Here is a 122,231-nt window from a genome sequence, read left to right as displayed (position 1 = left end):
AAATATTGAATTTCAATCAGATCGCCACCTTAGCTTGTTCGAGGGTCACGCCGCCTGAGATGACGCGCCGATACAAGCTCGTTATATCGCTTTATGTCACGTGCCTCGTTCATCCAGGCATTAGGGGAGAACCATTTGATTTCGGGGGTGGGGGTGGAGGATTTTTTGGGAAAAATTGTCGGTAGGCGAAGGAGAAAAAAAAATTAACCACTTAATGGCTTGAGAGGAAAAATTGTTCCAACAGACAGAAGTAAAAAAATTGTTGCGATGTTCTACAAAATAGGTAACCGAGAATAAAATTGCATTGCTTCTGGATATGGAAAAAATAATTTGATGCAGGACTGACAGTAGAAAGAATTGCTGTCACAATGATGGGGGAAAAAATTGCTGCCATACCCACATCCACCCCCCCCCCCCCCCCGAAATCAAATGGTTCTCCCCTTACGTTATTACATGTAACAAAGCATGAACATGAACTGTACGTTTCATCGCAAATGAGTAGTGAAGAGATAGTGTGCTGTACTGGCATATCATTATCAACCTAAATATATATATACATATGTATCACTAGTACTGTACAGAGGAATCATGGTTGTTGTGTTTTCCGATTTCGCAGCTGGACTTGTAGGAGGTAGGTGCAAAGTGTTCGCCGGCTCGATACGATGGCGTATAATGGGCGTGAAGGCACAGGGGCACATGTTATTGCTTAGATTGTTGTTTTACTTACAACTGAAAATATCACACGAATCCTGCTACTACAAATGTATCAATATATGCGGCCATGATAGAGGTTGGGGAAATATACTCGAGTCAAAACGCACTAGTATATTTAGCCTGTAGCCGAGGATAACAACCAATCTAAGATGTGAAGAAATACTACTCGTCCCTATGCGTGCGTGAAGGTGGCGTTGTTGAAGAGCACTGGTGTTTTCATTTTGTGTCACTTAATAGTTTATAGTCATTAAACTCCCCGTCCGCAAATTCCTCAAGTTATGTGCCTCATGAAGAACGTTGCGGAGTTTAATACTAATGAAGTATACTCTAGTCTCTATCTTAGCTGGAATGCATGTTCACAGCATGGTATGACCTGGTGGTTCAGGTTGACACCATTGCGGCACAGTATGCATTTGGGTCACTGGCATTGTATTATTGATTAGCAGATTGATTATACATTTGTTTATAACGTATGATGCGAAGACTTTGTGAGATGACGTAATCTAACTTTGCATATATTATGACATCAGAGTTAGGCACTATAGAGTACAAAATAATGTTTTGACATGCATACACTTTCACTTTTACTGAATCGTCATTATTTTAATATTTGGAGGAGTTAATATAGTTATGAATTCAGGAAATGTAAGAATCTACCTTTATTATGTACCATAGACTGTCGACAGTCACTCGCGCCTTTTTTCCTACGTTTTATCTAAACTTAAGTCGTTGCGGCGCTCCGATCCGGCGCAATACTACTGTAATCGCATACTGATATCGAGGGCCGAAGGCACTGCCCTTTGATATCGACGTTGTCCTTCAGGGTAAATCATCAAAATCCAACCACTTTCTGCCTACCACTATTACTTTTTTTAAATGATGCCACGAATTTAAATCATGACACAATTCAGCTGTGTCTTCTACGAAGACTTGTTCTATTAAAAAATAATGAAATCTACTTCACTCATATTTTTCTCTTTCTTCTATGATGACAGGAAGTGGAGGCGTCATAGTTGGCTACCCACTGGATATTATCAAGGTATACGCCGTATATGTACATCAATTTTTTTTAATTTTTTTTTTTTTTTTTTTTGGGGGGGGGGGAGTAAAACAGAAAAGCGGCAGTCCACATGATTTTGTTAAAGATATAAGCTTCGCAAAGTGGAATGCTGAGATAATTTATCTAATAATTCGGAGTGGGGATGTTCCAACGGATGAATGTTTTCATGACACAAGACACCGATATGGAAACAAGGTCTCTCAGTATTTCTAATCTAAATATCGTACATATTGGTCTAATTTGCGAGGATGATCAGTGTTATACAATATAGAAGTGAAAACGTGATTGATTTTTATTTAAAACTTGCATAATTATTGAGATAACAGTGAAGAATTTCAGTTTAACCAGTGGTGATAACATGACAGTGTCACCATATATTTTATCTTTTTTTATAGACAAGACTACAAACACAAAGTGTTGGTGCTGTAAAATATAATGGTATTCTGGACTGTGCAATGAAGATAACCAGACAAGAAAGTGTAGGTATACATGGTGTAGATGTAGGTATTACATTTTACCTAAAATTAGGTGAAAAGGTGATAGAGAACACTTTGTCGTGTAGTCGTCACATTCTTGCACACCAAAGCTGATAATTATTCCGCTACACTGCGAAATACCACTCTTGGACGGTGCCGTAAAAGAGGCTGTGTGGTTTACGACGATGAGTCGTCATTGCGTTGCAAAACTAGCCTTGCATTATCATTAGCCACTGACATGTTTTTGCATGGATATGATTTACATTACAGTGTCTGTGTTTTTGGTTAACGATTATTTGACTTTTTGCCGTTGCTATTGGTTAATTTTTATCCATTTTTTCAAATCATGCAACTTTTGGATTCCCAACACTTTTCTTTAGGTTTTTGGATTTTACAAAGGGATGGGATTTCCGCTTGCATCAGTTTCTCTCCAAAGTGCTGTTCTCTTTGGTGCCTATGGCAACGTGCTTCGCCAGTTGTCAGCATGGAGAGGTGAAGGGTCCGAGCAACCACCACGAAAGACAGATATATTCGTCGCCGGTTGGATAGCTGGTATAGTCCAGCTTACCATTGCTTGTCCAATAGAACTTGTGAAAATCAGATTACAGATGCAGACACATCGAAGAGGTAATGTCAACAATGGACGGGTCAACAAAATATATTATTACAGAATAATGATACAAAGTTTTAGCACCACAACCTGGCAATTGTACTTTGCAGAGAGCCAGAGATAGACGACGTGCAGGTATACTACGACCTGGCGTCTATTGTATACCTGCACGTCGTCTTTCTCTCTGTAAAGCACAATTGTACACAAATTAATAATAACACAATTTTCCTTTTTTGCTACTATATGAAGCTATAAAACTGACGAAATTCCCTCCACCTTGTCATTAAGACCGAGTTTGTTATACGAGATCAAATAATTTCTTTCATGTCATGTCATGTCACAAATATAATGTATCGTCTACGTACCTGATTCATTCAGATGTCATTTGAAAAAGACTGATGATGGGTTACTATACTGTATAATATATATTGTAGCTTCATTTTATGCTCACATCTAAATGGAAGAATGACAGTGTCTATTACGTTAACAGGACAACATGTCAGCATTTATGCATAGTGTGTGATATCAGACTATGAAAGAAAATACTCCTTTCAAATGATCCCAATATTGATACACTTTTCTTTATGATCCAGGTGACAGTATGGTTGGTCAAGGCTCCCCAACATACAAAGGCCCTATTCACTGCATTTCAAATATCTTCAAAACCGAAGGAATCCGAGGTTGTTACAGGGGTTTAACACCACACATGATGCGTGATGCGCCATCTTTTGCTATATATTTCCTTGGTTACGATATATTATGCAAACAATTGACATTTGAAGGCCAACAACGCCCAAGTACATGGGCACTACTTTTAGCTGGAGGCACTGCTGGTTGTATATCATGGATTCTCGTTAACCCACTGGATGTAATGAAAAATAGATACCAAGCCGACGGAGTGAAACATAAAAAATACCACAATATATGGCATTGTTTTGCAGACAGTTATAGGACTGGTGGAATCCGAGTTTTTTTCACAGGTGTCGCAATCAACTGTTTGCGAGGATTTCCAGTTAATGCAGTTGTTTTGGGTGGATATACGCTCACCCTTAGAGTGCTTGGTGCTGAAAGACAGTAGGGAAGATCTAAGTAGAAAGTATGTTCAGACGCTATTACTATCATGGTTTATTTTGGGAGAGCAGATATATACAATTAATTCACACTAAGTAACTTTATTTGACTTCGCTCAATATTAGTTGTCCATCGGTAATGCAAACAAATCGTTTGTACGTTCTCTTCACATTCTCAGCTGTAAACCAGATCGTGTGTTTTCAGTTTGCCCGAATAATTATTTTTTTCTGAAAACAAGGTTAGAAATAGTATCTATGGGTTACGTAAACACCCAATTACAAGTATTACAATTCTCAGAGAAGATAGAAAAGCAAAGAACAAGGAACAAGATGATTGCAGCTGTAACCACAATGTCATTTGTATTAAAGTATTACTTTTATAGACAGTCACACTGTCACTTTATACACAAAGTGCTTTTTAAAAAATCAAACACTTTCAACATAGTCTACACTTAATCCAAGGTATAAGGATGTTTTAAGTCGTTACTCAGTGTTTCTCGCTTTCTCTGTGATCAGCAGACGACTTAAATTGTAGGACTACTGGTATACGTAAGTGTAAAATTTATGTTTATAATGTATATACATTTTACTTGTACTGAGTTTATATATATATATTTATATATATATATATATATATATATATATATATATATATATATATATATATATATATATATATATATATATAAACACACACACACAAACACACACACACACACACACACACTTACTTTGGTATATTTTGTAAGCATTATATTTTCATCACAGTCTTATTTGGATAATAATGTACTCGTCAAGTTGGAACATAAACTAGAGACACGATCAACATCCACAGTCTATAGATATAGTTTTTGTCATTACAAGACCAGAGCGTGAGCTTAGTCTGACACCTCTCTCTACAGTTATGAAAAACCTTCAAAAAACGTTAAACATTACCAGAGTTAGTAAGTTATTATTTTCTTTAGATTGTAACCTTTTTGTAGTCCTTGAAGTTTAGTATTATCAAGTTAGAACCTTTTCACATGTTTTGTTAAGTTTCATTATTATGTAATTATCTATATATCAGATTGATAGGCTGAGTCCTAGTATTGAAATAAAATGGGGTGTATTTTAACATAAATATGTTCATAATTTTACGATACATACAACTTAATCTTACTACCCTCTCGTCTGCTGATATGTGCACCAGTCTATCATTCTCTATTAGTTCGCTGTTTAGTAACCACATTTCAGGTCGATAATATCTGAGCGTTGGTGACTGATATCAGTGCCTTTGGAGGCTACTAGTAACTGTGGAAAATGGAAAACAGTTGACCATATTTACCTTCCCGAAATTTTAAATGTAAAATGAATAACAAATTCAAAATGTTTGAAGATTATGAGACAAAAGAATCACCAAAGGACTGGTCCCAGTCAAGATCTAGAAGAGCTTCAATTCAGACGTGTCTCGCCTTATAACTTCTAATTAGAATATTAAGCGTCCTAAGGTGCTGATTCATTTGCCGAAAAAACAGATGACAATCACGGGAGAGAAATCAAAGCTCACAAATACAAAAATGTAACTATGTAATCCAACGGACTTGCCAATAGAGATCACCTGCATCGTACAATCAGTTACACTGAACATTGTACAAATTTTTAAACAATGAAGAAAACAAATAATCTCAATAATAACCATAGCAACTGCAGAACGAATGTGTTTTGGGGAGTAACAGCAATAACTCACTGTTCAAATACATACTTTTCAATTGTACAGTTTGCATTACGAATTAAAAAGTGCATCAAAAAGAAGTGCATGTTTAAGGTTTTCTAGTAATGAACGTTCATTGTTGTTGAATTGTCCGAGTCCTATAAGTTGTGTGATGGCTTCATTCTGGTGGTAATGGAAATGATAGAAATGTGACACAATCTTGCTATCCTAAAGTATAACATATACTGCTGGTTTCTGTGCGAGTGTATCATATAATAGAGGCGGTGAACGGTAACATGAATTGGGCTGTAAACCCTTCCTAAGGCATATACTTCGTACAGAGTGTGTGTACTACTATAGGGATATCAAAACCATTTTTATTTTTTAAATAGGGGTGTCTTTAATACATGGTTTTATATTCTTTACCATCTTTGAGATAAGATAAACATTAACTTTAGGTAGGTCGTCTCTTGATGTATATAGTTTTATGTCAACCAATCTGAAGGGACGATACCAGCAATGTACACATTATCAAATAATCAATGGTCGACGCATTGCATCAGACTAGTTGTCATCTTATGTGAAATCAAGTTCACAAATTGGATGTTCCAAAAATGAAAACGATTTTCTGCAACGGATTAAGGACATGCTATGTATTTGGTCAATGTGTTGTAGATTGGAATTTGTGAAATAAAGTACCATTTAATTTGTAAGGTGACCAGAATAGTTGTATGCTCATACAGAAAGAAAGAAGGGGCGAATACATTATAAGGCCATGGACAAAAAATGTTTGTTTATAGACAATAAACTTTGATCAAATAGGCCTAATGGTAGGCATTCTCACAGTCCTCGGAGCTTCGCATATGGCTAAAACTTTGGTTGTTTTGTATGTACACGTGTACTGGTACTGCATAATTGTACTCGAATATCCCCGACTGTCTCATGTGTCTGTGGTGAAACAATGTATTAATTTGGGGAAAATTTGGCGCCCTCTACGTCTGGGTTGGATTTCATCCATTCATTTTCTATGCCCTGCCCTGCTGCCTGATTTGTGCAAATTTACATTTGTCAAGGTACCTGATTCGTGATGATGGTGTGAATAGACTATTTACCACCAGACCCTTACTTTGGTACCACGACCGAGTGCAGAGTACGCTAGAATACAGTACATACAAGATCGTGATAAAGTAGAACATGTGCATTGCGATCGTGATAAGTCATGTCAATACGACATTTGCTGATAACAACATTCTACTGGTGTAGTACTAGTGTATAGACAGCATGTGCGTTTAAAGCAGTGAAAAGTGAACCGAAGAATAGAGAATACATGCAGCATGGTGTGGGCTGATTTCGTCGCAGGATTTCTGGGAGGTAACGAATAATAGTATTTACTTAGTGCTTCGTGGTGGTCAATCACATGTCATTGTATTTTATCGTATTTGTCACCCCCTAGCTGTCTACACTACTTAGTTCCAATACGTAAGCGTTAGATTACTACGATCACTTCCACGGACATGATAATTGTAGTAATCGTACACGGTAAGACGAGAGCCAAAAAATTCAACACGACCTCAGACCACTAACGCGACGCCACTCTAGATTATGCAATTGTTGACTTATCATCCAAACTAAGTAGGAGATACAACAATGAATGACATCGAGTGACCTCGACGGAACTCATGCAGCATGTACCTTATAGAGAATCAGGAATTCATGAAAATTATTTTTTTTTCATAATATTTTTAGATATTTAATAATTACAAAGACTCGAAAATATAAGAATGAATATTTTGTACTCATCACTTTGATCATTATTGATATTTTGTGGAAGCAAAAATAATATTTTAAGTGTTCCAATTTGTATTTCCCCGTGATTTTTACTCTTTTTTTTGCATGTGTGATCCATATGGTTGAAATTTTTGAAATAAATTAGATTATTTCCCAGAGGTCTTCAATTCCCAATATTAGTGAAAGTATGATAAGGGAAATGATCAAAATAGTTTCACTTAATATCTTTGATTTTTTCTGAAATGTTTTCAGAAGATTGATCAAAAACTGTCTCTCTGTGTTTTTAGGTGGTGCAGGATTATTTGTTGGACATCCCTTTGATACAATAAAGGTGAGAAATCATATTTTCACTTCAGAGGTAATAATTGACATGTACATTATTATTACATATGTACCAGAGATTACTTGCACATGCACATACAAGTGGTATTTGCACTTTGGAATAATACTGAAAACATTATTGTATACGTTATGCAAATGATATGCAAATTAGGCGCTATTGTTTGTAGAACATGCGCGAAAGCATGTGATCGCAGAGAGTCATTTTTACAGAAAATTGCCGTTGCTTTTTAATAATAACAGAACCCCATCATTCGTGCCAAGTGAGTTCCAGTGTGGGTTACTCAGGGGTATTTGTACTTGTCCTGAAAATATTATTGATGTAGCTTTTAGTTTTAATAAGTTATTAGCATACTTTGGCAGGCCACTAAAAAGGAAAAAATATTTTCTCATCAGGAAATGTTGTCTAAAGTGGTGCGACGATGCAATTATTTTTTTTACATTCTCAACAAATGTTAATCAATCTACTTATCATTGCTGTTACTGTTCTTTTTATTTAGTACTTTACAGCAAGTGTGTATGTGGGGCATATGTCATAGGCTAGTTCATGATTAGTTTTGCAGTTGTCTTCACTGGTGGCAATTAATGTAGGGAGAGTTACTTTTGTGTTTTCGATTTCATCTGCAGACTGAATTGGCTGGACAAACATGAAAAAAAATTAACGTGGGAAGGGGGTTACTTTAAGTGATGGGCACTGACCAGAAACAATTTTCTTTTCTTTTTTTTTTTTTGGGGGGGGGGCCTTTAAAACTCTTTCTACGGTGAGTGCTATGCTACAACGTTCTATAAAGCTTCACATTACATGTTGTGGTTGGCAAGGAGATCACTAACAGCAATGGGCAAATAACAATCAATGAGAAAAAATAACTTATTGCATATGTTCTGTTGTATTCCAACAATTGTCTGTAGGAACGACAATCTCAAAACTTTGCCCTTACGGAAGGCATTCATTTTAAATTTTTTTAGTTTTTAGTTATTGTTTTTAGGCCCTGAGGAAGACCTCCTGTGTGAGGTCGAAACATTGGTAATAAAGTTTAACGTAGACAACTGGACGTGTCATTTCTTTTACAAAACCCAATTTTACATTTTCTCAAGTCCATGTCTCTGAGGTGGATCACCATTGTAGTTGGACTGAGTGTAGCTTCTGCAACAAACTCAACTTGATCATCAGCTTTTATACACAGGTTAATTGTCAAATCATTATGTGTAACATTGTAGGTTAGACTCCAAGCGCAGAGTATTTCTGGAACAAATTATGGAGGCATCATAGATTGTACCAGGAAGCTTATAGGACATGAATCAGTGAGTATATAGAACCATGAGGTTTTCATCTTTAATGATTGTTTGTGAGTTCTCTACTCTAGAATGATTTATTGATGTGTAGACAGCGTGGTCAGTGATGTGTACAAAATATCTAGAAACTTTTTGGAGTGACCTATGTATGTATTGTTTTGGGTTTTTTTTGTTTATTTGTTTCCTTTTAGTTTTCGTGTGCTGGGAATTGCGCCCAGCAATTTTTTTCATGCAGACAAATACACACATTATAATAGATCCAAACAATTCTACAGAAATTCATTTGGGTTTGGGACTAGCGCTATGTTATACACTCCATATTACGTGGCATGGATCTGTCAAGACTTTCCCAGTCAGTCCCAGACCCTGCAACCTAGCACCTGTGGGCTCTTTGTGAATAATCATCCTCAACACCGTTCAAGTCATTACTCCAGGAGTCCCTCAAAATTTGCACTCGCCTTGTGCATGTTAGGCACAGCTTAGTAATACACACTCACCTTGTGCATTTTAGGCACAGCTTAGTAATACAGCCTACCCATCAAGTCTATAGAACACTCTCCCTGTATTTGGGTTCGTCACACAAAAATCGCATTGCCAGTGGTATCAGAACCCATTGTGACTGATAATCCTGAGCTCTAACCACTAAAGCACATTGAGTTGGTTATATATATGCATTTCTATGGGCTTCACATACCAGGCTTAAGACTTGAGAAATGTATGTAACAGTCAACTTTTTTTGAACAGTAAATATTTGTGGCTTGTATGTTCATACATGTATAGTACACAAAAACTATTTCATTTTCAATAGTTTACAATGTAGTAAGATGGATTACAATGAGATATACCAGTACATATAAAATTTGAAGTTTTTTTCCTCAAATATTTTCTCTCTGAAAAAATATGAATATATCCCTTTTTTGGTTTACATTTATAGATACTTGGTTTCTATAAGGGTATGGGGTTTCCATTGGCAACTATTCCTCTTCAAAATGCTATTACTTTTGGTGCTTATGGGTATGCTTTGAAGCATCTGTCGCTATGGAAATATGGCACCACTGACTGTGTGCCAGGAAACATGGATATAGTAATTGCTGGTTGTGTCGGTGGTTTTGCACAACTTAGTGTCGCCTGTCCAGTTGAATTGGTGAAAATTCGTCTACAGATGCAAACACATGGCAAGGGTAAGAAATAAAGTAATGCCAGATAATGTATTTTCAAAACAGCTGTTTCCTTTAACATCAATTTCTTTCTTTGAACTCGTTCTTTTAAAACTGTAGATTTTAAATTTAAGTATCAAAAAAGACTTTTTACTTCATCAAAAATAATACAAATTAAGATGTCAACGTAGATATTTAAACTTTTGAAACACTACACACAGTTGAATAATGACAGCTCATCTGTGCACAAACATTCAGTCTGTGTTTATAAATTTATCTTCATTTTGCACCAAGAAATACTTGTACCTCACCAAAGCTTTTGCTAGGCCAAACTGTACATATTCGGAGGTCTTTTTTATATTAGTTTTGTAAAAATTGAATGCATTTTAGTCTTTTCCAATTTCTGAGTGTCTGTGTAAATGGAGTAATCCTGTAGACATATCAAATAAATTAAAAAAAAAATCAAGACACCATATTAAGGACCGTCTAGGACATTAATTTGATCCGGACAATCCTGGATCATGCACATGACTGGTTAAGGAGAGGGTTAAGGAAGCAATTCATACACAAACTTACAACCCTCAATGAACCGTATGGGGATGTTACCAACTTCTGAGATTGTGGGATAATTGTCTGAAGTCACACATGTGTCATAACTTTAGAAAACACTGACAAGCCATGGTTGATACCGGGTGAAAGCTTTGGTGATCGAGCTGTATAAGTATTTCTTGGAATGGTTGAACACTGCATATTCATGAGTATGGAACACCTCATGTTGAATATTCATGAGTTGTCATGTGTTGTTTTGCCAAGTGCATTTACATAATTATCACACATGACTTGATTCGGCGTTTGTTCCGTTCTCATGAATATGAAGTGTCCAACCATTCCAAATTATGATGCTGGCCCCATGACACAATGCACAACCGCTAATAAGGGCTGCCACTAAACAATGAAAAGCCAGTAATTTTTATTTCGTACTTAGGCAGTCCCACATAATGTAAGTGATGTAAACTCATAAAATGTCTCTCTACAACCCAAAGTTTACAAAAATGCGTTTATTTCCTGTAGTGGTGTTCCCCTTTAACTAATCTTACTACTGTCTTTGTCACCCTCAATGAGGCATACACTCCTTTCAAAAAGTTAAATGATTGAGACCATAGCAAGTAGACTGTGAGAGTGGCATGAGATTTGATAATAGCTATTCATATCAATCTTATAAAATCTAATTACAGGAAATCCTAGTTCTAGTAAAGTCTTACCCCACTACAGAGGACCAGTTCATTGTATATCGTCAATCTGGAAAACAGAGGGCCTGCCAGGATGCTATCGTGGTCTCAATATAATGATATTTAGAGACATCCCAGCCTCTGCTGTGTATTTTCTGACTTATGAGGTACTTTGCAAAAAGTTAACTTCTGAAGGCAAACAAGGTCCAAGCACTTTAGCCATGCTTCTAGCTGGAGGATTAGCAGGCTGTGCTTCATGGATTATTATCAACCCAATGGATGTCATCAAAAGTAGATATCAAGCCGATGGGGTGAAGACAAAAATGTATCGCAATATCTGGCATTGCTGTGTGGACAGTTACAGAACAGGTGGTTTCAGGGTCTTTTTAACTGGCCTCTCCATCAACTGCATACGAGGGTTTCCTGTGAATGCTGTCACATTTACTGTCTATTCCTTATCACTACAGGCTTTTACTGGTCAGAAGAAAAGAACTGAGACTACATAGCTATGTAGCATATAAACACAACAAGAACCACTCAAATAACAGCTACTGTATCTTGCCAAACATTGTGGTTATCCGTAATAAGAAAGTACTTATTTTGTTAGTTGTAGAAATGTGTGAGATGCATTTAAACTTGCAATGTATCATAATGACAGACTGTATTTTTGGTACATGGCTCTACTGGCACACAAGGTTTTTGAGAACAGAAATCTGATTATATAATATCAAGAGTTTTTTGTTTTTTAATATAGTTCAGGTGTAATATTTTTCCCTATTGCTGCATCTTTTTAAATTGTTTTTGGAAAGTGTAGTATGTACGACAACGGCAAGTCACTTGATTGTTAGCTAACACAGACACAAACTAAAGTTACTGTTGCAACATATTGCTATCACGCTATGAATGGATGTTGATGTCATTACACTCACAGTAGGGTGGTGTCTCTAATAGCAAGTGTTTCTCAAATGGCTGACCATTCAACCCCATTCAGTGTTTACACCAGCTTGATTACAGGGAGATTACTAGTATATCCACTTAACCAAGACACAGCTATCATCCACTTGTGTAATCTGCCACATGCAGTAATTATAATAGTTTCAGTTTATGTCTACCTCAGTTTTTCCGATAGTTTACTTTCACGGTAGTACTTAAATGTTTGCTATCAACAGTATATGAACTATCGGGTAGTATACCTTCTATTGATAATGTATCAACTTTATTAACTGTTAGTATATTGTTGGTTGTTCATCAACAGTTAAAGTTGACACCTGGTATCAGTTTGTCATGATCTGGAGTATCTATTACATCTCTGATATATTACATCTTTGAATTCTTAATGTCCCTTAAATGAGAACACAACTCCTGGAAATAAAGGTATTTTCATAAACTTTGAGTCCAGAATCATTTCATTATTTCATATCACATAAATTTTGCCCCCCCCCCCCCCCCGAGGCTATGTTGCTTAGTGCATGCTTTCAGCCCCCCCCCCCCCCCCATAGAGGCTATGGTTCCTAGTGCCTTCAGTCCCCCCCCCCCCATACAGGCTATGGTTCCTAGTGCTTTCAGCCCCCCCCCCCCCCCCATACAGGCTATGGTTCCTAGTGCCTTCAGTCCCCTCCCTACAGGCTATGGTTCCTAGTACTTTCAGCCCCCCCCCCCCCCCCCCCCATACAGGCTATGGTTCCTCATGCTTTCAGCCCTCCCCCCATACAGGCTATGGTTCCTAGTGTTTTCAGCTCCCCCCCCCCCCCCCCCCCCCCATACAGGCTGTGGTTCCTAGTATTTTCAGCCCCCATGCAGGCTATGGTTCCTAGTGCTTTCAGTCCCCCCCATACAGGCTATGGTTCCTAGTACTTTCAGCCCCCCCCCCCCCCCCCCCCATACAGACTATGGTTCCCAGTGCTTTCAGCCCCCCATATACAGGCTATGGTTCCTAGTGCTTTGTACATGTATTGTTATTGATTGATTTAATGATCAAACTTTGGAATCTATCATTTTGAAGCAGCTACACCAAGTCCAAAAAATAACTTGTTGATATTATAACCTTGATACACTGGCAGCAAGTATCAGTTTCTATTCTATAATTATGCTTAGCGAATGATAACAACAAATTCCTTGAGTATCATGATTGTATTTCATCATGAATCTCGGTCCTCTGGAGTGAGCCCTCTAGTATGAGACAAACATTTTCAAGGAACGTGATTCAGAATGTTTTTTTTTTTCGAGAGCCATCACAGTATGAGTAACAGATAAATGTTCATCAAAATTCAGTTTGTCACAAGAAATTGCTGTGTGTCAAATTAGTGTAGAGGGTGTATTGGTCAAATGATTGCATATATTGCAAAGATAACAGGGTTGGATAGGCAACTGGATAATCATTCAGCAAATGAACACCTATACCTAGCACAGATCAGCATGTGGATAAATGTTTAAAAACTGTACAGTTGTGCTACAGTGCCATTGGTTCTATTTTTATGAACTGTTTTTGTAGATATCCAATCTCCAGAGAGTCAACTACATGACACTCTATATAACTTGACGTTAGTTTTTATTTCAATAACTCAACATATTACTTCAAATGCCCCTTGGCAAGTCACGAATCTTGATAAATCATCTCTTTTCATGGACCTCATCACCTGGCCATGTTATAGTGAAATATATCATATCTGACAAGTGTATTTAAATTGATGTTTGTGTTTGATATTATATTTTCGCATTTTTCTTGACAAATAATTTATAAAACATATTCTGTTCTATAGTATAAAATAAAAGGCATCATATAGACAATACAAATAAAACGACTCTGTTCATCATGATATGATTGATTGCTTTATTTAGAACCACATTAAAAACAAAGTTGAAGAGAGTTGCTTTAGGCAAGAATAGGCTCTTTAAGTATGCTGACCATGTACAGCTCTGAATAGTAATCTCCTGAAATATGTGCAAACAAGGTGAAGAGAAATTCCAATCATCGCGGAATGGCAAAATATATGATATATTGAAATTCCAGTTACATTTATATATATGTACATAATAGTCACTTAGAGTCAATTGAACCCTAAAAATAATTTTAAAATAATAAAAAGTCGATAAAAGAACACGAAAAGTGAAAATGAAATGTAAATTTGTCCAGTGTAAATGAAATTTATAGCAACATTAAAATTCCTCATTTGCTTCAAAAGTGTAAAACCACAGACCTGATATATTACATATTATACAAACTGTTATAGCCTTTATATAGTTATTCACTATTATACACTTTTTGTAAAGGGCTCAACACTTCTATGTAAGTTGACAGAAGAAAGTTCTGTGCTGTGCTGTTCTGTTCTGTCAGCCAAGTCAGTTTGATTCATAAATAATTTGCTTAGTGTAACATGTATGACTTAGATGCCTTTATTTATAACAAATTAAGCTAAGGCCTGAAGAAAACAATTGCTTGGTTCCGATTACCCAACCCCATCTAATTTTTCACTGCCAACCCTACACTTTTTTTTTACATATTCAAGAAAAAAAAATAAAATCGCGAAAATTGTGAAGTCTCGCCAGAAATAGTGGATGTGGAAACTGACAATATAAAACTGTTCTTCCAATCTCTAATGACTGTACATCTCATAGGAAGAAATAATAATACAGAGACCATTTTGAAAACAATAGCGAACATAAGTACCTGAACTAGACACTCACACATGAAAAAAAAAATCATAAAAAAAAAAATCTACCTACCCCACCTATTCTAACATTGAGTGTAATTGGAACTAAACAATTTTTTATTGGGCCTATATATAAACTATTATTGTGGTGTACAGTAGCTAAGGGGTAGATCCATCTCAGTGAAAAAAGAATAGAATGTGGTAATATTGCACATAACCAGAGCCCTGGTAATTTTAGGAAATGTATTCACACAGCCTGGAGTATTGTAGACATCGTCAAGACTTGGTGTTTGTATGGACACTGCAAGACAATTTTTTTTATATGATCATTTTAAATTGACCCTATTGTTGTAATTGTGTATGCTTACATGTACTAGTAATACAATACTTTATTATTACTACTTTAAAAGTATATTATGTTTCAGAGTAGTAAGATAGACCAAAATATTTGCTGTTAGCCATGCTCCTGACCTGTTACGCAGCACTAGCTGCAACTTGAATGTTTTCTGAAACTGATAGTTAGATGTACTGCCTTACTCATAATATCATACATCCTGAATAGTTTTGAATCACTTGTGAGTATAGTAAATGTATTTGTGCAGCTGCACATATAATATGATACTAACAATAAATCTAATCAAATTGATTTTGGGGTTCCTACCCCAAAATCAGCACCCCAATGTGATCATAATTTCAACCTGTTGCTGTAATATTCATGGATACAATCGACCCCTAATTTACATGTTAAATGTCTAATTATTGGTATTATAACAGCTTACAGTGAATATATTGTTTTTTGTCTGATTGAAAAATCATTACTCCATTTACAGCTAGTGCAGCTTGTCATCACTCACTATAACACAAGCATAGATGTGTCGGAGGCTCAAGGGATATTGAGGTGATTATGCCCACAGCGACAAATATCTCATTCTCAGTCCTCTTGTTAGGTATGATTTAGTAAAGTATCTTACTATCATCTACTCATGATCAGTGTTGTCAATGTTTGACAACAGAATGATGAAATCAAACAAGTTTACTGTACATCAGTTTAAAATGTTGTACAGAGAGTTTCTTTGATGTAACTTTAGGTATTATGTTACACAGCCAGTCTCTATTCAATAAACATCAGCTAACATCTTTAGTAGACGGCCAGCCTGTTGCCATGCCGGTAATGGAAAGTAATTTCCGGTCTTTGATAATCAGTGACGTCGTTTCTGTGATGTAATAGTTGGGGCAGTGGCAATGGTATCTGTGATTCCAATCATACAGTAGAATCTGACGGTAGAATGTTAGAAAAGCATTTTGCCCTTGAGTTGTCTAAATGTATGTAACATACTTCGTTTACTGTCTGTGCTGAGAGACAAATTCCATACTAGTTGGTAAAGAAGTCAGCTGAAGCATTGTATTTTCATCGTCAGATTCCTCCTGTGAATCATGACCAACTGGAGCACTTTTGAATCTTGTTCTTAAAAATTTAGCAATACTACCAGTTTTGCTTCTTTTTATTGGTTTTAACCCATCATCAGGATTAATAAACACATCAATATGGTCATCATTTCCTCCTAATGCTTCAACATTGTCACAGTGTCCATTTTCACCACTATTTCCCGCTCCTTTATATAGTGCTTGGAGATCAGGCAAACCAGGGGTATTTAAAACATGGATTTTGACCAATGGACTTCCAGTTGGAGTAATTTCCAGACTATTTGGTTGGTGGATTTTGGAATACTGAACTCCCATTTGTGGTGTTGTTACATTACCTAGCTTTCTTGGGGTAGCAGGAGATCCATATATTGGGGTGCTATCTGCAAGATCAAAATGAAAAAGGCATTAATTCAACGACACATACATACATACATACATACATACATACATACATACATACATACATACATACATACATAGACAGACAGAGTGATATGCTATATTTTACTAACTAAAAAGAGACAAAAAAATACTTAATTAGGTGTAAATGAATTGAACACATTCTGTAAGGACTATCTCCAAGCTCTAGTTTACCTATTCTAATTTATGGAGATGTTAAGTTCAATGATACCACAGAAGTACCTCTCAGTTGAGTTTGATTTATCAACACCGTAGCAAGGACTTTTCCTGTCATTTTTTTTTAATTATTCAATAAGATACAGAAAGACCCTGCTTTTAACAAAGCTTGCCATCTTTTTCACCAAACTGGTTTGGAATGTGATATGTATAATGAGTGGGCACATTTGCATAATAATTAAATTCCATATATTCCTACTTTCACTCTGTGATAGGCAAGTAAAATATCCCACTGCAACCAGAGAAATCAATTACTTTGAATCATTTTATACAATGTACTTACATGACAGATAAAGTGGAGCCCTTTGACAGTGGCACAGTCTCTTGAAGGCTTCTCTGTATGTGACATATCTCCACGCATATATAATTGGACTCATTGCAGAATTAGCATACCCAAACCAGTATGCAAATGAGTTATACCACAGTGGGATACTGCGTGACTTTTTCATAATTGCCCAGACAGCATACACAAAATATGGAGTCCAACATAACATAAATACTGACATAACAATGAACATTGTCATTGTAGCTTTTTGTTGAGTTTTGGAGATAGCTGCTGGAAGATGAATGGTATTCTTTTGCAGCCTCTTAGAGTGTTCATGGATTGCCCAGAACATTCTACCATAACAGAATACCATTGTACACAACGGTATGACGTATCCAGTGGTAGCTACAAATGCAGCATGCAGTCTCTGTTTGATAGTTTCTGGATAAGCAGGACCACACTGAGTGGCTGCTGGCTTGTACTCATTTCTTGTCCAACCAATGATAGGCCCAATAGCGCATGCTAAGGCTGCGATCCATATTGCAATAATCATGAAGATGGCTCGTCTTTTTGTGATGATACGTTTCAATGGATACAGAATACTGAAGTATTTGAACACGCTGATATACATGAGGCTGTGTAGAGTTGCTATGAAAAACAGAGCACTTGAAAATGCATTGAAGTAGCAAAGTTCTGTACTGAAGATCCATTTGCCTTTTATGACTGTGATCAAGGAAAACGGCATGCATATTCCTGCTAGACCTACATCAGCGATCGCAAGATTTAAGAGGAACAGATTCGTCCGAGTTCGCATTTGCTTGTTCACCGTTAGAACAAGAATAACCATTCCATTTCCGATGAGACTCGCAATGATTATGATGAGGATTATCACAGACAGTACTACCATCGACAATTGGTTCCAATACGGGGGTTTGTTGTTTGTGAAATGTAGCGGGTCAACTCCCATTGTCGTGTTTGGTACATGGTCCTCCATATTCCAAGATGGAGACTAGGTAATCATTAAATACAGTTAGTTGGTCATTATCTCTATACTTGCAGATAAATCCCATCCATTATGCTCAGAATCCCTACTTATCACGGCGGCATGTCTTCTGACAGCTAGATATAGCCTGCTGTGACAATTGGAGAAAGAGATGGTTAAGGTTTGTCATGTGACTACGAAATGAAAACAAGTATTATCTGCAATAGTGCAATAGGTCATATCCTGTTTGAAATTAAAAAAAAACAACACATCTAAAATATTATAATTATATTTCTTAATGTATGAAATTATAAACCATTGGCAATTCAGAAAATTGGACAAAAAATGCTGATTGGAGAGAAACATGTCATAATGAATGAAATAATGGTGAAAAAAATATGATAGTGAAATAATGGTGAAATAAATAGGATAATGAAATAATTTGGCAACAATACAAGCACCTTTTTTAAAAAAATAAAAATTTACAACATTTTATCAGAGAATTAATCTAGCAATAAATGAGGACCTTAAAAAAAAATTGATAAAATTTTTCAATTAATTAATTTCGTAGAAAAATACAAACCTTGGTTATAAAGAGGATGAAATCTGATAAGACTAACTTACTAAACATATAGATTCTCTTATATCGCACCGTAATTTAGGTGGAGAAGTAGACCGACAGTAGAATTCAAGTCGATTTTAGCCACTTACTGCTCTTATGAAAGTACTGTAATCAGCACAGCTAGATGTATATGGTTCTAATGAAGAGATATGAAAGACGGTTGCTGGGAGACACTAAAAAAGATGATGTGTCACCACTAGACTATATCATCCTCGTGTGTGCTGTTTTCTTCCTACATATATGTATTACAGACAGTGTCATGACTTCCATGACTTGAATAGTGAAATAATTATCATTTTAATCGGGGATCAAAAATAGTTGGAATATCTGACGAGGTTTGAGCTTTGTCCCCCAAAAAATGGGATTTGCAATTCAAATTGAACAAAACAAAAAATTCAAAAGATATGAACACAAAAGAAATGCATATTAATAGATTTGAAAACAAGTCAATCACAATGGGAACAGCAAATCTGAACAGATCAAACATTCCTAAAATAATTAAGAAAACGTGGGCATACAATGTAGATTACGTGAGATGTACCGAGCATGTAAGTAGATAGCCGCTGACGGTAAGATACATTTGTGTTGATCCGCCTTCAATGGCTTGACAAAGGAGTGAGAATATGTTATAAATTAAAATGTGTTTGACTTGACTGATAAATGAGGATGAAGATTACAGTTACATTTTACCAACGGTTACCCTGTTTTGAAACACAGTTAAAAATTTCATCAGTTGTCATGGAAATTCTTTCAAGTTTGACACATACTTAATGAATAAGCATATTAAGAACAAAGCTAGTTTAATGGCCAGCCTCTCCCTGTATCCATGGACACACGTGTTTTGAAACAAGGGTGTTTCCTGACTAGAACAGGGGTCTCATGACAATAAATATCAGAATAAGCAAATTTCAAGATATCTCATATTACTAGTTCAATACTTCAGTTAATATAGATACTTCACAGATAAATCATTCTGACATATAACTTTCATTAGACAAAGGTAAACATTTTAATTGTTGGGTTCTCACGGGAAAAAATGTCACCCATTACTAACAGTAGATATGCTGGGTTCTTTAAAACACTGCAATTTTGGAGAAAGCTAAATAATTTGCAAACTGAAATATAACTTTTCACTTAAAATCAATTGACTGTAAAAATGAAAAGCATGAATTAGCAATAAATTAATTGTGTAACGTGCACAGTGAAATAAAAGTTGCATTGTAATTCAAAAGTGCATGGAATGCCATTGGACAAGAGTATCTCAATTCCCTATGGTTTTAAACTTACAAGATTGTTCTTCATTCTGCTTCAGTTAGTGATCAACTCTAGGGATTTTACGCATGGATATTATCAGATATGCTTAAAGGCTATTAGCATTCAAATTAGTTGATGGATCACTGATGACAGTGTAATGCCCTTATATGGGGTTACAAAATAACTTCAAAGATGATTATGCAAAAATAGAAATTATGTGGTTCTGATAAGTCAATTTCAAAATTGGGTGGTAGGTAGGATTTTTTTTTTTTTTTTTTTTTTTTTTAATCTTTGAGGATCTGTTCAAATGTTTTATTTACCGAGGTCAACATAGATTCTCATCGATGTAATTGCACTTTCTGTACGATATGCAGAATACATCATGTGGTACACTGTATTCCACCATGTTTTTTATTATCACACAAAGCAATGACGTCTTTAAGTCTCACTACTTCTATTACGTTGCAAATTTTTTCGATATTTTTATTTTTAATTACCTAAAAAGAATTTTAAAGTGGCAGAAAAAAAATTAAGTTGGGCCGGGTTACTGAAACCAAACAATTTTTTTGTGAGGTATGTAAGGTTGATTTCACATCGTATGTTATAGGTATGTGCCCGATATGTGTTCACCTTTGTATCAAGTTAACACTTTTTAAGTATTTCTATTTTCCAAGACTCGAGATTGAGGTAAAGTGATGTCATTGCCCTCACTAAATGTTTTTTGTTTCAGGTTGGCAACATTGTGGTACTTGAGTTTAATCTTTTCCTATCACTGTGTATTGGAAACTCTATGATTACTACCAGAGTACCCCCTCACTTGATCTGTTGCCAGGGTTTTGAAACTAATGAAATTAAATAAAAACTAAATAAAAGCAACCCTGCTGTTGCACAGTTTGAAATAGATATGGTATATTGAGATCACACAGACACACCCACATTATTTGACCTTTGACATAGGAATGTCATAAGATCATTTTGTACGTTAAATCACATTCACTTCCAATTCTTGATTTATTCTCTTCTTCTATGAAAATGGGAAATGACTTTCTTTTTTAAAAAAACAAACAAAACCACAGTAATATATGTACTGTTGATTCTCAAAAAGAACACACCCATCCACGTTAAAATTTGATTTTTAGAATGTTCTAAAAACATGTACTGGTAGTTCTAGTATTTTTAAATCAGATGACATCACATACCAGTGTGTAAGGTTGCCGTGGGTAACATTAATATGTGTAGTTGACTCAACAGGTGTGATATTGTGAGTGATAAGTTTGTCTGTAATGAAATACAATCACAATAATTTAAAGTGGCCATATGGATGAGGATTGGGTATTTATTTTGGATTTTGGATTTACAAAAACAATTTTATCATGGCCTTCTACTTGAAAAATCAATGTGAAACAACATAGACTAAGTCTGTGTTTGTAACTCAATACACTGCAAAAAGCTAAGAAAAAATGTGTGAAAAGTTTGTTATTATACATACAGTAACAAACATTTACAGTTATTAATCTTTTGCGATTGATTAAATTACAAAGACTTGGCATATGCTGTTTCACATTTATTTTTCTGGGTTTTTTTCTCCTTTTTTAAAAAAAAATTCTTACTGTATCAAACTTCAAAGAAGTATATATGCATATCTGAATTCTGAAACATGTCAGTGAATGTAAAGAAATAGAATTGAAATTAGTAGAAATTTACAATGTTAAGTAATGATAAATATCTTTACAAGGGTTTATTATGAAACTTGATATAGTGTTCCCCTGCTATTTTTTGGAAATTAGTTTACAGGAACTGTGACTTAATTCCTGTGGTGAAGGATCAGTAGCTCAAGGCTGGGAAGGGCAAATTTCCTTCCGTTCCCTGAAGATGGAAATTTGAAAGTTGAAAGTACTGCAGTGAATTTTTAGATACGATTGTGATATCAATTGTGTCAAAAGGTGGGAAGCGTACTGATTTGTACTTTTATCTAGGGAACACCTAGAAATTAAGAGAACTCTGCTTTATTTTCTCTGGTACAGTGCTTGGGGAGAACATCTGCATCACAAGGGGACTTTACAAAACCCAACAACATGTGACAAAGTCATTTAACTTTATAACACTGAGGGTCTTAAATTTGAAAACAAGCACACCAAGTCAGCCCCCTGGGAACAATTTAACATGTGAATGAATTGAACTTTCTGACCATAATGTCGAGTAAAAGTAGATTACAATATGAGTCACTGCACATATCTTAGGATATGGAACATGACGAGATTGTCGTCACATATCAGAAATACAACTGGGAAATGGTAGCATAGGCGTGGACGCCTATCTTGGGAAGTACTCAGTGTAGCGGTTGAAAAAGTAAATGGAGTAAGGGGAAAATACATGAATAAAACATCTACAGTAATTATAGAAGGGTATTAGTGGTCTGAGGTAAAACAGTGAAACAACAACTTAACGATGAATTATGGTTTACTATTAAAGATGAAATAACTTAAACGAGTAATTATGTTCTGCTAGAGATATACGATGTATCAATATACACATTGTCGTATTAAAAGTCCAAACACGTCCTCGTTAATCTCATTCTACAGCATCTATTTTAAATCTATTGTTTGTCGACGTAAACAAGACGACGTAATGATTTACATTTTCCCTTGGTCAGTGCTACTAGAATTTTCCTAGCTGGTGTGTATATAGACTTTTCTGAAAACTGTCTACTTGTTGTGTTCTATTTAAATGGCCAAAAATAGGTAAATATTTCCAGTAGTACGACAAGGTGTCAAGATTTCAAACTCACTAAAATTTTATTTTTACTTTTAACAATGTGCCAGTATTTCACGTTTAGGTAGCTGAGAAAGCCATGATAACATATTGCATAATTTATGTTCAGATTTCCAATATATGTTGTGCTCACAGAAAGATGTATAGATCAATGATCAAACCTGACAATTTATTGATAACCTACCCAGTTCAGGACTAATATCTTATGGACGTCAGAAAAGACTGCAATAGAAATCATTCAACTCATCTGAAAGATTTCTCGGTTTTCAGTACAGTATCGGTATATTTTTTCAATGAATTATTTCAAACAAATGTCACAGCTAGCAACTAGATTTTCAAAAATAAGACCCAGAAAAAGCTATCATGAAATCTAAAACAGCCAGCAATAGCTTTATAATGGTTCACAGTTTTCACTACCCCTTTAGAAATTTAATTCAAAGACGTATCTGTTTTCAGTAATGGGCATGCAGGCAAGAATTTCATACAAAAGTCACAGCCTCTTGGGTTTCAAAATAAGACCCTGAAAAAGCTATCATGAAATACAAGACAGCCTTTCATAGATTTTAGCAGTTTACAATTTTCAGTTCCCTTAAGAAACAAGGAAGTCATGTAATAAGCAGGAGAGTAATTGTCCAGCATTGATTATTATTGTATTATATCTCTTCCACTATTACTTCAGATAAGAAAAACAATTTGACTTATTGTTTCATTAACAAACAATTATCATGTAATTGAGATAACAAACACACATTGTAACAAATTAAACCTTTTGTGATAACACTCTCACCTAGAAGTAGTTGAAATTTAATCTTGATAATGACGATTTTCTTGAAGAAACTATTTCTAATCTGCTATACCCATTATCCCTGCATGTGAAGGTCAGCTAGCTGATGAAAAATCGAAGGTTAAAAAAAACATCAAACTGCGACTCAGGGACAGAAATGTCAAAAGTATAAAAGAGTACATGGGCCGTTTCATACTCACGTTATTGTGCTCCAGATTTTGTTCTCCCTCTCTCATTTCTCACAGCTCTGTCAAGTTTCACCGACAATAAAACATTGAAGACTGAATCAGGATAGATAGTCTGTCGATGATTAATCCATTGATGTACTGACGTACATGTACACGTTACCAATATCCCTAGCCAAGTAAATCACTTTACTGACTATAAGACTGTCTAACTCTATCATGTCAAATGAATTGGACCTTGTGTATGTAGGTACTGTGAGTTCTCCTCCAGTCACAGCCAAGAACCTTAGACATTTGCATATCAATTGAATTATTTAAATTAACCGATGACTCATACATATTTACATTACATAGTAACATTTACATATCAATAATGGAACGCTGAAGCACCTCAGTGAATAAAGACACTGTGCAGTTACCTGGTCTGTCTATTTGGTATACACACCAACTACTATTCATGGTTCAGGGCTTCCCTTCTAGGAAAGGCGGAAGCCATGATTATTAGAAAACACTCAAGTGTTCACAATATAACAAAAGCATACTTTTTTTCATTTCCTCATTAAGTGTAAAAAAATAATTGTGTGTTTCTGATTACATTCAATTTTAAATTAAGTGGGGTAGGTAGAGTTTTTATTTTTATTTTATTATATTTTTTTTTTCATGTGTGAGTGTCTAGTTCAGGTTTTCCATTGTTTTCTAAATGGTATCTGTGTTGTTTAGTTCTTCCTATCAGATGTACAGCCATTACAGATTGGAAGAATAGTTTTATATTGTATTTCTTAAGTTGGTCAGTTTCTGCACTACTCACTATTTCTTGCGAGACTTCATGATTTTATTATTATCTTTTTCGAATACGTAAACAATTTTCTAGGGTTGGCATGGAAAATTAGGTGGGGGTGGGTAACCGGAACCAAACAACTTTTTTTATTTGGCCTTACCATAATGACACAATTACATGTTCTAATACCTCTGAGCTATGTATTATGTACAAGAATACCTCTGAGCTTTTATAGTTCTTAGTAAATTAATGAAAGTAGTAGTTAACAGGAATTCAACAATAAAGAAACATGACATTTTAGTATTTCAGTGTGAACCCACACACCTACACTTACAAAAAGCAAACAAGTGGAAAACAAGAACTCGTAAATTAACTTAAATTAAATTAAATTAAATTGAAAGGAAATAAAGGTGGGCCGATTTATCATGGCTTTATTTATAATGCTTAGACGGAAAAGAAGTCTGTGTTTCCAACAACGTGGCTTCAGAAAATACGGTAGGTAGGTCGGGATTTTATTTTATTTTATCTTTTTAATTGTGCTTTTATTTTTGAAAAATATTGCTTCGACCCAAAAACAAACAAAATGTTGCTCAGAATACCACTTTTGTGATAGTTTGATGAAATATGTACAGACATCGCTGGGGAAAGAAAACAGACATGCATGAAGGCCAAGAAGACCCCCAAATAATTTCTTATCTTTTGGTTTTAAATTTTTAAAAAAATGTTTAGGGTCAGAGGCTTGAACTAGGGTCAGTTGGGTTATTGGAAACACATGATTTTTTATTTGGCCTTATCAGACCCAATTGGAAAATCTGCCTTAGAAGATCAGATGCCTGCAGCACTACACCAGGAAAGACATTTTGAGATACAAACAAAGTTGTGGAAACACCTCCTAAGACAATATACAGATTGGAGAAGCATTAAAGAGGTTGAGTAGCTCCTAATTTTCTTTGTTTCCCAGAATGCCTCACCCCAGGTCACAACAAGCATCTTTTCCAATTGAAAAGACTGATTAGACAGTTTTTATAACTATTTTAGGGACATTGCTATGCAGTATTTGTGAAAATGAGCTTTCTATATATGAAATACATCTAAGATAAAGTCATCCTCACCTTAAGGGTGACGCTATTTATTTTTATGTTTCACATTACCCTTTTCATAGCAATTGTTTTTGTTTTCTTTTAAAAGTTAAAAAAAAATCATCTTCATGTTTCTCTGCCTCTCCTTTTCTTCCTCTCTATCTTCTTTTTTATTGGATTCCTGGTAACAAGCCCTTTCTCAGTCCCTCTACTTGAATGCCCTGCTTGTGAACAAGTGTCATCGTCACCACCATGACTGTAGATAACGTCAACAGTTCAGACACTTGCTTATTCTTACCAGACAGGAAGTGGTTTCAAGAAATATTAACGAGTGGGCGAACATAATTTGTAATGTTGGATCTGAAAATCCGGGTCAGGCGGGTATTAAAGTGAGTAACAGTGTCACCCTAATATAAGAGTCATCAGACATCAATATTTTCTGAAAAGCTACATGCATACCTACTCAGTAAAATAAAAGAAAAAAGACTAAATGAATTGGAGAAAATGGATTCAATAACGATCAATAAAAGATACATCGAACATCAATATTCAATTTGAAAACTACATGCATATATCTACTTTGAAGAGAACACAAAGAGCTGAAAAATGAGACCACTTTCTTGATTTTTATTCTTGTACATGTACTAGTTTTTCAACTAGAAAAGCATTAATTTTAATGTCATTATCTGCTTCAAATCCTTCTATTAGTGTGAGCTCTTTGTGTGGAATTACTAAGGAGAACAGACTCGGTGTATACTAATAGTAGTCTAATATTAGTCTGTTTATATCGCAATGTGTTTTTGCTTCACTTTCTCACTAACCAATTGTATCGCTAGCAATAGCACACAAATGTTTGAAAAACAAATCAAACTGATTGGTCGCAATGTGGAGTGATAACGTACATCAGCCTAACAAGGCAATATGCAAATATGCCCTCATTGAGCTGCGCGCGCAAAACAGCGACATAGTTTACATATAACGAATATTATGTAAATATCTACAGGCATGCTAATAAGGCATAAATGAAAAAAATTGTGTGGTTCCAATTACATTCAATTTTAAAATAGGTGGGGGTAGATAGATTTTTTATTTTATTTTATTTTATTATATTTTTTTTTTATATGTGGGTGTCTAGTTCAGGTTTTCCATTGTTTTCCAAATGGTCTCTGTGTTGTTTATTTCTTCCTATCAGATGTACAGCCATTACAGATTGGAAGAATAATTTCATATTGTCTTTTTAAGTTGATGTTGGTTTCTGCACCTACTATTTCTTGCTTGAGTTCAAGATTTTCGCAATTTTATTATTATTTTTCTCAAATATGTAAAAAAAAAAAAAGTTTAGAGTGGGCGTGAAAAACTAGGTGGGGTCAGGTAACCAGAACAAAACAACTTTTTTTCATTTGGCCTAACTGCCATCAGGGACATAGCTAAATTAATTGTTTGTCGTTCCTAGAATTACAAGCGATTAGTGCGACAATGAAACAAAATAACAGGTCATGATGTAAACAGGCTAGTCTATGTTTGTTGGTGTACATGATACGGATGATTAATTTTGTATGTCATAACTGTAATAATTATCCATATTACCAGTAGACTCAATCTAATCATTTCTAATCTCATTTCTTTTTGTAATGAAAATGAATATTGACCCATTTAGGCAGCATCAATTAAATTCATTGTTTACCTTCATGCGTGAGTAGGTTTGTCAGTAGAGTTAGAAAAAAGCAAACACATTTTGTTTTGCTCAAAATTTCCATGCAATGCCATATTTCATGATAGTGTAAATAGAAAGACTGTTCAAATATTTTCAGAATAACTACATTTAAGACAATCAAATTTTGGACTTTGATATTTAATTTCCCCCGTGTAGTAGATTTAGGTGCAAACAGAAGATAAACCAATAGAAGGATGAATTTTACATGAGATGCTAAGCATTATGGGGTTTTTTTCTGGGTTTGTTTTTTTGCCTGTCTACCTGGTAGGTTTTGGGGGAAATTCAAGGACGGTAAACAAAATATTTAGTTGATGGCACCTTATCTAGATTAATTAGTAAATAATAAATAATAATAATTTATTTATAAAGCATCAGTATCCACAAAAAATGTAATCAAAGACGCTGAAAGCAAATCATACAATACAAATATCAGTTAAAAAGCTGTTTTGAAAAGTAAAGTTTTAACATTGGATTTAAAAGCAGATAAGTTAGGTGACTGACGGATGTTGGAGTGGGAGATTATTCCAGAGAGTGTGGGAGCAGCAACACTAAAAGCACGATCACCATATGTCTTAGTACATGATCGAATGGGGCAGAGTTTGAACTGATCAGCTGACCTTAAATAACGACGTGGAACATATAGTTTGATCATGTCAGAAAGATAAATTGGTCCAAGCCTATGAATGGATTTAAAAATAAGAAGTAAAATCTTAAAAACAATACTTTCTGAAACAGGTAACCAATGCAACTGATATAAAATTGGAGTGATGTGAAAGGTGATTTTGGAACGAGTTCCAATTCTAGCAGCAATATTTTGAATACGTTGAATACGGTTGATTAGGTACTTTGGGTACTTCGGGAGCCCAAACTATTGAATTGATAGATTGACAGGTCAAAATAATTTGTTGTTATTACCTACATTGTCTCTATAATGAACCATAACATTAATCGTCACCCTCATAAAAACTCCTCCAGTTCACATGATATGTATACAACTATCATCATTTACGTGACCTGCTACAAATTGAAAGTCAAGGCCTGTCATGCATGACAGGTAATGGTACTAATCCACTGCCATCCAAACAAAAATTGTTGTTACATGTACCTTCTTGTAATTTTATGATTTAAGATTCCAATTGCAATGCCAAATAAAGGCTTAGTCAACTGCCATCCAAAAGAAAATTGTTGTTACATGTATACCTTCTAGTAAATTATGATTTAAAGTTCAAACTGCCATGCCATGAAACAAAGGTTTTGTTCAATGCCATCCAAAAGGAAATTGTTGTTACATGTACTTTTTGTTAACATAATGATTTAAGGTTCAAGTGTTAAACTGTCGTCCCAAATAAAGGCTTCGGCCACTCAGCCATCCAAGAGAAAATTGTTGTTACATGTACCTTTTGTTAACATAATGACCTAAGGTTCAAACGTTAAACTGTCGTCCCAAATAAAGACTTACGCCACTGCCATCAAAAGGAAATTTGTTGTAGCCTGTACCTTCTGGTAACAAACTGCTATGTCAACTGGGGTTAGTCCACTCAGCCATCCAAAGAAAAATTGTTGTTACATGTACCTTCTGTTAACATTATAATTTAAGGTTCAAACTGCAATGCCTAATAACAGTTAATGAATTGATAAAAACATCTTGTAACATTTCTACTCAGAGTCAAAAATGTTTTGGAAGTGAATCCTAAATTTTGGCTGACGTACGTCTTCATCAGTGAACACCATCAGGGGTGTACTACAAAGGACTGTTATCAAGTATCTTTTGTAAAAAAGGATTTCAAAGCCGATGTTGTTAGTTACATATGGGTAAAAGGACCTAAAACCTCACACAAACACACAATCTGATTCAAATCTGATGTGGTGAAAGCGGCTAGATGTCTTTATTTGCCTCTATTTCCATCGTGTTGTGTCGTTTGTTTGTTATGGGTGATGTCGTTTCATATTGATGTTTCAAGTAGGAGTTAGAAATCCAAACTAAATAACAAATTCTCATCCATATGGCCACTTTAAATTCAAGTCAGTAAAATAAACAAAAGACACTCTTATGGAATAGTATTATACCATTTGAACGAGATATCCACTGTCAACAAATTCAAAGAGGAAATCAGGACACATCTATTTGCTTTCTAACTATTACATCAATCTACTATTGTGCCTGTCGTGCACCATAGAATATCCATACATCGTTTTGGATTTTGGTGCTACACAAATTCTTTGATTGATTGATTAACTGATTGATTGATTGATTGATTGATTGACTGACTGATTGATTGATGAGTTAGTATAACTTCTAATGTGTAACCAGCAACACTCTGAACCAACAATACACTCTGGTTATTTCAGCCCACATTTACCCAAGAACATTATCTACGTAATGAATATTAATGTTCACAAATATCAATGACCGAGCAGTACTTTTTTGGATTAGGGAGAACCTTGATGTACAAGCTCGACACATTGGACTGTAGCTGATAATACATGAACCCTGTATTCTACAACAGTTACAAGCATTTCACAAAGAATGTACTTAAATGTTAACATTGTAAACACATAACGTAAATATCCTCATTTTTAACAAATTTAAATTACGTTATGGCGAGTTTCTTTCATTTATAGCAAATCCAAAAACATATTGTACATGAATGCTTGATAAAATTAATGTAAACATTATCATGTGGGTGTGAGCAATGATATGTAAATAATTGTTTTATTCTGTATGTTTTTTTTTGTATTAGCTGTTGTTTTTCAAATATCTAAAATTTAACAGATTGCAAATATAAAATCAGCAGAAATAGGCCTTGAGGCTTGAAACATGCTGATTACCTGTAAAATGTGACGCCATAGCAGTATTGGATGTCAGATAATGGTTTCCTGGAAGAAAAGCAAGGATCCCATGATACAGTACTGCTTGTAGTATAGTTAATAGTATGACTCTAAATTGATGATCATACATCATCACTTTGCTATACTTAGAGAGTGCAAGATTGTATTACAATTTATCTACTTTGTGAAAGGAACTAATAGGTTTCCAAGGACATCGTTTGGGATTACTACAGAAGAACATGGATTAACAGCAATAAATCATGCATGGCATGCATCATACATGTTGATGGCATGTTGATAGGGCAGAGTGGTCTTGTATGGAGTGATGTATAGTGTATATGCTGATAGAATGTTGATAGGCCAATGGTCTTGTATGTGGTTTACAGTGTACATGTTGATGGCATGTTGATAGGGCAGAGTGGTCTTGTATGGAGTGGTGTATAGTGTACATGCTGATGGCATGTTGACAGGGTAGAGTGGACTTGTATGGAGTGGTGTACAGAGTACATGCTGATGGCATGTTGATAGGGTAGAGTGGTCTAGCTTGTATGGAGTGGTGTGCAGTGAACATGCTGATGGCATGTTGCAGAGACTAACAGTGTACATGCTGATGGTATGTTGACAGGGTAGAGTGGTCTTGTATAGAGTGGTGTGCAGTGAACATGCTGATGGCATGTTGCAGAGACTAACAGTGTACATGCGTACATGCTGATGGTATGTTGACAGGGTAGAGTGGTCTTGTATGGAGTGGTGTACAGAGTACCTGCTGATGGTATGTTGATAGGTGAGTGTGGTTTTGTGTGAAGTGATGTAGTGTACATGCTGATCCAATGGTCTTGTATGGTGTGGTGTGCAGTGTACTTGTTCTGGCATGTTGCAGAGACTAGAGAGGTTTTGTATGGAGTGGTGTATAGTGTACATGCTGATGGCACGTTGATAGGCGAGTGTGGTTTTGTATGGAGTGGTGTACTGTGTGTACATGCTGAATTGGCATGTTGTAGAGTGGCCTTGCATAGAGTGGTGTTTTACATGCTGATGGCATTGTTGATAGGCGAGTATGGTTTTGTATGGAGTGGTGTTTTACATGCTGATGGCATTGTTGACAGGTGAGTGTGGTTTTGTATGGAGTGGTATTTTACATGCTGATGACATTGTTGATAGGTGAGTGTGGTTTTGTATAGAGTGGTGTTTTACATGCTGATGGCATAATTTGTTGATAGGCGAGTGTGGTTTTGTATAGAGTGGTGTTTTACATGCTGATGGCATTGTTGATAGGCGAGTGTGGTTTTGTATAATTCATGTAGGACTATAAAGAGAGAAATCCATCAATCATACTGTGTCAATGATTTAAATTGTCCTGTTCTACAGAGAACTTGACATAATGATGTGACAGTAAATTTAACTAGTGGCATATTTGAATCTACATAACACGAATAATGAGAACAATTATCTCAATTCTAGTCTAGTTCCTATACAGTATCACTACAACCATGGACGTATACTTCCATGCTATGACTCACAGTATAGTCAAGGCCCTGATGAAAGGTGTTAATAATAATGGTTCAACCTTATAGTGAGCAAAGCGCTAAAAAGCGCATGTCACTAGCAAACACGGGCCATCGTCACCACTCATTAAATATTCATTTGGTACAGCTGTTTTTGACGATGTTCAATATACCAGTACTCCACAGCCAGTCCTTTTAAACTAAATCACGTGGGGATGTAACAGCATGATCATGTTTATATGAATGTTGTACGAGGGAGCACAAGAATGTGTACTGATTGAGGGACTTTGACCAGACTGTTAGAAATCTCAATTCATCATAAATGATAAATTACCAGTCTAGAACTAATGTATTCTAGCTTTTTAAAAAAAAAACATTTGTCAAAGAAGAAAATTTGAACAAATGCTATTACAGTGAAAATGTACAAACAAAATGAGTGATTCTGAGCTTAAATGTAAGAAATCTTACAGCCACATTGGAAATTGCAATGTCTTCATACATTCTTCATTTGGTTAACAGTCTTTATAATGCCACCATTTACATTATACAAATTTTAATACATAATCATCAAAACCACAGGCCTAAGGCAGCTTTCACAAAAACTTATGGTTTTTTTTTTTGGTTTTTTTTTTTAATTCAGTAGGGTTGAGGGTTATCTGAACAAATATTGTGTTTCATAGGGTACCTGAAAAATACGACTCAGTGACTCATCATAAATGGAACTGAAGAAGAATCTTTTAATATTTGGTGTGGTTATTGAGGCAGACAACCACAAAAATTGTTCAAAATTAATGTGTTGAGCCTCTCATACTTATAATTAGCTGCAATAATTGTAGCGTTTGATGTGATTTTGAGGGCTTTTTCGTCTGCTTTTGGGCCTTTTTTCGTTCTGACATTTAACCCGACGTCGGAACAAAAAAGAGGCCCAAAAACAGACGAAAAAGCCCTCAAAATCACATCAAACGCTACAATTATTGCAGCTAACTTATAATTTACATACCTCCTGGTTTGCAGATATCATCTGTAAACTAGATGCAGTAACTTTAGTGGTTTCACTCCGCCGCTGTCGGTCCTCTATGAAAAAATATAAATAAAACGAAAAATGATGAGTCACACAAAACAGAGAATATAAAAATAAAGTATTGTTAAATAAAAACAAAACTACAATTATTGCATTGATTTTGTAGTTATCTGTAAACACACATGATTGTGTTTACTTCCCTTTTCATGGTTGATAATTTCAGTTCAGTGCTGTGTCAAAATCTGTCACTAAAATCATGTATCCCTTGACACTTCTTTTTTGTGCATCACATTTCGTACCTCGTACGTCTGTGGTGGACGAATGTGTGACCGAAACGAATTTCCCGGGCGGAAGTGACGAGTCTTGTATTTACATCCGGTGCTTTGTGGGATATTATGTAATTCAAGATGTCTGCGCCCGTAATGAACCGAGTGTGGCGATCGTGTCCGAATATTGCATCACTGCTAAGAAATCCAGCATCATCTCAAACACAAAAACAATTAACAGTAACCGGTAGAAACTACGCTTCGATATCCGTGCACTGCAGTCCGGTAAGGCAACCGAAGTCGTACATACGACGTGAAAACGTATTGCTTACGAAACAGACGACTTCGGTCATAACACATTCTCGTAACTATTGCTCTTTGACTAAAGTGTGCTGGAGTTGTCATGCTCCCGTAGCTGAACCAACAAAGAAGACGTCATACTTTTGTAACAGTTGTGATTCAATACTACCGCTGGGAGATGATCTTACACACTTTGAATTGATGGATTGGTAAGGAAGACACGTTTTTCGGGTTACACAATCTTGTCATGAGGTCGGGGGAGGGCGCTCTTTATGTAGGATAATCCCGGATCCCAAATGTTATATATTGATCGATGTATTGGAGAGATTAAGCAGAGCTATGAGAACGATACAACAGCGATGAACGGCTTCTCGTCTGTATCTTGTTCTCATTATGGCAAAACTTAATAAGCAACACTTCCAAAGCACTACATGAATTCGAACGTTTACAGTGGAGATGGAAACGATCGCAGCATGATGTTGTGTACATAGGTATTTAAATTAAAGTGTTGATTTTCAGCAGATCATGGTGTAATCGCACTTAGTTCTTTGCAAATTAGCTATAGTATATTTTGAATTAATTCTTGCTTAAATTTGATGGTTAACAGGGTAATTACGCCAAAACATACTCTCGTATTCATTATAGAGAAACTTGATGGTTTCTCGTCAAAATGTCTGCACATTTTGATGACGTGTGGCACAAAATGATGACGTCGTTTTTGTCCCATTCACGTATGCTTCGCTTAATATCTCTGTTACTAGAAGTGACTTAATACCATGTTGCCCTGAGCTACCGATCTATTTGACCTGGCTTGAGTGTGAACGTGGGTGTATATGTGATAGTAAGGGATGGGGATGCAGTGGTATATACAGTGAGACATTTTTTGATAATAGACATTGAGAGACTGACAAAGATATAGAGATTTCTCACTATTGATGATCAGTGTCATTATTTCTTACAGTGAGCCATCCTTTGATGTAGACATTGAGAGACTGACACAGAAATACAGAGATTTACAAAGACAGATACATCCAGACAGATTCAGTGTGAAGACAGAGGTAGGGTGATGATGGTATTGACTTCTAAACTATGTGATGTATCAAGAATGTTTAATCCTCTTTCTATAGGGTGGGGGGGGGTGATATATTTGTTTGTACACACAAAAATATATAAGTTGAGAAAAACAGAGTTAACTCGACCAAAAATGTTCTTCATCTTGGTAGCTGAAATGACTTACACAGGTTATAACACATAAGGGGTTCAAAGTTTTTAGCATTGAGCTTTTCGATCAGTCTTTGACAACAATCTTCATAAGAATGACAAATTCCATAGTTACAGCTGACCACTAGGTGGCGGTATATGATCAGCGCTGCCCATTGTAGATCTGATTTAGGTATTTCGATGCCCAATCCTTGTTGAGTTTATTGAGTATAAGGTACTCAAACACAATGCATAGAATTCGTCAGTTTAAGTTACAAGCAAGAGGAAGTAAATTGTTTCTAGGGTAATTGTTTCTACAGTAATTGTTTCTATGGTAACTGTTTCTATGGTAATTGTTTCTACAGTACTGCATCCGACTTGTTTCTTGAAAGATCTACAAGTGACCAAGTGTTGTCATACCTCTAAGGTCTAGTGTTGTCTCTGAATATTTACTAACAAGATTATAATACAAAGACCAAATTAAAAAAAAAAAATTTGTGTAATTTCTTGCTATTTATAGGAGGAGCAGGGCTATTCATTAATTGTATCTTCAGCAGTCAACAAAGCTTACAAAACCTTACTCAAACCGTTATCAAGGGGACTCTATATGGTAAGCAAAAGTACATTTATTGCTGACAAAATCTCTGAATATTGCTCTCAGACTGATGAGATTTTCATTTGATGAAAGATCAAAAGATAAAATCCAGTATTACAGTTATACAATTTGAGGTCAAACAAAAAAATTAAATCAGATGATATGAGAGTTGTAGCAGGACTCATTAGTTATGATGTTTGTTCCTTTTTGGAAATTTGCTACAACATGTACAGTAGTTTTAGTCAATTCAGGTAGAGAAGTAACTTGAAATGTACAGTCATTTGTCTGCTTATGTAACTACTTGCTACTCATATTCATTCAGCATATTACATGAGCAGAAACGATGACTAGATCTTGCAGACTATAGGGGACGTTGAGTAGTATATGAAAGAAGAGAACATATATTTAATAATATAAGGTATTGATACACAGTAAGAAGTGATAAAAATGAATGAACAGAGTCCAGTAAACATATAAATAATAACATTTCATTTACAGTTGGAATTGAAGGGAATGTCAATTGAAGAAGACGACAGTGTCGTAGACAAAGAATTCCTATTTGAAATCATGGAAATGAATGAACAGATAGCAGACACACAGAATACTAAAGACCTTTTACAGTTAGAGGAAGTAAACAGAGGTCAGTCAATAAACACAAATTGCTGCTGCAGAGTTTTTGTTAGATCTTATTTACATTTATAGATAGATGTGACATCATGACAAAGATACCCATAATAACAGGTGACAGTTTAACTATGAAAGCTGGCTACTCATCCATTAGCAAATAACTTCAGTAAAATATACATGAGAGCTGTATAGATTGGTAGATCACTTGTCATTATCGTGGAAAACTTAGCAGCAAACAATCTGTCTTGATGATGATAGGACTGTGCATATTAACTTACAGCACATGGTTGGTAGTGTTATCATATGTAAACTCTGTAAACTCATTCTGAGTTGGTTGAAGCTTTTTTACTGAAGTCCCCATTTTGTATTACATGTATTAGTATAGTAGTATGTGACAACCAGATATATTGTTTCCTCGCTCTGGATTAAACTTACCAGAGACAAGGGATGAAATTCAGAAATACTGGTAGTATACACTGCCCTCCTGCAGTCAAATGACAAGTCTATGTTGTTGAACATATGCAATAAGTACTGAAGCAGGCCGAGTGATTAAGGTGAAATATATTAGGTAAATTATTTACGATCTGAGTTCAGAACTAATACAAGATATTAATAGGGTGTATTGAAAATGATTTACCAATACTCCTCTTAGAGAATATAACTAAAGAACCAATGAAATGTGTCTAAAGTCTTTACGGTGGTATGAGTCATTAAAGAATTTACATATCGTATACATGTACATCCAGGCTTTCCTCAAGGCTTTTTTGTCATTCCTCTTACAGGGAGATTAGATCAACTTGTACAGTCGCTATCAAATGCTTTTCGAAATGGTGAGTTTTATAACTTGTTTGTAATCTTACATTGAATTCTACAACTACATTTTACACACTAACATTGCAAACTGGAATGATGACGAAGTGTAATAGCAATGTAGAATTTGTATTTGGAGATATGTATCACACCCTATCATGTCACAATAAAGTGTAGTCAAAGACTCATTTGGTGTCAATTTTACCTCTTCTGTGTTAGTTTGCTTCTGAAATCAAATCAAATTTATATTGATATTTCACCAGAGTAGTAGATTTAGGTACAAACAAAAAAATGAATCAACAGGAAAGTGAATTTTACGTGACATGCTAGTATTGTGGAGTTTTTTTGTGTTTGCTTTTTTCCCAGTATGCCCAGGTAGGTTTTGGGGAAATTCAAGGACAGCAAACAAAGTCTTTAATTGATGGAGACTATTCTGATACATAGACATTCCTTAGTAGCAGTGGATCATTTAGATCAATAATTTTACCAATCAATAAAAATGATAACTTGAATTTGAACAGATTTGATACAAGTTATGACAGATTTGATTGTCAAAGTTCTTGTCCTCACAAAATTCTAAATGAACACTGTCTTATCGTTTCCTTTCACAGATAACTATGTCAAAGCTAAGGAGATTCTTAGGAAGATGAAATATTTTGTGAACATTGAAGACAAGATTAAAGAAAAGCTTATGCCAACTGGTTTCTACAAACATTTGTAATGAGAATTGTGCTGAGTCATTGCAGTCGCAAGGTAGACTATTTGATTGCTAGGAAAGGAGAAGTCAGAAAGTTCAACTTCCATCAGTCGATGAGACACATCCAAATGATCAAGAAGGAATGCAACGTGAGAATGAATATTTATTAAAGTGGCCATATGGATGAGGATTAGGTATTTATTTTGGATTTTCAATTTATAAAACAATTTTATCATGGCTTCCAACTTGAAAAATTGATGTGAAACAAAGTACGCTAAGTCCTTGTTTGTAACTCAATACATTGCTAAAAGCTAAAAAATGCGTAAAAAGTTTGTTATTGTATGTACAATATCAAACGTTTTACACATTTAGTAATCTTCGTAATTTAGTGAGTTACAAACAAGGACTTAGCATACATTGTTTCACATTGATTTTTCAAGTAGGAAGCCATGATAAAATTGTTTTATAAATTAAAAATAAATACCCATTCCTCATCCATGTGGCCACTTTTAATACTGTGTTCAGTTACAAATGAAAATTTCTAGTCAGTCAAAAATTCAAATGCAAATTCCAAATTTTGTCAGCATCAGCTGGAGTCTACAACAAAGGAATGCACCATTTTGAGCTATCGGTCAGTTTTGAATAACGAAGTTTGTGGTTCTATGTATTGTGAGTCTCTCAGTTTTACATGGTCCTGTTATTAATATTCAATTTTTACAATGTAAATATGAAAATACATGTACATAGGATTTAAAATTGTAAGTTTAAAGAAAAAGTCATTTTAGTTAAGGATGATCAGATGACAGTTTTATCCCCACCTTCCCGATTTATCCCGATTATAAAGTACACTTAAAATCACAAGACACCACATAGAATTCTTTAGAAATGTAATTTTTCTGTCACTTGGAATTTTAAATGATGTAAAGTCCAACTTTGAACAAATTATTTCTTCAGTCATATGACAAGTTTACATCATTGCACTGTACACAATAACAGCTGGAGAAGGCAGAACGATTTAGTCATAATATACAAGGTTCGGAACTACTACAAACAAAAAAAGTTACTTCTTGCCTGAAACACTGTAAAGTGATTTCGTTTTTAAAAAGATTGTAACAAACAAAAAACTATGGATTCAACAGAAAGTACACATGAAGATAAATTACCCACAAGTTTCTTTTGCTTTTTATCCATGGTTATTCCATATTTTATGCCTTCGCTGGTCTTTGTTATCCACACTCTCAACACTAAGAGACATGAGACATGTACAGTGTATATGCATGTCATGAAGGAACCTGGATTGTTCAGCGTGACATATTGGACCCAAAGTAAGATTGTTTTGAATTAAAACAGAAGTATGCTGTTGAAAATTTCAGGTCACTATTTTCAAGATATTACTAGTTCTGTATTCTCATATACAAGGAAACAGGGTATTTCCTAGATCCCGTCTTTTTGGTCAGTCAAGGTTTTCATCGGATAGTTCTACATAAAAGAAACATTTAGCAAAACATACTCTTTCCTGATAACAAAATCTATATTATTTTTAACGGATTTTTAATGAACTTTTTATGGTCAACTTTGCTGTCAAACAAAGTACGAAATTTGTTTGAGTGAGATCACCATTTTCTATTATTTTTGTGTCAAAGGGCAAGAAACAATTATTTTCAAGTCTTGGAAACTAACACTCAAGTATTAAAAGCAATTCCACTGTGTGTTACATTCATTTATAGTGGTGAATATCAGGTGTAAAATAGCAATGTGTCAGTTGATTTATCAAGTATGTGACCCTCACAACATCAGATCGAGACAATATTGTATGACATCTTTATCATATTTAAATGACACCATGGAGACAGAAAGAAGATGATGCTATCTCCATGGTAGTAAATACTGCGTAAAGAGTGATTACATTTACAATATAAAGCGACCATATTCTGGGCTCATGATTATTAAAAGCAATTGAAACCATGTTATTTTACACTAGATATGTTTGCTATAAATGACAGTAACACAATTAAACTGTTGTACTTGGATGTTATGTATTTCACAGCTAACAGGCTTTTTACAAGAAACCATTTGATTTGTTTCACCACTTGCTCAGATGTACCAAGTCAACTTTGATATTAAATTTAAAGCAATACAATGCAAAATAGAAAATACAGGTATACATGATCTACAATGTCCCTTGCTTTACATGACATTACCAATGGGACCACATCAAAGTATACAAAATGATCACATCTTATAACAATTACATTTTTTAAATAATTTTGTATTTATTATTTTTGACATCTTCTCTTTGAAGTCTTGGCACTTTACAGTAATTAGTCAGCTTTATATCAGATGTGAAGTGTTGTTTATTTACTATGACTACCCTGCTTGATTCAGAAGAATATTTGTAAGTCATTCAGTCTACTTTCTTGATTTAAGTTGTGTTTAAATGTGTTTTAATAACTTAAAGAGAGAGTATTACACAGGTCTTAGTGGCACTGGTAAATTACTTGGTAAATCAAAGATGAGCTATGTGCTGCCAATGACTGTATGATACACTTTCTGACAGAAATTGAATAAAGATTATACAAACATGAAATCCTTGCATGTTAACTTTGTATAACCATAGACCCTCCACCAATGTGGTCTATGGTATAACTCAATTTGTTGTAAAGCTTGCTGTATAAGTAAGATTCACCTTTCTTAATAGACAGTAATGATGTCATCAGTCCAGTCTTATCAGCCTGCCCTAATCGGAGAAAGGGAGATTAGACCACGCCCTCAACGGCTGATCTGTCAATCTACTTTCTTGACCACACAAATGATACAGCTCATGATAGATATGGCAAAATTGGCTAATAAGAAATTTGAAATGAAATGGCTAAAACCAAGTTTATGAATGATTCTAAATAGTCTTTGCTTTTCAGAAAGGAGTACCAATAACCTGATTCTTCCTAATTTGAATACAACACACACAAATGTTTTGGGCATCTTGGAGATATCTGAAATTGTCAGTCATTTCAGGCCAAACACAATAATTTGAATTTTTCCGAAAAATATTTTGTTTATATCCTTCAGACACTTTTTACATGTAAAGTCATATTTACATATTGACCAGGTAATATTGTTGATATTGCTAGATTACTAGAATGACTGTGTATTGGTATTTCCTCACACCTTTCATCATAAATACTGTGTGTGTGTGTGTGTGTGTGTGTGTGTGTGTAAAGGTGTCTAGGCTGAAACTGAGTACAGTGATCTTCGTCCTCACCATCATCTAAATCCAAGGCCAAGATACATTAACATCTCGTAGCAGTGGCTTCTTCATAGTTTCTTTAGCGATTTCTGCGACATGATTTAGAGCATCTGGTGTGCTTGCCGAAAACACGTTGTTGGTTGGGTTTGCGGGATCCAGAAGAATAGGGCTGTCAGGAAAAAGAAAATTGATTTGTAATTAAGTGATTGTACCGGTGTGCAGCAATTTTACCAATAAACTCAATAAATTATCCTATCGAATTCATTCAGTCATTTATCATCGACTTATAGCGATCTTAGTGTTCACATTTTCAAGACTACGGGTTCTCTAAAAGTGAAGCGGTCCACTTTTTAGTGTAGTATAGGGGCCACCATACTAAATATATCCATTTCCACCAATATATAAAGTTCCATGTATATTTTGAAAATGAACAGTATTTGCCATGAAATACTTAGTAATAGTAAGTAATAGGGAAAATTAATATATCTTGTTAACTTTGTACATGAAGTTTTGGCCATATCCAAACTTGAGATCAAACAACTAAGACAATTTGAAGGTACAAAAAACTGAAATAGTGAGGAACCCACCTTCTCATCCCCATCATTCCTTTTGATGCCATTCCTGCATCATAATTATCATACCAAACAGCTCGGATAGTTTGATAGTTGGTAAGGCGATGTAACACAGCTTTGAAGGCCATGGCCATGTCGAAACTAGACGGTTTTCCAGCCTTCTCCCAAACATGGATTGTAATCAGCTCCATGGGATAGGAGGTTGGGTATCTCGACTTAGAACCTAAGGACACGGCCTTTTTAACGACCATCTTATTCCAGTACTTTATCAGTCGAACTAGATTTTTCACTCTCGCTGGCTGTTTTTTGATAAACTCAACTTGATATTCGCATAGTGCTGCTGAATGAAATTGCTTGTCCAACCCAGAAGAAGACATCAGATGACGGTAAACTTCTGTTTTGTTTAAAATAGAACGAATATAATTTCAGTTTATTGAGTGAATGTTCACTGCGACAACTACACATCGACCAGTAGTGATGAATTGATACTAGTATAGTCACAAGTAATCTTCGTAGGAAGAGGTGGTCAATCCCAGGATGACAAAATCGAAAATAAACAATCATAGTATAGGAAGGAAATAATGGTAAATAGACAAATCGGATTTTAATAATGATCGACTGATCGACTGACTGACTGACTGACTGACTGACTGACTGACTGACTGGTAGTTTCTGGCCATTTTTACTAATAATTGCAAGTTGCTGAGTTGATTGATTTGAAAACACAAACCTGCCAAAGTATTTTGTCTCAATACATCAAAGGTTGGTAAAAGGTCGACCTTCATCTTCTCCCTATGAACCAACATGTCGAACTGCGCAGAAAACCGGGTCAGCCTATCGATTTCGACTGTGGCCTGCCAGTTGACCTGTACCAATTCTTTCAACTTGTCAAGAATGTCTCTTCCGTCATGTTTTAATGTTCTCAAATCATTGATATCATTGAGTATTACCACGCAGTCAACATCTGCGAATCCTTTCACCTGTGTCCCCTTTCCAAAGGATCCACACTGGTATGTAAAAAAAGCAAATAATGTAAAACAATGCTGTGACAGTTTTAGATCGGGCGGGAGCTTTACAAGCAATATCATGAGATATCTGAATGGTTTGTTGGCAATGACAGAACATACACTCTCACAACACTCACTGGCTTTACTTAATTATAGAGCTCTGCTAAATTGTGACTGTTTTTACATATTTCTGGATCGAACAACTATAGTACAACCCCCTCGTGTAGTCGTCCCCCCTCTCATCTTTCACATAAAATACTCAAAACTAGACACTTTGCCATTTTATTGTAGTGGTTTGTCTTATTTGATTTATCGATGAAGGCGCACCATACTCAGTAGTGGATTGCATAAGATGTTGTGTCGAAGTAAGTGTAAAACAGACCATAAGCGAATTCAAGCCATTGGTAGTTGTGCGATAGTAAATGGAAAACATGACACCTAGTTGAACACATGCAACCTTCAAACTTCAAATCAATAGCAGTGACTTTGTTTGACCGTATGCAGTGATCAATTTACTTACATTTGTAAGACGGATGTGGAACCAGAAAGGTTATAAAGTACAATGGGATATGTAAACCCATAAAAATCATATGTAAAATCGGAACGTTTCTGTTGCAGTAAAAATTGTCCAAGGGTTTGTATTCATGGTACTAAATGTCACATGGTGTTATATGAGTGAAACGCCAAGCCTACATACATCATTCTAGATATTAAAAATCGGAACGTTCACCCAGGTCAAAGTGTCAAAATTTACCTTAACGACACGGTTTACACTATAACCAGTATTGTGTTGAAGAAGGGTCGCTAAACGTTGGACGTCGTACTGGGCTACTCTGTTGAATTCTTCAGTCGGTTGAAGTTCTCTAACTACAAAACTTTCCAGTAAACTAGGAAATCCTTGGAGAAAGTCTGTAGCTATAGTAGATATAGGTAAACATAATAAGTCCAAGAATTGCTTCCAACAAACTACTTGCAGAGATGCATCACATGAATGGTCGAACATAATTATCCAAAGTAACTTTCTGTTGAAAACCTGACATTTCACTTTGTACATGTTCTGATCATATCTACCGTATGTGTACAGACATAGGGGCGTGTAGTGTTTCTTAGACTGTTGTTTTCCTTGTCTACGGGCTAATATGTTTTGTTGAATTTCCTACCTGTACTGTGAGTAATCTACTAGTACAGAGATTGATACATTTGTAGCAGCAGGATTCGCATGATATTTTCCTTAAGAAAACGGCAATCTAAGCAATAATACACGCCCCTGTGTGTACAGGCTACTTCTCATCGTAAACATGGTTCGGTCGGTTGGTGATGGATACAACAAAATACCAATAAAAATAAGGCGTGTCTATAATTATGTTGGTGATTAAAAAATTAGCCTGCTTACGGCGCTTACGGTATATTCCGTTCAATCTCTCATATCATACTGTTTTTTGTTTCTGTCTGTCTGTCTGTCTGTCTGTCTGTCTGTCTGTCTGTCTGTCTGTCTGTCTGTCTGTCTGTCTGTCTGTCTGTCTGTCTGTCTGTCTGTCTGTCTGTCTGTTTGTCTGTCTGTTTGTTTGTTTGTTTGTTTGTTTGTTTTCGTAAACATAACTAACTAAGCCTGAGCGCCCTGTGGTCTGGGTGATATGGATACTGTAGGAAAATGAGAGATTGAGCGGAATATACCGTAACCAGGCTGACTACAGGACGTGTACTCAATATGAGTTGTGACATGTTTGATTTCTGACAATATTTGATTGCGGCGTCTCTCAGCTACAGGCCACTTCAGGACCAAGAAAGGCATTTTGTTGCTAATGCACATAGGTATCTTTAAAATTATATTTTTTTAAACTCGACTCGCCCGTTTATGTCGCTGACTGTGACTCCGCTAACTGTCGAGAAGACGGTACCCTATCGGATCGGAGTCACAGTCAGTGCCGTAGACAGACTATTAATAAAATTCGAAAAAAATTACATTGAGTTTACCCTTGGGTTTCTAGTAACTAAGTGTTACTTTCGTATGATTTATAAAGTGTTATACCATTTATGTTAGAAGCAATGCGAGCACCATAGTTTACTTCCACGCATCAGTTCAGATCATTATGTTATTACTACATTTGATCTAAGATACCAGTCATTTGGATTAGGGTATTATAAGGGATAATCTTTTCATGAGGATTACTTGCCAAAAACTAACACATGTAGACCAGGACGCAAATGGAAAACTATAATACAGTATACCGCACTTACCTGACACACCTGCCATAGTTATTAGGTCTAATAGTTTTTTTGATGATAGAAATACATCAGTACTAAAACAGCCAATTTACATATCTTGTTATGCAAACGGACTGATCAACGACATGTGTTGACAGGTCGTGTTTCTACGAAATCACCGCGTACACCTGCCAGCCAATATGTAGGGGGCGTGCATCACATCAACATTCAGTGGAAATAAAATTTATTACTCGGAACTGTACCATATTTAACTGACGACCTACAGACCCATGTGTTTTTTAACAACGTACAACAGAATGGAGGTGAACATTGAACACAACGATGCATGACCTGCTATACATAACACACAGTGTTCATTATTTTCAGGTTTTGACCAGTTTTCTTATAAAAACAAATACCTACAGATTATCCTAATGTGAAAATAGAAATAGTTCAACAGTTTCATACCGAAATGTCGCGTAAATTTCGAGCATTTCTTAATGTAGGAGTGAATTCTAAAAAAAAAACACCCTGTGATATACAACAATTAATACCAGGAAATAAAGACGATAACCTTTGATCTCAAACATATGTCACATCTCGTACATTGTCACGTGACCATGTATGTCTTATTTTTGTTATGACAGTGACAAATGGTGTGATTTTGAACAAATCTTTTATCTCGAAAGAGATTATTCATTAAATTAACTTCTCATTTCATGAGCAGAATGGTATCTCCTTACGTAGGCGTCTGTACTGTGTGATTTAGGAATTAAATCTCCCAAGGTAAACGTATACTGAACGTACGTTAATTAATTAATTAATTAATTAATTAATTAATTAATTACCTTAATGCTACACATTCATTATACTTGCATTGCCTGATGGCTTACAAAGTAGCTAAAAAAGACAATTGTACCCATAACGCACGCACTTACCTGTTGTAGCTGCCCAGGACGCCATGTTGGAAAGAGAATAGAACCTGCGATGTCTTTTATGGGGAAAACCCACATCAGCAAATCGGAAGAACGTTCTAGAGATTTTGGTAAAATTTGCATTTTATTGACACCGTCTTTCATTAATAATTATCGAACGTAATATCCGAATAACATTTATCATCAACGTAAACTAATTGTCTAATCCCATGAGTGGTGTTTTAGGGAGGCTTCAGTAATCACAAGGGAGTGGGCCGGAGAAATCAAGCCTGGTCTGAGAGTGTCATCGCCTTTTCACTTTGGTGGTGGTAGGGTTTTATATTTCGAAAATATTACAGGCAACTAATTCAATATGATCTAGCAAAGCATGCCGTTAAAATGACATCACATCACAACGCTGTACATTTTGATAGGTTATTGGCCTTGAAATGCCTATTGTGAAGGGTAAACGTATTGTGTATGCCTTCATGTCACAAAATCCATATGCTATCATAATGTTCAATGACATGTACTGTGTGCTCTATCAACATTTTCCAAGCAGTTTCTATGTATGTGTATGAGAGAGAGAGAGAGAGAGAGAGAGAGAGAGAGAGAGAGAGAGAGAGAGAGAGAGAGAGAGAGAGATTGTTTAAAATCTACCCTTCTGAATATTAATATGTACTCAATTTGCCAGTTAAAGAAAAGGCAACAGAGGACAGTGAATTGTATCATCACACAGCTGTTACTATATTTAGCTTGTCATGAGATTTAGACAGTGTTTTGTGGCTTTCCGATGATAACGTTATTTACATACTAGTATTGATTATATTGTCACAAATTGAACTTTTGTTCTCAATACCGAATATTTTTTCACCGATATTGATTATACTTTGAGCAATCATGTTCTTGGTTCATCATTTATACTTTATTCTATACATACGATTTTATACAATTCTATGCTGTAAACAATTGTGACACACAGTAAATTGCTTTGAATTCCTTAGATGCTCCATGTTGCACTGTGACAGCTAACATGCTTTTTACAAGAATGTACATGTATTTGTCCACCACTTAGTTGGATGTACCAAGCCAACTTTTGATATCAAATTTAAAGCAATACAATGCAAGATAACTAATACAGGTTTACATGTTCTACAATGTCCCTCACTTTACATGACAGAATGATCACATTTCATAAAAACCGAATACGTTTAATCATATATTTAATATTTTTGATATTTTTACTAGAATATTTGTAAGCCATTCAGTGATTTTAGTTGCGTTTAAAAGCGTTTCAATAACTTATAGAGAGAGTATTACACACTTCTTTAGTGGCACTGAAAAATTACTTTTTAAATCACATGGTAAAGTACAGATGAGCTATGTTCTGTCAATGACAGCATGATACACTGACAGAAATTGAATAAAAATTATACAAATATGAAATCCTTGAATGTTGACTTTGTATAACCATAGACCCTCCACCAATGTGGTCTATGGTATAACTCAATTTCTTGTAAAGCTTGCTGTATAAGTTAGATTCACCTTTCTTAATAGACCGTAATGACGTCATCAGTCAGGGCTTATCAGCCTGCCCTAATCTAGGAAAGGGAGATTACACCACGCCCTCAACGGCTGATCTGTCAATCTACTTTCTTGACCACACAAATAATACAGCTCATGATAGATACGGCAAAATTGGCTGATAAGAAATTTGAAATGAAATGGCTAAAACCAAGTTTATGAATAATTCTAAATAGTCTTTGCTTTTCAGAAAGGAGTACCAATAACACGATTCTTCCTAATTGTAAAACAACACACACAAATTTTGTTGGCATCTTGAAGATATCTGAAATTCTCAGTGATTTCAGGCCAAACACAATAATTTGAATTTTTCAGAAACGTATTTCATTTGCAAGGGCAAGTGCTTGGATTATAAATTTAAAGGAAATATTTTCATGTAAAAATCCTCCAGACACTTTAAAATCATGTTTACATATTGATTTGACTAGATTACTAGAATGACTGTGTACTGGTATTTTCTCACACACCTTTCTGCATAAATACCGTATGTGTATGTGTGTATGTATGTATGTATGTATGTATGTATGTATGTATGTATGTATGTATGTATGTATGTATGTGTGTGTGTGTGTGTGTGTGTGTGTGTGTGTGTGTGTGTGTGTGTGTGTGTGTGTGTATTTGTTCGGTTTTGTTTGTTTGTTCGGTCATTATAATGCATGGGTAGTTAGTCGACAGTCAGTCAACAATCATAGTTCCTTCATATCACTTTGTAAATGTGTCTGGGTCGTCCTCACCATCATCTAAATCCAAGGCCAAAAGACTTTAACATCTCGTAGCAGTGGCTTGTTCGTCGTTTCCCTAGCAATGTCTGCAACATGATCCAGAGCATCTGGTGTGCTTGCCGAAAACACATTGTTGGTTGGGTTTGCGGGATCCAGAAGAATAGGGCTGTCAGAAAAAGAAAATGGATTTGTAATTAAGTGATTGTACCGGTGTGCTAAGGCTATCAATTTTATCAATAAACTCCTATCGAATTCATTCACTCGTGTATCATCGATTAATGGTTTTATGACTACTGTTAAGCATTCCGCTTTCAAGTCTAGTATAGGGGCCACCATACTAAATATGTCCATATTTCCACATGTATATTTTGAAAATGAACAGTATTTGCCATGACATACTAGTAAGTAACAGTGAAAATTAGTATAACGTGCTGTTAATTTTGTGCATATTATTATTAAGTGTTTGCTATATACAGACTAAAGACCAAATATTACGAAAAATTAAAGGTACAAACAAACTTAAATAGTGACGAACCCACCTTCTCATCCCAATCATTCCTTTTGATGCCATTTCTGCATCATAATTATCATACCAAACAGCTCGGATAGTTTGATAGTTGGTAAGGCGATGTAACACAGCTTTGAAAGCCATGGCCATGTCGAAACTAGACGGCTCCCCAGCCTTCTCCCAAACATGAATTGTAATCAGCTCCATTGGGTAAGATGTCGGATATTTCTCACCATGACGTGCCAATTTCTTGACAACCTTTTTATTCCAGTATTTCACAAGTCGAATTAGATTCTTCACTCTTGTTAGCTGTTTTTGGATAAACTCAATTTGGTATTGGCAGAGTGCGGCAGAATAGAATTGTTGATTAGAACTAGTTGTCGACAGTATGTCTCTATACACTTCTGCATTGTTGTTGTTAGAAAGGAAAACAAGAGGGATTAGTGTTCAAGTTACGCAGACGACTGGTGGGGGAATCACGTGAACTTGGACTATTCCATTGAAATGCATATTACAAAATGTTTCTGGTCAAGTACAGTGGCCGACATGTCATGCCTCTATCTCAGAGTTTACTCAGGGTAGTATTGCATGGATTTACCAAATGTATGAAGTTTGCTAAAATTCCGAATTGGTGATACTGTTTTTGCGAATTTGTTTTTCTGACATGTTGTATAATAAATAACTAAATAACTAAATAATTTGATAAATGAATGTTAGATTCATTACCTTTCAATGTTTTTTTTTGTCTCAATACATCAAAAGTCGGCAAAAGGTCAACCTTCATTGTCTCCCCTCCAACCGTCATTCCGAACTGTACAGCAAATGTGGTCTCTTTCTCGATTTCGACTGTGGCCTGCCAGTTGGTTTCTATCTTTTTTCCTAAGTTGTCAAGTATGTCTTTTCGTTTATCTTTCAATTCTCTGAAATCCTTGATATTATTGAGGACGGCTACACAGTCCAAATCTGCGAATCCTTTCACCTGGGTGCCCTTTCCAAAGGATCCAGACTGTAAGAAAACAAAATATGCAAGGCGATGAACATGCACCTCCGACCACTTTTTACAAGACTTAGTGGTCTTGAGTTTGCACCAACACAGTGTCATCTTCCAGGAACTTTACACACAGCGATAAATCGCGTTTGTATAGACTTACAATATGTTTCCAAATTATATACATTGATATTATTATTAATATTACAGTGGCCAGGTTTATTCAACAAGCTAAGACAGACATGGCAAAGCCATTACTTTGACAAATTGACATTTATTTATCAATGGACACTTGGAATTCACAGTAGAGTGATGTCGTTAGCTCTCACATGTACACGTGTCTAGTCATGTAACAGTTCTGTTGTTCAACTTCGTGATTTACTTGAATAAAATATGTGACTAGGCTTTACAAAATTTACCTTAACGACACGTTTCACACTATAATCAACATTGTGTTGAAGGAGGGTTACTAAACGTTGAACACAGTCCTGGGCTTGACGGTTGGTTTCTTCCGTTGGTTGAAGTTCTTCGACAACAAAACTTTCCAATGAATTGGGATTTCCTTGAAGAAAGTCTGCAGTAAAACCTAGAACACAATTAGTCAAAGAATTAATTATCTAAATTACCATCAGACTTGATGTGATGTAGTGTTGTGGGTCGAGTATAATACAGAGTTGAATATCGATAAAGTTATGGAAAATTTGTGACGAGTTAATTTTGAATGTCCTGTAAAATAACGTTTGAACCGTCAAACTTGCGGACGTCATGCAAGCCAATTCATTTATAATCAACTCTTAAATGTACAACGTTTGAATTGTCCTAAAATTCTTTCGAAATTTAGCCCCAACCCACAAAAGACTCTCCATTCTGATTTACTGATGGTCAGCAAAATGTATCAACTACAAACTGTTAAAAAAATAAGTGATAGGTCTTTGTACCTGTTCCTTCCCATTGTTCTGCTGCTATACTGGTTTGTAATGCCGGTGGAAAATAAAATAGAGGACTCTGGCGTGCAGGAGGTGAACTCCCATTATGTTTATCTCGTGTATGGTCCAGCAACCCTTTAGCTCCTCTGCATACCTTACTACAATCCGTGATAGGACAAGGGTGGGTTCTTTGATTTTTACATGATAGAGCTATAGGTCTAATTATATTCTTCTTTGACTTTCTTCTTCTCCTGAGCCTGAGAATGACAACATGCTCTTGTCACTGAATATTTACAACCCATTGAATAGACTATTCATTCAGTGCAACCAGCAGAATAAACCAAGTTACTCAAAACACATCAACAATATTTTGGATACATAATTGCTTACAATTTAGTTGGATGATATTGGTAGACAGTCAAAATCATTAGATAACCGGTGTCATCTCTACAATTTCAAAAGATTATATACTCTACTAGAGACATTGTGGTATCATAGAACAACTCTTTGTAGAAGACACAGTCCCCTCAAATACTTTGCTTCTATATGTGACTGAATGGTGACATCACTTAAAAGAAATTAGTGGCAAAACAAATACTGCAAAGTGTCGGTGACATACAACAGCAAATGGCTGGATTTCGATAGTTTACCCCGAAGGTCAAAGTCAAGGTGAAAAGTCAATGTCTCAAAAGTAAGTATACATCAAATGATATGTGAGAGACACTTGATTGGGATCTCTTTTTACTGACGTTTTTGAGTAAGTGACATGCATATAACCCACATGACATGCCACATTTGTGCTAGGTTTGAAAGAAATCGGACATTACATATCTGAGAAATGACGTATTTATACGGCGAGTTACACATGCAAGGACGGACGGAGCCCATTGTAATAGTCTCCCTTCAGAGGACCTAAAATGTATCTGTTATGTAGGTTAACTTCAAAAATGTCATTTGTCAATGAATAGTGTCATTTCAAGGCATTGAGCAAGAGGGCAAAATATAGCATTGTCGGTGTCATATAATGTTACTAGTAAATGGTGCGGTCAAATGGAGACTGCATATTCCGTGTATTGTGATCTCTCGTGTCACCATATTGTGAGTTATATTCCCTACCTTCTCTTTTCCAGAGGCAGAGCAGCAAAATAGACCGAGTGACAATTTTGCAAATGCAGATCCATAGGTGGAGAACACTTTGTGTCACACAATCTGCACACATTGTGTTTGACATGACTGTGGTCTCGCACTCCTTGTCGGCTCTTTAACACTTTGTTACAGGTTGGACATGTACATTCACAAGCTGCAGACGAAAATTCACATAATTACTCTAATTTTAGATGTAGAATTTACATTTCGGTGATAGTTGAAAACAGTTTTCGAATAAAAGAGAAATTGAGCGGATTCCGCAAAATCTCCCTTTATCTTTAATTTTGATTGATTGATTGATTGATTGATTGATTGTCTAGAATTGAAATTACATTGATTTTTCAAACCTGTCTTTGCGTGTGAGGGAAATAAGCTTATCGGGCGAACTCAAAATTTTGACTTTTTGCCACTCAAAACCACTGTGCTTGTGATTTTTTCAAACACGGTAAGCTTATTCCGCGTTAACCTGAGATTTTGCTTTAAAATCGATTTTTTGTCAAGATAGTAGATTTATATCAGCTAATTTCTTATCCACTGCAGCTGCCTATGGATACATGTATATGACGGGTTTTCTTTAGAGAAAATCGTACACTAATCACACAGTACGGATGGGGACCTGTATCACATCAAAGTTCAGTGGACTCATTTCTGTACCCGGAATAGCCTGTTATGGCGATGGTATATTCTACGAACCCATACTCAAGTGGTGGTGGTGGGGGGGGGGGGGAGAGGGTTATTACACTGAATATACTGTAAGTGCCGTAAACAGGCTGTGCCCAGAATTGCTATGATGTTTACAATAATGTAAATACTGACCCTACTCATGTACTGGTTGTTGACAAATGGAGGCGAGCAATGAAGCAGAAATTAAAGCGAAATGAAATGAAAGGAGCGATATCATGCATACTTTGCTAGTATTACTACTGATCTTCGCACACAGCTGATAGACCAAGTAATAACACCCGAATCACTCTCATATCTCATATCTGACTCAACTTCTGTATGTACGTACCAGGATCACACTTGAACTTTAAAGGGAATTAGCTCAGACTACACAGTTTGTGTGTAAATCTACACTCGAAAACAAGGCAAGCACCCAGCATAGTGCCTCGTTCATTGACTTCCCGCGAAGCCAAGTCCTCTTGCCAAATCTGAAGTGCCTGTCCGTCCCCAGTGTGCTTTATTGTGACCTCCTTAAAGTCTAAATATACATAACGCATGGCCAATGGCCAAATAATTAATGCACTCCATATAGAGTTTTCACGGGCGTTATAATGCCCTAAAAGTAATTTTAAAACATTGATGAATGATCACTATGAATCCTAGATATTTATGAAATGCAGACCGTCGTCTCATGTATTCGAGTATGCTTGGAATCCTGTGTGGTCTAAATCCGATATCCTTGAGACAGTCTATTGACCTTTCAGTCAAACTAGGACATGCGATGTTGTTAAAATATTAAGTTTACTGAAAATATAAATATGTCATCTGTGACACTAGCATAAAAATAGATTCAACAGTAATCTTTGTAAAATACATGGGCCAGATAATCATTCAATATACACACGGTGTTCAAGATTTCTAGGTACTGACAAGTATCATTCTACATGATTATTCATAATTATCGATATGTATATGAAATCAAAGTAGACTTAGTGTTTCACTGCCATTCTAACAATAACATCGAACATTTCTACATTGCTGAAATGTGGGCGTAAATATAATTCTCCCTCCTCCTATAAACAAGTATCAGGCAACAAAAAATATAAACTTTGATATAATACATACGAGTCACATACCCCTATCTTTGTTCAAAATTATATATGATTTTGAAAAAATGTTCTCGATAATTTCGTTAAACCCAAAATACTATGTAAAATAACCCTGTTCTTATTTTATGAACAAAATGACGCCTTCTTTTCAGCCAGAGTCTGTACTGTGTGCTTTAAGAATTCAATCTTCCCAGGTGAACGTATGCTGAATGTACTGTAACGTTTATTATAATTTCTCTACCTGACGGCTGAGAAATAATTTAAAAAAGACAATTGCAACCGTAGAGTACGTACCTGTTGTACTAGTATTATATGCCCAGGAGGACGCCATGGTGGAAATGGTCGATCACACAACGAAAGAGAAAATGCTATAGATAGAACTAGAACCGTCACGTCAACCACACATAACAATGAGTCATCTTGTAGTTGGGAAAACCCCACACCATCAAAATGGAAAACACGTTCGAGAGTTTGTCGTATATTAAATTTACATTTTTATCGGCTACGCCTTTCATAGAACAATATAATTAATGTTTTACGTTAATTTGATCAAGAATCGTAAGTGGGGCGTTGTATTATAATTTGTAGGCCTACATCAAGAGAAGTCGTTTTATGTTATATAGGTCGTACTGTCGACGCGTCATTTACATACACTGAGAGAACCTGAATATGCCAGTTTAACTGTAATACGGCATGCAGCGCACATCAGAAATGTCGACATTATACTCCGATGTGCAAATATTTCCATAAATTGTATGATCTGGTGTAACGACTAGTTGATTATGGCTTACAGGCTGCCTGTATATATGCATTTAGCCTAATTGAGTACATGACTGCGCAGACTCGGATACTGCTATAGTATGACTATCTATTCATTAGGTACGGTTGGATTTCCTAGAATCAACAGGTCTTCGTAGAAGTAATACATATTCATGATATTTAAAAGAGTAAGCCCAGAACAACCTATCATATTCTCGTATTCATCAGTAGTAATATATATATATATATATATATATATATATATATATATATATATATATATATATATATATATATATATATATATATATATATATATATATATATATATATATATATATATATATAGTTTTGGTAGTACTGGAACTCTTTCTTGGGTGTAACTCGGAGTTTCACGCATATTGCGATCATCAGACACATATATATATATATAAAGGAGAACAATGCTCAATATGGACAATATATTGTTCCTGGTACTAAGAATCAATAGGACAGTAAAATATAGTTCTGAGAGAAACATTGACAATGACTAATTAAATCATTGCGTGACCAAGGTCCGTAGTATTAAATGGATCAAAACGTCTCATTCGTTTCAAATTTACTGTTCCAAAATAATTACATTGTACTGTCTTAGTGCTCTCTCTCTCTCTCTCTCTCTCTCTCTCTCTCCCTCCCTCCCTCCCTCCCTCCCTCCCTCCCTCCCTCTCTCTCTCTCTCTCTCTCTCTCTCTGTCAAAATGAAGACATCTTAGAATCCAATATGGCCATCGAATACTGTGTAAATGACAACAAACAAAGCTTACACATGTCAAAGTTTGGAGGGATATTAAGACCTTTGATTTTCAGGAAAATTTGTTCCCCAAGCACATTCTACCAATAACGGGATTAAAAGAGTAATTCAACTATCATCAGTGCTTCATAATATTTGGTATGATCCTCAATTTATACACTAGTAATGTCAGAGTACTAGTATTTTTTAATTAAGAGTGTTAACTAGGAGAAATCTACTCCGGGTATTAGTATTTTACCAGGGTTCCCCTACAAACTTATTGTATAACAAGGTATGGAAATCTATACACATTTTACTGGATCTACCCTTTTCTGTTACTGAGAGTTTTAAAACCTTAGCAAAAACACAAAACATCATTTCAAAACAAAATAGTCAATATTGTATTTATTTTTAATTAGCAAATTCAGCTATACTTGCATTGTAAATGATATAAGGACAATTTACTGCTCTAAGTAGTACTGTGCAGAATGTGCAGCATAGGTGTCTTTATAAGGAAGAAGAATTTGACATCAACTGACATTTCAAAAGTATGGATCTTGAAACATGAACTGCAACTCTAAGAGTGTGTTCCAGGTCACAAATATCAAATCAAATCAAATTAAATCAAATCAACACAAATCTGCAAAACAAATCCTCCATCAAATAAATTTCCATCTAATCAACTAAAATATGTGATGTCAATACATACATAGATACACACACACACACGTACACGTACGTACGTATGTACGTACGTACATACATACATACATACATACATACACACACATGTATGTACGTACATACACATATACATACACACACACACGTATACATACATACATACATACATACATACATACATACATACATACATACATACATACAAGCATGCATGCATGCACACACACACAAACACATACATACATACATACATGCATGCATGCATACATACATACATACATACATACATACATACACACACACACACACACATACATACATACATACATACATACATACATACATACAGACATACATACACACACATACTCACACACACATACATACATACATACATACATACATACATACATACATACATACATACATACATACATACATACATACATACATACATACATACATTATATACATACATACATACATACATACATACATACATACATACATACATACAACATACATACATACATACATTATATACATACATACATACATACATACATACATACATACATACATACATACATACATACATTATATACATACATACATACATACATACATACATACATACATACATACATACATACATACATACATACATACATACATACATACATACATACATACATACATACATACATACATACATAGTTAGCAAATACTACATAAAATGCCTTAGAATGTCTTCTTCGATCATCCAATATTTAGTTTTGTTTATAAAATGATGGTTACCAATAACAGAAAATATAATATACAATGTAAAGTATATAACACCTTCTTTGCTGATCACAATTTTCACAAAATGTTATATGAATAAAATTTAATTCATAATTCTGGGTGGATAATAAACTTGAGATTGTGGACCACAGTTCAGTCACTGTCTGAAGATAAGATGATTATATCTTTATGTCCTAATCTGGTCACAAACATGATTGAAGCGTCTGAAAACCAAAAAAAAACAAAGAAATTATATGACATGTTAATCATGGCCATAACTGTTGAAGTTATTAAAAGTCCAGCTATTTTTCATTCAAGTTGCTGTTTTCTTATATAAAGGTTTCTTACATTTCATCTGATATGCATCAAGGAAGCGATTAGTCAAGTAATCCCATACACAAAAGTGGTCTGAAATGATGTTGCTTTCAAAAGATTTCAATGTAAATACTAATGGTTGGGGGGTGGGGGGTGGGGGTGGGGGGGGGGGAGGTATTGATGTGTTGTCATAGAAAATGACAATCTTGAATTACAAATGAGATCCCATTGTTGCAGTTACTGAATGCAATTCTACATTCCTACTGTACATATCCATCAAAACAAACACACCAGACTTGAAATTTATTTGACTTCTGAGATTTAATTAATAGGGCTTAGATTCATGAAAACACTTTCTAGTTGTAATTTACTTGCAGGTATGGTAAATTTACACAAGTGGGTGATAGCCGACAGTGTGTTATGGTTATGTGGATATAATTACCCTGTAATTGACATAGTATAAACACTGAATGAGGCTGAATGGCGTCAGCCATTTGAGGAAAGCTTACTATTAGAGACACCACCCTACTATGAGTGTAATAACATTAATGTCTATTGATAGCTTACATCAACATGTACTTTTAGTCTGTGTTCATCCTAGTTTTAGTATAGCATGATTTCTGTACTAGTTTCTTGGAACCATTTGACTGAGTTCAAAACTCAACTATTTTCAGTCAACTTACGCAGCATGGTGTGGCCTATTCCTCTGTGTCCTGCAGTTCTTACCCCAGTAACAATCAGGTCTTGAAGTAACGGTACCTGAAAATATATATCAATGAATATTACTATAAGATATATAAATGAATTTTGTTAAATTAGAGTGACACAAAGTACAATATATACTGATAGGAAACTGCTTGTTTTAGCACTTCATTTTGTGTGAAGGCAACTGGAAATTTTAGTTTTTATTTACCAAAATAAAAATGCAAAAAATATGTAGATTTCAAATACTTTTTACTGTTTTTCATATTACAGACCTCTGAATTCATTTCATAAACCATATACCATAGCTCTAATTTATGATACCTTTCTTTAATCATTATTTCTGTTCTGTGTAATGACCTTTAACACACTTGCTGTTAATACATGTAACATTCCCAAATACCAGTAGTTGAAATTTGTTTTGACAGAGGTCAGCGTAGTAAACACACATCATGTGACATGGTACTATTTTGAAGAGATCAGTATTGTGTGTATGTTCATCATGGAAGCACTAAACACTGACCTTCAGCAAATTTGGATCATTCTGTCAGATTCAGTTACACACTGAAGAAGGACAAGTGATTTGTTCAAAAACATGTTGAATTCTCAATCTATGATGGGAACTTGTGTATGGATCATTGTTCAAGTTCAAACTCGGCACGACGTAGACACTAAGACAAAAATGTCAAGTCTACTTTATGGTACAGAAATTCTTAATAGATACGATTACTATGGCTGTATGTTTGTGTTACACATATACTGTGGTTACACTTACCTGGAAGTTCAGTTCTTGGGATATCTCTTCTGAATTGATAAGCTAGTTCTTTCAAGTTCCGTAGACCACATGGATAACATATTCTCACATCTGAACCCTTCCTGCCTCTGAAGTTGTGAGCATCTGAAAAAAACAAGGTGCAATAAACTGTCACGAAACTGTAAAGATTAATGTCATGCTATGTACTGTATGCTCTAATTTTGTCAAGAATTTATCGATTGATTTTTTGAAAATAAATGGCCACGTTTGATAAATTATTACAGTAATTACAGCAGAAATTATAATTGTGTTTAGTTTCAATGATCAAACATGTTTGAAAAGAATCACATTCACAAAGACACATCAACAAAAACTAAGATAATTATCCAACATCTATCAAACTAGTGTAAGTAATACTTTACAGTGGATGGGTGCAACCAGATCTATATCATATACCTGGGGCTGGTTCATTTGAAATTGGCTCTTATCAAATCATGGAATCTGAATGCATTTCTGCTGTATTAGTGGTAGTCATGGTGATATTCATGATGATGACTAATGGTTGTTGTTGTGGTTGTGATACATTGGATGCCATACAATGACAATAATGATATATTCCCAACACATTCTGATAATAGTTATCATTAAACCATAATCTACCTGTGCTAACGTATTCTCCCCTATCTAGTCTGGCAAGACATTCTGTTAAAACATCTGTCACTGTCAATTTTTGGTCTTCCATGTAGTTCTAGTGGAATTACAAAAAAAGGAAAAAAAAAAGCAATTAAAATAATGTATATTTAAGACGAAATAAAAGGAAATAAACATGTATTTGTATAGTTATCTAAAACTAGAGTAGCTGCTAGACCTACAGGCAATTCTGTTAACTTTCAAAGTGGCTGACCACAGGTCACATAGCACCAAAGGTGCTGTCAGGACTTGCCCAGTGGTACTGTCATCCTCAACTTTTGTTCAGCAACCTTCCTAGCACAGATCCCAGGTCTTGTTACAAGACCATCTCAAAACATGTCTGAAGTATGAATGTACATATTTTTAGCTTACACATCATCGGAATACAATGTATTGTACTTTCACTACAGAACCCATTGATGTACTGAAGACCAAAATTGTATAATTTTTTCATTAGATTGTTGGTGGCTGAAAGATGGTTTTCTGTACTAATCGGTGTGTACAATTTATATGCCATTAACAAATATACAGTCATTTATAAGAGTAATTCAGATGAATGAGATTGCAACAAATCAAATAAAGTACTTACCCGAAATATTTCTGATTCAAAATGATTATCATTTATTATGTTTACTAAACTTTTTTTTCCAAAGTTCATATCTAGAAAAATCAAACAAAATTACAACTTGAGTTTGACATCTATATGCTAATTTAGTCACGTCATATATCCTCTGAAGATCAACAATTATATGATAATATTAATATTGTTCAATAATTTCTTCACACTAAGCTAATTTGATTTCTCAAGTGTTTACAATTGGCTTGTACAGATTATATTGTTGAACAAAATGTTGAATATACCATGCATGTTGCTCCACGAAGACTGCCCTCTATTGGCTGAATGTATAATTAATCTGAATGGATGAATGGATGGATGGATGGATGGATGGATGAATGAATGAATAAATGAATGAATGAATGGATGGATGGATGAATGATTGATTGATTGAATGGATGGATGAAACAACGAAGAAATGAATGAACGAATGGCTGGATGGATGGATCAATGAATGAATGAATGGATCATGAATGAATGAATGAATGAATGAATGAATGAGTGAATGGATGGATCATGAACGAACAGATGGATCATGAATGAATGAATGAGTGAGTGAATGGATGGATCATGAATGAATGAATGAATGAATGAATGAATGAATGAATGAATGAATGAATAAACAGTTATGGTAGCCATGTAAACAATGACAACAGGCCCTCGCCTGAGCTTGCACAAGTATGGATTGATTGGTGATGGATTGCCATTGCACAGGTTATAAGACTGATGTTGTTAAAAGTAGTGAATTAGAGTACACTATGTACTTTGAAATACATATATTGTATAAACATTTTATGGAATGGTAATTTCCATCCATGTAAAGCAATAAAAGATATTCAAATACAAAGTTGAAAAAAACAAGAAATATTTTTTATACAAACAAATGAAAACGTGACAAAAATCAGAAATTTAAAACTAAAATGAACACAGTGTAGAACTAGAAGTAAACTACACAAATCAGCACATTTCATGATTTATCAGGACAGTTTATAAAGATCTATGATTTGAATAAGATGTTCCAAACACAAATTTTTACTGATAAAGTTAATGAAGTCATTGCAATTCAGCCTTTGAGGGTGTCTTTTTTTATCACTTTGACTTTAATACAGCAAAGTGGTTGAGAGTGAAAAAAACAAACATTCGAGTATAAATCGTACCTCTAAAATGATTCAAACAACCATAGCAGTCTACACGTTTACATCCCCAGTACATGTGACAGTAACCTCTATAACAAATATCACCTGCAAGGAACAGAAAAAATAAATTAAATTCCCCCTTAGGAAAGATTCTACAATTAGATATTACTCCCCAATATATTTCTTCATTCAGCCAAGGAAAAAATGAGTGACCTAAGGGGTCTTGTTACTACGAGTTGCAAGACAAGCAATGACAAAACCCTCAAGTGAAGTCACAAGTATTTTCCGGCCAATGAATAAAATGTTGGGTAATAATACAATTGTATCTCATATTTCATAATTTATGAAAAACTTGGGTAAAAAATAATAATTTGGAACATTTTAACTCATTTTTTCGAGCACCACAGAACCAATGTCTTCTGTCAACTTGATATAGATTTTGATATTTCCATATATTTTATGTGAATTTGACCGAAAGTAACACATAAATTTAAAATTATACTTTCTTATGTCAATAAATACAATATATGGAACAAAAAAAAAATGGAACAAATGAAAAGGCCAAAGTTACCAGCAATATTTTTAGTTAGACTGAAAAGCTGCAAAGATTTATAGCACATTCAAACAACAGAATTCATTTTTTTTTACATAAACAACCTAAATACTGAAATCATCTTAAAAACTTAATTTCATTCTGTTTGACATTTAGTTGAAGATGGAACATTACCTGAAATGATAACTATATTTTACATAGGATTTGGAGGCTTTGAGATTAAACAGACTAATGTTGGGCTTTATGTATTAAAACACTCACATTGTTGTGCAGGAATTTCTGGGTTGGTAGTGGCTTCAGTTCTCCTATCTGGCATGGCCTGCTTACAACACAGACACATCAAATGAACTTGATTCTGAGCGCATACATACTGTAGTGGTACTGGCATTCTAACTACAATACCATCTGGAGTAGTTCTAGTATTTTCAGCAGCTGGGGTAGTTCCAGAACCACCATCAGACGTAGATGGTTTTGCATCATCACCAGCTGTAGACGTAGATGGTCCTGCTGATGAAGACGGTTGAATTTCTACATCTTTCGACTTGTCAGCTGTTGCAGCTGGCATTGTTGTACTGGCTGCAGCAGTTGATGTTTCATCTTTGCCTCTCTCTGGTGCTGTAGTTTTGGATTGTGTTGTTGGTATTGTTGCAGCTGCAGTGGTTGTTGTCGCTGCCAAACTAACTGTAGTAGTTGATGTTGTTATGGTTGGTGTCGAGGTGCTAGTTACCTTGGCAACATTGCCTGGACACTGTCTGCATATTGTTTGTGGTGGTCTATACAGATATACACAAACTGTTAGCTGAGACATACTCTTTCTTGTACAAATAAACCTTCTACCTAAGACTGGGCTAATGACAATATAAATGCATATATGCCCTGGTCCTCTCCTTACTTAAGAGTCTCTACAGATGTCTCTTGGAAAATTTTCAATTTTGTTCTCACATCTCTTTCCTTTAGACATGATACTGTCTAATTCTTGCATTTAGTCAGAGCAAATTTTGTTATTTTGTGACTATACTGGATTATATGATTATTATACATTACCTGACCATACCCAATCCAAACAGTCCCCCTACAGCATTAATCACTCTGGCTCCAAACCCAAATGCAGGTCTGTAAAATTCCAATTCACAATATATTATATTACTGGTGGTTACTTTGTCTTGAACTGAAAGTCTAGTGGTTTGTTTTGTGGTTACTTACCACCTCTCTCATGCAAAGCAAGGTTGATTTTATCTTAGCATCATTATGTTATGCTTTATAGGAACCCAGCAGTCATTGTCACCAATTCCACATCTAAGCAAGATTTGGCAATTATATAACTCTATTTTCAATAGACAAGCAGGGTGTTTCAGGGTCAGTGGAAATGACTTTTCTTGGTCCCCTATATAAGGTCCCCTATATAAGCATAATGAAGTGTAGCTAATACCAAAACCAGTATCGCCTTGTTCCTTCTAACTAATATTTACTTCTCATGGCTTGTTATAGCTTCCATGTATTTAAAGGCCCATGATTCAGTCCATGGTTCTCACATTAGATATAGCTATCATATCAGTGGAGTTGTAAAGGACCAACTGCTGGTCTCAAAACTTTTTATCTCACTCAAATTTGATTTTGTAATCCTAATCTGCTATGAAAGTTTTCAATAGATTGGAACCCCCCCCCCCACACACACACACTTTTTTCCTTCTTTTTGGAGGTGAGGGTGGGGGGGGGGGGGTTGCAATTACTTACACGTCAACTCGACAGCCATCTTCACCATCATCATCATCATCCTCTTCCTCCTCTTCTTCCTCATCACTGTCCCACTCATCTGAATATCGACGCCTTACTTTCGGCTGTATCTGTAGAAAATACATACAAACACAGCCATCACAAACTGAACTATTTAGAATATGGTAAATTCAACATGCTGTCACTTTTCAAGTGGCTATCGTCATCTATTTATAACAAATCTGATGCAATCAAACTGAAACCTGTGTGTCTATTTTTTGTTTTGTTTTATTTTCGCCGTAAGTTAAGATTGGATATTAAATGAAACATCAAAACCCAAGTTAATAATCTAATAACTGGTACTGTTCATAGATATACTATGACAGAACACTATGATGTATGAGTGCAAGTGTGGCATACTAGGGGTATTTGCATGTGTGCTTGCAGTATTCTCTGCACCCGTACTTTCACTAGTATAGTGAGTGAAAGTGTAGCAGATAACAATGCAAGCATGAGTGCAAATACCCCTGGGTACCCACACTGGAACTATCATGGCATGGGGGTTCTGTTATCATTACATATATACGTTTATCCGAAAGAGTAGATTTCTGTAAAAATCACACTGTGTGATTGCATGATTTCATGTACGAGGAACGATTGTGCACCCCTTTGCATATCATTTGTAAACAGGTGTGCATATAACATTATCGATATTGCACTCTAATGCAAATACCACTAGTATACATGCACACCAGTGCAAGTAATCACGGGTAATTATCTAATAAATTATCACTTATTATTTCAAATTATGCCACATTTGACTCACCATGTCATCTGTAATTTTATTTTTTGAATTAAGTTCTTTGATTTCTTCATCACTTCTTTTCTTTTCTAAAAAAATAAATTATAATCACATATTGTATAACATGGATCCATCATTTAGTATATGAGGTCAGAGATTAATGAACTTTTCACTTGTCTTGACTACGCTTTCAAAGTTAATATAGCCACACCCCGAGCCAAAAGTCATTACCAAAATCGGTATGTTAAATTTACATAATCATATGTAAATAACATGTAAATTATCACATGTCCACTACATGTCCATAATATTGCTTTGCCTACACTTAGGAATGCATGACGTACATTTGCATAATTTGCTCATGAATAATAGTCTGATGAGTTGTCATGGCTGTTGGAACTGCCCAATGTCATCGGCCAGGCTATTGGGTGAAAAAATTCAAATAATTTATTATCAGTTTTGACAATGTAATCAAGACAAGCAGAGAATACGAGGGCTAGGAGGTACGACCAACTAATGATGTATCTCAACAGTGCAGTAAACAGGCTATAAGGCTAGGAGGTATGTCCAGGTAACAACGTATGTCAATAGTGCAGTAACCAAGCAGGCTACAAAAAGTGTAGAAACAGTAAAAATTAGATTTCTAAATTCACGAACTGAAACTTTATACTTGATATAATAGTACCGACAATCAGTGAGTGGTAAGTCAGGATTGTGAAATGTTCCTGCTGTGGTACTTTTACAAACAGTTAGCCTTAGAGGAGGGGGGGGGGCATGGGGGGGGGGGCATGGGGGAGGAGGGCAGGGTATTTCTATCATCAACTTACCCGGATGTTCTTTCAAGTAAGCTTCTATCAAATTATTAATGATATGATTGCGACTAATCCGTGCCACTTTATTACGACACTGTGGATAAAAGACAGACAGTGTAAGGTAAGATACTGAAGATGAATACCAAACTAACTCTGTTAATATAATCTTATACAGGATGCAACAAAATATGTAAATGCAAGAAATTTTTCTTACAATGATACAATCTAAAAAATATTGCAGACAGATCTCACAAACTTTTCCACTATTTAGAGAATAAATTCACAGAGACTAATCATTATTCCCAATAGACAACAAATGTTACTGAGGGCGCTCTTTCAAATGGGAAGCAATTGTAGCATAAATGGGGTTGATTGACAGTGTTGATAATGATGAATCATTCAGTCTGAAGCCCCAAATCTGGTAACACAGAACAAAGGAAATGGCTGGTGATGGGCATATATTCATACAACTGAAATGTCATGTCCGCCATTTTGGATTTCTTGCTAACAGTGAAATACTCATTTGCATATCATTTGCATAGTGGTAAGATATGCTAATTTCAGATGTTTGAGAGTGTACTTGTAGTAGTAAAGCAACTCAACATGTAATGATGAATAGTATAATGTATGCTAATATATGCATATTTATTCCCACTAGATTGCAATGCTTGTTACTATGTAGCCAAATGTCAAGGATTTTGATAACTTTTAATGGAAATGAGGAGAGGGCATTCAATGCACATGACTTCTCTTTTGATGAAATGGCAGCAACAAGTTGTGAGATAGGTGTACAAGAATTAATAAAAACACATTAAAAGTAAAAACTTACAGAAGGACAATCATTAGCTCGTTCCATCCACGGTGAGTAGCATGATGCACAGAATGAATGCATACAAGGCTGTAAACTATCAAATAAAGAGAAATTATGAATATTGAAAATGGTCTCAAAATAATGTGAGTACAGTTACATTGCACAGACTTTAACCAAGTACCCATTTCTGTTAAATAGTACAATGACATTGTAGGAAAACTGAATTATGACTGGCACCAGTCCCTTGAGAGATTTTTTTTTTTAAGTCTCACTATCTTCAAATGTTTGGAATTTATCATTCATTTCTAGTGTTGTAAAGGAAAATGTCTTCAACTTTAAAAAAAAACATATTTACCAGTTACTAGTAGTCTCCCAAGGAGTATACATGTTCATTTGACTGTTTTACGATCAGTCAGTCAGTCAGTCAGTCAGTCAGTCAGTCTGCCAAGTTCATTTCACACAAAGAACACAGTTGTGTGGTTTTTTGTTTGAAAATATATCTTATTAAAATAATGAATGATAAAAGCCCAGAGAGTCTTAGCTGAGTACTATGATACTCTATAATTTATCCCAGCTTTCAGTCTTTGACCGCAAATCTCATTTGAGCCTTCTAAATTGCATAACACTGATGTGGTGATTTGGACACACCTTGGATCATTGCTACCATTGTACAACAAATCAAAGTATTGATCCTCAGTTCTGTTGTTCCTAAATAAATCAAACACTTTCATACATGTATTTTGATAATTACCTGATACAATCATGCAAGATATCTTGACAAATTCCACATAGCAATGCTTCCTCCATTTCATCCTTTGCCATGGTATCTTTGCCATCATCCTTTGCCACGGTATCTTTTCCATCACCATCACCTTTCGTACTTCCACTTTTCATTTCCTTAAGTACACCAGTATCTGATACCTTTGTTGTCTCTTTACACTCTTTTGCTTCATCAGTTTTTGGAATTTCTGCTGGCAATTTTGTCTCCTTTTCTGTTTCCTCTAATTTTGTAGAACTGTTACGACTATCTTCCTTGGATGACTCTGTGTGGGAAAAGACTGTCATTTTAATTAACACTCTTCTGTTTACTCCCAGGCAATTTACTTCAAATCTATGTCTGCTTTAGAAGTTAGTCATCTACTATGAATGAATGAATGAATGAATGAATGAATGAATGAACAAACAAATGAATGAAATTTATTTCACCAGATAACAGAAATAAGCAACACTTTCAAAGAACATGCATATGATACAAATATACAAAATGAATACAAAAGAAATACATAATTGTTATCTGATGTTGACCATGGAAATAGTTCAGCAGAACTAGTCTTGTCCATGGCCCATACATTTTCAATGACCTTTGACACACACATACTGCAAACCATGCTGGCACAAAACTATGAAATTCACCTAGTTATAACATATATATTCAATTTGAGGTTAATAATATGAATCTGGTTCAAGCATATACCTGTTTTTTGACCAACATCTTTTACTTTCTTGCCTTCTGCACTGTCTGTACAATCTGCTGCTTGCTTTGGTGAAGTATCTTTCCCTTGTGGTGATTCTGATGTTTCTTGTTCTACTTTCGTGATAGACTTAGTTTTCTTGGCTGCTGGCTCATCAGTAGTATCTTGATCCTGTCAATGATTATGATGATTACAATCATTATCATCAAATCAACATTATCATAGATAGTATAATATCATGGTACCATGACGACCGACCACTGTGACCTGATTTGAATGTGAATGCAAGTTTAATTGTGAAAATAAGAGATGAGGATGTAGCAAGTCATCACGAACAGAAAGGGGTGTGACAGTACAAAATGGAACAGGTTCTAATGTATATGCCTTGCTGTATTTAGTTTAAAATAATAACCTGTGATTTATTGAAAGGTAATTCAATATAATGAGATGAATGACATGATCAGATGTATGTTATAAGACTGAATGTTGGGTATTATGTGATTGTGTATAATTTGGATATAGTATAGTGGTGCATGGTATATGAATGATACACTATAGTAATAATGAGGTGTGGTGTGACATATTGTGGCATGGCGTGCTATGGCATTGTTTTGGCATGGTGTGTCATTGCATGGTGTAGTGTGTTGTTGTGTGTTTCCGCTTGGCTTGATGTGGTATGGGTGGTGTGATATGATATTGGTGTGATGTGATGTGACATGGTGTGGCATGGCATGGCTTGGTGTGATATGACATGGTGTTGCATAGCATGGCATGGTATGGTGTGGCTTGGTGTGATATGACATGGTGTTGCATAGCATGGCATGACATGGTGTGGCTTGGTGTGATATATGATATGGTGTGGCAAACCATATCATGACATGCCATATGTTAGATCATATTTATTATTGTCACTAAAAAATAGCACTATGATCTAACAGATGAGATGAGACGTCATGATATGGTGTAACATTCATCATAACAATTTAAAACAGAAAAGATTTCATAAGATGAAATTCTTGTGTCCTTTCTTAAAAAACTTTTGTCAATGATTCTCTATTTGCATACATGGTATGAAGGTTACCTACTTTAGAAAGAGATCTTTTCAGTGTAGTGAACTCCTCCACAGACTCTACTGCTTCGTATTCTTGGGTCTCATCCCCTATGATACAAACATACGAAGATAAGAAACAGCCATTCTTTTTTACTTTTCCAATTTTTATTTCAAATATCACATATAACATGCTGTACACACCCATTTTATACATTTATTGAAATCTGATATACTGAATTTCCCTATTTCCAAATAGTCACCTGGGGCTGAATTTCAGAAAAATCAGGTAATAACTGACCATTCAGAATTTCCCACATATTTTTTTTCACATTATCTTTGAGACAATAATTGAAGTTTTTTTGTTGATAAAAGGTATTTTCATATTACTTCCTGTTAGTTTCAAAATTCTGATAAATATTGAATTAACATAGTACCAGCATCCACCACACCACATTACTACAATTTCATTAAGTGCTAAGGTGTGAAAAGTATGAATACAAAGGAAGGCTGTATCTTTAAAGTGGCCATATGGATGAGAATTTGGTATTTATTTTGGATTTTTATGTGATAAAACAGCTTCACTATGTTTTTCTACTTGAAAAAATAATGCGAAAGAACATATACCAAGTCCATGTTCATAACTCAATACATTGCAAAAAGATGCAAAAAGTGTAAAAAGTTTGTTATTGTACGTACAATAACAAACATTTTACACATTCTTTAATGTTTTGCCATTTATTGAGATGTGAACACGGACTTAGTATATGTTATTTCACGTTATTTTTTCAAGTAGAAAAACATAGTGAAGCTGTTTTATTAAATAAAAATCCAAAATAAATACCAAATTCTCATCCATATGGCCACTTTAATGTCGATACAATGGTGATGTTTAATATAACACATCAAAGGTAAAATAACCTGACAGTATATATCACTATCAAATCATTGTCATTTCGTTAACACACCTGACTTTTCAATATCACTGTATTCCAATGTCTCCTCTGACATTTCATTCTCAAGGATGGCCATGTCTTGAAATAAAAAAGCTACATCTGGAAGAAGAAGAATAACGAAGTGGTTGAATAACACAGAAGGGTTCAAGCTTCAATGATTTAATTACACACTATTTTAAGAATAATCTTTTAAATGCTCAGGTATGTACAGACCCTGATGTGAACTCCTGGGTCTATAGGAATATTTCTACTCAGTCTATCATTGCATATTTAGAGTTCAGTTTGTCATATTGTTGTAACATCTTTGTATAATGTCATGCATATACATTGTTTTTCTCGTAGGCATAACATACACAAATAAAGATATTTTCATGTCATGTGCACATTTTGGGCAAAAGTTCATTCTAACTGCATACTAATTTACTCATTCTGAATTGGAATATAGGTTCTCCTTACTTGATTCTTCCTGATCCTTGCGGAATACAATGTGTAGTTCATCACCATGATGTATTTCTACTCTCTGAAATGAAAAAAAATCAAAATGTTGCTGGATGATAATTATCAAGTTAGTAAAACCATGTGTATACACATTTGCTTGTTTTAAGTATACTTGCATATATATAGAGGGTAATTTACATATATAGATGATACTTTGTATAAAAAGGATAATTTACATATAGAAAGGCTAATTTGCATATATAGATGTAATTCACATATACAGAGGATAATTTACATATATAGAGGGTAATTTACAAATGACTGCAGCACATATTATGTTTAATTTTAAACGGGAATCTATCTGTAGACAGCAACCGCAATGCTGGGTTGAACATGAAACTTGTAAAATATGTAAACTGGAGTTCTGCAGAGCAGACAGAAACATATTTCAAAGGTAAATATTAAGAGAAAATAACTTTAGTGAACAGATGTATTAAGGATTTCAATATTTGTAGGTAAATTTGGGGAAATCTTGATGAAACAATATTTATAATTACTCTTTGCCAGCTTATGATAATGGTGGAAATGAATACTATTATTAGTCTCTCTGCCAGACTCATGACTATCGTCCCTAATCTTTGTATGTATGCCGAGTGGCTTAGCTGCGAGAAGAGAGGGTACCTCACTTCTTGCAGCTGCACCACTCAGGGCGCACTTCGTGTGCCTTACAAAGCTAAAGGGATGATAGTCAAAAGTTTGGCAGCGAGACTATACTATTATTACCTGGCCCTTGGAAACTTTAGTCTTCATGTTAATAATTGTTCCATTTGTGCTGTAAATTGAAGTGACAGAAAAGATAAACAAAGGTCATATACAGAGTTTAATCATTACTGTGGTTCAGGGCATAGAACATGGTCATCATTCTATGTGCACCATGATATAAGTGGTAACTTTACACTAAGATTCTGTCTGTAACTTGGCTAGAATTGTATGGTTCTGAATAATATTTAAAAATGTAAAAATTCATGAAATGTACACATTAAGTATTCCTGGGCCTTGTGTTCCTAAGATGTACATTTATTAACATAATCAGTATAGTTTGTAATGTACAGTAGTCTACCAGACCCTCCGGCAATTCTGCTTACTAAAGGTGAGTCTTACATGGTGCTTGGGCTTGAAAAAATTAACAATATGTTCCATTGAGCTAATTATGTTATACATGTAGGCTAGACTGTGTATTCTATACACATATTATGTTATATACTCAGTAACTCATGACCTCTACAATATATGTTCTCAAAACGTTATTTGATGGCCTGAGTCATATAGCAAAAAAACCCCAAAAAAACGTTTGTTTCTGATAACATGACTAGGTAGGTTGGGATTTCAAGTTACATTTTTTAAAAATTACTTTGATTGACCCAATGACAAGATACTCATTGGTTGCACAATACTTTTGTAACAGTTGATGAGGTGTAGAAGAAGTAAATGAAGATAATTATGTGATTCAGAAGTAGACAAACACAATATACAGACTGTACTGTTATAGACTGAAATGACATCGTTTCTGTCTGGAATGTGATTTTAAAAAAAATGACCAAAGGTACTTTGGCAAGAAAATTTACTGGGAAATAGAAGTAATTGTCATAATTTTACCTTTTTGCACGTAAAAAGTTTTTAGGGTCGGCGGCTTAAACCATAGACCCTCCACTGCTTAAACTAGGACACAGACTATTTTTTTTTATTTGGCCTAACTTTAATATTAAACTTAATACCTTGAATCTTCCAGCCACACTTTCTTGGAATCCCTATCCCGTATCACTTTGCAATGTTTGCCCGACACCATTTTGTTATCATCAATGGATAAGTCACAGGCTGGATTCAAAATAAATATATAATAGAAAATAATAGTTCATTGTAGACATGTTATGTTTATGACATACATTATCATATTTACAAGGTTTAATATATCACTATTCTATTCCTCTAACTAATGTACAATGTTTACATGTATGTAATGTCTTTATACTAGTAATACTAATAGTACCAGTGGCAGAATGTAACATGGATGTCTGAGGGCACTAATACATCCAGACCACTATAGAGATTGCTATTATTGTCTTTGATCTCTGATCACTTGCTTGGTGGTGTCAGCTTAGATTATGGGCTTTCCGACAGTAAACACATCAGACGTACTTATAATATACACAATTATACACATCCATGCGTTGTTAACCCCCCCCCCCCCCGTAAAGTTTATTTAAACCAAACCCCACTACACCCGCCTTGATTTTGTTTCCTGTATTGTAAATTGTATTAAAGTACCATTAGTAACGTTACATTACCTTTCGCGCGACCAATAGTGAATTCATCATTGGTGATCAGAACTGGGGGGAAGTCGAAGTCTAACGAAGATATCAGCTGTGCCCAGGCATCACCTGTCGTGCTCATTTTGTAGATATTTACAAGTGACGGAGTCTGCTCAAAAATTCAATGCTCAAAACATACAAGAGGTCAAAGTTGAAGACTTGTATGGACAAGTTTGTTCGTCGTGAGTCATTCATTATTTTCTCCAGTGATGTCATCAGTACCGATTTTGCTGAGGTAAACCATAGACCCTACACCAACGTTGGTGTAGGGTCTATGTGTAAACCATTTGATTTCGAGGGTCGTGGTCGGGCTGGATGATTTGGACATTTTTTTTTTCAACCACCCAAGCACCATGATAAAATAAATTGCGCGGTTCCGATTTACGTTCAATTTAGAATAGGTTGGGTAGATAGATTTTTTTCTTCTGTGTGAGTGTCTAGTTTTAGGTTTTCCATTGTTTTCCAAATAGTCTCTGTACTGTGTTGTTTATTTTTTCCTGTCTGATGTACAGCCATTACAGATTGGAAGAACAGTTTTATTTTGTCTTTTTCAGCTGATGTAAGTTTCCGCATCCACTATTTCTTGTGACACATACTTCACAATTTTTTGAGATTTTATTATTTCTTTCTCATATTGTGTTATGCATAAAAACAAATTAGGGTCGGAAGTGAAAAGCTAGGTGCGATCAGGTAACTGGAACCAAACAATTTTTTAAAGGCCTGACAGCAATTTTTTTAAACCAGTAAACACAATAACAGCATACATGGCAGCCATCCAAGTCAACTGGTATGGGGTATGCTAACATGTACAACTCTAAAAGAAAAGAGTTCAAGAGATGATGGCAAAGATAATGTGGTAGCCATATTAATTATTCAAGGTGTTAAAGAAGGGTTATCTAACATGGGGGGGGGGGGGACGACGACAGAATTCATGAGTCACTCACGCAAAGCATTGGTACCACATGTGAGGTTTTCTAAAGTAGTTTATTACAATCCTATCTGTACATTTAGATTACAACTCTACAACACACCCTACTACATACATACAAGTCACAAATAAATTATTGCATGGCAACAATTGTCAAATATCGCATTACTAAAACCTTCTATCTTTGTACTCTATTTCTGGATATCATTGAACTGTAAATACTGACTCTGACCACATTCAGGGTTACTATTCCACTCTTCCTACTAGTATTAATACCAATTTCACCACAGATACCTGTTTTCAGAATACTCTTACATCAGTGGTGGCTAGTTAACCTGGCTTGGAAGTGTCCATATTTCAGGCACGTTCAAAACAAGTTGTAATTATCCCATGCACAAGCCAAGTTGAAAAAAAATGGAATATATACTCTGGTTGTTCTACTTCACAACAATGTGTGTCTATGTCACTACATCACGTGTCTACATCACTGGTTCTGCTGTGTTTGAAATATGAGTCAAAACGTTCAACATTGCCATTACTTTCCCCAATTTTTCTTTGATATTACTGGCGCTGCTATGTTATTCTCCAATATTTTTCTTCATTTCGCCAGAAAATACTTGTGACCTAAGCCTTTGTCGCTACTTGTCTTGTTCTGATAAGACAAATATCTATATAATAGTGAAATTGATAGTAATAAGTTCATTCAATTCAAAATTGAATCACTCATGTTGCATCACTCCGGGATACAAATTCATGAACATGATGAAGTATTGTATTTAGTAGTCTACAAAGATATGTAAAAAACAAGCTGATTGGAATTACTGAATGGGTACAAAACACGTACATGCTAATCTCAAAAATAACATAACTTGCATAAAATTAAGTTTAAGCATATCAAGATGCACTGGAAGCCTCAATAAAATTACAATATGCATAAATTGGTACTCTTGGATAATAAGACAGAACTCCATGACATGCAAGTACAAGTGTGGTGTACATTTTTATTGACTTGTTAGTTAAGCAAAAAGCTAGTTTGTAGCTAGATGAATTTTGTATTCATAAGCCAATTTATGTCTACATAAATAGTGTTACATCAATGAAGACTGCAATACATAGCTAAAATTAATATGTTTGCACACTTTCTATTACTTAAAATACTGAGAAGTACATATTTACACATGTTAGCTTTCTGAGATAAGAATTCTAACACAATTTATTGTGACACTTTAGAGTGCATATTGATGTACTCTTCAAAAGTAATTATTCGGAATGCAGTACTGCAATTTGAGTCATCTTTCCTTTGCTTATAATACTTCAATAGTATAAAATATTGAGTGAAGGTGTGGTAGTATTGAGATGTGTATATATGGAGCAAAATTTGTGAAATATGTATCATTTTTAATTTTACTCTCAAACTTTGTGGTCAAAGTATTACATAATATTATATCATTTTCGTTTGAAAAGAAAAAACGTCATAGTTTAAAGGGACATGGGCTGCAACTTGTAAGTATTTTTTGTAATTTTTGTTTCCAAACAAAAAATTACTCACATTTTACCCTTCACAGCCACTTTTTCAATGACCAGCAGTCACTGGCAAAACTCCCACCATACAAACCACTGTGACACAGTATTCCCATATTATATGAATAAAATGACACCATTTTATTCTTGCATATTATACCACAGCTTCACAGCAGTTCATAGGGTAGTAGTCCTGCCAGTGGCCATCAGCCCTTGGACAAGGAACAGCAAATGCTAAATATAAGTAAACCCTTATTTGGAAACAAAAATGATGAAAAACACTCAGTTGTTTGGAGTTGCTGACCATGCTTCTTTAATTTTTTGGAATGTGAGGAATAGCAACCCATTGACATTTGAGTTTCAAATAACTTTAATAACTATAATGATTATTGTGGGATACATGTATATTTGGTAAAAACTAAAATATTGCTTATTGGACGAAGACTTCAAATACAAACCATTTCCAATCCTATGTAATTTCAAATCTATGATAAAATATCAGGTAAATATAAAGTCGGGATTTCACTTCATCAAAGCCATCACATATGAACAAACACCACTTACTTCAACAAATTCAGGTCATAAATCATTAAAAAAATGTGCTTCAGAACTGAGTACTGTTGTAGGGAAATACTCTGAGTTATACTCACAATAATTCCAACACATGCTCCTGACAACATACAACATATGGCTCTATTAAAATGAAAAATATACAAAAAATCACTTATCAGCTATTAATATTCATTACTTTCTGCTTCTAGTACTAGCTTCAAAATAACTTCTTTGTCATGTAAAGAAATATTTCTAAATTTACATTACAAAATCTAAAATCCTTAAAGTGGCCATATGGATGAGGGATTGGGTATTTATTTTGGATTTTTTAATTGATAAAACAATTTTGTCACAGCTTCCTACTTGAAAACTCAATGTGAAAGAACATAGACCAAGTCGGTGATTGTAACTCAATACATTGCAAAAAGCCAAAAAGTGTGTAAAAGTCTGTTATTGTATGTACAATAACAAACATTTTACATATTTATTAGTCAAGCAGGATGTATAACATCGTTTTCTAAATTAAAAATCCAAAATAAATACCAAATCCTCATCCATATGGCAGCCACTTTAATCATCACTTTCCTTGGAAATATTCATCTAGACAGTAAAACCTGGTATAATGAAATTCTGATTTCACAACAACGTATGTGTTGTATAAGCTGATAATAACACTACATAGTAGTAATGGCAAGTGAATGGACAGTTTGACAAAGCACTTCAAGTAGAAAAGGCAAAATGTTACTTTCAGGTAGTCTAATCCTTGGTTTATTTCATCAATATTGCTTCATTAAAGGGGCACAGTCTGTAACTTTATGGTTTTCACCGGTTACCGGTTGTTTTATTTTGATAGTTGTGTTATTAATATCAACCGTAACAATATCCTGAATAGTGTGTAATTATTGAGCGATATCATTCGGAATTCAGATACATGGACAATGTAACTCACTGTTATCAAGCTATTTGTAAACACCATTCTTAATTACCAAGCATTGTTGCTTATAATAAATCACCTCTCACATGCTGTGCAGATTTACATTTACTTCTACATAACTGTATTAATCTGTGTGATGTAAATCTGTACGAAATAAGTGCATTTTAATTTACATGCACAGAGTTTGGACACAAATTGGGCCTCAGTGATAGAGGGACTGTGGTTACAGACTCTGCCACTTTAGGGAAAAAATTCTAACTATTAGCATATTACAAATACATATGAAACACAGATGGAAAGGTTACAAAATTTCAGGTAAGACATAACTTCAGAATTTATTTATCCTATACCAAACATTCATAAATAATGTATTTTTTGTGATAATATTGGATGAGTACAGACTCAAGAATTACTGATGACAAAACTACTTAGTGATTTCATCACTTATTCTAAACAGCTGGAGAACAGACAGAAGTAGACAGAGAAGTCAAATGATGAATTATATGCATTGCAACTGTAAAGGGGGTATATTAAATGTTTGCTGCAGGTAATTCTTGACAACCTGGTACCTGTTAATATCATATTTAAAGGTATCCATAGTTTGACCCTGCCAAACAATGCAGGTTTTCCCCGGGTACTCCGGTTTCCTCCTGTTTCTTCAAAACTAGGGCACTGCTCTTGTGGCGACCATTCAACAAATTTCCAAATTTACTTGGACAAATGAAGATTAGTAGTAGTTTTCTAGTAACTATTAAAGCCATAGTTAACCATTACTTGCTACTGACAGAATTAACACCTGATATATTTAAGCATAATACATTAACAATACAATGACATTACTCATTATTTATCGTATCTATACTGAAATGTCAAGGAAACTGCTATTATGCCGTGGAAGTATAACCCACATACTTCATGATTATTGTCTACCGTGCTAACAACACTAGATGTTTTTAATGCCATTTTAGGCATGCATCAAGATTAACATTATACTAAAATAGTTTAATCACAGTTTAAACTAAGTATTTTCATTTAAATTAAAATGTTTGCAAACTCACTTTGTGCTCCTTCAATGAATCTATTGGTTAATATTTTGGCAAAAGTAGCTGGGAATATATTCAGAATTCCTGGATACTTTCTTCATAAAATATCTTTTCAATCATGTAATTTGTGCGTTTTTTTCTTTCCTGATAAGACCTCAGATTGTATTTGTTTGTGTTTATACACACACACAAGTATTATTTGTATAATTGTCTAACTCTGTACAAGGGCTCTCTGTTGTTATCACTCCTGACTAAACATGTATACAATGTACAGTGTATTTTTAAAAATAATTTCTACATCTTTCAAAAACAATCTGTGCATGTTTATGATAAGATATGACATGCATCAAATGTAAAATTTTCAAATATTTGTTACATGTAGATTGTAACATTACATAGATAAACAGTATTATGAGTTGGTTACCACATCTAAATAATACTGATCTATTTTATGTCAATCTTCCGTTTACAGTATTGTTGCTGGGTAGGCAATTGAAAACACAGCTGGCCCTTCACTAAGTCAAGGGGGTGGGGGATCAATAAGGTCCGTCAGAAGACCTTGATATCTTGAGGGTTACTCTTAGTGAGGGGCAGTGTGTCCTCAAATGACAAAATATTTTAAGGGTTAACATCATAAAAATTGGATTTTGCTCTGAATCCCCACATTTTAAAAGTGACTGTTAAATGTTGGTGGGTCATCAAGAAATGTCTTTGTGTGTGAATAGTGAGTTGTGATGGCTTAGAGTGCATACTGGTGAAGGGTATCCAATGGCTTGAATGTACACTTTCACAAAGTACATGTACATGGACACAAATAATGCCATAAACTTTGTTGATATGTTTGCAAAAATTGATTAAATTGACTGATATCATCTGTTTCACGGCATTCACTTGAACAACAAACGAAATCAAACAAAATTGAGGTTGTCGATGTAACCTTGACTTTGGTAAATTCTAGACATAATGACTGCAATACATTTTGAAGGCCTTCAGTAAATGTAAGTATATAAGAAAGGACAACGTTGGAGTTAAGTTTCTATAGACTCAATTATCACTCAAAAACACTTCATACATTGCACTTGCAGAAATTGACTGGACAGAAGTACTTGTGTCTTTACACATCTAATGAACAAAGAGCTGTTGATGGCTTCTCAATATTGCCTGGATGGAATTTTTTCACCTTCTTCTTTTTCTTTTCCTGATGAATGAAATACAACAACAACTGCATAAGTTCAAATTAATGAATATGACATGATAATGCAAAATCTTGTGGCATGTGTCATTTCTTGTTAGGTTTCCCCACAAACCCTTGCAGGAAATCCCCAAAATGGCAGAACACATGCTAGTGCAGTAGGGCTTTTTTGGGCAAGATTTCAAAATTGAATTACCTACTAGCTATTTTATCACCTAAAATCATATGATAGCAGTAATCAATACAAGTGTACTAAAAGACAGAAATAAGTCTGGCTGGACTTTTCCTAAGTTGGGGCTAATAAGCATGTAACATCCCCTCTCCAACAGGGGGCACAATCTTCTACATGCATGGGTTCTGAATAGGTCAGACTGAAAATTAAAAAATGGGGTCATAGCATTTGGACTCACCTGATCATCCGCATATAGTCGTTTCATTTCTTCTCTCAGCTTGGCTAAGATGTGCATGTTGGGTTTATTTTTCTTGGCATTATGTTGTAGTTCCATCACACTTTGTTCAGCTTCCTGTTTCTGTTTGTCTATAAGACATGCCCCCTTGCCATACATTCTGATAAGAGACCCCCAGCTTCTTATCTGAGGATGTAGTTTCTAGAAATGGATGCACAAAAGTATTCATTACTACCTTTACAAGTTGTTGACAACTGACAATTTTGCTTAGTACATGCTCTCTTCTGAAATTTCACATAGGTAATTGTTTCTGAAATACTTTACCTGTAGGATAGTTTGTGCTGCCAGCTGTTTCCCAACAATCTTGTTTTTACAAAAGCCCTGCATAGAAGCACACAAATATTACACATAAAATGCAACTATATTATCTTCATACATTGATAATTTTCACAGAATACATTGCATATACAGTACAAGTAGTTACTATATAACAAGATATATAACCCATAACACCAAGTAAAGCGTTTTCTGTATGTACCACAATCGTTTATAGCATCCATATCAAGTATAAAAGTATAGTGTTTCATTTGCTAACTGACCACATTAGAAAGGCCACATGCTAGGCTTGTAAATAAACCAATTGAAAAAGTATACTTTTACAGTTGATGTGAATGCTAGGCTTGTAAATAAACCAACAGTATACTTTAACATTTGATATGAATACTATAAATGAGTGTAGCACATAGAGAAAGTGCTTTACTGTAGTGTTACCCGTTGTATAAGCTGACCATCAACTCGTGATATGGTTATTCAGCTGTATCACTATCACTCACTAAAATACGGCTGCAAAATACACATCACTTGCGAAAATCACTTTTGTATGCCCTACCATCTATTGTGAGACTGTTGGGTTCTGTCTTAGAATTTTTACTTACTGTAGCTACATGTTTACCACATGTCATTGTGTATTCACTTCTTTGGTTCTTATTAACTTTGACATCAAATTTGACATTGGTGTCTCCCATTCCATGGTTCCTGTAAAACATGTGTAATAACAATAATGATGACCACATAGAACATATTCTGATGAAATTATAGGTGACTGATTTATTACATCATTCTTCAGAGAATGAAAGGTCCCTCTACTAAACAGCGCCCTCTCTAAAATAAATGTCCTGAGTACATGAAGTTTACTACAGATCTATACATAGTTTTATCAACACAGCTGACCTTTTACTATACATTATATATACCTTGCTACAAGTATACTGCACATATCAGGGTCTGGCATATCTTGAGGAGATAGGAATGTATCTCCTTACCTTTTGAGACACTCTTGTAGAATCTGCCATGGGGTGAGTTGTCCAGCTTTATGACATAGATCATAAACTCTAGAATCCTCTATGGATATGTGATCAAAGTACTATAAACACAAACACAGAATTACATCAAGGTTATCAGAATGAATATCTTCATTTAGGCATGTCATGCAACTGACAAGATTCTCTCTCTTACAGTGTATACTGTAAAATATATCACCGAGGGCATCTTATCATCTCTTCCCCTTGTGGAAAGAGATGAGAAGAGCATCCACAATGGCTGATCTTTCAGTCTTAAGTGTACACAGAGTAAAATGTAAGACAAGTCACTGGATACTTTACCATGATGCATGAATAAACTCGCATGGAAGCCCTGACATCAAAGACCATATGCATGGGTAATGTTAGGTCAAAGGTCAACTTTACGTTAAACACCACTCACCTCTAAATCGTTAGGTTCTGATTTATGCTCCTGTTTTTGTGCAACCAATTCTGGAACTAGAATTTCTAGTGTGGCCTTGGCTGCAATAACAACAATGACAGGATTGACTGTGAGAGCTTTACTTAAATTATGAGTGGTAGAAGCTCCACAGATTTGACTAGATCTTGTTTGACAGATGCAAACATACATATCTAAACAAGTTGTCAACCAGTGGACATGTCTTAATATGACTTGATCAACTGATTATAGTTCAGGAATTAAGGAAACTCATTAAAATTCAATTTTGGATGGATCCATTCCAGATGGTAATTTTTTTTTGGTGTAATTTTTGTTCTTATTTCTTTTCATTTTGTTTATGGTCTATGTAGTAAGCATGTATGTCACTAAAAATACTTTAAGTTGTACTGTCCACGTCAGGATTGACTATAGTTTGAGGGGATTCTAGTTTGAGGGGACACATATAATACATCACAAATGTAGATGCAGTCTGTGTGGAATTAAGTTACCTGCTTCTTCTTTGGCCAGTTTTTTATTGCTTGCAAATCCTGACCCATATTTCACTTCATTGATTTTAATTACAGCTTGGAATGGTGCGTTTGCATTCTCTGTTGAAGAAAGACCAAAATAAATCATTACCTTGAAAAATATTTGAAAATATTATTTTTGACCAAAAATCAATAAAAATAGAAAATGATTGATATCAACTTGGCATGAAGAAGCCTGAGTAGCCTCCCTCAAGGGACATCCACTCCAAATATCAAAACAATCTGACAGGTCGTTTCAGAGAAGAAGAGGCTAATAGAAAAAGATGATGGACAGCGGATGATGATGAGAATCAACCTAACCTTTAACCTTTAACCTTTAACCTCAGCTGTTAACCAACAGTGGAGCTCAAAAAGTTGTATGGGTGATTACTCACAGCAAGTACGACACCTTTAAAAGCGTAGTCATGGAAACAGACATAATGGTATACGACAAAATTGTAAGAATGTTAAAACCCTGAATTTACAACTTGCAGTTGGGCAAAGATGATGCCGACTGCACAACAAATAGCCTAAAACTGGCAGAAAGGTTGTTGAAGAGGTACATGTATGCCAGTGACTGACTTATTTACATGTAACTTGCTGAAAGCAACTTTGGCATGAAAAAAAAAAAAAAATGATTTTTTAAAAATGATTTTAAAAAACTAATGATTTAAAAAATATAATTTTTGTTGTTGAAAAACATGATTTTTTGCAAGGTATGTATAAATGTAACAACAACAACAACAACAACAACAACAACAACAACAACAACAACAACAGAGATCTCATTCATGATTGTCTCTCCACACCATTATGTCATCTTTCTTACAATCATACAATAACAAATCATCTTACCATTCTCATCAAAGATGTATTTTGGATGAGCTCTGAGAACTCGTTGTGCGTATTCGTGCAGAAGACAGACATTTGTTTTACCATGTAGATTAAGTGTAATTTCTAGAAAGATAATTGGAATGAAGTATACAATTAATGTCAGAATACAAGGACAGTTCTTCAGTAAAATTCTATTATCAGGAAAGAATATCCATATCACTTTGATGGTTTAGTACATGTACAAACTATTTTGCTTCTTTTCAAAAAATGTGTTATTCTGTACTTGACACATTTGATTCTAAAGAATGTTGTGTTGTCATCTATATTACAACTTTCTTGTTTGTTTTTTTACTGTCACCGACCAAACAGATTGAAATATCCCTACTCCAGTATGATTGCAAACCAAAAATTCAATCATGGTAGTTTTATGTTAATTTCAAAACATTGTGCATACCTTTTTTTCCTTTGTGAGTAGGTCCATTTTCAGGTAATTTTAGGGTCACCACATTCTGGCTGCCAGGCTGTTCAGGTAAATGGAAATATATTATATTGTTGAACACTATTCTGAAACAGTGTCATCAAAATAAATTAAAGTCCTGTCCTTAAAATTCATGCAATTTGATGTGTTTGTCCTCATAACAGCCACTATCATGACAGATGCCATGGCAGATTGCTCCAGATGCCAGCAGATAGTCCTGTGATGCCAGCAGATAGCCCTACATGCTGACAGATAGCTCTGCATGCCAGCAGATAGCCCTACACGCAAGCAGATAGCCCTAGACACTAGCAGATACCCCCTAGACACCAGTGGATAACCCCAGACATTAGCAGTTAGCCCTAGACGCCAATTGCACAAGACATTCTCTAACAAACAGCCTTTAAGTTTCTCCACTGTATTTGTCAATTTCAAAGATACTTACAAAAGTAGGTCTCTCAGCTGCTTGTTTCCTCTTCTGTTCTCTGTTGTGTTGTCTTCTTGCTGCCCATGACCTATCAACAAGAATTCATTTTCAGTTTATCACTCATTCTTTGCTTTCTTTCTGTTGATGTCCAGTACGAGTCAAACCAAGTGATAAAGTGACACTCTGGTCAAAGAAAGTTGAGATCTGAAGATATACTCCACTCAAACTGGGAGTTAACATCTTGCTGCAGGTGCTCAAAATCTACAATATATTGTGAATTACTTTGAAATACTTAGAATCAGTAAATGTAATAAATGAACAAAATTCTCCATGTTGATTAGTGATTCGGCTAATCTGATAACCATCCCAGAGGAAACCAATGACGGAATGCCTTTGAGGTTTCTAATCCTTACACTTAATGCCACAGTAGTTGCAACTTTCAGCATTGTTTTCATTTGCATTTCCATCCAAAATGGTTTGACACCTTTACGGTTTTACATGCTACTTGTGTGTATTAGTATGTGACATCAATTAATGACCCAGCTCTGTTCATTTTCCAAAAGATGACACAACTTACTTGAATTTCTTGATGGAAATATTTTCAAACTCAAACAACTTTTCGAGGTATTCACCAAACTCTTCCACGCCTGTAACAACAGATCAAAATTGTTAATACTGTGAACTATACCGATGGCTGTGAACATCTATGACACGACTTCCTGGTGTGGCATAAGTGTTTATATGCATATGGAAACCTGTGATGTTAATTCTATAAACTCTGAAGTGTGTGAGAAATGTATTTTTGCTAAGGGTGGTAAGTAGGTAAAATCTACAGGGGTCCCATGTCATTTTTTATCTGGTACCATAGAATATACAGGGAAACACTACCATTTTTACCCCTTTCTCCTTTCTGTTACCGAGTTCCCTTAAACCTTAGCAAAAATACCATGAGATTTATACCGGTACATCAGGATACACTCACAATTAAAACTAGGATTCATGGTATTGTCTATCATACAATTTGTACCATAAGTAAGATAAAACACTTTGAAGTATTACTTACTGACAGACTCATCCTTGCAAACTTCAATCTTTGACTTCATGTCACTATTCTTATCTTCACCATGCTGGGCAACAGCACCCTCAATGGCGCCCTCAACAAGGTTCCCATTTTTGCCTTCTTCTGCACTAGTGCTCTCACCAGTTTGACTAGGATTCTCATGATTATTTGAGTTGATTGTTTCACCTTCAACAGATAACACTACATTTTACACAACTGGCAGCAAATATACTAGCAGATAAACTTTCCAACTTCGGATATCCCTATGATCCTTATAGTTTGGCTCATTTCATTTGTTTTCTGTTGCTTGGGTGATACCACTTACATAATACAGGGGTAACAGGTTCAACTAAGTTTCATTCTATGTTTTATTCTGCAGTGCAGGTAGTTGGTGAAGAAACACATGTAATCAATGGCCTTCTCTGCTAAACAAAATAAACATATTTAGATTACCTGTATTTTCAGTCAAAGATATTACATCTTCACTGTTTTCTGCAGCTGCTGCTGAGTCTTGTGACATTGCTTCTGTTTTTTCTTTCTCTATTTGTCTTGTATAATGTAAACATGGAATACTAAGAAGAGGTACCTTGTGTTTCTGTTTGCCAAAAGAGAGAGAGAGAGAGAGAGAGAGAGAGAGAGAGAGAGAGAGAGAGAGAGAGAGAGAGAGAGAGAGAGAGAGAGAGAGAGAGAGAGAGAGAGAGAGAGAGAGAGAGAGGAGAGAGAGAGAGAGAGAGAAAGAGAGAGAGAGAGAAAGAGAGAGAGAGAAGACACTGATTATTATAATCATAATACTTTATTACCATTTACGACGTTTACAGTTCTCAAGACTATGCACATTGGTTGAACAGTGAAAAAGATGGAAAATAACAAGATACTAATCTAGTCCATCTCCAAAGATACTGGAATTACAAGATATCCTTCATGAAAATATGTAAAGGGCAGTGTGAAAGTGGGGACTATGGATGACAATATCACAAAAAACTTAGATATAATGTGTACATCAACTACGATGTAAATTTTACGGGAGTTGCGAAAGTTTCCTGGATGTTTATTGATTATCAAATTTGTAATGCACGTATAATATTAAGGTTTTCAGGTGGAAAAGTAATGGTTAGTGACTAATTTGCACAGCATTAATGTAGTTTGATATGGGATGCTGCCTTCTTTCCAAATACATTTTCTAGGTACCCACATAAGTATCTTTTAGGGTCAGAGATTAATTATTCAATTCTTTTCATGTATGAATTGACTAAATATATTCCTATAAATCAGACAAAATAATGATAATATTCCAACTTACTCTAGCACTACCGATGCCTAGGAAATAGGGTCGTGCCCAGGTCACCACTCTTGATCCTCTATGTAAATATAAAGGCATACCACTTCCATGGGTTATCTCCACCCAGCCTTCTGGTAAAGGCTCCAAAGAGGAACGACCCCTGCCTAAAATAGAAATAGACGTATATATGTGTTTGGGAGTACCTGTATCATGTTTAACCCTTAAAGGACTAAGTTTCTGCAAGTCTTTGTAATTACACCCTGTTTAAATTAAAAGGTATCAGCAATGTAAAGGGTTAATTCTCCAGGCAAATGCAAAAATACAATGGATTCCCAAGTTTGGTCTCACGACAACTCAAATTATGAATAGGGACACTGTCAATTTTAACCGGCTCTTCATCTATGCCCAGACAGCCATAAATCACCATCTGACAGCTGTTAATGATAGCCCTGATGAGACTACGCCATGTAGTAACATGATACCATATCCATAGCTTTGTGTTGTCCCCATACGGTATCATATAAAACATATGAATACAGTATCATTAGGTCATTATTACATGCTTTGATTTGGCTTGTCAAGAGGGTAAAGTGGAAGCTAAAATAAGGAAAGCTGTAGGGACGATCGCACAATGTCGCATAAACTCACTTCGTTTAGAACAACCCCCCACCCCCACCCCCTCAACGAACGTTCACAAGTGCAATATTGACAAGTTTATATATGATGTACACTACAATGAAAATTGTAACGGTCACACCACTGTGATTGATGCAATGTAAAAACACAATAAAAAAAACATCAAAATACCACTGGACACCTTGCACTGTATATCACATTAGAAATAAATTTTATAAACTTATCAACATCTCAGCAGTAAATACAGAACTTGTTATCATTGCAGGCGTGAAAGTTTTCAAAATTTGGTTAGAAGTGAGAAAATGAAGTTCAGTGAGCTTCCCCCGACCCAATGAAGGAAGTTCATTTATTGCACTTGTGTGACATTGTGCGATTGTCCCTGAAGTCAGGCTTTATCAAAGAGTTGCTGTCTTAACTTACTTTTTAATACTCTCTTGTTGGTGACAGAGATTAAGCCTTCTGTTGCATTTTTATCCCTCTCATCTTTTCCAGCAGCTGCCAAGTTGTCTAACCTCTTTTTCCTCTTCTCTTTATAGAAAGACATCCCTTCATCCAACATTGCATCAATCTCCTCAGTGAAGCTTTCTGCATCATCATCACTTGCCATGGCTGGGGAATCTTCATCATCTTCCTCTTCATGGCCATCTTTGTCTCCGAAGTCATCTTCGATCTCATCCACAATATCAAATGAGACTTCCCCATCTTGTTGTTCCAGTTGTTCCTGTTCTTTACTTTCAGTGTCAATACTGTTATGTGGTTGCTGCTGTTCATTGTTTCTCACACTACCATGACCACTGTCATCTGCATTTACCTCTGATAAAAGAAATTCATTCTCGCCTGTGAAAAAGACTTGCCTTTTACCCATTTGTTCTGTGTCTGCATTAAAACTTATTTTGAAACATGAAAAATCCATTTTACTATCTTCAGACTCGGCTTCAGGTTCAGATTGCAGTTTTCTCTTCTTCCATGGTCGTGATGTATCTGAGGACCAGTTCTCTGAATCCTCAGCAGAATCATCAGCTGTAGACGGAACTTCCCTTGCCTCGTCTACAGAGTAAGTCTTTGCTTCTGTACTTGGATCACTCCCATCACTACCAGAGCTGTCGTCCATCCCTGCATTGTCACTGGACTGATGCTGTGGTAGTGGGGGAGGTGGCAGCCCCTCTATTGGAGGTGGGCTGTCTGGTAACGGTGGACATGACATACCAACAGTAAGATGTTCACTTTCTGCCATAATTGTTATTTCACCATGCAAATTTTGCTCTTTCTTGATATGTACTATTTACAGCGTGCATTTAGAACATTTAATAAATTTCTGTAATGTTTAACACTGTTTACCAGCATAAGAAAAACAAGAAGATCTGACACGACGGACATTCACTCACAGGAACACTCGGTTTACTGACAGCAGAACTGTGTGTCTGTTTAAGGATGATAGTGGCTACAAGTACAAGTGATTATCTGTGATAAAGTAAAAAGTCATACCATTAAGATCTTACCAACAGTATAAATGTTGAAATGGGGTACCAAATGAAAATGCAAAAATCCAGTGACCTTGTATCTCCTTCGATGATCGTGTTCGTTCGTTCGTTCGATGACTACGGCTGATTGTACTGCGCTTTTCATTAACAAAGACAGATGCAATACATCAAACTCTGTCTTCACTACTGGAAACAACAGTACAGTCAGTCGCTTTTATTACACGTCACTTCAAAGCTACTTGTTTGAAGAAGGTAAGCAAATAAAATCCAAATAAAACATGGGTAAACAGAGCTGTAAGGTTGCTGGTATTATGTGCAATTACATATACATAACGACCTAACACCCATTTATATACCACATTTACATTTGTGTGACCTCAATAAAAACCACCCTGTTTTGTGCTCTTTAATAGATAATATTAGAATCACACGTGACTGTAAGTAATTATATATAAGTTATTAACTTTTAAGATGATTTTTATGAAACTCCTTTGTTTACATTTTGAAAACTACAATAGTTAATTGAAAAAATCCATGCTTTGCATGCTCTCAATACCGAAGAGACTGTGTGTGTGTGTGTGTGTGTGTGTGTCAGGCATAGGATCAGGAGTGCAATATATCCATGGATATATTATATATATGTAATGCCAGGGCGTTTCCTGGCAACGTGTGAAAAGCCGAAATTATTTTAACACAAAAATAAATTAGCAAAATATCGAAACAAAGAAGTGAAGGTAGGTTGGGCGTTTGCTTGTCTACATCTACTTACTACCTGGCCGCCACGACGATTTGAAGGATTGCTTGTGCAAGCGGTTTACGAGAGTCCTTGTTTCAGCTTCGCCGACGTTCAGTGCAGGGTCCAAATGCAAATCATATTATTTGGGTCATACAATCCTCCAACAGACTACCGAAATGTGACGTGATACGGTCGATGTTTTCATATACCCACTACAATTGTTGTCTAAATTACCTTAAGCTGCTGAATTTCATTAAAAAAAAACTGTTACCAAGATTCGAAATTACATTAGAACGTGAGGAGAGACACTGCACTGCTCTTCGGATGGTTTGTGGGGGTTTCAAGGACATGGTTTATTCGACACACCAGACAGGGGTGGTCACGATATCGAAGGAAACCCATAACTATAACTTGTATTAAAGAAAACGAGTGCACATTTTGCATTTAACTTTTTCATTCGAAAAATAGATTTGTAACCATTTTTACCCAAAGTGAGAATGTGATCTGCCGAACCAAACATTTCAAAGTAATCATTAATTCCCAAGTATTTGGAATATTCTCATAACCTTTGACATTACGTCATACCGAGGCTTTAACACGCAAGATGGCTGCCTCCATGTGTGCGCTGCAGAGATCCTTTGCTAGAAATTCCCGTTGCATTCTAAATAATTCATACCGGGTAAGATATCACGTACAACATTAAAAGTAAACGGAATTCCTTCTTTCACATGTAATATGATGGGGTGGGGCTTCATGTATTCCGGGGGATGTAACTATTCCTAGACAAGAACTACATTGTAATATTGCAGTTTGGAAACTATGTATTACTCCACGCCTGCAGGCTGCAGTGCATTGCATCGTTTATGGTATTCTCTTCGATTCTATACTGTTAAAGTATTATATAGAAAGAAAAGAAAAATGAATATATACAAGAAATTAGAATACATTTTTTAAAAAAACCGATCAGATACAGAAGTATAGATATTACAATAAATAAATTTAAAAAAAAAAAAGAGTTATACACCGAACAGCCGTCCATTTTACTGGGGCAGACATTTTATATGTGATAGGTATTGATAGCTTTGTGGGTAAACAGGTACAGTATAGTGTTCTCACGGTGCACGTCCAACTCGGCCCATTTCCAACTCGGCCCACCAACTCGGCCCACCGTCTGCCAACTCGGCCCACCAACTCGGCCCACTCTCTGCCAACTCGGCCCACTCTCTGCCAACTTGACTATAGATATTTAGTCCTTCAGTAAATTCATGCGATCTACATTGTATATGTACTAGTATGTAAATCCATAGTGTCTTTACAAGTAGTATAGTAGTATACCGATGTCGGTGCTTGGAGCAAGGGATTTTTTCTCTGATTATATGAATATTACTAGTATTTGATATTATCACGTCATCGACTCAAGACCCTGGCTTTAAATGACACAAACATTTTCGTCATGACGTGCGTGGGCCGAGTTGGCATGTAAATGGGCCGAGTTGGCATGTGAATGGGCCGAGTTGGCAATCACGTGGGCCGAGTTGGCGATGGGACGAGTTGGCAATGGGCCGAGTTGGTCCTACCCCGTTCTCACTTAAACGACTTACATGGATACAGTCAGTGGTACTTGGACGACATGGAATACATGCTACAAACTGTGAAACATATGGTAGTTTTTTGGGAACTTCAACATCACATTCACGCATTTACTTAATGCCAAGTGATGGAACAACTTTCACTTATGTGCTTTTTTTTTCTCCCTTTGGCTAATCAGGTGCTTACCTCACAACCAATAATTAGGCATTATGCAGATAATATAGATCATCGTGAACGATCATGGTTAAAAAAATTAATGTATGGAAGTGCTCCTGCTAGTGATGATGTTGATGAAACTGATCCTGAGGTGGTGGAGGCCAAGTATATGGCCATTCCAGGTGTACAGGAGAAACCATTCATAATTGCCAGGTAATATGTCTATTTTGAGGGCTATTATATGGATGTGCATAGAAATACAGCATTCACATTGCATCCTGCATGCACATTGAACATTGCAAATATATTTTGTAGGTTTTCTCGCAAATCTAACAATGCTTGATCAGTAATATATCCCTGTAAGTAATTGTACAGAATCAATCAATGCTAATATTACCTGGTACAACTACTTGTCAATTCTTCTGCATTTGACAACATTGCACCCAACTCAATGATTTGAATAAACATAAAATGGGATATATGATACAACTGATGAAGTTACATCTCTTTTTTTAGGCCGAAGGTAGTGAAGAAGGTGTATAAACCATCAGGAGATGTACACGATCAATTAGAATCTATAACAAAATCTTTACATCCAGACACTGATGACTGGAGGAATGTTGGATTGACTGACCCACTCCTAAAATATAAGGTAAACATGAGGTGCTTCTAGTATATATTTACACTACCATCTGTTGATCAAATTGATTGAATGACTTCTCAATCTGAATGGATAATTGAATGTTACGTTCCTAGACAAATCAGAGCTGCTACTGCTAGAACTCTAAGGAGTTATATATTCACCTTGAAAAGGACAGAATTTGAGCAGTGAAATATTCTTTAGCAAATGATTAGACATTACATACAAATGTTAAATGTCAGAATCAATTCTCTCTACAGAATATTAGTAAGAAATTTCTTTTTTTGTACTTTTTCCCCAGATTCTCACAGAATGTATAGAAGCATTTAGGCATGCGCCAACAAGTTATCAGTTGAATGATTTGAAAAGTGTGAATGACGTACTTGCTTTCTATCAAACAGAGGTTAAGGACACAACAGCATTTGATGAACTTAGTCACCAGGATTTACCCAAGAATCTGAAAATCAACTGGTAGTAAAAGTGAATTGATGCCATAACCCTTTCAGTACAAACCCATTTTCTAACAAAAATGTTAAAACAAGTATTCTCTTTGTGGTAAAATGTTGGCTCATCTTGATTTAATTCAAAACTGAAGTCATAGAAATAAGTCATGTTTAGAAATTGATTTCAACATTTTGCCTAAAGATCATGTCAAAAGTTGCCCTCTGAATGGAATCTCCATATTTCTCTGATGGATGTCTGGTTCAAAAACTCGTCAGTGCAGACTTTAGTATACTGACTGATATTGTCAACACAGCTCTGTGACTGCAGTGGCACGACAATCATTGTAGTCACTGATGCAAGTTGGGACCTCTTTATGTGCTGAAGAATGTTATTCATTGTTGAGTATTTATAGCAAGGACATTGTCATGATGGACATTGTTACACTGAACTATCTATTTTGTGTAATATACTTGATTTCCTTGTATGTGCATCGAAGTGCAAATGTGATCGCTGAAGAAACAACCTTGTAAAGCAGTACATGTAGCTGTACTTCTCCAAATGCCAGTAGCATGCAAGTATTGTTTATGTATGTACTGTTGAAAGTAGAAGACATACAAAGCAATGCACTGATGAAGTTTGACAGCAACATTTTTATTGATGTGTATAGACTATTTACAATAAAAAAAAGTGTTTATGCAGCTCTTTTTAGCTGTATTAATATCACATTTTCTTGTAGACTCAGTTATGTATGGCCATGGAAATGCTGCTTCTAATATTTCAGCCTGATCTAATAATGTGACAACTCTGTTTAATATCCCGATTCATGTATTTATTGGTTGGGTATGGGGCAAGAGTTTGAATGGAAACTATTGACTTTCCCTCTGTGGTTCTCTGTCCACAAATAGTCGTGATGTACTCATAAAGGTAAGATTGAGAAGCAAAACTACCGAGAGTAGAGGCACACCTACATCCTAATGTGGTATTAAATAGCTCTCCCAGTCCTTAGCTATTCCTAAAGGAAATCACAGCCTCAATTCACTCTGTAAACCATCTAGAATCTAACTGTTGGGGGTGTAGACACTGTACAGAAGACTCAAATCAACCAATGACAGATTTGCATCTATGTATGGGGGGGGGGGGGGTTTACAGTAGTTGCAATCTGAGTGACGACTATTGGGTAGTGGTTAAATGTGTTCAATTCTGTAATGAAGAGAGTTGGTATGAGTTAAAAAGCAGCTATACCTGTCTGGCTGGGTTTCATCAGTGACTTAACTCATAGACTATGCTTAACTGCATGACTTTAGAATGTATGACTTTTAACAACTTGACAAACAGGACACAGAGTAAAATATATTTACTTTGGAATGATAAATTGGAAATGAATGCGACGTTTTGATCTGTCTACTACAGATTTTGCATGATCAAGGTCTGTAGTAGATGGATCGAAACATCGTATTCATTTCCAATTTATCATTCCAAAGTAACTATGTTTTACTGTCCTATGAATTCTTGGAACCATGAACAATATATTCTCCACTGACAAACATTAAAGACTAATGCTAGCACAAATCATTATGTGTAAATGGTCAGGAAATATCTTGTACTATCATGAAAAAAATTGCGGCATTTCACTTCAAGGAAACATTCAAATGTAAAAAAAAAATAGCAAACAAAAGCACTAACAAATAAATTCTTCCCTGAAAACAAAAATCTCCAAAACAACAATAGTAACATTCTAAAATTTGTACATTGGAAGAACAGATGTCATTTTCACACTTGTAAACTGGGGTAAAAAATTTCAAATAATTTTGCAATCAATCTGTTCCTAGAAATACATACCTAATTATTTTAAATTGAAAATTATAACATTTTCAAGGAAAATAACAAAGTTTAAAGCGTCCTCCTAGTATGTAGTCTGTTTAAATCTTTCTGGTTTTGGCACATCAGTCCAAAGTTTTTTAATTCTATCAAATTAGTAAAATTGTGGATGCCACATTTTCAGGTGTAGAGTAGTTTGGTATCCATATTCTGCTGAATATGGTCATTTGGCTTTTTTAGACAGCCATTCAAAGCACAATGTGAGGTCTTGTATGGAACTAAACTTAGCTGAGGGTACATGTAGATAAATGAATTTCACACTGCTTACTGTACTGTAGACAAAACACTTGTGCATTAATAAATACAGACATGTGACATGAGGTAAAGGTCTAGATACAATGTTTAGTAGTCTGTGCCCTGGACTACTGCTAATTTGGTAGTCCAGATACAATATTTGGTAGTCTATATGGCCTGGACTACTGCTAATTTGTAAGTCTAGATGCAATGTTTAGTAGTCTTTGCTGTGGACTACTGCTAATTTCGATCCCTCAGTTATCTTTATGACTTTCAAACTGATAAGCTGCCTACCTAACCATTGAGTACTTTTTTAGGGTCTATATTAAAGCTAACTGAATGTATACATCATGACCATATACATCAACATTGTGTTTATTTGTGTAATTGAAATCTGTACTTGTATTTACAGTTGAAGCCATGTAACACATGTAGGCACAAATTGTGAGCCCATAGAGGAACCTGAAGTGTATTGAAATGGACATGGTTCCAATCTTGAGGTATGCATGTACGAGTCACAAACTACATTAAATATTTCCACCATACAAGTTTTATGGGTGAAATTGACAATTTGTTAAAGGCCCATGATTCAATCCCAGTTTTTCATATTAGCAGTATCATATCAGTGAAGCCATAAGGATTAGATGTCAGCATACTTTTGTACAGGACCAACTTTTTCTATAACTCTGACAGACAGCTAACCTGAGTTCCAATCCTAACCCAGCAACAACCTTTACATGTAAAGTATTGAGTTCAAAAAGGGTTTAATCAACAGTGTTACTACCTGAAATCCATGCTGTGAATACCCAAGAAACATATTGTAAAGCAGTATCTAATACGCTCAAAATATGTCTGTCACTCCCTTCCATTCACTGCCTACCCCCCGGTAGTTCTTTCTTTGTTAGTGGGGTCGGTGGATAATTAAGCACTATATTCTTAGTGTGTTTATGGTAACATTTGAACCAGAGAATCATTGCTGACAAACACAGCAATGAAGAAATGGTGAAAGATATACTATTTGCTGGCAGGGCGTTTATTGATAAATATAAGCATGAATTCCAAGCCAGATGTATGTCAAGTAAACATGATTTCTTCAGCTCTTCTCATTGTATTGAATACTGCCGAAAAGTATTATTTCCTCTTTTTTTTGCATTTTGAATGTACATGGTATGAGCAAGTATATGTCTGTGCAATATCAAATATTAGACAATGTCAGAACTATTGAGAGCATGAAGCAGAAGTGGCATCCTTAGGTTTATGTCAAAGATATAACTTGATGAGTTCATCACTGATAGCAGTTGGTGTAAGAACTCCTAGGTCTGTGAAGATTAGTGTGATAAAAGCTGGTGGTGTATAATCTGTCAGGGGGTGCTCATCTTGTAAATCACTCTTGCTCTTTAGAGTGGAGGCACGGTACTGAAACAATAAATGAAAAAAAAAAGCATATCAGAGTGTGCTCAGCTTGTAAAATGCTATTAGTATCAAAACTGGATGCACCATACAAAGTAAATTAACTATAACAGTATGTTCATCTTATATACAGTTATTACTGTGTAGGAATGAAGCACAGTATTGTCATATGTAGAGGTATACCCTGATGTATATAGAAGTTAAGACCACCAGGAAAAGAACAAGTGACACTTCTCGGTAGTTGGTAATAGGGAACTTGCAAACCCACCATGTTGAATGTTGCATCATGGGAAATGTAATACTAAATACTAATCAATTAGTATTGTAAACAATGTTGATACATTGTTTGTAACCACAAATAATCAATCCATAGTTACCCTGACAATTGAGGGAGGTTAATTTTATCAGTAGCTCTAGATGAGGTATTACGATAACCACAGATAATCCCATAGTGCTTTGTGTCTGAGCATGCTCAGTCTGGATTGCAAGTTCCCTATTCTTCTTTTTACACATCTCTCATAATGTCATCTTTATAGTAAAGGTTTCAGTTTGCCACTGACTTGTTGAACTTGTGTGTGCGATATACCAAGTTACAATGGAATGTTAAAACTGTCCACTTACCCTGTATTCATTTGGTACATCTTGTTGATTGAGTGGGTAAAACCTTACAAATTTGAAACTCTCGGCAACTACATACAGTGGTTTGTTAGCAGCTTTGGTACATACTCCTAACTGATAAGTACCAATCTGTTGGCAACAAAGACATAAACAGTGTCAAAGTTTTTAGTGCAAGACATGCAGCAATATGATTAAAAGTCCGTGCACAGATTGTAGGTTCACAAGGCTGGTCACAATGTCAGGCTATATGTTACTTGAGGTCATACTGTCAAGCTATAGGTTACTTTCAGTCATAATGTCACGCAGGTTTAATAGTTAGCATCACAACATCATACTGGCATACAAGGGCAGGTAAAATAATGATATAGGATATAGGATATAGCTTACTTTGTTGATAATACCTCCACTTTCAACCACTCCTTCAGCACCTACTATCACCATGTCAACTTTCTCCATAATATACCTGATTTGGAAGACAACATCGTGCAAGATCAGACTCTTTTTAAGTATCACTTTCAGTACAGATTAGTGCACAGCAATAATACTTAGTGAAAGTGGATGGATGATGGACAGGCCAAATCTCTCTATATCAATCATTTTCAAATATGAAGGAAGAAGTTTATTATCTTATTGCCTTTGACATTTATGGATACATAAATCATATCTTGGAAAAGTTCTCTTTGTGTTCTTGCAACAGAAAATGAGTATGAATTAAATATGTTGAGTCAAAACACATGTTTATATATTGTGCACAAGAAAGAATAGGTGTTACTTTATATGTGTTACAAAGAGAAGCACCATTTACTGGTATATGAAAAACATCTTCTCTTCTGTGTGGATTTCTGTGAAAGGGAGCAAAAATTTGATGAGGCAATATTTTAACATTTTCTAATCATCATGTTTGAGAGGTTAAGGTATATATTCAGAGGACAGATTCTGAATTATTGTCCAATCTTGTAATTGATTCTTTAGTTGAAAGGTAGATCTCATGGTTATAGATATTGGATATGATGCAGAAGAATCTAAAGTGATTTACAGTCAGTATTTATCTTACCCTGCTGCTGAATCCAGAATCACTGTAACAGGAATACCGACTTCTCGCAATTTATTCGCCATAACGTACCTGGAATGTGAAAACAAATGTACAGATTGAACAAAAATTGCACAAGTCTAACCTTAAATAATCATTACTAGTACGTGACTAAAATGGAGTATTCCCTGTATTAAAATAATCTAGATAGGTATCTAACACAAATACTATGGAGGATGACATTTACCAGCACTGTCCTATCAACTTAAGTGGACAAGATGCCAATAAACACCAGAGGGCGTTGTTTATACAAATGAGTTATTATGATAACCTTACTTAACTCAACACTAGAGGATGCTAAACATACAAAGGGTATGTTGTCCTACACTGAAATCTGGGCAAGACTCTACGGAATATTGGGGATACTAAAAATACAAAGGGTTTTGTCTTATCCTGACATTTCTGGACAGGAAGGAAAACTACAAGGTGCTAATCATAATGATGGTTTATTGTCCTGCCCTCATTTATCAGGACATGACCCTATGGAACACTAGAGGGCACTAAACATAATGATGGTCTATTGTCCTACCCCAATTTATCTGGACATGACCCTAGGGAACACTAGAGGGCACTAAACGTAATAATGGTCTGTTGTCCTACCCTCATTTATATGGACATGACCCTAGGTAACACTAGAGGGCACTAAACATGATGATGGTCTATTGTCCTACCCTGATTTATCTGGACATGACCCTAGGGAACACTAGAGGGCACTACACATAATGATGGTCTATTGTCCTACCCCAATTTATCTGGACATGACCCTAGGGAACACTAGAGGGCACTAAACGTAATAATGGTCTATTGTCCTACCCTGATTTATCTGGACATGATTCCGTGACGTACACATTGAACCTCTTCTTGCAAGCTGCTGCTTCTTGGAGTATTGTCAGGACAACTCTTGAGTAGGAATGTGTCAAGATTGTCTGTAAGCACAAACAAACAAACAAAACAGATAAAACTTACAAGCTGAATTGTCTATGTTGTGAGTATCGTGTAGATTTGAATCAAACACTGAAGTTTTCATAAAATTACAACTACGTTAAACGGCAGTCTCGCAGTAGTATATAGACTAAAATATGTTGTGTCACTCCGCCCTCAATAGGATTGACAGATGTGTGAGGGCGCCCTGTCACAGCATACCCAACAGACTAAGTAACCCGCAATTGACTGTTTTCACTGTATACAACATAACTCAATATGTAGCAACACTCAAAGTTAAAATCTTTTGCTGAAATATGCAGCACTTTGCGGGAATTAATTTTAAACTGTGTTGTGTGAAACCCATTGGAGGAGGCATATTGAATTTTTGATGGATTTGTTGAAATTCACTCATTTCATCAACATCAAGTGTATGCATTGAATCGGTTTAATTTCTTTCCAGCCACAAACATTTGTTGCAGCCAAGCAAATCTGTGGTATTTGGTTTATTCACAGTTACAGCTAATACTTCCAATGCCCACAATGCAGGCAAGTTCACAACTGATCTTTGAGTATGGTTACAATATAAGAAGAAAACATATACAATTTGATTTATTACACAATTTTCTTGCAGATGTAACTTTGCTGTCTTTTTATATTGGAAAGCAAAGGTAGTAGTTGAATAGGAGTATATCGTGACCTTTGAACTCTGTATAATAATGATTCTCAACACTAACTGGAAATGGCAACTCACACAGCCATCCTGTATAAATGGACTCCCTAGCCTAGCAATCTTCTGTCTTGCTTTGGCAACTTTGTTCAGAAACAGTTGTCCTCTCTCAATCAGGATTTTCTTACATTCTTGAAAGTTCTAGAAAATAAAAAAAAAATACATGAAAGAATTCTGAAAATTCGTGAAACTTATGTAAACAATACTCCTTTCAACATTTGATGTTATGTTAGCCTATTTATGGCCATGTTTGCAGAATAAACAACTTGAACCTCACAGATGTGAAAGTTATTGTGATCATTGTCTGTCTGTCTGTCTGTCTGTCTGTTTGTCTGGCAATTAGGTTTGGCAGACAACAAATCTATACCATGTGAAAGATTAGAGACATTGTTACAAAATAAATTACAGGACATTATGGGAACAGAACCAAGCAACAATAATTAGCATTACAAAATAACATCTAAAGTGTATTACACTGGATGGAATAGAAGATTTCTTTTGCCATTTAGTCCTGCAAAGTACAGGTTGCTAGGCCGACAGTGATTGCTAAGACTACAATGGATGCTTGGCCAACAGTGGTTGTGAGGGCTACAGGGGTTCATGGGATGACGAGGTTGCTAGGACTACGGTGGTTGCTTAGCATACAGTAGTTACTAGTTGCTAGGACTAATTACTGCAAGGGAGTACAGTGAAAAAAATATGAATGAGAATACTTACAGAATGTTCCAAGGAAGCCAACGTGATGAACCTCAGAAAGAGTTCACACCCCGATGATATAGATGTAACCATACTATCTGTGTGTGTTAACCAATCTATGCAGTCTTTTAACTGGGCTCTCAATCCTGACAGTGTCTCAGCTATAACACAAGAAGAATATCATGGAATATGTTTAGATATAGTATTCGACCATAGTAAGCACTACAAATGAGTCAATGTAGTAAAACATGGTGCATTTCCACTTTGGTAAGTTTATGATTTTGGGCAAGTCTTGGGTAAGATTATCCAATCACTCCCCTACGATTTCAAGTTTTAACAGTGAAATGAATATCTTACATACAGATCAACCACATTACTTCACATATCTCTTATTCTTGAAATGAAGACTGTCATTGATTTAAAACACAAAACAAACATACCTGTATTGACTTTCAGGAAATCAATCAATGTATGAATAGCAGCAACAGCTGATGACTTGTCTGGGTCCTCCTCCATACATCTCATGAAGTGTGCCACAACCTCTGTATATGAAAACAAATAGACATTCAAAAGCATATTTTTAGATCAAACTTTATTTTTGTCAGTGGCATAGTCTGAGGAGGCTCCGACTTGAGAACGGAGTCAAATATATTTGGTTGGTATGACTCCATTCTCACACCGACCAAATGTATCTGATGCTGTACTCAAGTCAGAGCGTCCTCGGACTGTCAGAGACAGTACTTATATCAATTCATTGACTAAAAGCAATTCACAGGAGACTCAGGCTCAGTTAGTTTTTGTTTACGAAAACAAACAAACAAACAAACAATCAATCAATCAAACAAACACATAAATAAAATGCCGACAATCATCAACAACAGAGTAATCACAAATCAGTATCAACAATAATGAATATTTCACAGTAAGACGAATTAGTATATGTTTTCCTATATGCAAAATAGTCACAATTGCGGAGTATGTGCATATAGGAAAACACACACTCACTAATTCTTGATACTGCGAAACATTCATTATTGTTGATACCGATTTTTTTATTACTCTATTGTTGATGTTTGTCAGTATTTATTTATTTATTTATTTATTTATGTGTGTGTTTGTTTGTTTGTTTGTTTGTTTTCGTAAACAAAACTAAATGAGCCTGATCCCCTGTGATCGGTTAACTCCAAGGTCTATGCAGTATGGTAATTAAAAAAACTATAGATTAATTGACAGGTTTTCCTCAACTTCATAAAGGCAATGTTTTCTTTTTTATGGGAAAAGTGTAAATCTGGAGTTACATTCAAATATAATATCAAGTGTTGCACTCCATGATGTAATAATATACCTGGCTAGTGATCAAAATATAACACAAACGTCATTTGGCTATTTCCGCTACAAACAGAATATTTGGCAAGTAGTGCAGATCATTCCTTCTTTAAGAACGTAAATTTGTCTTGTCTGTTCATTTTTGTTATCAATAAAACTAACCTTCCTTGTCCATATTGCTTATCTTCGAAAAAAAAACCACCGACACCGTGCTAATTTACTTCTTCACTCGTGTGGCCGTGGAAGCCCTCTCGCGATAACAGCTGATGAAATACTGATAATGTAAAACGCTTTATGATTGGACAGCGATGACGACACCTCCAATCAGACACTGTGTTACAACCTACTCACCCTTTGTTGACCATGTGAATGAAAATGGCTGCTGGTAAGTTGAAAACGCAATGTTGCTTCATCAATGTTCATGTTTACACGTGAAGGCGCTTCAGGGCAGCGTTAAAGGAGCGCGGACGGACTAAATGTTGAGAGAAAAAGTTGTCCGACAATATATCTCAATGCGCTTGCACAGACTTGACGTAATATGACAGCTGCAGCTAGCTAAGTACAAAGAAGGCAAGATTTACTCGACGGAAGCCCTTCTTTATAAATTATACCCCATTAGGATCAGCAACAGGGTTATATCTGAAGGGGTACTGTTGGTCAGAGACCTTCCCCAAAATGCTGACTTCTCATGATCTTCCTCGGAACAAATTCTTTTCAGTAATATGATGCTTTCAAGTTGATGATGATGATGATGATGATGATGATGATGATGATGATGATGATGATGGTGATGATGATGATGGTGATGATACCGCCTTTAGCAAAAATACTGGTGAAGAACAACTGGAACAAATCGTCCTTTCGTGGTCGTCCTGGTGATAATACTTGACACACAGCCTTAGATTGACTCACAAATAGACTTTTGTGTCAAGCAAGTTTGTCAAGTGTCTTGATCTCGGCTAAATCACAACTACAAGTGACTGTGGTTTACAATGTGACATTTTAGTAAAAAAGAACCAACTATGAAACTATTCCACTTGATCATTTTGCGATATACATAAACAGTAAATTAATGAAGTAATTGAGAATTGAGTTGACTCTGACCAAATCGTCAAAACCATGGTATCTTTTATCAACTTTTTACATTCACATTTTATAATCTTTATGCATTGACATTTTTGATATGAATTTAATATGATTTAATTTAATTTGATTTCTTTTTATCTGTTTTAGATGAAGAAACCAGTTCACTAGTTGTTATACTAGATGTCAATCCAGTGTGGTGGGGACAGAGAAGACTTAAAGATGAAAATGATGTGAGTGTCATAGTAACATCATCTTGCACATATTCTGTTCATGTAATTTGGTAGATGACGAATATCATTTTGTAATAGTTTGCATTTTCACATCTGACTATAGATCACAATATGTTCCTCAACATTATACATCAAACGCTACATATCAAAACTGTATACTTTTTAATGCAAACACAAAGTATGAATGAAATCTTGGGACTTGCAAAGTACATTTTTCGTAGTTTGAAAAGAAGGGGACTCACAACATCATAAAATTCTCCTCATTGTTCTATTTTTTTCTCACCTCTATTATTAAAATGTATTCAAGCTTAAAAATGTAAAAGTGTAAATTCAAATTAAAAAAAAAATCAAAAGTTTTAATTGTAATTGTGTATCGGAAAGACCAGTGGCCTAGTTATTACATGGCCGCAGTGAATTTTATAATGTTGCACATATGAATATCTGTTGCACATATGAATATCAGCATATTTATATTTAAAACCTTTTTATTTGAAACCTTGAAAACTCTATTGTAGGGTAACTGTTGTCTCTTTTACCAACAGCTGACATTATCCCAGTGTATTGACAGTGTTATGATTCTCATCAACTCGCATTTAATGTTACATCATACCAACAAAGTAGCAGTTATAGCCAGTCATACAAATAAAAGGTAAGTATGAATAGTTATACTTCAAGATATCATACACCATGAACACCTTAGTCTCGGTTACCCAGACTCTCACCACTGGGGGCTCTACTACAAGACCACCAAGATGAGAGTCTGTGGAAATGTAATTGTAATCAGCATCACTTGCACTGGATCTCTTTCCCAGAGCAGTGCATGCTTGGTCATACTTTATGTCCAACATGGCAGGTTGAATGGTTCAGGTACCAGCTCTCAAACCGTTTGTTTGTTTTCTTTCTTTTTTTAGTCATTTTTTATATCCAAGTAGAACCCCTTCATTAACTGAAGAGAGTGAACAAAGTACTGCAGATTTACCAAGAGATGGCAAGTATGAACATTTCGCCAGAGTTGATGACGCAATATTTAAAGAAGTGAAACAACTTATGACAGGTAAAGAATATATACCCTATTCGTATTATCATTAGCATATGTAGATTTCAGATGATAAGCAAAGTTTGAAAAAGTAAATAAATAAGGCCTACTCTAAAACAATGATGTAATTTGAATAACCTTCATTTCCCACCACCTCCTAGTGCTAGCTTTTTTCGTAGACTGAAAATTTTTACTGCGAATGTGATTCTCGGTACCTGAAATAGTATATTACTGCTTAGGTGCATCATAAAAATAAAGAACATTCAAATTCTTTGTTGACACCATAACTTCTGCTCTATGTGCTGCACATGCATTACTATAGACATGCATGAAAGTAAGTCAACCTTCTTGTTCTATTTTGCCACACTAGCATGAGGTAAAAAGCTATTGCAGGTACCGAAAATTACATCAATATCCATTGATAGCATATAAAATGCTGCACCTATAGTTTAAGTATGTGTCTATCTTAGTTTGCCTATATCTTGATATCCGTAGTACATGTAGATATATATTTTATGCATGTCGTAGTCAGCAGGACCAATAAAAGTTTTCCCGTTCTTAAAAACTGTTTGAAAACAGATTTTCTCCTCGCATAATGTTTATGTACCATATTCATAGCTGACAGACATACAAATACAAGAACCAGCTTGAATTCTATGGTTGTCAGATTCAAAAGTAATTAGAGTAGACTTTATTAAATTCCATTTGCCCCATAATGAATGAATGCACATTGTTTTCACTTTCAATTCAGAGCAACAAGAAGAATTACACACAGACACACTACTTGCAGGATCACTTGCCATGGGACTGTGTTGTATCCTTTGCTGAATTTGGTCCAAATGTGTCATTGTCACAGATATCATAGACCCATGTGGTGATCTATTGATGTCCTACAACTGGAAGAATTCTGGCAGAAATCTTAAAAATATAGAATTATGTAAACTATTAGTAAAATTTCTCATCTTTTCAAAATCAAAACCTTAGCTTTCATGGATGTTTTGCCATATTTAAGCAATACCTTACAGACAATAATAGATTTTATGACACAGATATGGGTTTGCAGACCAAGGTTGTATGGTGGAAGGACCTGACTGGGGGGGGAGGGTCTGTAAACCATACTACCAAGGTCTGCAAAACCTACCCTATCTAGTGGCACAGAAACATCATTTAAATCGCATAACCTCACATAAATTAATAGTGAAATTTATGCACAAAAACATAAAGATATTAAGAAAAAATCACAACCGAATCAATCAGCGAACAGATCTCATATTTGGGTTAGGTGTGCAATGAATTCGTCCAAGTATAGTTGAGATTTCTGTGGTAACAAACGCTACATGAAACATTCATAGACTCAAAGAAAAGAATTACCAGTAGTTTGAATGGAGATATATATGTTTACAGTGAGTTCAAGACTTTCAAAGAGATATTCAACAGGAACAGTAGTTGGTGGTATACAAATGTATATAATCCATGTACAAGTTGTCATAAAGGTATCCATAATGTCGTTCATTGACAATTAATCCTTAATACTGGTTAGATATTCATAGACTTGAAAAAGAAGCTGCAGGTTAGTATAATAGAAATTGTAACAATTATATAAACCAAATGTTATTGAGTAAATTAAGTACAATAAGGAATAAGTATTGATGATAGAGAGTAGAAGACAGACAGACAAGGAAAGGGGCAGAGAGGTGAGACAGACAGAGAGAAAGAACCAGAGAGATGAGACAGAGACAGAGCCAGAGCCAGGGAGACAGGCAGAGAGGTGAGACATAGACAGATACTAGATAGGCAGTGACAGACAGACAGAGACATAGATTAGAGGCAATTCTTATTTTTAGAATGACACTTATTTCTAAATACATTATAAATATTTCTTATCTTTTCCCCTAGCTGGTGAAAAGTTGAGGCCAAGAGTGTTGGTAGGTACATGCTTAAATATTACTTTTGATTTATACATTAAATCAAATTGGCTGATATGATAAAATGCTATGGATGTACAGTTATTAAATTAAAACTTGTTGAAGTACCATTCTTTATCAACATATCTACCATGTACATATATTTTAAAATTGTCTTTCAGGTTATCCGAGCAGCAGATGACAGTGCATCACAGTACATGGATTTTATGAATATTATATTTACAGCACAAAAACAGGTATAGTAGATAATATACCATGCATAGGCCAAGTTAAGCAAAAAATATGGAATATATAGTCTGGTTGTTCTATGTCGCGACATCATGTGTGTATTTCATCACAACATGCGTCTCCATCACTGTTTCTGCTGTATTCAAAATACGAGTCAAAACTTTCAAAATTGCCATTACTTTCTCCGATTTTTCTTTGATAGTACTGCAGCTGGTATATTTATGTTATCTCCAATATTTTTCTTGATGTACACATAGTATGGTGCAATATATCCAATGAAATTGATTTTTGGGTCCACACCCAAAAATCACTTGCAACCTATTACTGTATTCCGTAATAAAATTGACCCAGACCAGTACAGTGTCTAATTATTAGTACTTTAACAGTTTTGGGTAAATATAGTGTAGATCATGTGATCGAAAACTGATACTCAAATTACAGTTAGTGTAGCTTTAATACTAGCCTGTAAGGTACGCCATGATGGAGCGCCCTCACTGGTGTGGGTGGAAAGGTACGTTTTATCTTACAGTCTACTGTAACACCTTGTTCAACTATTTTGATCTTTCTCAGAATGTTATTATTGATGCGTGTATTCTGGATAAAGATTCAGGACTTCTTCAGCAGGTAAAGTATTGTTTTATGTGTGCCCATGTCGTAATGTATAGTGTTTTAGTGTGGCAGAAATCTATCACATGTACCAGATCTGGTAATTCTGTTAGTTATATTAAAGTATCTGTCTCAATGTACACGCAATTGTTCCTGTTTCTGAACGGAACGTCTGGGATACTTGCCGAAAAGGTGAATTGGCCAATATACAACTTTGGTTTGTTGTTCAGTGTTGATGTATTGTATTCAAACCAAGTCAATTTTAATGTGATTTGTTGCATAAAACAAAATTTAATTTGTTTAATTGAGTTCAAATTTTGTAATTTGAATGTTATATTAGCATCATGAGTGTAGTTTTACCAAGACACCTTCTTCATCACGACTTTCCATGATTTGAAAAAAAACCACTAAGTTAACCTTCATCTTACTTTGGGGTTCGATTGATCTAAATATAATTTTTTTTCTGGTGTCGTGTCTTTCTAGGCGTGTGACATCACAGGAGGTATTTATTTGAAGATTCCACAGAGGACAGGACTACTACAGTATCTTTTGGTATGTATTGGTTTGTGTAACATCAACAGCTTCTGTATAGCTATTTACCAAATACACAGTGTTTCTATATATAATGTGTTTGTAAAGGATGGCATGTATGCAGTATCTCCCCAAGACTGACCCAGGATGATCAATGACAGCAATGTGGAAAACCCATACTGATGAATCTTTCAATTCATCTATCCAACTTTTCCTGATTTATCACCAGGGTTACCTTCAGTGATGTTTATAAATAGCTGTAGGTACACATATTTAAAACTGAAACTTACCAGTCTTTGCACAGTTACATTGTACTTTTTACCGATATGTTGTTTTGGTAATCTCTTATTACATATATGAAGTGTTAATCTGAATTTCTTTTCATCATACAAACACTATAAATCAATCTTAGTATTGAATTGAACTTTTGTTCCAAAGACAAACTCGAAATTGTACCTGAAGGGGTCATAGGTGCCTAGAAGTTTGTATCGCCCTCTGTCTCTTCAATGTTGGTTTAAGATGGTTTAAAATTAACCCCCAGGCATCTATGACCCCTTCTTGGGCTCAAGGTCATATGTTCTTGGAACAGTTTGTCAATCTGTTGACAAAGGTGACGTTTGCAGTTGAAAATTGCTGGTACATTTTTGAAGTTTGCATTTGGAACAGTAGTTCAAATCATTAATATAATTTATCAAGATAGATGAATTTTCATTTGAAGAACAGTTCAATCTGTCTGAACTATAAATCCAGTAGTATTTTTAATAATCTAGAATGTTTGATTTGTTACAGTGGGTTTTTCTCCCATCCCCTGGAATGCGTAGTAAGCTTGTACTCCCGCCAGCAATTCATGTAGACTACAGAGCTGCCTGTTTCTGTCATAGAACACTCATTGATATCGGCTATGTGTGTTCAGTTTGTTTATCAAGTAAGTTTGAGAGTGATTTACTTAAAAATGAAGTATAGTTGAGGGCTAAATTTGTTTTGTCAAGGCAGTGAGAATAAAAGAATCGGGACTTTCAACAGTGTTTTGTGACTTTGATCTTCTGGACCCAAATCTTTGACTTTCCCTATTTGATACAAGAATCAAGTTAGTGTATATATACTTTACATGTTATTAAGGGGCAGATAACCTACCTAGAAATTCAACTCATGCATCTGATTGATAAATTTGAAGAAGACATATGAAGGTATTAGAAGGGTGCTTTATTCATGTGACTGAATGAAATCTTTGTGTATTTTAGGTCCATTCCTAGAGACTATAAATACCCATCATATCCATGAGAGCATTTTTATTCATCCATCCATTTATCAATCAATCAATCAATGAATCCATCCATCCATTTATCAATCAATCAATCAATCAATCCATCCATCCATCCATCCATTTATCAATCAATCAATCAATCAATCAATCAATCAATCAATCAATCCATCCATCCATCCATTTATAAATCCATCCATCCATTTATAAATTCATCAATCCATCCATCCATCAATCCATCCCTCCATCCACCCATTCATTAAATCCCTCCCATGTTACAACCTTCCATACATTAAAGCCTTTAACATTTTCCCCTAAAATTGTTTTTCAGTCTTTTGCAACTTCAGTCCAATCTGTACTACCTGCCAGTAAGTATAAACATAGTTCTTGTAAATTATTGCTTTCAAAGTAAACAAATTTATTAGAAGTGAAAGTTAAACGAATCAGAAACTTGTGAATCGGTTATTGTGATAGAAAAGTACAAACTACTCAAGACGTTATATATCAGTTTCATGTCACAGAATTCAGATATTTAAATATTATTCCCCAATATCTGTCTTTGTTCAACTGAGGAAAACATGAGTTACATAAAAGATCTTATCTTATAAGAAGACAAACTTGTAAGTTAAGAGTAATTTCCAACTGAATGAAGAAAAAAAGTTTAAAATGATATAGTGTAGTCCTGTATGCATTATGATCATCTCTTGCATATAGTCAAATGCACAGAATTCCATTTTTACCACCACCACCAACAGTGGTGGTTTATGTAATTGGAGCATTGATATAAACATGATGACATTATCGCACCATTCCATCACTTACATTCAAACTGGAGGTTGAGATAATTTGTAGAAAACTGAATGAACTAAAAATTTAAAACTGCCTGTCAGTGTGTAATGGATTACTATTGACATGGCACTGTTCATCCCTTCCCCAGCAGGAGATTTAGCTAGATTTTTAGTAGAATTTGTCCGTTTGACTATATGTTAGAATGAGATCATAGCAAACAACTACACATATAGTAACTAGATTAATACAATCATACCTGTGCAAGGCATTTTTAAGAACATGAGAAAAAATAACACCGATTCTGCATATATATTTGACTCGTATATCGAACACTACAGAACCAATGACATAGATGTGCATTGTCATGATGTAGAACAATGTATAAATCCCATATTTTCTGTTCAAACGCATACAACTAGACTTATCTGTGGTATTATAATGCTTATTGAATAGACTGTTAACATATCTTATCCCTTCCTTCGTCTCACTCACATTAGCACTGCTTTCAAACTGAAAGGACCACCACTTATGAGGGCAAAGAAGAAAAAGAGAAGTACGCCTGTAGAGGTCATCAGCTGAATAAAGATATTGTAAGACTCTTACATATTCTGGAAAAAGGAAGTTGTCAAAACATAGTTCACTCCATACTTAAATGTATAGAGAATTGGTCACCAAACACAGGCGTTAAAGTTACTTGACATTGTAGAAGACGGTCCATCTGAAGTTGACAATTTGAATTTCAAGTTCATGAATATTGAAAAGTCGGTATTGTTGTACTCCATACTCTGTCTACAGTGTAGTATAACATTAGATAAACCAGTAGCTTTATTGGTATACTGATATACATTGTATCAAAGGTTTCTTTTAAAAGTCTTTCAATGGACTTTTAAAGTCAATGGTGACATATGCAATCTTGAGCATTCATGGAATTCTACTTTCATAACAGAGTTTGTTCTCTTAATAATAGTTATTAGTTCTTTGAAAAAGACAGACCAATAAAATGAGAATTCTAAATAAAAATCTGGTGATCTCTTGTGTCAACAGTATTTGAAAGCTCAAGGTCTTGGAAACTCAAAGTTATTGAGAATGTTAACAGTATATACAGTACCCAGATCTTACTTACCCAGTGCCAGTTCCTAACCTTGTATCTAATGACAGTACCTAAATCTATGTACCAGGTACCCAGGGCTAACCAATGCTAAATCTTGTATCTAATGGCAGTACCCACATTTGTTCAAGGTTCAAGTTCAAGGTCCAAAGTCAGTGTCAGAATAGAGCTTATGTGAAATACTTGAAGTGTTTTTGACTATGTCCAAGTTATTGAGTAAATTGCTATTTGACCTTCAAGATGGAAGTCAAGTTCAAAATATAATATCTAACTTGAAGGCTTATCTCTATAAACACAGGTGTGTATTCAACCTTGATTGAAGGCCATATTCAGCTATCTGACCTTACAAATGATGGTCAAGGTCAAACAAAGGTCTTGACTCTCAGAAACCTTACCATTGATAATGTGGACTAGACATATGAATGGTGTCTGTGTAACTGAATTTTTGGCAATAGCAATACAGTGCATATACTTTTATAACAAGGGTCATGAAATTAAGTGCCAAGTGTGTTCTCATAGTTCATATATCTTATTTGGTCTATGTCTTGTTATGATGTGTGTTGAGTGATGGGCATGTGAGAGATATGGCTGGCCTTGAAATTGCATCAATGAATATGGGCCATTCCTATAGTTCCCTCATGGTTGTGCGGGGGGTGGGGTGGGGGGGGGGCCTTCTAGTAGTACTAGCAAATAATGGGCATTGGAAGACATACTATACATGTATTGCTCCTATAAACCCAAGGCTCTTTAACAGTAGGTTTGGGTAAACAATTAATACCATGCAAACGATAACAACAAATGACCCCAAAAAGTTCAATAGTTTGATGATTTTGAAGTACATTTCGAAGTATTGCTTATTTGATTGCAATCTACTCAATGTCTGAGTTTCTTTTTCTAAAGGAAGATTCAATTTTTTAACAAAGCTTATTAACTTTCTCATAACTGTATCATATTGTGTTTTAGTCCAATAAGAGTACTCCGATGAGTGTGCCCATCTGTTGCGAACATTTCTACACATATCTGTTGTTGTATTTTCCAATGCCGTCACTTCACTATTTGTGTAATTTCCAACAATGTGTTGCAAAGTTGATCTTTGTTCAGCAATAAGACCAAGTAGAAGTCCAAACAATGCAGATGCATCAAAGTCTGTGATGGCTGTGAGATGAGAAATGCCTGTTCTGACATACAGTTTTGCTAAATCATTATGACTCATTATTCTGTAATCATATGTATGAATACGCTTTGAATGGTTACTGTTGATGTTTCTGTAGTTCAAATTTTGGCCTCTATTAAAAGCCCCATGTCTCGTTTGTTGATCGACCTGTAACTTATTGACTAAATAGTCGTAGTAAGATCTAACCTTGTCTTCAAGGAGTGTCTTTAGAAGAGAACAAATTACTCCATTTAGGCAAGAACCAATTATTATCCATCTCTGCTCCTCAATAGTAAAGCTAGTATGGCCATATCGTCTTCTTGAGTAAAAGAACATAAATGTGTAGAAAGCAACAATTACGAGGATAATATATCCCAGTATACACCTACACCTTGTCTTAACTTCATCCGTGTAATCTGTGCTGTATGATGCATAGAAACCTTCCCTGTCATTACTGAGAGCACCACCAGAATGTAAGGTTATAGTCAAGTGATTAGTCTTAGACTGGTAGATTAGTCCATCTTTTCTATCTCTGTCTTCTTGGTCATCATTAAAGCTATACTTATTAAATTTTGTACAGGGATAATGTATACTCATCAGAAAACCATCAGTAATTTCTAGGTAATCCTCACTGCCTAATATACATATTTCAAAATTTATTATGATTTTCATTATATCAGAAACAGATATAATATAGACAGCTTCGAGTTTTCCAGGGTAAGGGTCAGGCCAAAAGGGAGATTGAAAGTCACCACCTGGATCATTCATCTCTGAACAACCATGAGAAAACAAAAACACAGCTTGACTTGTTTTCCAGCGAGTCAAATCGGTTGCAGCACATATATAATGGCCTAGCTCCTCTTCTTGGATATTGGAAATTTCAAGGATTATCTTAAATTGATTCTCTTCTTCTTCTTGACGAGGATTACTAAGCTTATACTTGCCATATCCATTTAGTGCCTTGTTGTTGTAATACCAGAAAAAAACATTACCCGTCTTGTAAGGGTGAGAAATGGCTCCATTGCATATTAGTTTGACTGTCGAACCCAATGGGAGGCAAACGTTACTCTTATCTACTGATATAAAAATATTCACATCCGTAGATTGCATTTTTGGCTGGCTTATTCCATCCTTAGACAAACAGGTATGTATGATGCCAGAAGAACTTTCCAAGGAATGTATAACCTCTCCAAATGAATATGGTTCAATTGTCATTGGTAAATACTCCATTGGATCAGGATATCCGGTCACTCTGGCGATCTTCCCGCTACTTGCATACCAGAAGAAAGTCCTGTTACCAGTGGGAGCAAAGAGGCAGTCAGTTTTTTGAAAGTCGGCAAAGTCCACACTGGAAGGGAGAAAGTTTGGCACGATGGTATTATTTTCATAACTCGTGTCTAAACAATTAATTTCCATACAGGTATCACGCTCAAATTGCATTGCAGAGAAACACATTTTTCGGTCAGTGCATATCTTTGTTTGACGTTCACGAACTCGAACGCCAGTTCCACATGTAGTACTGCAAGGTGACCAGCCAGTCCATGCTTTTGGGAATGTTTTTGATATTTTAGTGTGTTTTGGTATTCCATTACAAGGAAGATTTAAGGTCGATTCTTTTTCATCCACCAGTACCTCACCGTCGAACTTTGCTCGCATTCTAACTGAAGTGCATGCACTACTGTTGAGTTGCCAAGATGTCCACTGTGTCCAAGCAGTAGGCCAAGAGTCTGAAACTTTAACTTTCGAGTCTTTTTTATAACAGGCGTCAATGTGACACAGCTCCTGATCAAATTCGTTATCCAGAAAACATGTGGGTTCAGGACAAACCTTCTGAAGTCTTTCCCGAAACATTGCTCCGTTTCCACAAGTCACAGTGCAAGGACTCCATGCTGTCCACGAACTCTCTGGTAGGTCCATGTATTCGAGGGGTTTGTCCGGGCACGGTTTCTCCTCACAACGTATTCCACTACTAGCACCAATTGCCCATTTCCATTTAACACCAGAACCACATGTTACTGAACACGAGCTCCATGAAGTCCATGAAGGTTCTTTGTCATTTCCATGGACTATATTCAGTAAACAACACAATGATACTAGCAACCATTGAATGATGTACCGTAATACACGACTATGGGCGTACTTTGTTGTGGCTGGCAACATCTTTAGCATCACAGTGTTCACACATCCACAGCTTCGTATTATTACTATTACAAGTTTTTTAGATGGTATATGATGGTTTCTGAAGAACCTAGTCATCTATCCATTCTGTGGTTACAAGTAATGTACACTCAAAATACATTCAACTGCGTCACAGGTTGTCAGACACTTCTTGAATGTTAATAATCGGAGGTCACCTGATCAGGTTACCACTCTCTCCTCGCAAACACTAGTCTCGGTTACCCAGCCTCTTGCCGTTGAGGGCTACATCCCAACATATTTTCCAATAGGCGAAATAGCCACAATTGCTCATACCTCAGAGACTATTTCGCATATAAGGAAAACATACACTAATTCTTGAACCAGCGAAACATTATTGCTGATACTGATTGTTTGGTTACTCTATTGTTGATGTTTGTCAGTATTTATTTATTTATTTATTTATTTATTTATTTATTTATTTATTTATTTATTTATTTATTTATTTTGTTTGTTTGTTTGTTTGTTTGTTTGTTTGTTTGTTTGTTTTCGTAAACAAAACTAACGGAGCCTTAGCCCCCTGTGATACAGCCTGGGCGAAAACATAAACACCAAATTGCAGTGACACTGAATTGAATTGAAACATTTGTCCATACCTGACAACTAGTCTACTAGCACTACAACAACATAGATCCAAAATGGGGTTTTCTATCGCGTTTCCAAAGGCAACACGTCTACATTGAAATTAAATTTTTAATCAATAAACACTTCTGGCCACTGTCCCTGCCAGTACAAGCTAAATAATAAGCCAAAGAAAAGCTAATAAAATAATGTTTATTCACCTATATAATAAAATTAACCTTAAAATAGACACAATCATATACAGAATACATGGCTAATGGGATCAAGAAATAGTGAAGCTTGTATCCCTTAGTGACTAACATACTTGTACTTGCAGGTGTATATATCATTACAAATTGCCATAGGAACTATCACAAATAAGAAACATTTTTAAAAAAAATGATAAAGCACAATGGAACAGTAAATTTTATACACATACAATTTCCACAGTCAGTTTACGAAAGTAATATAAAGTTATACATGATAATACAGCTATACATATTCTGAGAATAACAACTCTTTAATTGTCTTTTTGTGAGCCAATAGACCGAATTTCAACAGGCAGTTTATTCCAGGTTTTGATGCCAGAGTATGAAATGGAAGATTGACCAAATGCTGTATGATTATATTCTAGAAAAAAAAAGTTACTACTATGTCTTTGTCTCGTATCATAGGGATGATCTATGAGAGTAAAATAATTTATATGTAATAGAGTGTGCAGACTTGTGATACAGTCTGTACATCAGAGTGTGCTACACTTGTGATACATCAGAGTGTGCAGACTTGTGATACAGTCTGTACATCAGAGTGTGCTACACTTGTGATACATCAGAGTGTACAGACTCGTGATACATCATGAGTATGCTGACTTGTACATGTGATACAATCGAAAAGAAGATAATAAAAATCACTTTCAAAAGGACAGCGAAATTCAAAATCAAAATGTGAGTTAGGATAGCTATTGAAGTAGCGCCAGCCCAAGTTTTTGACTCTACAGGTCGGCTAGTTGTAAAATTGTAAAGGAGAATTCATTTAAGATTGTGTGGTTTCGATTACGCTCAATTCTAGAATATGTGGGTAGGTAGATTTTTTAATTTTTTTTAAAGATTTTTTTTCATATCTGAGTCACGGTCTAGTTCAGGTATTTATGTTTTCTGTTGTTTTCCATATGGTCTCTGTGTTATTGGTTCCTTTTCATCGGATATACAGCCATTACAGATTGGAAGAACAGTTTTATATTGCCTTTTTAAGTTGATGTCAGTTTCCGCATCCACTATTTCTTGCGAGACTTCACAATTTTCGCAAATTTATTATTTTTTCTCGATCACGTAACCAAAAGTTTAGGGTCGGCATGAAAAACTAGGTGGGGTCGGGTAACCGGAACCAAACAATTTTTTAGGCTGTACATTTATTGAGCCGTGTGCAAAATAGGGGAAGTCCCGTATATTTAGGGTGGGGATGTATGAAAGCAAAAGTTGAACGAGGACATATGTTTAAGTATGCTCGAATTAGAAGTTGACAAGAGAAGTCAAGACAGTTGCTACACCAGATTTATTTACCAATTTTAGTATCGCTAAGCGATGCTTATCGTGAATTGTGACCCGCAAAGACACGTGACGTGGTTATTGTGAATTGTCACCCACAAAGACACGTGACGTGGTTATTGTGAATTGTAACCACAAAGACACGTGACGTGGTTATTGTGAATTGTCACCCACAAAGACACGTGACGTGGTTATTGTGAATTGTCACCCACAAAGACACGTGACGTGGTTATTGTGAATTGTAACCACAAAGACACGTGACGTGGTTATTGTGAATTGTAACCACAAAGACACGTGACGTGGTTATTGTGAATTGTCACCCACAAAGACACGTGACGTGGTTATTGTGAATTGTAACCACAAAGACACGTGACGTGGTTATTGTGAATTGTAACCACAAAGACACGTGACGTGGTTATTGTGAATTGTCACCCACAAAGACACGTGACGTGGTTATTGTGAATTGTAACCACAAAGACACGTGACGTGGTTATTGTGAATTGTCACCCACAAAGACACGTGACGTGGTTATTGTGAATTGTCACCCACAAAGACACGTGACGTGGTTATTGTGAATTGTAACCACAAAGACACGTGACGTGGTTATTGTGAATTGTATTTTGTTATTATCTGGCGGAAGTATAGCGGATTTCTAACACCATAAGCTGATTAGTACTTGTAGACAAAAGGAAAGTAACTAAATCTCAAAAATCATAAATAAAATTGCTGACTTTATTTCAAAATACTTCGACAATACATCACATGTCACATGTCTGCGACTGCGCATGCTAGAACGCCCGCCAGCAACGCTTTAACTTTGACATTTAGATTAATTTAAAAACTTATGGCACCTGGATTCGATCGTAAATATTATTGGGTGATGCCGTAAAAAAACTAGTAGTAGTAGTCTTTCTCTTGGTTCCAATGTCACAACGTTAATCTGAAATACCTACGCGTTGCCGCAATCTGTTATTTAGTAATCAATCAATCAATCAATCAATCAATCAATCAATCAATCAATCAATCAATCAATCAATCAATCAATCAATCAATCAATCAATCAATCAATCAATCAATCAATCAATCAATCAATCAATCAATCAATCAATCAATCAATCGGTCAGTCAGTCACTCATCAATCAATCAATCAATCAATCAATCAATCAATCAATCAATCAATCAATCAATCAATCAATCAATCAATCAACCGATAAACTTTATCCAAAAAAAATACAACTCAACTGATCAACGGCTTAAGTCTACCAATATTTCAGTAAACAGTGATTCGAACAACGGTACTTTGCACTCTTCAGGAGACTTACCATGTTTTGAGAGGGGACTAACCCGCTTTGCACACGACGCATAATTTGAAGTCAACGTGTCAGGGAAATTCCCCCGACAAAGAACGAACGAACGCTCGTTTTCATTTATGTACACCGGCCGGGTGTCAAATCAAAGTTATCCAAGTTGTTTTTCTTCAGATATTCCACTATGGATGTCCTGATAGCAACTATTACAGTATTCAATGTCATCGCTGTTGTTTTGATGCTGTGCTACCATCATCATTTTGGTCAAGGTACGGTAATACAAAGGCTTACTTTGTAACCACGCTTAGTTATCTGTATTTGCTTTTATGCGAATTTACTGCCAGGAAAATCACCATTAATATGTGTGACTTGTCGAACATGAAAAGCATACCAATAAAATGGGTTGATAGCTATTCGTTGTACTTGCACTAGCGTGGACAGACTGCAGTACTGTTTCCATGGTAATGATACGACATCAACGACAATTTACATATTCATAAGGAACGGCCGAATCAGTACAGAACACATTGAGACATATGTATACAGAATGAGATCATCACCAAATGTTACTCGCGTGATCAGTCATATGATTACCTCAACACGCAGCTAAGGGATCGTTCAGTATTTACAAGGGGTGGGGGTTCACTTTTTACAAATCGACTCTAAAATGGGAATAGGGTAGGGTCTGCTTTGACTCTGGAGTCATTGTATTGTCTAACTTTGCATTATTTTTTTATTATTATATTTTATTTTATTTTACTTTTATTTATTTATTTATTTTTTATTTTTTTATTATTTTATTTATTTATTTATTTATTTTTTTTTGGGGGGGGGGTTACCATTCCATTCTCTGCGACCTGTTTCAATACCCATTGCTACCATTGGGTTAGGTTAAAGTTAGGCTAAGGTTTGGGCTTTAATAGGTACCATAATACCAGCCCATTTCATTCAAATCGCGGCTCACAACCCTGTAGTCAATTAACTCTCAGTTGTGATGTGAGGAGAGAAGTGGGACTCACAGAAATAAAACAGGAACAGTTTGGTAAGATACTGGGGATAGTGTTGTGGCGATGTTGACCTCCGCTCCATGTCGAGAGTGTGCCAACCTAATCTTTGAGAATTTGTGGCCTCCAGGTCCACCAATGAATTCCAAACACAGGTATTGATTAACGGCGTGCCTTCACATAAATTCACATGGTGGTAGTAGTTGGGAAATAACCAATTGCCTTTAAACATGGTGGCAGCAGTGCGATTAATTCTTTACCATTGATTCTGGAACTCGTATCCTTATCCATTTCTGACAATATTTTAACCCATGTTTTTTAAATACTTGAACAGGGGAAGGATAGTGTTTTCGAGAAATAAAGTTGATGGAGGGTCACCTTTTAGCACGACGGAATCGGAGGAGGGACAGTCCGGGCAAGACCCCCCCCTTGTAATTACTGAAGGCTCCCTAATATCAGTTAATTTATGTACATTTCTTGGAATTCAGTGTGGCGGCAGTATAACGAATATCGAAATGGAAGTATGCAAAATGAAGTACGCCAGTTTCAATCTATGAACCACCAACAATTACAACGTGAACTTGAAGATTGTCGTATGGAAATCACACGTGGTAAGATACTTCTCAGATTGTCACACAAGCTTAGGGAAGTGTAATTCGTAACTTTAAAGTGTGTGAGTGGCGGGGGGGGGGGGGTTCACACATTTTCAATCAGAGAACTTTATTTTCGAAGAAACTCGATGGCAGCACTTTTATTTATAAATATACATCGATCAATCCGGATTTATTAACTTTGTGTAAAATTATCTATGAACGAGGTTCTTGCCAAACTCTGAGTCACGTGATATTAATATTCTAAAGGGGGGGGGGGGTATTTTTTATATACTCAGAACGACAAGCATCTAACGTTGCTGCCAAAGCTTACGAGACAAAGTTGAAATCCATAGAGGACGAACTTCGAAAGGTGAACGAAGAATACCGACAGATTATACCAGCTCTTGAACTAGAGCGTCGTCAGCGAAAAGCAATCGAGTTCGACTTACGGAGGGCTGTTCTCTGGAACCAATATTTTTATCAAGTCAGGGAAGTAGCGGAGGCCGAATACTGCGTTAAAAAACTGCAGAAGACTGAAGAGGAAAAGAAATCCCTGAGAAGACAACTTCAGCGTATAACGTGGAGTCTACAAGAGGCGGAAGATAGATTAAGAGAAATGTGTGTAGAAAAAGAGGCTGCCGATGTTCAGTGCATACAGATAAAATCGGAAAACCGGTTTCTGGAATCCCAGCTGAAAAGTATAAACCAACACGAAGAAGAATTGAGAAGGGACCGGGAAGGACTGCTTGAGACGATTTACGGAGAGCAGTATAGGGCCAAACTTGCAGAAAATGAATTGGAACGAGCAAAGAGAGAGAAGAAAAGGCAGAGATGTGTACTTAGGAGAACTTCCAAGGAAAATAAGAAATTACAAGAACAGCTGTTGGATTCTCGACTCAAACAGTCTTCCTGGCAAGGACTTGCCTCTCGTCTTGGATACAAGGTATTTTGATTATCATTTTCCGAAATAATGTACCTATGGACCCCTACACACATATTTCAGTAAGTTTGAATATTATAAAAGTTGAAACACACACACACACACACACACACACACACACACACACACACACACGCACGCACGCACGCACGCACGCACGCACGCACACACACACACACACGTATGAAATTCAATATTTGGTAATATTGACCATGTTTCTCATTGTCAAAATGGACTCGGGGATTTCAAGTTAACTACCAACAGATTCTGAGGTCTTTTACCTTTATTCCGATTACTGAAACATTTGGAACTTTTGAATTAAAAAAGTGAAATCGTTTTATTCTCTCCTATTCAAGGTCAAAGATTCCTTGACAAACACCAAGTTGATGAAGGGGACGATCAGCGACCTTGAAATTCACAATAATCGGCTTCTAGAAGAAGTAACACAACTTACGAAAGAAATTTCGGCGGCAGGAAAACGCGAGGAGAGCTTGTGTGACATGTTGACGAACAAAGCTAACTACGAGGAAGTCTTGAAGGAAAAACTACGGAAGTCTCGAGTAACATGTAAGGATGTCCGTCAGAAATTAATACAAGCTAGTGCCGAAAATCGCGACCATCACGACTGTAATTCGTCATTGCGACACGAGATGTGGCAACTCTCTTTGGAAAATGAAGAAAAAAGGGAGATATTGTCACGAATGAATGAACGCTTACGGAAACTCGAACGAAAAACGTGTTCGAGATGTCCAAAGCTGTCGTTCCAGAATCGCTCCTATCGACGACAGCTTGCCTCAGTTAAACGCCAAGTTGCACAGGCTAAATATTGCACTAGCCTGCTGTACACTATTCTGCACACCGCCCTCTTACCATACTACTTACTGCTTCTCTTATTTACCTCAGTCAGTGAGTTTACCATCACTGTGCGTAATCCGAAGAAAAGACATCGGTAATGTTTGCCAACATCTTCACTTTTCATTGTGTTACTCCAGTGATAGTGCAGTTATCATTTCAGTTCAAGTTCAATATAACATGTAACCATACCAGTATATTATGATATAATGCAATCACTACGCAATTCTAGATATCCTACAATAGGAGTATCATACTCTTTTCAAACTAATCTCAGGATTTCTGATGGTAATTTCGCATTATTTGTATCTCCATAGAGCATGTCTTTGAGGACAGCCATGAATTGTAACCAATGAGTGTATTGCATTCATGACATACAGCAACCCCTTGTCAGGATTATTGTATATAACTTATTTGAGGGTAACACAACACGATCAAGTTTTAGTAAAATCGTAGTCTAAGAGTAAGACACGTCATGTCATGACGGCAAAGCACCCATCGCTTCATGTCACAGTGAAGGGGACTAATCTCTAGGGTGCCATAACATGGTGTATCATATAAGCTAGTAAAAACTATGCAAACAAACTTTTTTTACCTTTATCGTTCAATTTTAGTCTTTTTATCTGTATGTATCTTGTTTTTAGATACTCTGCTGAGCTGTAGTGAACCACCTGATTAGCCAGTCGGCTTTCTTTTCAGTTTGCCTGGCAGAGCTATTATTCACGTTCGCATTTTATGTACACAAAATATTTACTTACATTTTCCTTGTCTATGTTTTTTTTTCTTGTCTGTCATTTTAAGTACGATAACATATAAAAAAAAGATATTATTTTGGTGTACTGTACTAAGAATCGACAATATGTTGACATAATACAGTTACATAACGATGAAACGGCGTGAATTTAGGTTTTAAAAAATCGCCAAACACGTCATAAACCGTTGTCGTGGCAACAATATAGGTCAGCTGAGAACAGTCATAAACTATGCAGAAAGTACTGTAACACGATAATAAACCCCAATCATCAGTTAAAGCAACCCAGAGAAGATAGTTTTTATAGAATTCCGATGAAGTTCCATGGTAATATATGTATACAGTAATATTAATAGTCACATTTAGCAGTAATATCGAATAACGCATTGGTTGGGGGAAGTCGAGCTGGAGGGGAAGCGATCTCAGATGATACCTTTAAAAAGTATTTTGAAGTCATTGAATTATTCAGACGGGTATATATTTTATTTGACATAATTATTGATGACGTAGTCAGACTGCTAAATCGTAAGGTAATGGAAGATTGAGAAACAATTAAAACAGTTTGATTAACGTACACCGTTATTTGCATAAACGGACGGTTTAACTTACGAACATAACAAACATTTTACGAATACAGAAACTTTTTAAAGCGTCGACAAAACGGACTAGCATTTGTATGCATGAATTGTATACACTGGATTACCTCTTTTGTTTTTAGTTTTAGAGGAATGATGTCTTTATTGTCGTAATTGACTCTGAGTCTTACAATGTAAAAATATGTTAATAAATGCCATTGTAACCAGATTAAACGGAAATTGATATTTTTTTGTTTCGACTATTTTAAACGGTATGCACTGATGCGAAGTTGTAGTAATAAGTACACTACTCTACTGATCACATTGTTCCGAAAAATGAATTACTTACACAGAGGTATTTGCAATATAAAGCAAAAACATAGAAATGTTTAACCATGAACTCATAGCGTGTGTAAATTTCCCTATATTTGTCAGACTTGTAGCAACTTAATCAAGATGGAAATATTCACGTCAGAACAAAGAAAACAAAACTAGGTGATTACGGTAACCTGGCCCGCCCTCGCCTTGTTTAAGCCACCTACCCTAGCCCTGAACATCTTTTTCACACCCTTACAAAATAAATATGATGAGAACTTACCATATTTTTGCTCTTCGTGTGTGTCTTTGATTCATGTGAACTTGAATAATTCACTAGTTCTGGGTTAAACGCATACACACACGCTCGCGCGCGCGTGCACACACACATACATACACACATACATACGTACTTACGCACGTGCGTGCATGCGTGCGTACACACACACACACACACACACACACACACACACACAGTGGAGTCAGTTTACAGTTGTGGTGACTTTATTCATTGACAGGTTCAATAGATACATGTATGGAAAAAGCAAATTCTCATATGGAAAAATTTCACGATACTGGTCGACATCCAGAGAAGCATAAAATTGTATGTAAAACTTTAAATCGTTTAAGATTTTCACGTTTCGACTGTTGAAGAAACATTGAGACACAAATTTTATATTATAGTTACAAAAAAGAAAAATATGAAAGATGATACATATCAAATTATGTTAATATAACGGTATTTTGAGGGCGCAAATCGAGAGATCTGATTGGTCTAGACAACAAACAAGCGTCGAAAATGAATGATAATGAACAGTTGGCACACGTCCAAGTTTTGATGTTTACAAACTACTTCGTACTTGGCGGTCAATGTTTGTCGTCTGCTCCGAACGTTGCAGTCTGCTCAGTACCGCAGAGATAGTGAACTCTGTAGATTGTCAGAGGAAGATTTCCTCATAACCCCTACCTACTACTAAGGTCAAGGCAATGCACCGTTCTCGACTCGGCATCTGCAGAAGTGGAAACAGGTACGTACGTGTACGTGTACACGTCATAAACAGAAGCAAGTGTAAGAGCTTACACTGACCGACTTACCATTATTCAAATAAGAAACTTGTCTGGGAACCTGTCCTAGAGTATCAGTCGTCAATCCGAGTTCAGTTGTTCAACACCAATATACTGCGCATTGCAAAAATCGTTTATAAAAGTTATTTTTATCACAAATATGTAAAAGACGTCAGTCATATAAACGAACACGGGACGACCATGCTAAAAACAGAATATTGGTGTTTCGACCAGAATACTGAAGGAATAGAAATATAAACATCAGAGTAAAAAAGAAAAGCTATGTACAAAATTGTCACCATGTTGCATCAATTATTTTAAAATCAATAATTTGCAGCACCAATAATCGATAAAGCACGAACACACAAACGTATCAGAAATACAAACGTATCAGAAATGATCTACGATGGGTAAGCTCGAACCAGTCCCACAATCCCCTGGAAAAATATGCGCGGAAAAGCGTCCCACGGCCGACTATGAGAGCGCACGATACAAGATGGTTACCGCGATGATAAACACGGCTATTTGGTCATATGGAAAATATACAAATGCACTTGTAAAATACTGACCATAGAATGAAATTAGCGGACTGTGGGGGAATGTACTCTTCGATATTTGATGCGACCAACTTATGTATTCTAAACTGTATTGTTCAAGTTTCCTTCTTTGGTTCACTCATCTGTATGCAGCCATTTATATTTAAACATGCTTTTCTACAGTTCACATTTTTTATTACTTTGGTTCAAAATTATACACTGTTTGATTTATGAAAGTTGATAGAGAGGGATATTTACAATGAACTTGATTTTTTTTCTGTGAAAAAAAAAATTGATAATTAAAAAAACGTGTACAAATACTGGACGATCGAGTACCTTGCGTCATACCCATTTGATTTGATTTGATTTGATTTGATTTGTATACAAACCGAAGACGGGCGTTTTCACATGAAATCTCTTACGATACTTTCACATACACAACATCTACATTAACAGTTCAGTCTTTACCACGTGTTGTATTTTACACTTACAAAAAAAAAGTTCAGAAAAAAAGTGCATATTTGTTTTTGAATGGTATTGAAGTTAATAGTGCAATGTTCGATAACTGAGTACTGTTAAAATGTCCGCTCTTCTTGTGGTATAACTTCTAGTAGCTTCTGACAGAATACAGTGAAATAATCTGAGAAGAAAACAAAACACACGATAAGTAGTTCAGATTAGTGGTACGTAGTAGGCTAGTAGCTACAAGGTCTCGTGTGTAAGTGAAAGTCTCAATCTTTGCACTCGACAGTTTGATTCTTTACATTGTCAACATTACATACGATGGAATATCCCTCGAGTATGCATAATAAAACATTTGGATGGGAATTTGTTATTCGTGCAGTGTATATAGGAATCATCATGCAATGCTTTTCGGTAAATTTGGTCGGGGCGACACCAAGCTCAGCGTTCATCATAGCTTGAAAGGGTGTGTCATTGTTACAGTAACGTACGTTAGTAACTAGTAATACTGGCAGTGTGATATTGTCATTATCTCCCGGTGGTCTAGCTCTCTTACACAATTTTCCAACATTTATTTTTATAAATTGAAAATAAAGTATTTCGTCTCGTATTTCACAATGTCCGTGTAAAAATGCAGAATACTGTCAAAGTCCGGTAGAAAAATACTGCCACCATTGACCAAATACAACAGACTTTCGTTTTTACTCACACATTCCTCTACTGTACTGCATAGGTTTATTCTTCCATTTGACACCAAGATAATATACTGGTACACCAGTGAGTGCTATTCCAAGACCTATCCCACAATCCATTGGGGCAGAATAGAGGGAACAACCAACCATAAAGAATGCACATATAACGAA

General features: G+C 35.5%; 12 protein-coding genes and 1 long non-coding RNA gene across 16 annotated transcripts in view; 6 read left to right on the top strand and 7 right to left on the bottom strand.

Moving 5' to 3' along the window:
* Window positions 1-588: 588 nt before the first annotated feature.
* Window positions 589-3,938, top strand: LOC144449644 (solute carrier family 25 member 45-like). The gene is made up of 5 exons (XM_078140218.1): window positions 589-631; window positions 1,710-1,753; window positions 2,170-2,253; window positions 2,631-2,877; window positions 3,454-3,938. Exons 1-5 carry the CDS (start codon window positions 589-591, stop codon window positions 3,936-3,938), a joined length of 903 nt encoding a protein of 300 aa, XP_077996344.1.
* Window positions 3,939-6,683: 2,745 nt separating this feature from the next.
* Window positions 6,684-12,587, top strand: LOC144449401 (solute carrier family 25 member 45-like). Its single transcript, XM_078139931.1, has 5 exons — window positions 6,684-6,991; window positions 7,696-7,739; window positions 8,966-9,049; window positions 9,975-10,221; window positions 11,433-12,587. The coding sequence occupies exons 1-5, from the start codon at window positions 6,955-6,957 to the stop codon at window positions 11,930-11,932; spliced, it is 912 nt and encodes a 303-aa protein (XP_077996057.1). The 5' UTR covers window positions 6,684-6,954; the 3' UTR covers window positions 11,933-12,587.
* A 1,516-nt stretch (window positions 12,588-14,103) lies between these two features.
* Window positions 14,104-24,294, bottom strand: LOC144449047 (histamine H2 receptor-like). 2 transcript variants are annotated; one of them, XM_078139453.1, is made up of 3 exons: window positions 24,017-24,294; window positions 17,421-18,535; window positions 14,104-16,881 (listed from the first exon to the last, which is right to left on the bottom strand). In XM_078139453.1, exons 2-3 carry the CDS (start codon window positions 18,394-18,396, stop codon window positions 16,418-16,420), a joined length of 1,440 nt encoding a protein of 479 aa, XP_077995579.1. In that variant the 5' UTR covers window positions 18,397-18,535; window positions 24,017-24,294; the 3' UTR covers window positions 14,104-16,417. The 2 variants fall into 2 exon arrangements, with proteins under 2 accessions (XP_077995579.1, XP_077995580.1); XM_078139454.1 differs by having other exon boundaries at window positions 17,421-18,532.
* An 8,670-nt stretch (window positions 24,295-32,964) lies between these two features.
* Window positions 32,965-45,442, bottom strand: LOC144448999 (2'-5'-oligoadenylate synthase 1A-like). Of its 3 annotated transcripts, XM_078139395.1 has the most exons (6): window positions 45,389-45,442; window positions 43,000-43,160; window positions 41,969-42,245; window positions 41,254-41,632; window positions 40,682-40,835; window positions 32,965-32,980 (listed from the first exon to the last, which is right to left on the bottom strand). In XM_078139395.1, the coding sequence occupies exons 1-5, from the start codon at window positions 45,411-45,413 to the stop codon at window positions 40,688-40,690; spliced, it is 990 nt and encodes a 329-aa protein (XP_077995521.1). In that variant the 5' UTR covers window positions 45,414-45,442; the 3' UTR covers window positions 32,965-32,980; window positions 40,682-40,687. The 3 variants fall into 3 exon arrangements, with proteins under 3 accessions (XP_077995521.1, XP_077995520.1, XP_077995522.1); XM_078139394.1 differs by lacking the exon at window positions 32,965-32,980 and having other exon boundaries at window positions 39,717-40,835; XM_078139396.1 differs by lacking the exons at window positions 32,965-32,980; window positions 45,389-45,442 and adding an exon at window positions 44,484-44,603 and having other exon boundaries at window positions 39,717-40,835.
* On the top strand, window positions 33,335-37,606 carry LOC144449643 (iron-sulfur cluster co-chaperone protein HscB-like). Its single transcript, XM_078140216.1, has 6 exons — window positions 33,335-33,702; window positions 34,455-34,551; window positions 35,214-35,303; window positions 35,787-35,928; window positions 36,698-36,745; window positions 37,337-37,606. The coding sequence occupies exons 1-6, from the start codon at window positions 33,335-33,337 to the stop codon at window positions 37,444-37,446; spliced, it is 855 nt and encodes a 284-aa protein (XP_077996342.1). The 3' UTR covers window positions 37,447-37,606.
* A 2,115-nt stretch (window positions 45,443-47,557) lies between the features above and the next one.
* On the bottom strand, window positions 47,558-53,355 carry LOC144449460 (2'-5'-oligoadenylate synthase 1-like). The gene is made up of 7 exons (XM_078139994.1): window positions 53,305-53,355; window positions 51,209-51,392; window positions 50,105-50,349; window positions 49,586-49,752; window positions 48,905-49,184; window positions 48,210-48,582; window positions 47,558-47,836 (listed from the first exon to the last, which is right to left on the bottom strand). The coding sequence occupies exons 1-7, from the start codon at window positions 53,339-53,341 to the stop codon at window positions 47,689-47,691; spliced, it is 1,434 nt and encodes a 477-aa protein (XP_077996120.1). The 5' UTR covers window positions 53,342-53,355; the 3' UTR covers window positions 47,558-47,688.
* Window positions 53,356-55,966: 2,611 nt separating this feature from the next.
* LOC144449409 (E3 ubiquitin-protein ligase CHFR-like) lies at window positions 55,967-71,273 on the bottom strand. The gene is made up of 20 exons (XM_078139938.1): window positions 71,168-71,273; window positions 70,598-70,697; window positions 69,606-69,654; window positions 68,841-68,904; window positions 68,397-68,483; window positions 67,466-67,539; window positions 66,383-66,551; window positions 65,660-65,951; window positions 64,927-65,002; window positions 64,113-64,191; window positions 63,310-63,374; window positions 62,505-62,614; window positions 61,815-61,883; window positions 61,032-61,543; window positions 60,239-60,322; window positions 59,055-59,125; window positions 58,436-58,523; window positions 57,797-57,919; window positions 57,003-57,078; window positions 55,967-56,228 (listed from the first exon to the last, which is right to left on the bottom strand). The coding sequence occupies exons 1-20, from the start codon at window positions 71,271-71,273 to the stop codon at window positions 56,192-56,194; spliced, it is 2,331 nt and encodes a 776-aa protein (XP_077996064.1). The 3' UTR covers window positions 55,967-56,191.
* A 5,365-nt stretch (window positions 71,274-76,638) lies between these two features.
* LOC144449642 (microprocessor complex subunit DGCR8-like) lies at window positions 76,639-85,998 on the bottom strand. Its single transcript, XM_078140215.1, has 15 exons — window positions 85,185-85,998; window positions 84,150-84,292; window positions 83,328-83,444; window positions 82,853-82,985; window positions 82,367-82,436; window positions 81,808-81,877; window positions 81,342-81,408; window positions 80,909-81,010; window positions 80,036-80,134; window positions 79,530-79,609; window positions 79,091-79,191; window positions 78,704-78,803; window positions 78,093-78,149; window positions 77,772-77,969; window positions 76,639-77,367 (listed from the first exon to the last, which is right to left on the bottom strand). Exons 1-15 carry the CDS (start codon window positions 85,996-85,998, stop codon window positions 77,284-77,286), a joined length of 2,235 nt encoding a protein of 744 aa, XP_077996341.1. The 3' UTR covers window positions 76,639-77,283.
* Window positions 85,999-87,583: 1,585 nt separating this feature from the next.
* Window positions 87,584-90,506, top strand: LOC144449475 (large ribosomal subunit protein mL50-like). The gene is made up of 4 exons (XM_078140012.1): window positions 87,584-87,660; window positions 88,750-88,940; window positions 89,244-89,379; window positions 89,669-90,506. Exons 1-4 carry the CDS (start codon window positions 87,586-87,588, stop codon window positions 89,840-89,842), a joined length of 576 nt encoding a protein of 191 aa, XP_077996138.1. The 5' UTR covers window positions 87,584-87,585; the 3' UTR covers window positions 89,843-90,506.
* Window positions 90,507-92,220: 1,714 nt separating this feature from the next.
* On the bottom strand, window positions 92,221-98,961 carry LOC144449080 (translation initiation factor eIF2B subunit alpha-like). Its single transcript, XM_078139502.1, has 9 exons — window positions 98,877-98,961; window positions 97,829-97,930; window positions 97,410-97,549; window positions 96,717-96,833; window positions 95,855-95,967; window positions 95,006-95,074; window positions 94,339-94,414; window positions 93,955-94,080; window positions 92,221-93,339 (listed from the first exon to the last, which is right to left on the bottom strand). The coding sequence occupies exons 1-9, from the start codon at window positions 98,887-98,889 to the stop codon at window positions 93,184-93,186; spliced, it is 912 nt and encodes a 303-aa protein (XP_077995628.1). The 5' UTR covers window positions 98,890-98,961; the 3' UTR covers window positions 92,221-93,183.
* Window positions 98,962-99,047: 86 nt separating this feature from the next.
* Window positions 99,048-107,386, top strand: LOC144448833 (general transcription factor IIH subunit 3-like). Its single transcript, XM_078139141.1, has 13 exons — window positions 99,048-99,099; window positions 99,948-100,030; window positions 100,573-100,679; window positions 100,942-101,084; window positions 101,818-101,880; window positions 102,607-102,636; window positions 102,963-102,991; window positions 103,153-103,227; window positions 103,790-103,843; window positions 104,309-104,377; window positions 105,146-105,281; window positions 105,949-105,985; window positions 106,904-107,386. The coding sequence occupies exons 1-13, from the start codon at window positions 99,084-99,086 to the stop codon at window positions 106,983-106,985; spliced, it is 924 nt and encodes a 307-aa protein (XP_077995267.1). The 5' UTR covers window positions 99,048-99,083; the 3' UTR covers window positions 106,986-107,386.
* A 6,997-nt stretch (window positions 107,387-114,383) lies between these two features.
* Window positions 114,384-118,413, top strand: LOC144449110 (uncharacterized). The gene is made up of 3 exons (XR_013482154.1): window positions 114,384-114,544; window positions 115,768-115,890; window positions 118,309-118,413. It is a non-coding gene; the product is annotated as an uncharacterized LOC144449110 (long non-coding RNA).
* Window positions 118,414-121,461: 3,048 nt separating this feature from the next.
* LOC144449641 (cystine/glutamate transporter-like) overlaps window positions 121,462-122,231 on the bottom strand; it is a 60,792-nt gene continuing 60,022 nt past the window's right edge. Inside the window, exons 9-10 of the mRNA XM_078140214.1 lie at window positions 122,078-122,231; window positions 121,462-121,546 (exon numbers count right to left, since the gene is read on the bottom strand). The exon at window positions 122,078-122,231 is cut by the window's right edge and continues 24 nt beyond it. Coding sequence (XP_077996340.1) covers window positions 121,482-121,546; window positions 122,078-122,231 — 219 coding nt within the window. The 3' untranslated portion in view covers window positions 121,462-121,481. The remainder of the gene's footprint in view (window positions 121,547-122,077) is intronic.

This window comes from Glandiceps talaboti, chromosome 18, assembly GCF_964340395.1.
Source record: "Glandiceps talaboti chromosome 18, keGlaTala1.1, whole genome shotgun sequence".
Lineage (NCBI taxonomy): Eukaryota > Metazoa > Hemichordata > Enteropneusta > Spengelidae > Glandiceps > Glandiceps talaboti.
This window is presented reverse-complemented; position numbering and strand designations above follow the sequence as displayed.

Excerpts from the sequence above, each read along its gene's own strand:
- LOC144449644 (XM_078140218.1), top strand. The coding sequence starts at position 589 with ATGGTTGTTGTGTTTTCCGATTTCGCAGCTGGACTTGTAGGAG. Across the intron at positions 632-1,709 it reads CGCAGCTGGACTTGTAGGAG|GAAGTGGAGGCGTCATAGTT; the intron begins GTAGGTGCAAAG and ends CTATGATGACAG. Across the intron at positions 2,254-2,630 it reads AGATAACCAGACAAGAAAGT|GTTTTTGGATTTTACAAAGG; the intron begins GTAGGTATACAT and ends ACTTTTCTTTAG.
- LOC144449409 (XM_078139938.1), bottom strand. The coding sequence starts at position 71,273 with ATGAGCACGACAGGTGATGCCTGGGCACAGCTGATATCTTCGTTAGAC. Across the intron at positions 70,698-71,167 it reads CACTATTGGTCGCGCGAAAG|CCTGTGACTTATCCATTGAT; the intron begins GTAATGTAACGT and ends TTTTGAATCCAG. Across the intron at positions 61,884-62,504 it reads GATGGCTGTCGAGTTGACGT|ACCTGCATTTGGGTTTGGAG; the intron begins GTAAGTAATTGC and ends GGAATTTTACAG.
- LOC144449080 (XM_078139502.1), bottom strand. Across the intron at positions 97,550-97,828 it reads TTTCCTGAAAGTCAATACAG|CTGAGACACTGTCAGGATTG; the intron begins GTATGTTTGTTT and ends CTTGTGTTATAG. Across the intron at positions 94,081-94,338 it reads GTGGAGGTATTATCAACAAA|ATTGGTACTTATCAGTTAGG; the intron begins GTAAGCTATATC and ends TGTTGCCAACAG.
- LOC144449401 (XM_078139931.1), top strand. The coding sequence starts at position 6,955 with ATGGTGTGGGCTGATTTCGTCGCAGGATTTCTGGGAG. Across the intron at positions 6,992-7,695 it reads CGTCGCAGGATTTCTGGGAG|GTGGTGCAGGATTATTTGTT; the intron begins GTAACGAATAAT and ends CTGTGTTTTTAG. Across the intron at positions 7,740-8,965 it reads ATCCCTTTGATACAATAAAG|GTTAGACTCCAAGCGCAGAG; the intron begins GTGAGAAATCAT and ends GTAACATTGTAG.
- LOC144449047 (XM_078139453.1), bottom strand. The coding sequence starts at position 18,396 with ATGGAGGACCATGTACCAAACACGACAATGGGAGTTGACCCGCTACAT. Across the intron at positions 16,882-17,420 it reads GGCTCCACTTTATCTGTCAT|ATAGCACCCCAATATATGGA; the intron begins GTAAGTACATTG and ends TTGATCTTGCAG.
- LOC144449642 (XM_078140215.1), bottom strand. The coding sequence starts at position 85,998 with ATGGCAGAAAGTGAACATCTTACTGTTGGTATGTCATGTCCACCGTTA. Across the intron at positions 79,610-80,035 it reads ACTGGCCAAAGAAGAAGCAG|CCAAGGCCACACTAGAAATT; the intron begins GTAACTTAATTC and ends TTGTTATTGCAG. Across the intron at positions 78,150-78,703 it reads GTGGTAAACATGTAGCTACA|GGCTTTTGTAAAAACAAGAT; the intron begins GTAAGTAAAAAT and ends GCTTCTATGCAG.
- LOC144448833 (XM_078139141.1), top strand. Across the intron at positions 103,844-104,308 it reads ATTCAGGACTTCTTCAGCAG|GCGTGTGACATCACAGGAGG; the intron begins GTAAAGTATTGT and ends GTGTCTTTCTAG. Across the intron at positions 104,378-105,145 it reads GACTACTACAGTATCTTTTG|TGGGTTTTTCTCCCATCCCC; the intron begins GTATGTATTGGT and ends GATTTGTTACAG.
- LOC144449460 (XM_078139994.1), bottom strand. The coding sequence starts at position 53,341 with ATGGCGTCCTCCTGGGCATATAATACTAGTACAACAG. Across the intron at positions 50,350-51,208 it reads CTGCCTCTGGAAAAGAGAAG|GCTCAGGAGAAGAAGAAAGT; the intron begins GTAGGGAATATA and ends TGTCATTCTCAG. Across the intron at positions 49,185-49,585 it reads GTGTGAAACGTGTCGTTAAG|TCTGGATCCTTTGGAAAGGG; the intron begins GTAAATTTTGTA and ends GTTTTCTTACAG.
- LOC144449643 (XM_078140216.1), top strand. The coding sequence starts at position 33,335 with ATGTCTGCGCCCGTAATGAACCGAGTGTGGCGATCGTGTCCGAATATT. Across the intron at positions 33,703-34,454 it reads CACTTTGAATTGATGGATTG|TGAGCCATCCTTTGATGTAG; the intron begins GTAAGGAAGACA and ends TATTTCTTACAG. Across the intron at positions 34,552-35,213 it reads GATTCAGTGTGAAGACAGAG|GAGGAGCAGGGCTATTCATT; the intron begins GTAGGGTGATGA and ends TGCTATTTATAG.
- LOC144449475 (XM_078140012.1), top strand. The coding sequence starts at position 87,586 with ATGGCTGCCTCCATGTGTGCGCTGCAGAGATCCTTTGCTAGAAATTCC. Across the intron at positions 87,661-88,749 it reads TTCTAAATAATTCATACCGG|GTGCTTACCTCACAACCAAT; the intron begins GTAAGATATCAC and ends TTGGCTAATCAG. Across the intron at positions 89,380-89,668 it reads ACCCACTCCTAAAATATAAG|ATTCTCACAGAATGTATAGA; the intron begins GTAAACATGAGG and ends CTTTTTCCCCAG.
- LOC144448999 (XM_078139395.1), bottom strand. The coding sequence starts at position 45,413 with ATGGCGTCCTGGGCAGCTACAACAG. Across the intron at positions 42,246-42,999 it reads GTGTAAACCGTGTCGTTAAG|TGTGGATCCTTTGGAAAGGG; the intron begins GTAAATTTTGAC and ends TTTACATACCAG. Across the intron at positions 41,633-41,968 it reads GAGACAAAATACTTTGGCAG|AAGTTTACCGTCATCTGATG; the intron begins GTTTGTGTTTTC and ends TAAACAAAACAG.